This window comes from Symphalangus syndactylus, chromosome 21 (genome assembly GCF_028878055.3).
Source record: "Symphalangus syndactylus isolate Jambi chromosome 21, NHGRI_mSymSyn1-v2.1_pri, whole genome shotgun sequence".
NCBI lineage: Eukaryota > Metazoa > Chordata > Mammalia > Primates > Hylobatidae > Symphalangus > Symphalangus syndactylus.
In genome coordinates this window covers 37,584,129-37,728,307 of record NC_072443.2, presented here as the reverse complement: position 1 = coordinate 37,728,307, position 144,179 = coordinate 37,584,129, and the positions used below count along the sequence as shown (strand labels likewise).

Sequence of the window (144,179 nt, the reverse complement as noted above, 5' to 3'; positions counted from 1 at the left end):
AAGAATTGCTGGGTCATATAGTAACTCTGTTTAAATTTTTAGGAAGTGCCAAACTATTTTCCAAAATGCCTGTACCATTTTACATTCCCACCAGCAATGTATGAGAGTTTTAACTCCTCCACATCCTCACCAAATCTAATCTCTATCTTTCTTATTACAGCCCTCTGAATGGGTGTAAAATGGCATTCCCATTGTGTTGCAGGAAGTCAGGAACCCCGAATGGAGGGACCAGCTGAAGCCATGGCAGAAGAACATAAATTGTGAAGATTTCATGGACATTTATTAGTTCCCCAGATTAATACTTTTATAATTTCTTATGCCTGTCTTTACTGCAATCTCTAAACACAAATTGTGAAGATTTCATGGAACTTATCACTTCCCCAATCAATGCCCTTGTGATTTCCTATGCCTGTCTTTACTTTAATCTCTTAATCCCATCATCTTCATAAGCTGAGGAGGATGTATGTCACCTCAGGACCCTGTGATGATTGCATTAACTGCACAAATTGTTTGTAGAGCATGTGTGTTTGAACAATATGAAATATGGGCACCTTGAAAAAAGAACAGGATAACAGCAATGTTCAGGAAACAAGAGAGAACCTTAAACTCTGACTGCCAGTAAGCCAGGCGGAACAGAGCCATATTTCTCTTCTTTCAAAAGCAAATGGGAGAAATATCGCTGAATTCTTTTTCTCAGCAAGGAACATCCCTGAGAAAGAGAATGCGCCCCTGAGGGTAGGCCTCTGAAATGGCCGCTTTAGGGGCGGCTGTCTTTTATAGTTGCAGCTGTAGGGATGAAATAAGCCCCAGTCTCCCGTAGCGCTCCCAGGCTTATTAGGACGAGGAAATTCCCGCCTAATAAATTTTGGTCAGACTGGTTGTCTGCTCTCAAACCCTGCCTCCTGATAAGATGTTATCAATGACAATGTGTGCCTGAAACTTCATTAGCAATTCTAATTTCGCCCCAGTCCTGTGGTCCTGTGATCTCGCCCTGCCTCCATTTGCCTTGTGATATTCTATTACCTTGTGAAGCATGTGATCTCTGTGACCCACACCCTATTCATACACTCCCTCCCCTTTTGAAAATCACTAATAAAAACTTGCTGGTTTTATGGCTCGGGGGCATCACGGAACCTGCTGACATGTGATGTCTCCCCTGGACACCCAGCTTTAAAATTTCTCTCTTTTGTACTCTGTCCCTTTATTTCTCAGACCGGCCAACACTTAGGGAAAATAGAAAAGAACCTACGTGACTATTGGGGGCAGGTTCCCCCAATACCATTGCAGTCCTGATTTACATTTACCTCATAACTACTGATGTTGGACATGTGTTCATGTGTTTATTGGGTATTTGTATACCTCTGGAGAAATGTCTATTAACATTTTGGCCATTTTTAATTAGTTTGTCTTTTTATTATTGAGCTATGTAAGAGTTCTTTACACATTCTAGTACAAGTCCCTTATCCAATATTTGCAGATATTTTCTCATTCTGTGGGTGATCTTTTCATTTTCTTAATGAACTCCTTGAAACACAGAAATTTTTATTTTTTATTTTTTAGAAATGGGTCTCACTTTGTTGCCCAGGATGAGGGCAGTGGCTATCCACAGGCATGATCATAGCATAGTGCAGCCTCAAACTCCTAGCCTCAAGCAAACTCCCACTTCAGCCTCCTAAGTAGCTGGGAAAACAGGCACACACCACCAAACATGGCTCTAATTTTAATGAGGTCCAATTTATCTATTTTTTCTTCTGTCACTTGAGATTTTCATGTCATATCTAAGAAACTATTGCCTAATCCAAAGTTCGTGAAGATTTAAAACTATGTTTTCTTCTAAGAGTTTTAGTTTTAGCTCTTACATGTAAGTCTATGATAAGTTTCAAGTTGATTCATATATATGGTGTGAAGTAAGGGTCCAAATTCATTCCTTTGCATGTGTATATCTAGTTGCATCATTTGTGGAAAAGACTAATCTTTCCCTCATTAAATTGTTTTGACACTCAAAAATCAATTTATCATAAACTTAAGGGTTTATTTCTGAACTCTCAATTCTACTCCATTAACACATAAGTCTATTTTTTTCTTTTTTCATTTTTTTTTTAAAGACGGAGTTTCGCTGTTGTTGCCCCAGGCTGTAGTGCAATGGTGTGATCTCGGCTCACTGCAACCTCTGCCTCCCAGGTTCAAGCGATTCTCCTGCCTCAGTGTCCCAAGTAGCTGGGATTACAGGTTCCCACCACCAAGCCTAGCTAATTTTTTATATTTTTAGTAGAGACAGCTTTCACCATGTTAGCCAGGTTGGTCTTGAACTTGTGACCTCAGGTGATCTGCCCGCCTTGGCCTCCCAAAGTGCTGGGATTACAGGTGTGAGACACTGCGCCCAGCCCATAAGTCTATTTTTATGCCAATCCACACTATCTTGATTATTGTAGCTTTGTAGTAATCCTCAAAACTGGGAAGTGTACATGTTCCAACTTCATTCTTTTTCAAGATTATTTTGGCTATTCTGGGTCCTTTGTATATCCATAGGAGCTTGGGTACTGCTTGTACATTTTTACAAAAAAAGCCATTTGAATTTTGATAGGATAGTGTTGAATCTGTAGATTAGTCTGAGGAATATTGCCATCATTGACAACATTAAGCTTCCCAATCCATGAATATGGCATGTCTTTCCAATTATTAATGTATTTTTAAATGTCTTTCAATAAAGTTTTGTTTTTTTCAGTATACAAGTATTACATTCCCATTTTGGCGGAGTGCAGTGGCTCACACCTGTAATCCCAGCACTTTGGGAGGCTGAGGCGGGCGGATCATGAGGTCAGGAGTTTGAGACCAGTCTGACCAACATGGTGAAACTCTGTCTCTACTAAAAATACGAAAATTAGCTGGGCGTGGTGGCACGTGCCTGTAATCCCAGCTACTCTGGAGGCTGAGGCAGGAGAATCGCTTGAACCCAGGAGGCAGAGGTTGCAGTGAGTCAAGATTGTGTCACTACACTCCAGCCTGGGTGACTGAGCAAGACTCCATGTCAAAAAAAAAATTATTCCTATTTTATTCATTTGATGGCACTGTAAATGGAATTGTTTTCTTAATTTCATGTTAAGGATGTTCACTGCCAGTGTATAAAATTACAATTAGTTTTGGTTTTGGAATCAAGGTAATACTGGCCTCACAGAATAATCTGGGAAGTGCTACCTCCTTTTCTGTTTTTTTGAAAGAGTTTTTGAAGGATTTGTGTTCATTCTTCTTTAAACATTTGATAGAATATACCAGTAAAGTCATCTGGTCCTGAGCTTTTCTTTGTGAAAAGTTAGTTGCTGTTGTTGTCATTTTAGTTTTGGGGATTGAGGGTTTCTTTGGTTTTTGTTTTTTCACTAATTCAATCTCTTTCCTTGTCATAGGTCTATTAAGATTTTCTCTTTCTTCTTGAGTCTGTTTCAGTAATTTGTGTATTTTGTGGAAATATGCCTAGTTAATCTAGGTTCTCTAAGGTATTTCAAATGCATATTAAAACCCAATAACATCAACTGTCCTGGAATATTACCAAAATAGACTATATACTCAGCCATACCTCAACAAATTTGAGAGAACTGAAACCATACAGTGTATATTTTCTGACTATAATGAAATCAAACTAGAAATCAATAATAGAAAAATAGCTCAAAATCTCCAAACACTTGGAAACTAAACAACACACTTCTAGATAATCCATCTAGAGTCAAGGGTCAAAGAGAAAGTCTCAAGGGAAATAAAATAACACACGGAACTGATGAAAATTAAAACCTTAATGTAACATATCAAAATTTGTGGGACTCAGCTAAAGATGAGAGATAAATTTATAGCACTAAATGCCCACATTAGAAAAAAAGGAAAAGTCTGAAATAATCTAAGCATCCAACTCAAGAACTTAGAAGAGAAAGAGTAAAATATAAAATAAACCCAAAACAAGAAAAAGTAAATGAAAAAGAGCAGAAATTAGTGAAACTGAAACAAAAATAATGGAGAATATCAATAAAACAAAGAGCTGATTCTTTAAAAATAATAAAATTGATAAAACCTCTAGCAAGACTGACAAAAAAGAGTGAGAGAAGACGCAAACTACCAGTATCAGGAATAAAACAGGGTCAGCACTGTAGACTCTACAGAACTCAAAAGGATGTCACAAAATACTATCAAGAACTCTACACATGTAATAAGGCCAGGCACAGTGGCTCACACCTGTAATCTTAGCACTTTGGGAAGCCAAGGAGGACGGGTCGCCTAAGGTCAGGAGTTGGAGACCAGCCTGGTCAACATGGTAAAACCCTATCTCTACTAAAAATACAAAATCTCAGCTACTAAAAATACAAAAGTAGCTGGGAGGCCGGGCACAGTGGCTCACGCCTGTAATCCCAGCTCTTTGGGAAGACGAGGCGGGTGGGTCACAAGGTCAGGAGATGGAGACCATCCTGGCCAACGTGGTGAAACCCTGTCTCTACTAAAATACAAAAAATTAGCCAGCTGTGGTGGAGTGAGCCTGTAGTCTCAGCTACCCGGGAGGCTAAGGCAGGGGAATCACCTGAACCTGGGAGGTGGGGGTTGTAGTGAGCCGAGATCGAACCACTGCACTCCAGCCTGGCAACAAATTAAGACTCTGTCTCAAAAAAAAAAACAAAAAAAGTAGCTGGGATTACAGGCATGCACCTGTAATCCCAGCTACTTGGGAGGCTGAGGCAGGAAAATCACTTGAACCTGGGAGGTGGAGGCTGCAGTGAGCTGAGATTGCGCCACTGCACTCCGGCCTGGGCAACAGAGTGAGACTCCATCTCAAAAACAAAACAAAAGAACTCTACACATGTAAATATGACAACTTAGATGAAATAGATTATCAAAAAACACAAACTACCATTAAATATTAAGGAAATTAAGTTCACAATTTAAAATTTCCCAAGGAAGAAATCTCCAGGCCCAGATAGTTTTACTGGAGAATTCTACAAAACATTAAAAAAATTAATTCTATACAATCTCTCCAAAAAACAGAACAAAAGGGAGCACTTCCCAATTCATTGTATGAAGCTAGTATTACCCCAATACCAAACCAGATAAAAACATTAGAAAAAATAGAAAGTTACAGAACAATATACCTCATGTATACAGATATAAAAATCCTTAACAAAATATTAGCAAATACAATTCAGCCATAAATAAAAAGAATTATATAACATGACCAAGTGGAGTTTATTCCAGCATCCAAGGCTGGTTCAATATTTAAAAAATCAATCAATGTAACCCACCATACGAACATGCTTTTAAAAATTACACAATCATATCACTTGATATAGGAATAATATTTGACAAAATTCAATGTCCATTTGTGATAAAAACTTTTTTTTTTTTTTTGACACAGAGTCTCACTCTGTCGCCCAAGCTGGAGTGCAGTGGCATGATCTCAGCTCACTGCAACTTCCACTCCCCTGGTTTAAGCAATTCTCTGCCTCAGCCTCCTGAGTAGCTGGGATTACAGGCGCGTGCCAGCACACCTGGCTAATTTTTTGTATTTTTAGTAGAGACGGGGTTTCACCATCTCGGCCAGGCTTGTCTTGAACTCCTGACCTCGTGATCCACCTGCCTTGGCCTCCCAAAGTGCTGGGATTACAGGCATAAGCCACCACGCCCGGCCAAAAAATCTTAAAAAATAGGAATACAGGCTGGATGCGGTGGCTCATGCCTGTAATCCTAGCACTTTGGGAGGCCGAGGCGGACAGAACACAAGGTCAGGCGATCGAGACCATCCTAGCTAACACGATGAAACCCCGTCTCTACTAAAAATACAAAAAATTTAGTCAGGCGTGGTTGCAGGCACCTGTAGTCCCAGCTACTCAGGAGGCTGAGGCTGAGGCAGAAAATGGCGTGAACCCGGGAGGCAGAGCTTGCAGTGAGACGAGATCATGCCACTGCACCCCAGCCTGGGCGACGGAGCAAAACTCCGTCTCAAAAAAAAAAAAAAAGGAATACAAGAGAACTTCCTAAATTTGATTAAGAGCCTCTACAAAATACCTATAGTTTAAAAAATACCTTAATGATGAAAGCCTTAATGATTTCCTTGCAAGATCAGAAAAAAGGCAAGAATATCCACTCTCACTGTTCTTATTCAACATAGTGCTGGAAGTTTCAGCCAGTGCAATTGAGTTTTTGGTTGTTTTCTTGTTTGTTTATTTTGTTTTGTTTTGTTTGTTTTGTTAAGGAAATAAAAGGCATACAGGGCTGAGCATGGTGGCTCATGACTACAATGCTAGTTTTTTGGGATGCCAAGGCAGGTGGATCACTTGAGCTCAGGAGTTCGAGACCAGCCTGGGCAACATGGTCAAACCCCACCTCTACTAAAAATACAAAAATTAGCTGAGTACAGTAGCACATGCCTGTAGTCCTAACCACTTAGGAGGCTGAGGCAGGAGGATCTCTGAGCCCAGGAGATGGAGGTTGCAGTGAGCCGAGATGGTACCACAGCACTCCAGTCTGGGCAACAGAGCCAGATCTATCTTTAAAAAAAAAAAAGGCTGCCAGGCACAGTGGCTCAAGCCTGTAATCCCAACACTTTGGGATGCTGAGGCAGGCAGATCACTTGAGGTCAGGAGTTTGCAACCAGCCTGGCCAACATAGAGAAACCCGTCTCTGCTAAAAATACAAAAATTAGCCAGGCGTGGTAGCACGCACCTGTAATCCCAGCTACTCAGGAGGCTCAGATGGGAGAATTGCTTGAACTCAGGAGGTGGAGGTTGCAGTGAGCTGAGATCGCACCACTGCACTCCAGCCTGGGCGACAGAGCGGGACTCTGTCTCTAAATAAATAAATACATATATACATAAACAAATAAATAAATCTGAAGAACAGACTAGCCGGGGGTAATGTAGGGGGTGGCAGTGGGAGCAAAGCGGCTATATTTATAAAAGGGTAACACGAGGAATTCCTGTCATGATGAAAATGTTCTTGATTATATCCATGTCAAAATCTTAGTTGTGATATTGTACTATAGTTTTACAAGATGTTACTATTGGGGGAAACTGTTTAAAGGATACAGGGATCCCTATTATTTCTTAAAAAATGCATGTGACTCTACACTTACCTCTTTCACCGAGAAGTAAAAGAGAAAAAAAGTAAAAGAGGAGGAGGTTGATACAATTAGAATAAATGTGTTAATTCCAGCTGGGCACAGTGGCTAACACCTGTAATCCCAGCCTTTGGGAGGCCAAGGCTGGCAGATCACTTGAAGTCAGGAGTTCAACACCAGCCTGGCCAACATGTTGAAACCCCAACTCTACTAAAAATACAAAAATTAGCTCAGCTGGTGGCACGCGCCTGTAATTCCAGCTACTCAGGAGGCTGAGGCAGGAGAATCCCTAGAAATGGGGAGGCAGAGGTTGCAATGAACCGAGATCGCACCACTGCACTCCAGCCGGGGTGACAGAGCAAGGCTCTGTCTCAAAGAAAAAATTTTTTTAAGTGTTATTTCTATATAAGAGGGGAAAATGTTTAAAGCTGATTCAGAGGTCAATACGCCACACCATTTTCCCCTTCCTCCAACCACTCACCTTTAGGCCATTTTACTTACTAACATCTTCTCCAGAGAAATAATGCAGTTAAAATCACTTAATTATTATTTATTTTTCTTTTTTTTTCTGAGACAGAGTCTCACTCTGTCACCCAGGCTGAAGTACAGTGGTGTGATCTCGGCTCACTGCAACCTCCATCTCCTGGGTTCAAGCAATTCTCCCACCTCAACCTTCCAAGTAGCTGTGATTACAGGCGCGCACCACCATGCTCGGCTTATTTTTTTAATTTTTATTAGAGAGGGGGTTTTGCCATGTTGGCCAGGCTGATCTCGAACTCCTGGCCTCAAGTGATCCGCCTGCCTTGGCCTCCCAAAGTGCTGGGATTACAGGCATGAGCCACTGTGCCCGGCCAAAATCAATTATTGATCAAAGTATTACTAAGGTGAGAGAGAGTCACTCTCCCATGTAGCTCATGGGATTCAGTGTCACTGTTTTTGTTTTGTTTTGTGTTTTGTTTGTTTTTGAGACAGAGTTTTGATCTTGTTACCCAGGCTGGACTGCAATGGCATGATCTCGACTCACCATAACGTCCACCTACTGGGTTCAAGCGATTCTCCTGCCTCAGCCTCCCAAGTAGCTGGGATTACAGGCATGCACCACCACGCCCAGCTGATTTTGTATTTTTAGTAGAGACAGGGTTTCTCCATGTTGGTCAGGCTGGTCTCAAACTCCCGACCTCAGGTGATCTGCCCACCTCAGCCTCCCAAATTGCTGGGATTACAGGCGTGAGCCACCACGCCCAGCTCAGTGTCACTGTTTTTATGTGCACAGATCATATCTAATAAAGGTTTTTTGGAAAGGCAGGTAGAGCTAGAAATTTTGTATTATCTTAGATTTGTTTTTTATGTGCTATTTAAATATCTCATTGCCCTAGATAATCAAAGGGCTATACTTAGGTTGAAGCCTTATTAAATATCCCAGTAACATATCACCGTTCTAGTTAATTTCCGTATTCTCTATGTCATTTACTAAATATGTTAATTTATTGGTAAAGCAATTTCTTAGTAGTTAAGTTTTTCCCCCAAAAGATTTTTTTCATGTTGATATGGTGATCTTTAAAGAAGTATGTATGTTTTTAATGAAACATGAATTTTCTTCCTTTGGCCCTTCTTTAAACAACCATAAGTCAAATTTTACAAAGGAAGATTAGGACAACACTCCAAAAGCTGGTACTTTAGTCAGGTTTTTGCCCTTAAGTTGTACTTTCAATGATCTTAACAACCCCCATCTTGCCAACTCTCAGGTTGCACCGAACTCAACACAGTCTTGAAAGGCTTCCTTCACTTGCCTCTGAGGACACCACGCTTTTTAAGATGTTCTTCTATCTCCTAACCAAATCTCAGGCTTTTTTGCCACTTTCTGCTCCACCACCTGAAGTTTTGAACATTGGAGAGTCCACTTCTCTTCTCTATCCATATTTTCTCCCTAAGTAATCTGATCCAGTCTTCATAAGTCTGTCTTTAAGTATCATGCCTACTCGAAACTTCTCAATTTACTTCTGGCTCCAATCTCTCCCCTAAGATTCGAGTAGTATATTCAATAGCCCACCTGACCTTTCTATCCATATATCAAACATGCATCGTCAACTCAGTTACAAAAAAAAAAAACTCTTGATTTCCCCACATGCCAGAACCTACTTCTCCCTCAGTCTTTTCTTCCCCTAAATGGCACTTCCATGTACCCAGTTGCACTGACCAGAAACCTGGGAATAATTATCCCTGATCTTTCTTGTTCCCTCACCCACCACATCAGTCCCTTCAGCAGGCTATTTGTCAAGCAAGCCAATCTCATTGCAGACTCAGAGCCTTTCCATAGAACACCACTGCGCTTTCCCTTCCCTTCCAGGATTCACTGGTGTTCTCCTTCTCTCACCCGCCACCACCATTTAAGCCTCTCTCTAATGGCACTTCCTCAGAGAAGCTATTCCTGACCATCCTAGCTAAAAATGCTACTCCCTCCCATGTTATTCTCTACACCTTTACATTCTTTTGTTGTCTTCATAGCTTCTATCACTACCTGACATAGTACATGTTTGTTTAGTTATATGCTGTCCGGCTCCCATTCTGTTGTCAGATCCAGGGTGGTAGAGAGGCTGCCCTGTTCACTTAGAATATTTTCGTGCATAGAAGACACTCTAATAAATGAATAAATAAGACCATTCCTTTCTTAATTCATGTGTATCTACTTTTGCCACTTTTAAGATCGTCATGTCTCTGCTCACATACTCCTTAATTTATCCTGTGAGCAGCTCACTGCAATTCCTGATTATGAAGCCCTTCAACTTGAGTGAAAATCTTTCATGCACATTCTCTTTGAATATTGCCTTTTGCTCATTCTCTGTGTTCATCTTCTGAAACTGCTATAAGATTCATAACGGACTTCTCTACTACTATTCCCTTTACATCTTAAACTGCTCTCTTTCATACTTTCTCTCTTTATCTCTCAGGGATACTCAATTTGAGGAATTTCCTAATACGTATGTATCTTTCAGTTTACTGATCTCTCTCTTTAGTTGCCATTTCCCAAGCCCACTGCATTCTCTAATTACGATTATTTCAATGACCATATTTTTCATTTCTAGAAGTTGTATTTATTTTTTCAAATCTGCCTGGTGTTCTTGAGAATTTCCTATCCATTTATAATACTTTTAATTCCTCCTATTGTCCTTACAATATCATATGACTTTTGTAGTCTTTATTTGGTATAATAGTTTTATTATCTGAAGTTTTGGAGGGTCAAATACGCTATTTATTGAATCGCTTTCTGCTCACTTATAGAGTACTAAATCCAAGCCCCAAAACTTCATGAGAGATGGACTACAGTTAGAGATGGATTATAGTTACATATTCTTAGGAGAAACTACCCCCACTCCCACCCTAAGCCCTGGCTTAGACAGACAAGTTTCCTTGTCTTCAACCTGTGGATGTAGTGGATTTTTTTCATCTGTATTTCACAGAGGGTATGGGAGTCAGGCTTTATAAAGAGTTCTCAGTTCCAGCTCATACAAGTTCAAGGTGCTATCTCCTATCTCCTATCACAGCATAGCCATTAAAGCTGAGCAAATTCCTCAGGGGTACCTCAGCATTAGCTCATGGGCTTACAACTCTGGTAATCGGTTCCCTCTTTTTTTTTTTTTTAACCCCTTAGGTATATTTCCCTCGCTGTTTTGTGAGCCAAGACATGCATTATTAAAAAAAAGTTTGAAACATTTCATCCAGCATTGCTAGGTACCTTTAGCAGAAGAGCATTTAAATAGTCCCCTTCTTGTATTGCCAGAAATGTTGGTTTTTATTCCTTTACAATTAAACCTAAAACTGTTAAAAGATATCTAGGTTTATCAAGCAGTATCTAACTATACTTAAAATTTTTCAAATTGGATAAAATGTTGTTTTAATCCAACATAAATTAGAAAATGAGTTTATTCTTTTTTATCAGTCACCAAAGTAAAAATCTGAAATATCCTTTATAAGCTTGAATAAATCCAAGGCATGCTGTTGTGGAGGACAACACAATTACAGGAAACCTATTCTCCCCAGTTGCCAAAGTATGTTACAAACATACTAATTAATCCTCTTGGGATTTTTTTTAATAGTACAACATTAATTAATCCTTACTATGTATGTATAAATCAGATTTGTGGCAAAAAAAATCAGTTTTATTCCCCACTTCTAAGTAGAAAAATTTACCTGTAAATAATGTGAGTAGGATAAGTTACTGATAAAGTACAGAATAGGCCGGGAGTGGTGGTTTGTGCCTCTTATCCCAGCTACTCGGGAGGCTGAGGCACGAGAATCGCTTGAGCCCAGGAGGCGGAGGTTGCAGTGAGCCGAGATCATGCCACTGCACTCCAGCCTGGCTGACAGAGTGAGACTGTGCCTCAAATAAATAAATAAATAAATAAATAAATAAAGTACAGAATAAAGACTTCTGATTTTTTGCACAGTTAAACAAAACTTGGCCAGGCACAGTGGTTCAGGCCTGCAATCCCAGCGCTTTGGGAGGCTGAGGTGGATGGATCACCTGAGGTCAGGAGCTTGAGACCAGCCTGGCTCACATGGTGAAACCCCATCTCTACCAAAAATACAAAAATTAGCTCAGCTGTTGGCGTGCGCCTGTAGTCCCAGCTACTCAGGAGGCTGAGGCAGGGGAATCACTTGAACCCAGGAGGTGGAGGCTGCAGTGAGCTGAGATCATGGCACTGAATAATCAATTCAAACTCTAATCTTTTTTAAAATTCTCCTACTCCATCTTTTTTTCTACTTCCCTTCCTAAATCAAAGACCTGAGGAATCTGAGATCTCTTATCTTCTTTATGCATAGTTTTCAACATTTTCAAATAAACAATTATTCAAAGAGGAACACACAAAGGACCCCTGAGCAAACTTAATTTTAGTTACACATTTCAGAAAACTTTACAAATCCCTCCAGTTTAAAAATACAACGATTAGCTAAATATGCTATTGAAGAAGTATAGGCGGGGTGTGGTGGCTCACGCCTGTAATCCCAGCACTTTGGGAGGCCAAGGTGGGCAGATCACAAGGTCGGGAGATCGAGACCATCCTGGCTAACATGGTGAAACCCTGTCTCTACTAAAAATACAAAAAATTAGCCAGGCATGGTGGCACACATCTGTAGTCCCAGCTACTCAGGAGGCTGAGGCAGGAGAATGGTTTGAACCCAGGAGGCAGAGTTTGCAGTGAGCCAAGATCACGCCACTGCACTCCAGCCTGGCAACAGAGCAAGACTCTGTCTCAAAAAAAATAAAAATAAAAAAATAAAAAAAGTAAGTATAGTCTTTCCAGCCCCAGCCCTGGACCCTATAGCCACCGAGATGTTGATGCCTAAGAAGAACTGGATTGCCATTTATGAACTCCTTTTTAAGGAGGGAGTCATGGTGGCCAAGAAGGATGCCCACATGCCTAAGCACCCGAGCTGGCAGACAAGAATGTGCCCAACCTTCATGTCATGAAGGCCATGCAGTCTCTCAAGTCCCGAGGCTACGTGAAGGTACAGTTTGCCTGGAGACATTTCTACTGGTACCTTACCAATGAGGGCATCCAGTATCTCCGTGATTATCTTCATCTGCCCCAGAGATTGTGCCTGCCAACCTACACTGCAGCCATCCAGAGACTGGCAGGCCTTGGCCTAAAGGTCTGGAGGGTGAGCTACCTGCAAGACTCACAAAAGGGGAAGCCGACAGAGATACCTACAGACAGAGTGCTATGCCCCTTGGTGCCAATAAGAAAGTCAAGCCTGGGGCTGGGTCAGCAACCGAATTCCAGTTTTAAGGCAGATTTGGTCGCTGACGTGGTCAGCCACCTCAGTAAAACTGGAGAGTATTATTTTGCATTGAGTAAACTTACAGCAACAAAAAAAAAGTAAGTATATACAATTGACATTTATTTTTAAAGAACTTAATATTAATGAAATATCAAAGCACAAAAGAATATTTAATATTAACTACCTTATCCAAAGCACTATTACTTCTATTAAAATATCCCAGTTAAGTATGTCATCTTCCGAACACACACAATGAATAATGTCAAAGGCTATTTTCTACTCCCAAAAGTTGCTTACTCTGTATCACTAAAAGAAGTTGCACTAAATAAATGCATCTGCTGCAGATCTTTGTTTGCCTTGCCTCTGGGATCTTAATCCACATGGAATATACTATTACTCTAGCCAAGAAGAAAGTAAGTCTTTTGTTTTAAGGGTTTTTTGTTTGTTTGTTGGTTGGTTGGTTTTACATTTTGCTGTATCTGTTTTTAGTAAGTTAATGGGCAAAAGCATAAATATTTGCCATTATTTTAAATTTCATTTCATCATTTCACATAATTTTTATTGTTTCACTAGGTTTTAAAAGGTAATAATAAAATTCATTTCCCACATACTAGAATTAAATATTTTATCTTATTTTATTTTATTTTATTGAGACAGTGTCTCTCTCTGTCGCCTAGCCTGGAGTGCAGTGGCATGACCACAGCGCACCATAACCTCAAATCCTGGACTCAAGCAATCCTTCCATGTCAGCCTCCCAAGTGGCTGGGACTACAGGTAAAAGCCACCACAGCCAGCTAATTTTTATTTTGTTTTGTTGAGACAGGGGTCTTACTATGTTGCTCAGGTTGGTCTCAAACTCCTGGCCTCAAGTGATCCTCCCACCCTGGCCTCCCAAAGTGTTGGGATTATAAGCATGAGCCACAATGTCTGGCCCAATATTTTAAAATAAAAAAATAAAACAAATACAACAACTAAGATTCCTATCTTTATACTACAGAGTTGAAATAGAAAATCTGAAACTCTGAAGCCGTTGCTCACTATCGATAGCCATGGAGAGTTAATTCTTATTATTTAAATTAGTCTTACTGTCAGAAAGGCACTTATCAGCCAATCTGTTAAACAGCATGAGGTTACTACTGATTCAAGACAGACCAGTGTTGTAATACCGTGACCCAATCTCTAATTTTATAGGTGAGGTAACTGAGGTGAGACAGGTTATGCAACATACTCAAGATGACCACACCCTGAAATCACCAGATGCAGAGCAGAGACTCTTCCAGATGTTTTGTTCCCAGTCTCCAATGTGTTCAATTATATCATGCTGCCCTCTAAATTCACCACTGTGGAACAACTGATTTAGCCAGGCTAGATCATATGAATTATTCTACATTAGTGAACTTCCCAGATCCCTGTAGCTTAACTCTTTAAATACCAATACTTTTTAAAGTTATCCATTCTTTTGCTAGAAACCTCTCTAAAGTGAAAAAGCACAACTCCAGACTCCTTGGGTATTCCAGTGAAATGGCTCTGACATCCCTAATTATTTGCTTACGTACCAGGTCATGTGCCTTATGAATACATCCCTGTTATGCTACTTGTCTTCCTTGTGTTTTGTTTTATTTTCATTTGTTTGTTTTAGAGATGGGGTCTCTAGATTCAAACTCCTGGGCTCAAGTGATCCCCTTTCTCAGGCCTCCTGAGCAGCTGGACTACAGGCATGTGCTACAATGCCTGGCTTGTCTTCCTTGTGTTAATTTTAGACCCATCAGTGAACTCCCCATCATATTTGTTTTTCTTCAATACCTACTTTATTTGGGGAAGAATGAAGTAAACAACAGCAACATGCCAGAGTCGTGGTAGATGTTGATGGATTTTAAATGGCAGAGAAAAAATGAATTATTTATTTTCCAGACTTTTAAAACACCATTTCTACCAGCTACAGTACTATTTAGAGCCAACTTAGCTGCACAGACCTTTGGCCTCCACATTAAAAGGTCCAGGTTTCATTGCACATGCCATATTTTGAGGTTAGTCTTCATCTTGAACTTTGATATCAAATTAACTTTGAATGCGTTTATTTCCTAAGATACAATAGCACGGTTTCATATGTTATATTTTGGACAGACTGAGTTTTAAAAATGCAATTATTTTTCCTTTCATGCCTCTTGTAATGTTTTGAACAACTGAATGATGAAAGAGAATAAGAGATATCAGTAAAAAAATTAAAAAATGAAAAAACAAAGGTCTGGGTTTCTTCAATTTTTGAGTTTCTGCTATCATTTCTTGCTGGTATCTATGTGTTATTTTCAACTAGTTTCCCTACCTTCAATATCCTATCCAGTTTATTTAAGCTTATAAAAAATATATTAAAGAAACACCAAATGAAGATTTGAGGATCTCTCCTACTACCAGATATATCAGCATGAACTCTGATTTAGCTATGTGGGGTCTTTTTTTTGTTTTTGTTTTTGTTTGCTTCTGAGTTGTTGACAGTTCTGGTGTCTGGGTAACTGACCTGTAGAAAAGTCTGTAAAACTTATGAGATACTGTACTTCTCTTTAGGTCTATTCTATGTTAATTCATATACAATGTCCTTAAAATAAAGTGTTTGCAATCAGCTTAGGGGCCCAAACTGAGCCAAAGTAAACCTCTGACACTCTAAATCAGTGCTTCTCAAACTTTAATTTAAATGCAAATCACCTAAAAATCTTGTGAAAAATAAAGATTGTGATCCAGTAAGTCTGAGGTTGGGCCAAGATTCTGCAGTGCCAGCAGATAATGCCAAATCTGCTGGCCCCCATACTACACCTTTAGTAGCAAGGATCTAGAACACATCCCTCTTTTTTTCTCTCCTATTTCTAAATTATCTCATTCCTTTGTTTTTTCCTTTTCTTGCATTACCATTTTTCTTGCTTTAAGTCTGTCAATAGTAACCACAGTAACTACTTAGCCCTGTAGATAGTCCTTAAACCTATGAAGGTTCCCCAATCTAAAACATAAGCTATAAAAAAAAAATCAGTGCAGAGGCTGGGCGCAGTGGCTCATGCCTGTAATCTCAGCACTTTGGGAGGCCAAGGCGGGCGGATCACCTGAGGTCAGGAGTTCAAGACCAGCCTGGCCAACATGATGAAACCCCGTCTCTACTAAAAATACAAAATTAGCTGGGTGTGGTGACAGGTGCTTGTAAACCCAGCTACTTGGGAGGCTGAGGCTGGAGAATCACTTGAACCCAGGAGGCAGAGGTTGCAATGACTGGAGATCGCACCATTGCACTCCAGCCTGGGTGACAAGAGCGAAACTCTGCCTCAAAAAAAAAAAAAATTAGTGCAGAAAGGTCATAATACTACAATATTGTCATAAACCTCTTCTAAATGTGACCAAAAATAATAGAGTGAATAGAGATGACATTATTTTTAGGATGTATTGTTATTTTTGTATATTTCTTAGCAATTAAATATTTTCCTTAGAAAATATTTCAAAAAAACTTATGATGTCACGTTTCTTAATAGGAAATCAAAACCTATTAGTCACGTTAAGATTCAATAACTGTTAAGATTCCAATGAACTGAACTGCTAATTATGAACAGAATGATGGCACTTGTACTAATCTTTATAACCTGTTAATGAATCTTTTTTTAGCCTACTCTAAAATTACAAGAAAATCTGCTACCAAGGATACCTAATCCTCAAAAGATGAGTTTTTTTTGTTTGTTTGTTTGTTTTTTGAGACAGGTTCTTTTTCTGTTACCCAGGCTGGAGGGCAGTGGCATGATCATGGCTCAATGCAGCCTCAACTTCCCAGGCTCAGGTGATCCTCCCACCTCAGCCTTCTGAGTAGCTGGGATGTAGCCTGTAGGCATGTGCCACCACGCCTGGCTAATTTTTGTTTGTTTGTTTGTTTGTTTGTTTGTAGAGACTGTGTTTTGCCATGTTACCCAGGCTGGTCTCAAACTCCTGGGCTCAAGTAATCTGCCCACCTCAGCCTCTCAAAATGCTGGGATTACAGTTATGAGCTATCGTGCCCAGCCAAGAGATCAGCTTTCTAATGAACTAATTGGAACTATACATGCCTTACCATCCTACATAATTTTCACTTATAGTTGTATCATACCAGATTCTATCAAATGGTTCATAATTCTCATAGGAATTGCTAGATTCAGAACGAGTCCTTTAATATGATAAATGTTAGCATTTGTAACATACAGAAGTGTTTTTCTTCCAAAAAGACTCTAAGATCCTAATGTGCCTAATCAACAAGCAGTAGTCTCATTTTACAGTGGGGAAACCTGAAGCACATCCAGATTACACAACTGAGTGAACACAATGGAAACAGAATATGTAGCTTCTAACTTTAAAACCATCTTATAGTCATTATACACTATAGGTTGAACATTGCTAAACTTTCTTTAGGTATAGGAATGAATTTTTTAAATCAAAATTATACAAAATAGCTGGCTTCTCAGTAACATTTAGAAATATGGTTTCTATATAACATTAGTCTCTTGACAATACAGTGAGCTACAGTGTAAGTGGAATCCACTTTTGTGGTGTAGTTTTCACACAAGGAAATTGAAGCAGATTAATTCCGTTCCATCGAACCAGACAACAGTGCATTCTAGTGGTCAAAGGAGAGAATAATCAGAAATGTCTTTGGCACTCTGGACTAAAATTGAAACACCTAAAATCTAGAAGCTAAGAAGGAAATTTTACAAATACTATATGACTCCTTGCAGACTTAAAGAAAATTTGTATTCAAGATTAAAATAAAGAGGTAAAAAAAGAAATTACCCAAAAGCTCCAGTCACCACTCCAATTATGTAAATTTGGCCCCTGTTTTTTAACTACCACATTATTCTCTTCCACAGTTGGACTAGGATTTTCCTCTACATCTTCCTGTAACTTGGTGGCAAGGCTTGAATCCCCTTCATTCATCACCTGGAAACAAATATCAAACCATGTAAATTATTTATTGAGAAATGGCCATTTTAAAAAGAAAAAAGTTAATGTTCACAACATATACATTAATTTTAAAAGGGCAATATTTAAATGTTTAGAAGACAGTAATAAATATGTTTTTGCTTCAATAGTTCATATAGTTATATATTTATTTTTATTTATTTTTTATTCTTATTTTATTTTCTTTAGAGACAGGGTCTCACTCTTTCACCCAGACTGGAGTGTAATGGCCCAATCATAGCTCACTGCAGCCTTGAACTCCTGGGCCAAAGCAATCCTCCTACCTCAGCCTCCAGAAATGTTGGGATTATAAGCATGAGCCACCTCACCCAGCCAAGTTCATATATTTATACATGCAACAAAGATTTTCCAACTACTATTATTTGCTGGTAGTTTGGTTGGCACTAGGGATGCAAAGATGAATAAAACAAAGTCCTCCGTCTCCAGAAGTGCACAGTCTGCTAGAGGAACAATAAATAATAAAAATACAATTTAATGGGAGTGTCCGTTTGTACAACTATTTTGGAGAACAATTTGCAATGCCCAGTAGGAAAGAAGATAGACATATACTGCAATGCAGCAATTTAATATACACATAGAGTCAAGAATGTTTGTTAATACTATGAAAGTGGAAATAACCTCACCATCCATCAATAGAGAAATTAGTAAATAAGCTCTGATTTATACAAACAATGGAGTTTAAACAAACGAATAACATGTGCCAGCTGTGCGAGGTGGCTTATGCCTGTAATCCCAACACTTTGGGATCACTTGAGGCCAGGAGTTCAAGACCAGCCTGGCTAATATAATGAAACCCTGTCTCTGCTAAAAATACAAAAAATTAGCCAGGCATGGTGGCCTGTAGTCCCAGCTACTTGGAAGCTGAGGCAGAAGAATTGCTTGAACCCAGGAGGAGGAGGTTGCAGTGAGCTGAGATCACACCACTGCACGCCAGCCAGGGTGACAGAGCCAGACTCTGCCTCAAAAAAATATGGGCCCATCAGGTAATTGCTCAAGTAAGAGCACTCATCAGGGAGTTAAAAAAAGAAAAAAGAGAATATGGAATAGGGGAGTAAGGAGGAGTAGCCATTATAAAAGCATATGGGCCAGGCACAGTGACTCATGCCTATAATCCCAGCACTTTGGGAGGCTGAGGCAGGAGGATCTCTTGAGCCCAGGAGTTTGAAACCAGCCTGGGCAACATAGTGAGACCCTGTCTCTACAAAAAATATCAAAAAATTTGCCAGGCATGGTGGCATGCGCCTATGGTCCCAGCTGTTCAGGAGGCTGAGGTGGGAGGATTGCCTGAGCCTGGGAGGTCAAGACGGTAGTAAGCCATGATCACGTTACAGCATGATCACTCCAGCCTAGCCGGCAAAGCAAAACCCTGTCTCAAACAAACAACAAAAAAAACAAAAAACAGCGTATGGTGGACCAGGATCCTTAAATACCTCTGCTGCTGCTGCTCCACTTAAGCTAAAGGTTCTTTTTTTTTTTTTTTTTTGAGAGAGTCTCACTCTGTCGCCTAGGCTCGAGTGCAGTGACGTGATCTCAGCTCACTGCAACCTCTACCTCCCTGGTTCAAGCGATTTTCCTGCCTCAGTCTCCCGAGTAGCTGGGATCACAAGTGTGTACCACCTCACCCGGCTAATTTTTGTATTTTTTGTAGAGATGGGGTTTCACCATGTTGGCCACGCTGGTCACAAACTCCTGACCTCACGTGACTGGCCCTCCTAAGCCTCCTAAAGTGCTAGGATTACAGGCATGAGCCACTGCACCCGGCCAAACTTGAGGTTCTTAAATTCTATAAACAACCATTGCCATGGGGGAAGCCCCTAACCATGATGATACTGATTTGAGGCTCTCTGGAGAAAGAAATTTGTAAACATGAGAGGGTAGAGAAGACCTCCTCCACCTGAAGTATATCCAGTAATCTCCAAAAAGAGAGGGAGAAACCAACAAACCTGGATAGAAGGGGAGGAAACATACAACAGCAAAACAAAAACAAAAACAAAAAAAACTGAAACTGAAGTCCATAAACTGATCTACTAAAACATACAGAACTTAAAATAATTTATATAATACAAGATAAAAGACTGGCTTTTGTGCCTCTACAACATAGGTTCTAAGTTAACTTCAACATCGGCTAAAATGCAGCAATTGGCAAATCTTCATGGCTTTAATCAATATTAGGTCTCAAATTACAGTTATACCTAGAGTTCCCAGTAAATTTAAACAAGGTATCCCCTACAATCTTAGGAGTTATTCAACATAAAATAGACAACAAATAGGTATGCCTCACTTTAACCATCAGAACTATTCCTTTGCCTAAATACTCCATGATGGTGGTATACATTGCCCTAAAATATCGTATTGTGGCCATGGACACTCTGACCCAATTAGTAATAAACTAAATTTAAATCAAGTCTTTAGAGATTACAAATTGGCTTTCAAAGAAGTGGAAAAACAGGCTGGGTATGTTGGCTCACACGTATAATCCCAACATGTTGGGAGACTGAGGCAGGAGGATCACTTCAGGCCAAGAGTATGGAGAACAAGCTGGGCAATATAGCAAGGCCCCCTCTCTACAAAAAAATTTTAAGATCAGCCTGGCGTAGTGGTACGCACATGTAGTCCTAGCTACTTGGGAGGCTGAGGTGGGAGGACTGCCTGAGTCCAAGAGTTGGAGATCACAGTAAGTTGTGATTGCACCATTGTACTTCAGCCCAGGTGACAGAGCAAGACTCCGTCTCAAAATAAACAAAACAGTGAGACCCTATGGACCACCACTCTCAATGCCCAGTTAAAATTATACAACCCAATATAAAACAAAACAGGACCTTCAAGGACTGAAACTTGTTATGTAAGACCTACTTCAGCCAGGCACGGTGGCTCACGTCTGTAATCTCAGCACTTTGGGAGGCCAAGCCAGGTGGATCACGAGGTCAGGAGTTCGAGACCAGCCTGACAAACATGGTAAAACCCCGTCTCAACTAAAAAAAAATACAAAAATTAGCTGGGCGTGGTGGTACGTGCCTGTAATCCCAGCTACTTGGGAGGCTGAGGCAGGAGAATTGCTTGAACCCGGGAGGTGGAGGTTGCGGTGAGCCGAGATTGTGCCACTGCACTCCAGCCTGGGTGACAGAGCAAGACTCTGTCTCACAAAAAAAAAAAAAAAAGAAAAGAAAAGAAAAGAAAGAAAGAAGTACTTTGTGAAAGTAATTATCCCTACTGCTTCTCCATTTAACAGCCCAATTTCGCGTATTAAACTTGGTAAGAATGAATGGTACCTCATGGTTCCTTACTGCATCCTCAATGATGTCATTTTACCCAGGAAGGCCCCATACCCAATATTATTGAAATTACTGACTATCCAGTCCACAACTAGTAAATATTTTCCTGTGACGGATTTGGCTAATATGTTCTGTTCAGTGTCTCTTTCAACACCTCCTCAGCCATAGTTGGTCTTCACCTCCAGAGAGACATAATATCTCTTTACTTGGCTAACCATAGAGTACGCAATCTTGCCATCATACGCAACCTTTACAGGGAAGATCTTAACTGCATCAAATTTTCTCCAGGAGCACAAGTATAACATTCCATTGATGACATCCTCCCCTGAGGACAGTCTTTTGACATACAAAGGAGCTCACAAAAGGAGGATGGGCTATTGTGCCACACATAGTGTAAGGCCTACCACCTTGGTTAAATTTCTGAAAATAATTTGGTCTCTGTCACCCAGGCTGGAATGCAATGGCACAAACAGGGGTCACTGCAGTCTCAACCTCCTGTGCTCAAGTGATCTTTCTATCTCAGCCTCCCAAATAGCTAGGACTACAGGCGCCACACAAGCATGCCCAGTTAATTTTTCTTTTTTTTTGGTAGATACAGGGTCTTGCTATATTGCCCAGGCTGGTCTCAAATTCCTGTCCTCAAGAGATACTTCTTTCCACCTTGGCCTCCCAAAGTGCTAGAATTATAGGCATGAGCCACTGCACTGGGCCACAATGGCTTACTTAAATTCAAATTCAAATTCAAATGGTGCATGTCAGTCATCAAACATCAAGGGTGAATTATCACAAGTCTCAGTCTACTTTGTTTGCCTCACCCCTCCCTCTTCCTCTTCTGTACCTCATCTGGGTAAGCTGATAAGAAAGCCTGGGTGCTCCTCTCTTCATCTTGGGTGAGAAGTTCAAGCAATCCCCTGTCTGCATACAGGACCTCTCACCCTGACCCCACTCCCTAAACCTAACCAGAAAAACAGACCTGGAGCCAGTTTTTTCCTGAGGCTCTCTTAAGCCATTTTGGTGCTGCTTGAGAGGCCTGCCTTGCTCTCCCCGGAGACCTTAATTATGTAAGTAAAAGACTTTTTCAGGGCCGGGCGCGGTGGTGGCTCAATCCTGTAATCCCAGCACTTTGGGAGGCCGAGGAGGGCAGATCATGAGGTCAGGAGTTCAAGACCATCCTGGCTAACACGGTGAAACCCCGTCTCTACTAAAAACACAAAAAATTAGCAGGGCGTGGTGGCGGGCGACTGTAGTTCCAGCTACTGGGGAGTCTGAGGCAGGAGAATGGTGCGAACCCGGGAGGCAGGGCTTGCAGTGAGCCGAGATTGCGCCACCGCACTCCAACCTCATGGTGTGTGTGTGTGTGGCATCATCAGTTTCTACACTGAATCAAACTTGGGGTGGGGGTCCATTCTGGCTTTCTGGGGTGGCTACAGTAGATTCCTGTCTCTCTGACTTATTAGCTGTGTGGTCCTTAGCAATGTCAATCTCTGTACATCTGTTCCTTAACTCTACAATAGAGGACATAATTTTATCTCTAGTCTAGACAATAAGCTTATTGAGAGCAGGGATCATGTCTGTGTTAATCACCATCTAATCCCGAACACCCAGTGCCAGGGACATAATTGAATCAGTGACTGACTGGGTTCATGAATATCCAGCTTGACTATTTCATAGTAATGTTTTTCAAATCAAGTGAAATAACACACTCATTCATTTGTTCATTCAACATTTGTGTACCTCCACCAATCTGTAAACTATAACGCTCTTCAGAAGATACAGCAACGACCGCAGTTCTCTAAAAGTAAAATACATACACACAAACCAATGTAGAAGGAGGACGGTGTTCAGAAACGCAGGCGCCCGTCCAACAAAAGTGGGGTTTCATCCTGAATATTAATAACCATGCCTTCCGTTTTGTCAAATAAAGTAGTAAACAAATAAAACTAGACTAGCTGAAATCAAAAACTTGGCTGACAGCACAGTGATTTAAACTATCCGCACCCTTGCAACAGGGCTGAGAATGAAAGGAAGAGGGCAAGGCTGGAAAAAACGTGACAGTGGGTCAGAATCACGACCATGGGGCCTGACCCAAGGGGGCCTGGGGCTGAGACATCCCCACCAGGACATTTCGGGACCAAATTCAAGCCCTCAACGCCCACAGGGAAGCAAATGGCCCCACCACCGCCCGTAGGGAAAGGGCTCGCAGAAGCACAGGAAACCGTTTCCTCGGTAACAACTTTCCGTATTACTCCAAAGAGCACGAAGAAAAGGGAAGGGAGGGATTAACTGTAATCTGAGAAGGTTCAGGCAATCACCGTGAGAAAAAGTCGGGTAAAGCCACAGATGGGAACCTGCCCCAGCGAGGCCCGCTTACCTGGCGCACAATCGGAGCGCCCTCCATCGCGGCTCCCTCCGCCGCCGCAGCACCGCCCCGCGCGCACGTCCCGGCGCCCACCTCCAGCGCGCTCCGAGCTACAGGCTCCGCGCGCGTCCTCCGCCGGCCCTCCGTGTACTTCCAGCCGCAGCTCCTTGCGCCCTCCGGCGGCCGTGAAGGATTCCTGACGATGGGTGTTACTGGGTTAGCCTGGAGGCTTGTCTTTCTAGGGGTCACAAGGAGCCTTCCCTATTCCCAACCTCAAACTACTGTGCCTTCCAGGAGAGGGCGTACCCTGCTCCAATATGCGAAAAGGTGAATTGCTCGGGAAACTTTTTTTTCTTTTCTTTTCTTTTTTTTTTTTTTGAGACGGAGTTTCGCTCTTGTTCCTCAGGCTGGATGGAGTGCCAAGGCCCCATCTCGGCTAACTGCAATCTCCGCCTCCCAGTTCAAGCGATTCTCCTGCCTCAGCCTCCCGAGTAGCTGTGATTACAGGCGCTTGCCACCACGCCCGTCTAATTTTCGTATTTTTAGTAGAGACGAGGTTTCACCATGTCGGTCAGACTGGTCTCGAACTCCCTATCTCAGGCAATCCACTAGCCTCGGCCTCCCAAAGTGCAGGGATTACAGGCGTGAGCCACTGCGCCCAGCTGGGAAACTCTTGTTCCTTCCAATAAAGGATTGAAGTTACTGATTAACTGCTGTAAGTATTGCAGATTCTTGGTTCTGTAAAACAAAAATAAAATGCTAAGGCCCCCCCAGCCATCTAAATGGACCCCTCCTCTTGGCCGAGAGCATTCCAGATTTAACCTGAAAATCTAGTTCAGGCCATGATGAAAGAGGGGATTGGATATGCCTCATTAACATCAACACAGACCTTAAGTCTGGTCAGAAATATTTATCATCTATTCCCTCGGACGCCTGCTACTTGGAGGCTGCATCTGCATGATAAAACCTTGGTCTCCACAACCACTTATCGTAACCCAGACATTCCTTTCTACTGATAATAACTCTTTTTTTTTTCTTTTGAGACAGGTTCTGGCTCTGTTAGCCCAGCTGGAGTGCAGTGGCGCTATCTCTGCTCACTGCAACCTCCACCTCCCGGACTCAACCAATCCTCCCACCTCAGCCTCTCGAGTAGCTGGGACTACTGGCGTGTGCCACCATGTTTAACTACTTGTTTGTTTGTTTGTTTGTTTGTTGAGACAGGGTTTCGCCATCTTGCCCAGGCTGGTCTCAAACTCCTGAACTCAAGCAGTCTGCCCCCTTCGGCCTCCCAAAGTGCTGGGATTACACGTGCAAGCCACAGCTCCCAGTCAATAATAACTCTTTTTCAACCAATTGCAAATCAGAAAAATTTTTTATGTACCAATAACCTGAAAGTTCCTCCTTCTCCCCTTGGAGTTGTCTGCCCTTCCAGATTGAAACAATGTAAATCTTACGTGTATTGATTGATGTATTAGGTCTGCCCAAAATATATAAAAGCAAGCTGTAGCCCAACCACCTTGGGCACATGTCATTGGGACTTCCTGAGACTGTGTCACAGGTGTGTCCTTAACCTTCGCAAAATAAATTTTCTAAATTAACTGAGACCTGTCTCAGATATTTGGGGTTCAGAGTTCCCAACCAAACAGTTATAAAAAAAGACATTCTAAGCCAGGCACAGTGACTAACTCATGTAATTCCGGCACTTTGGGAGACTAAGGTGGGAGGGTTGCTTGTGTCCAGGAGTTCAAGACCAGCCTGGGCAACATAGGGGAGCCCCATCTCCAGAAAAGAGAGACAGAAAGAGAGAAAGAGAGAGAGAGAGAAGGAAGGAAGGAAGGAAGGAAGGAAGGAAGGAAGGAAGGAAGGAAGGAAGGAAAGAAAAAGAAGGGAGGGGGGGAAGACATTCTAGAACAATTGAGGAATAGTGAATATGAAATGTCTATTAGAGTTGATGTTACAGGATAATTAATGATTTATGGATACATTTATGGATATTCATTTATGGATAATTAAAAATTTTTGGCAGCTGGGTGTGGTGGCTCACGCCTGTAATTCCAGCACTTTGGGAGGCTGAGGTGGGAGGATCACCTGAGGTCAGGAGTTTGAGACCAACCTGGCCAACATGGTGAAACCCTGTCTCTACTAAAAATACAAAAATTAGTCGGGCGTGGTGGCGAGTGCCTGTAATCTCAGCTACTTGGGAGGCTGAGGCAGGAGAATCACTTGAACCCGGGGAGTGGAGGTTGCAGGGAGCCGAGATCAGGCCATTGCACTCCAGCCTGGGCAACAAGAGTGAAACTCTGTCTCAAAAAATAATAAATAATAACAATAATAATAATAATAATTTGTGGCTATGTTGCAGGGTGTCTTTAATATTAGAAAACTCACATTAATATATTTAGGAGTTCCCTGTTATCCATGGGGATGTAAAAACAAAGAAAATTAAAAGTATTTAGGAGTGAAGTATGACCATGTCTGCAACTTGCTTCGAGATGCTTCCACGAAGATGAATACACAGAGAAAACAAAATAGCAAAACGTTAATTATTGGACCTAAGTGGAGGGTATACTACTATTCAGTTATTCTTCTACTGTTTATATATATTTAAAAATCATAATGTAAAGTTGAAGAGATGGAAAAGAGTTGAATCCAGTTCTGCAAAACGTCGGACACTGAGTGTATTTCTTTTTTGTTTTGTTTGGTTTTTGTTTTTTTGAGACAGAGTCTCGTTCTGTCACCCAGACTGGAGTGCAATGGCACAATCTTGACTCACTGTAACCTCTGCCTCCCAGGTTTAAGCAATTCTCCTGCCTCAGCCTCCTGAGTAGCTGGGACTACAGGCGCCCACCACCATGCCCGGCTAATTTTTGTATTTTTAGTAGAGATGGGCTTTCACCATGTTGGCCAGGCTGGTCTCAAACTCCTGGCCTCAAGTGATCCACCCGCCACAACCTCCCAAAGTGCTGAGATTACAGGCGTGAACCACCGCACCTGGCCATGAGCATATTTCCTAAATATATATGACATACTAAAGGACAAATTACTTAATAAGATAATCAAAAAAAGACAGGTTTCCATCCTCATTCTGCAAAACTTTGCATAAACTGTGTTCTGTTAAACATGAAAAACTTCACAGAACACCAATATTAAGCAAGGCCACTGTATGATCATGATAGAATAAGACAAAAAGAAGGCCACTGTGTAATCATGTCTAAATACAGACAAAAATGTGAACATCGTTCGAACCACAGAAATGACTATGTCCCTATGCTGACTAATATGACTGACTGCTGCCTTTTTCCCAATCGTAGCTGTAGCTTCACTTTATTCCACCTACCTTCTAGATAAGATGTATTAAGATACCCAGTCAGAATAACCACATCTTATTGACAATATGTAATCTGGGACAAAGCTCCACTTCTTGAATCCTCCTCGCAAAATCACTGAACACAAACCCAAATCCTGTAGTAAGACCTTTCTAACACCCTTTCACTGAGATGTCCTCATGGTTCTCCATGGTGTTTTTTCACCCTCATTGCAATGAGTCAGTAAACACAATGTTGTCCAACTACAGCTGTGGTTCTCCTGGACTTTGGCTGAAGAGCGTTGATATATTTTGCAGTGAAATCGAACATAAGGTGAAAGTGAATATGGAAGAAAAGTTGTTAGAAGTTTGAAGAGAAAGGAGAAATTATGAAATACTTAGGAGCACAGGTGAACGAACTGACTACTGTTTTAGGAAAACAGTAAAACAGTAGCATTGCTGGGCAACACAAATGCCTAATTGAGATTAATGGTCATGTATTTAAAGTCAGATCACACTAATGTGTAAACAGCTCCCAGAAAAACATATGGAAAAACCATAGTCAAGTTAAAATTTTTAAAGTATATGTCAGAAAGTTCATGGAAAAGGAAATACGAGTGTCTTTTTTTTTTTTTTGAGACAGGGTTTCGCTTTTGTCACCAGGCTAGAGTGCAATGGCACAACCTCGGTTCACTGCAGCCTCCACCTCCTGGGTTCAAGCGATTCTCCTGTCCCAGCCTCTGGAGTAGCTGAGATAACAGGTGCCCACCACCACGCCCAGCTAATTTTTTTTTTTTTTTTTTTTTTTTTTTAGTAGAGACAAGAGTTTCACCATGTTGATCAGGCTAGTCTCGAACTCCTGACCTCATGATCCACCCTCCTTGGGCTTCCAAAGTGCTGGGATTACAGGTGTGAGCCACCATGCCTGGGCAAACGTCTCTTAAAAATATAAAAGATCCTCAGTTTCACTCAGAATGGCATAGAAATTAAAACCACACTGAAATACTATTTTTCACTTGCTAGTTTGACAAAAGTACAGAAATTTGAAAACGCATTCTGCTGACAAGACCGTGGGGATACAGGACTCTTATAATGGAAGTGTAGAGGCTGGGTGCAGTGGCTCATGCCTGTAATCCCAGCACTTTAGGAGGCCAAGGCAGGTGGATCCTTTGAGGTCAGGAGTTCGAGAGCAGCCTGACCTCAGTCAGGAGTCCGAGACCAGGTTTCATGGTGAAACCCTGTCTCTACTAAAATACAAAAATTAGCGAGGCATGGTGGCAGGAGCCTGTAATCCCAGCTACTTGGGAGGCTGAGGCAGGAGAATCGCTTGAACCCAGGAGGCAGAAGTTGCAGTGAGCCAAGATTGCACCACTACACTCCAGCCTGGGTGACAGAGTGAGACTGTCTCAAAATAATAATAATAATAATGGAGGTGTAAAGTCATATAGCAAATTTGGCAATAGATACAAAAATTACAAAATGCATATACTCTGGCAGCAATACCAACTTCTGCAATTTTTCCTGTAGATTTAATTGCACACATGCAAAATAATCCAAAGTTATTCCTAGAAGAATAGTTGGTAGTAAAAATTGAAAACAAATCATCATCAATAAAGGACTGGTTAAATAAATGACAAACCTCCATCCATTAGAATTTGGAATTCTATGCAGTTTCATAATAATTTTTAAAAGAATGAGGAGGAGCAACATCAACAAAAATGGCAGAGTGGGGAACTTCAAAAGTCTGTACTTCCACAAAAGCAACAAATAAGGTGGCAAGAGCTGTCAGAAACAATTTATTCAGAGCTCTGGAATGTCACCAAAACTTTACCACAATCAGGGGAATGCTTAATTAAGAAAAAACAGCTGAGTCTCAGTAAGAGACTTTTGTGACATTTTATTTTAACTTACCCTGGTACCATCCCCTACTCTACAATAGCCCACATTCCTGGTACTGATTCATAGTATCAGAGGTAGCAGTACAGACCTTATTCTCAAAGAATTGTTATCTGTTTGCTTTGACCTGTTTGGTGGCTCCCTGAAGGCTCAAGGACTTGTTTGCCTTATTTTATCTCAGAACTCTCCCAAGGGTAGGACACCTGCCTTGGGCAGGTGTTGGTGGGGGAATGTTGGTAGAGGGGGCAGGCAGGGTATTTATTGAAAACATTTGGGCTGGGCATGGTGGCTCACGCCTGTAATCTCAGCACTTTGGAAGGCTGAGGGGGCGGATCACCTGAGGTGGGGAGTTCGAGACCAGCCTGACCAACATGGAGAAACCCCATCTCTACTAAAAATACAAAAATTAGCTGGGTGTGGTGGTGCATGCCTGTAATCCCAGCTACTTGGGAGGCTGTGGCAGGAAAATTGCTTGAACCCAGGAGACAGAGGTTGCGGTGAGCCAAGATAGCGCTATTGCACTCCAGCCTGGGAAACAAGAGCAAAACTCGTCACACACACACACACACACACACACACACAAAAGAAAACAAAATATTTGAAGGCAAATATATTACCAGTATCACTTGGGTCAAGGGATAACAGTTCAGGCAAACAATGGACAATCTGAATAAGGGCTTTGAAAAACTCTCACAAATTCCTGGGAATCCAGAAGGCCACATCCATGCCCAGAGCTGGGAACATGCTCAGAAAAGACCTAAGGAGGCCCTAAACTTCCACCTCTAGCTGACTTTCTGCTCAGCTAAGGCAGAGATATAAACTGCCTGGCTAGATGTTACAGGCATACCTAACACACACAGAAAGCCAGTCTGCAAAGACTGGAAGATAATTCCTTATTTCTGTATGTATTTTTCTTCCTCTGTTTTTATTTTTTTCTAATCTGACAGAACAGAGACTTATGTGGCCACATATAACAAAGAATACAAACTTTACAAAATTAGTTTGACTTGTATGAGGTACCTAGAGTAGTCAAATTCACAGAGAAAGGAAGTAGAATGATGGTTTCCAGGGGCTATGAAGAGGACAGATGGGGCTTTATTTAACAGGTTCAAAGTTTCAGTTTGGGATGAAGAAAAAGTTCTGGAGATGTGATCATTATACAATATAAATGCACATAATGTCACTGAACCATACTTGAAATGGATAAAATGGTAAATTTTATCTTGTGTATATTTTACCATAACATAAAAAAGTAGTTTATAAAAGATGCTGACAAACCACAAATAAATGCTAAAATAAGCAGCAACAGTAAAACCTGGGGAGGTGTACAACCTGATTTTCAAAGTTGCTGCATTATGCCAGGCGCAGTGGCTCATGCCTGTAATCCCAGCACTTTGGGAGGCTGAGGCAGGTGGATCACCTGAGGTCAGGAGCTCAAGACCAACCTGGCCAACATGGTGAAACCCTATCTCTACTAAAAACACAAAAATTAGCCAGGCCTGGTGGTGGGTACCTGTAGTTCGTGAGACTGAGGCACGAGACTCGCTTGAACTGGGGAGGCGGAGGCTGCAATGAATCGAGATCGCACCACTGCACACTGCACTCCAGCCTGAGCAATAGAGTAAAATTCTGTCTCAAAAAAAAAAATTGCTGCATTATAATATTCAAAATGTCCAGTTTTCAACAAAAAATTATAAGGTACGCAAAGAAACAAGAAAGTTTGACCCATATACAGAGAAAAATAATAGAAACAGTCCCTAATGAAGCCTGAGCATTAGGCAGACAAAACTTTAAATCAACTATTTCATATATGCTCAAAGAGCTAAAAGAAATCAAATTCAAAAGAGACCCATGAGAACAATGTCTCACCAAATAAAGAATATCAATAAAGAGATATAAATTACAAAAGGAACCGCATGAAACTCTGGAGTTGAAAAATACAATAACTGAAATGAGAAATTTACTAGAGTAATTCAAATAGACTTCAGCAGACAGAGGAACGAATCAGCAACTTGAAGGTGGGTCAATTGGGATTATTTAGTCTGGGGAGCAGAAAGAAAAAAAAGCGAAGAAAAATGAACAGAACCCATAAGACCTGTGAGACACTACCAAGTAGACCAACATATACAAAATGGGAATTCCAGAAGGAGAGAAGAAAGAAAGAATATTTGAAGAAGTAATGGCCAAGAAAGAATGAGGAAACTCTTTATGCATTGATATATAAAGATCTAGAAGAAATTTTGTCAAATAAAAAAAGTAAGGTGCAAAACAATATATAGTGCCAAAAATGCATACTCTGAATCTAATTGTGAGGAAACAGACAAACTGAAATTGAGGGGCATTACTTGAACTCTTCAAAAACATCAAACTCATAAAGGCAAAGAAAGACTGAAGTGTTCTTTCATACTAAAGAACACTAAAGACATACAGCAACTAAATACAATGTGTGATTTTGTCTTGGATCCTGAACCAGAAACATTTTGTTGTTGTTGTTATAAAGAACATTACTGGGACAACTGGAAAACTTTGAATAAAGTGTAGGTTACATTATAGTATTGACTCAATGTTAATTTCCTGTTTTTGTCTTTTGAGACAGTCTTGCTCTGTCACCCAGGCTGGAGTGCAGTGGTGCGATCTCAGCTCACTGCAACCTCCACCTCTTGGGTTCAAGCAAGTCTCCTGTTTCATGCTCCGGAGTAGTCCCAGGTGCACACCATCATGCCCGGCCAGTTTTTGTATTTTTAGTAGAGATGGGGTTTTTACAGGTCACGCTGGCCTCAAATTCCTAACCTCAGGTGACCCACCCGCTTTGGCCTCCCAAAGTGCTAGGATTACAATAAGAAAAGGCAACTGGTGGCATAGTGTTCTGACATGAAATTCAAAGCTAGAGTATTAGGGAAGAGTGAGGGAAAAGAGTCTGGAAGTAATAGGAAAAAAGAAGACAATCACTTTTTCTCGGGCCCATTGGTGCTGCAGCTACTATAGTTGCGTGACAAATCACCCAAAACCTTAGTGGCTGAAAACAACAATAATCATTCATTATTTCATGGTTTCTGTGGGTCAGGAATCTGGAGCAGCTCAGCTCATCAGTTCTAGCTCATGGGCTTTCAGAGGTTGCCCTTAATCATGTGGAGATCCAGTCATCAGAAGACCTGATAGTGGCTGGAGGATCCACTTCTATGGTGTCTCACTTACATGGCCAGGCACCTGGTACTGGCTATTGGTTTGGGACCTCAATTCCCCTCCACATGGACATCTTCACAGAGCTGCTTCAGTCCTCATTGCATGGCAGTGCCTTTCCTCAGAGCAGGTAATCCAGGATACCAAGGTGAAGGCTACAGTGCCTTTTATCACCTAACCTTGGAAGTTATAGACTATCATTTACACTGCATTCTATTGGGGTCAGTCAGCTCTGATTCATTGAGGGAGGTGACTCCACAGGGCATGAATGATAGAGGCCAGGATCAATGGAGGCCTTATTGATTGGAAGTCAATAGAGGCCAGGATCAAAGGAGGCCAGATAAATGGGAAATGACAAGTGATATGACGGTGTGGGAGAGGAAACAGACCCCACTTGAGAGGGCTTCAGGGAAAGCTGTTTCCTCTCAAGTTTCAGGAGAAAACCAAGTATCAGTGCAAGCTTGTCTAACCCGTGGCCCAGAACAGCTTTGAATGCAGCCCAACACAAATTCGTAAACTTTCCTTTTTTTTTTTGAGTTGGAGCCTCGCTCTGTCGCCCAGGCTGGAGTGCAGTGGCGCAATCTTGGCTCACTGCAAGCTCCACCTCCCAGGTTCATGCCATTCTCCTGCCTCAGCCTCTCCAAGTAGCTGGGACTACAGGCACCCGCCACCACGACCAGCTAATTTTTTGTATTTTTAGTAGAGACGGGGTTTCACTGTGGTCTCGATCTCCTGACCTCGTGATCCGCTCGCCTCGGCCTCCCAAAGTGCTGGGATTACAAGCGTGAGCCACCGTGCCCGGCCCGAATTCGTAAACTTTCTTAAAACATTATGTATTTTTTTGCCATCAGCTATCATCAGTGTTAGTGTATTTTATTTTATTTTATTCTATTTTAAGATGGAGTTTTGCTCTGTCACCCAGGCTGAAGTGCAGTGGCGCGATCTTGGCTCACTGCAAGCTCCGCCTCCCAGGTTCAAGCAATTCTCCTTCCTCAGCCTCCCGAGTAGCTGGGAGTACAGGTGCGTGCCAGCACGCCTGGCTAATACTTTGTATTTTGGTACAGATGGGGTTTCACCATGTTACCCAGGCTGGTCACAAACTCCTGAGCTCAGGCAATCCGCCTGCCTTGGCCTCCCAAAGTGCTGGGATTACAGACGTGAGCCACCGCGCCCCGCCTAGTGTTAGTGTATTTTATGTGTGGCCTGAGACAATCCTTCTTCCATTGCAGCCCAGGGAAGCCAAAAGATTGGACACCTTGAGTTAGAGCAAGATGAAGAAAGATTTTTAGAGGATTTGCAGAGAAAACTCAAAGAACTTAGGTTATAGAAGATTTTGTTAACGTCTGATCCTGAGTTCCACAATGCACCAAGGAAGGAGTTTTGGAGTTAAGAACAGGGGTGGCGGGGAAGAAATGAGTTCTGAGGAAATAGATAGGGTGCTCAGAAGCACACCGTAGGCCTAGGGTCACCTCTTTATTTTATCCCAAGGAGGCCCAGAGGCAGGCTACAGATGGTATGCCACTTTTTTGCCCCTTCACTAAGTAGAGTGTTCCTGAGGTACAGCTCTTTTTTTTTTTTCTTTTTTTGAGACGGAGTCTCGCTCTGTCACCGAGGCTGGAGTGCAGTGGCACAATCTCGGCTCACTGCAAGCTCCGCCTCCCGGAGCTCACTGCAAGCTCCGCCATCCTCCTGCCTCAGCCTCTCCGAGTAGCTGGGACTGCAGGTGCCCGCCACCACACCTGGCTAATTTTTTTGTATTTTTAGTAGAGTCGGGGTTTCACCGTAGTCTTGATCTCCTGACCTCATGATCTGCCCGCCTCGGCCTCCCAAAGTGCTGGGATTACAAGCGTGAGCCACTGCGCCCGGCAAGGTACAGCTCTTAAACTTACATTTCATTATTAGAAAGAGCTTGAAGGAGTTTACAAACTTCACTCTTCCAAATTTTTTAAATGTTCAGTATGACTAGTTTTAGTATAGATCCTTGGGAAATGTCATTGTTAATTTTTATCACTTTTTTCTAGTTTTGCTAACCCATAAATATTGCGTTATCATATCTTTACAGACCTAATGAGGTGGGTCATGCCTGTAATTCTAGCTTTTGGGAGCCTCAGGTGGAAGGATTGCTTGAGGCCTGGAGTTCAAGACCAGCCTGGGCATCACAGCAAGACCCCATCTCTAGGAAAACTTTTAAAATGTGTGTGTGTGTCTGGGTGTGTACACATAGGTATCTAACTTCCTGAAACCCACCAAACTGCAATAAGAGGAGTTGTGGACAGACAGAACAGGAGAGGAAGCAAGAGCAAGAAACTTGTAGGCTGAAAAGCAGGGGAATTAATGGCAACTGAATTATAAAACTCACTCTCTCTGACCATATTTTTGCCAGACATCTAATATCTGGTCCAGGTGCTCAAAGTCTGGTGAGTCCCAGGCTTTCCAGGACTCCCTGTAGGGCTCCTGCTGACTGACTTCCCAAAATGACCTCTAGGACAACCAAGGACCAAGCTGATTTATACCTCAGAATGCCCAAAAAACATAGGAACTCACAACACCAAAATACCTGTGAAACTGATGACTAAATAAAGAAAGAAGTAGAATTGTAGCTAAAATAAGGACTCAGGTCAAAGCTGCTTGTTTTATTTTTATTTTTTATTTTTGAGATGGGGTCTCACTCTGTCGCCTAGGCTGGGGTGCAGTGGCACGATATTGACTCACTGCAGCCTCCACCTCCTGGGTTCAAGTAAGTCTCCCACCTCAGTCTCCCCAGTAGCTGGGATTACAGGTGTGCACCACCATGCCCGCATTTTTAGTAGAGATGGGGTTTCGCCATGTTGGCCAGGCTAGTCTCAAACTCCTGACCTCAGGTGATCCGCCCACCTCAGCACCCCAAAGTGCTGGGATTACAGGCATGAGCCACCATGCCGGCCAGGTCAAAGTTGTTTGAAAAGCAGTTATATCCCTAGGTTATCTCCTTGTCTCCATGCTGCTAGGCAATTTTAATTTTCAGATGTATATGTCTCAAAAAATATTGCCACCCACCTTGCTTAAGAAACAAGCTACTGGAGAAACAGCTCATTGAGAAACCTGTAAAGATAAAATGTGAGTGATGAAAAACAAGCACCAGGATAGAGATGGCAATTCCCAAGTGGTAGATCCCAGAATGACAGCTGCAGACTAGACATAGAAGGCAAGTAGTCCAGATTGGAGCCATGCAACTCAAGAGACAAGCTGATTGAGTGTTGTCATCACCAAGCTCCCTATTGCCATTTATCTTCTTTTTAGCTGAAGACAGAATTTCCCTATGAGCCATGTTCAGATTCTTTTCTGTACTTTGCTTGTGAAGTTCCTATTCTCCCTCCATGCTCTGCTGCTTCACCCCACAGATTTCTGGTTTGACTTACTCCTGAGAATGAGAGGTAGCTATGATGGGTTTAGAAGCAGAAAACACAGAACAGTCCACTTTCTCTGACCGTATTTTTGCCAAACATCCAGAATCTGGTCCAGGTGCTCAAAGTCTGTTGAGTCCTAGGCTTTCCAGGGTTCCTGAAGGCTCCTGCTCACTGACTTCCCTAAAAAAGACTGTTTATTAACACTCTGGGAACCTAATGCCAGATTATGATCAGTTTCTTTTCTCCTGAAAGGCTTAAAAAATCCGATGGTGACACCAATCGCCCTTTGCTTACACAGGAACATAGGTGACATATCTATAAATTAAAACAAAGCACTGATTAACACAAAAATCAGACTAATGTTTATCTCTGGGGAAGGAAGAGAGATGCAGTTGGGGAGGGCTTCTATGTTCCTCCAATATTCTATTTCTTTCTCTTTTTTTTTGGAGATGAAGTCTTGCTCTGTCTCCCAGGCTGAAGTGCAATGGCACGTTCTTGGTTCACTGCAATCTTTGCCTCCGGGGTTTAAACGATTCTCCTGCCTCAGCCTCCCAAGTAGCTGGGATTACAGGCATGCGCCACCATGCCTGGCTAAGTTTTAAATTTTTAGTAGAGACAGGGTTTCACCATGTTGACCATGCTGGTCTCAAACTCCTGACCTCAGGTGATCCACCAACCTTCATCTCCCAAAGTGCTGGGATTACAGGCGTGAGCCACCACGCTCGGCCCCATATTCTGTTTCTTAATCTGAGTGATGAGTACATATATATGTATGGTTTTTTAATTGTCCATGTTAATACTATATATTTTTCTGTATTCATGATACATGTCAAAATATTTTAAGTAAATAAACAATTAATGAAAGTATGTTTTTATTTAAATGTTGCTTATTGAGTATTGGATTGACAAACATTTTTGTTTTGATTTGAATAGTTTTTGTAGGATGAATGAAGCTGAAATATATATATATATAGATCTATATATCTTAAAAGAGATAGATATATAGATAAGATATATATAGATATATATATAGATAAGATATATAGATATAGCTATAGATATAGATATAGATATATATCTTAAAAGGAAAAATCCAATAGAGAAAAACAGGCTTAGGCTGGGCAAGGTGGCTCATGCCTGTAATCCCAACACTTTGAGAGGACGAGGCAGGAGGATCATCTGAGGTCAGGAATTGGAAACCAGCCAGACCTGTCACTACAAAAAATACAAAATTTAGCTGGGCATGGTGGCATGCGCCTGTAATCACAGATACTCTGGAAACTGAGGCAGGAGAATCACTTGAACTTCGGAGGCTGGAGGCAGAGGTTGCAGTGAGCTGAGATAGTGTCACTGCATCCCAGCCTTGGCAACAGAGCGAGACTCCATCTCAAACAAACAATCAAACAAACAAACAAAATGGGCTTAAGTTTAGTTGGGTAGAGAAAGGGATAAAATTTCCAGGGGCTGTAGAATGAGATCCACTGAACAGAACAAAGTTTAAGGCTGGTAAAGTAAGGATATGTGCAAAATAGAAGCCAGTGTTAGAGTGAAAAGAGAAAAGTACAAACTGAGAGAGTTCCTGGGTCATTTGCTAAGGATATTAGGTTTCCAGATTCACCTTTCATTAAACTATAAATTATTTAAATACACCTTGTGTCAATTTCTGAAACGAGATGCCTTATATTATCTAATGTTGCACTATAACCTATGGTGTTAAATAAATTAACCTACCTAAATTTGACCTGCCATCTCTCTCATTCCTCTCCTATCTTTCTGCCTCAGTGATATCCACCAACCTCTCAATTTTAGCATTGCTATTTTAAGTAAAAATGCTTTGCCTTTACAAAGAAATAAGCAAATGTTTTCCAATAGACTATTGATAGCGTAATTAAATTTAGAAATTACTGGCTGGGCGCGGTGGCTCATGCCTGTAATCCCAGCACTTTGGGGGGCCGAGGTGGGCGGATCACGAGGTTAGGAGATGGAGACCGTTCTGGCTAACATGGTGAAACCCCATCTCTACTAAAAATACAAAAAATTAGCCTGGCGTGGTGGTGGGCACCTGTAGTCCCAGCTACTCGGGAGGCTGAGGCAAGAGAATGGTGTGAACCCGGGAGGCAGAGCTTGCAGTGAGCTAATATCGCATCACTGCACTCCAGCCTGGGCAACAGAGCAAGACTCTGTCTCAAAAAAAAAGAAATTCGGCCGGGCGCGGTGGCTCACGCTTGTAATCCCAGCACTTTGGAAGGCCGAGGCGGGCGGATCATGAGGTCAGGAGATGGAGACCACGGTGAAACCCCGTCTCTACTAAAAATACAAAAAATTAGCCGGGCATGGTGGCGGGCGCCTGTAGTCCCAGCTACTCGGAGAGGCTGAGGCAGGAGAATGGCGTGAACCCGGGAGGCGGAGCTTGCAGTGAGCCGAGATTGCGCCACTGCACTCCAGCCCGGGCGACAGAGCGAGACTCCGTCTCAAAAAAAAAAAAAAAAAAGAAATTACCAAACATGTTGAGACAATGTTTTCCTTTATATAATACTCTTCCTGGAAGTTAGACATTTTTAGAAGTGATATTATCTATTTAATTGAACCTTATAGGCCACAGGAGTATTATTTAATAAAAATCTCTAGCAAGATTATTAGTAATTAAGCAGTTATAATTCATGGATAAGTGTTAATTCAGCCAACTAAACATAAAAATAAAAATTGTGTTCATTGTGATTAGAAACCCATGCTAAAAATATATAAAATATAAAATGTGTAGTATTTTTTGAGTAGCTACGTTTGTTGGAAGCAGAGGCAAGAATACAAATATTCATGAGTATCTTTCCTTGGATCACACAATGGTGCATCTAAAAATAAGTATAGGTCAGGTACATTGGCTCACACCTGTAATCCTAGCACTTTGGGAGGCCAAGGCAGGAGGATTATTTGAGTCCAGGAGGTCAAGATCAGCCTGGGCAACCTGGCAAAACCCTGTCTCTACAAAAATACAAAAATTAGCTGGGTGTGGTGGTATGTGCCTGTGGTCCCAGCTACTCGGGAGGTTGAAGTGGGAAGATTGATCACTTGAGCCTGGAAGATCAAGACTGCAGTGAGCCATCATCATGCCACTGCACCCCAGCCTGAGCAACAGAGTAAGACTTCGTCCAAAAAAAAAAAAAGGTTATCTAGGCAACATAGAAATGATGCTAGGCTGGACATGGTGGCTCATGCCTATAATCCCAACACTTTAGAAGGCCAAGGTAGGAGGATTGCTTGAGATTGACAGTTAAGACCAGCTTGGGCAACATAGTGAGCTCTCATCTCTCCAAAAAAATCTTTTAATTAACTGGGTGTGTGGCAAGTCCCAGCTACTCAGGAGGCTGAAGTGGGAGAATTGCTTGAGCCTGAGGTCCGAGGCTACAGTAAGCCATGATCACACCACAGCACTCCAGCCTGGGTGACAGAGCCAGACTTTGTCTCAAAAAAAAAAAGAAAAAAAGAAAAAAGAAAAGAAAAATTTGGTAGTGTGACTGAGAAGCCTGTAATCCTAGCACTTTGGGAGGCCAAGGAGGGAGGATTGGTTGAGCTCAGGAGTTTGAAACCAACCTGGGCAACATAGTTAGACCTTGTCTCTACAAAAAATTTAAAAATTAGCCTGGCATGGTCACGTGTGCCTGCAGTCCCAGCTACTCAGGAGGCTAAGGCATGAGGATCACTAGATCCTGGGAAGTCAAGGCTACCGTAAGTTATGACCATGCTGCTGCACTCCAGCCTAAGCAAGACCCTATCTCAAAAATAAAATAAAATAAAAATAAGTACAACCTTTGGAAAACAGCATCTATATGTGATTCAAATTCTAGAATAGAAGAAAGACATTGGAGACAAAGTTGTGGGCCATCCTGGGCAATATAACAAGACCCTGTCTTTGAAAAAAAAATTTTTTTTTTAGTTAGCAAGATGTGGTGATGCATGCCTGAAGTCCCAGCTACTCGGGAGACTGAAGTGGGAGGATTGCTTGGGCCCAGAGCAAGCCCATGTCACAAAAAAGAAAAGAAAAGAAAGAAGGAAAGAAGGAAGGAAGGAAGGAAGGAAAGAAGGAAGGAAGGAAGGAAGGAAGGAAGGAAGGAAGGAAGGAAGGGAGACTTGAATTCTTAATTCTCTCAAAATGAAGGCTGACACATTGAAGAAGCTTTCTATAAAATGATGCAAAAATGCTCAAAATGGGTAGGTATCTTAATGAAAAAAATAATACATTCTCTCTTTTTTTTTTTTTTGGAACACAATATTTCTTTTTCCTTTTCTTTTTTTTTTTTTTTCTTTTGAGATGGAGCCTTGTTCTGTCACCCAGGCTGGAGTACAATGGCACAATCTTGGCTCACTGCAGCCTCCACCTCCCGAGTTCAAGCGAGTTTCCTGCCTCAACCACCCAAGTAGATGAGACTACAGGTGCCCGCCACCACACCCAGCCGATTTTTGTATTTTTTGCAGAGATGGGGTTTCACTGTGTTGGCCAGGTTGGTCTCCAACTCCTGACCTCAAGTCAAGGCCTCAGCCTCCCAAAGTGTTGGGATTACAGGCATGAGCCACTGCACTCAGCCCTAAATAATACATTTTTTTTTTTTTTTCTGGAGACAGGGTGTCACCCAAGCTGGAGTGCAGTGGCACGATCTTGGTTCACTGCAACCTCTGTCTCCCAGGTTCAAGCGATTCTCCTGCCTCAGTAGCTGGGATTACAGGCATCTTCCACCATGCCCGGCTAATTTTTGTATTTTTAGTAGAGATGGGGTTTTACCATGTTGGCCAGACTGGTCTCAAACTCCTGACCTCACATGATCCATCCGCCTTGACCTCCCAAAGTCCTGGGATTACAGGCATGAGCCACAGCACCCGGCCTAATACATTCTTAATATATCACTTGAAGGCCTTCTTTTAGTGAGAACTTTCTGGAACAAGACAACCCTATGATTCTGTTCAATATAACTGTAAAAATCACAGTAGTTATTTCTGCTCAGTGATAATTTTGTGGAAGAGGAAATGTCTTTGTTTCAGTTCCCTAGGAACAGAGCCTAAGAGTGAGATTCCTGTGAAAGTGACTTATTGAGGGAGTGCTGCTCAGGTGAAACTCATAAGGGAGTGAGGAAAGTAGAAGAGAGAAGGAGAAATAGAAGATGCTGATGTGGGTGCAACTGAAGTTTCTCCTCAGCTTGGTCCCACAGGGAGCTCTGGAGCATCACAGGCCGGTGTCACCTTGAGGGAAGAGGATTGGTCTTTGATACCCTCATATTGATTTGGGTGCAGTTGGGTGTGTGGGTAGGGGAAACAGAGGGCTTCAGCTTCCAGGCATCGCCAGATGTAGCAGCTGCCATTGGTTGAGGGCAAGTTTCAGTACCAATATGCTGCTGTGAATTCTTAGCAGCCAACACTCCATCAGAATATGTGAACTGGCCTGGCAAAGAGAGTATGTGCATTTCACCAGCAGGGGCTATTACAAGTAATATTTCTGTTCTTTTTTTTGAGACAGAGCCTCGCTGACCAGGCATGGTGACAGGCGCCTTTAGTCCCAGCTACTTGGGGAGCTGAGGTGGGAGGATCGCTTGAGCCTTGACCCAGGAGGTCAAGGCTGCAGTGAACCAAGATGGCACCACTGCACTCCAGCCTGGGTGACAAAGTGAGACCCTGTCTCAAAAAGAAAAAACAAACAAACAAAACCAAAAACTTATTTGGCAGTAGTTTAATCAAAGTTAATGCCAACAGGTTATGATTCAAATATCAAGAAATATGTTCTATTAATTTTGAAGTAGTTACTTCCTGAAGAGTGTTGCATTTGATGATGAATGTCTATATAATACAAAGCTAACATTTACCTTGAATCCTTTTAAATGTATTCAGTAGGCACCTGTATTTTTTTTATTACTTTTTTTTTTTTTTTTTTTTTGAGCCAGAGTCTCACACCCAGGCTGGAGTGCAGTGGCACAATCATGGCTCACTGCAACCTCTGCCTCCTAGATTCAAGTCATCCTCCTGCCTGAACCTCCCAAGTAGCTGGGATTACAAGCGTATGCCACCATGCATGGCTAATTTTTGTATTTTTAGTAGAGATGGGGTTTCACCATGTTGGCCAGGCTGGTGTTGAACTCCTGACCTCAAGTGATCTCCCCGTCTCAGCCTCCCAAAGTGATGGGATTATAGGCATGAGCCACCATGCTTGGCCTAGAATTTTTTTTTTAATAGAGACAGGGTCTCACTATATTGCCTAGGCTGGTCTTGAACTCCTGGACTCAAGCAATCCTTCCACCTCTGCCTCCCAAAGTGTTAGGCTTACAGGCATGAGCCACTGTGCCTGGCCAGTAAGCACTTACATTTTAACTGATACTAAAACAGTCAATCTGATTTTTGACTTATAAGCAGTTTTGCTGAAGTTTATGTCATTTGAAAACCACCCTCATTTTTGCCATAGCTTTTTACTTCTGTGATTTTATGTACTTAATAGTTTTCTTTAAAGATAACTCACTTTTAAAAATACTGAATAGTTTGGCTGCCTCCTTAAGCAAATCCTTGAAATCATGGATTTAAAGTACTAAAGTTTGCCTCTATACATTAAAATGCATGCTATTCATCTGCCTCTTTCCTAAAACCATCTCACAGCACTGAGGTGCACTGCGCAGGTTTCCCTTTGCGGAAAGACTTGCTGCCCAGCTGCCCGGAGTGTGATCAGCATACAGCCTCCAGCTATCAGCTCCTTCTTACTCTACAGTTGCTGAAAACCACCCAATCTGAGATGACATTCCCACAGGTATCTTGAATCTGGGAACCAAGAGAGGCAGGGGTGTAAAGGCCAGGCCATTTTAGGCTGATGCATGTCAACTCTGGCAAACTCCAGAGGTTCTGCCTAGGAGTGGACAAGTCTGTCAGGCCTGCTTTGTACTTTACTTATTTTCTGCCCAACCCTGCTTTTGCTCCCTTCCTTTCCAAGTTGTTTATTGCTAGTTAACAACTTGCATCCCAAGCTCCACCTAGATGAGCTCCGGAAGTTCATCTGCTTCCAGAAAACAACCTGTAATTCCATGCTTGGGGAAATACTGTCATAAATCATATAAGGGTAAATGTCAAAAGGGTTTTATAAAGACTTTAAAATAAAACATGCAATTTAAAAATTAAGGCCATGAACATGATTTTATGTGCCGGGTGCCGGGGCTCGCGCCTGTAATCCCAGCACTTTGGGAGGCCGAGGCAGGAGGGTCACCTGAGGTCAGGAGTTCGAGACCAGCCTGACCAACATGGAGAAACCCCATTTCTACTAAAAAATACAAAATTAGCCGGGCGTGGTAGTACATGCCTATAATCACAGCTACTTGGGAGGCTGAGGCAGGAGAATTGCTTCAACCCAGGAGGCAGAGGTTGCGGTGAGCTGAGATGGCGCCATTGCACTCCAGCCTGGGCAACAAGAGTGAAACTCCATCTCAAAAAAGTTTTTTAAAATAATAAAAATATGATTTTATGTGATTTAAAGCAATTTGGGACTTTTATACAAGGTGTCCCAAGTCTTAGTACAATTTTAAGTCATCAAGTAAAAACTAAATATATTAGCATTTTGGGAATTGTAACAATGCAAGAGCTATTCTGATGATTGTTGAGAGTCAAACTAGGTCAAGTGTGGTGGATCACGACTGTAATCCCAGCACTTTGGGAGGCTAGGGTGGGAGGATCACTTGAGCCCAGGAGCAACATAGTAAGACCCAGGGTGGGAGGATCACTTGAGTCTGTGCAACATAGTGAGACCCCTGTCTCTAAAAAAAAAAAAAAAAAAATTGGCCGGGCATGGTGGCATGCACCTGTTGTCCCAGCTACTCGAGAGGCTGGGGTGGGAGGGTTGCTGGAGCCCAAGAGGTCAAAGCTGCAGTGAGCTGAGATCATGCCACTGTACTCCAGCCTGGGTGACAGAGCAAGACAATGATGTCTCAAAAAAAAAAAAAAAAAACAGAAAATTCAAACTAAAAAAATTTATCTTGATGGGTTAAAATATTTTTTTTTGAAACCCAGGAAAAATGCCAGTTTTTTTTTTTTTTTTTTTTTTTTGAGACAGGGTCTCACTCTGTCACCCAGGCTGAAGTGTAGGGGCATGATCATGTCTCACTGTGGCCTTGACCTCCTGAGTTTAAGTGATCCTCCCCCCTCAGCCTCCCAAGTAACTGGGACTACAGGCATGTGCCACTATGCCCAGCTAATTTTTAATTTTTTTGTAGAGAGGAGGTCTTACTATGTATGTTGCTCAGGCTGATCTTGAACTTCTGGGATCAAGCAATCCACCTGCCTTGGCCTCCCATAGTGCTGGGATTACAGATGTGAGCCACTGTGCATGGCCAACAAATGCTATTTTTTTAAATGGAACTAAATTATACTCCTTTATAAGTATGTTCACAAGCTAAGCCTATGTATAACAACATCAAAATATGTTGCAGAATTTTGATTCCTTTTAAAAATCTCCTATGTATAGAGAAATGGACAGAAAAAAACCCTGTTGGTTCATTCAGTAAAATACCTGAAACTACTGTAATAGAACCCTGTTTAAAATCCATAGGCATTACAGTTATTATTGCTAAAATTTCATGATTTAGGAAAACTTTGAGTGCCAGGCTATTCTGAGTCTAAATGAGTCAGAATACATGTGAATCAGCAGAACACAGTTTAAGGCAAGTACCAAGGAACATCTTTTTTTTTTTTTTGAGACGGAGTCTTGCTCTGTCGCCCAGGCTGGAGTGCAGTGGCGCAATCTCGGCTCACTGCAAGCTCCGCCTCCCGGGTTCACGCCATTCTCCTGCCTCAGCCTCTCCGAGTAGCTGGGACTACAGGCGCCCACCACCACGCCCGGCTAATTTTTTTTTGTATTTTTAGTACAGACGGGGTTTCACCGTGGTCTCGATCTCTTGACCTCATGATCCGCCCACCTCGGCCTCCCAAAGTGCTGGGATTACAAGCGTGAGCCACCGCGCCCAGCAGGAACATCTTAAAGCATAAATGGTTTTGCAACATCTTATAATGCTGAGATTATGATAAAACTAGCCCACATTTGGGACAATGCTTATTTAAATCTAAGTCTCTCATGTTACTTTGTTTTTTTGAGATGGAGTCTCGCTCCGTCGCCCAGGCTGGAGTGCAGTGGCGCGATCTCAGTTCACTGCAACCTTTGCCTCCCGGATTCAAGCAATTCTCCTGCCTCAGCCTCCCGAGTAGCTGGATTACAGGCACGTGCCACCATGCCCAGCTAATTTTTGTAGTTTTAGTAGAGACGGGATTTCACAATGTTAGCCAGGATGGTCTCAATCTCCTGACCTTGTGATCCGCCCACCTCGGCCTCCTAAAGTGCTGGGATTACAGGCGTGAGCCACTGCGCCCGGCCTCATGTTATTTTTCATAGCTAAGCATGGAATAAAGACAGTTGTTTCCCAAAACTTGCCCCATGGTAAGAATTACTTGGAATGCTTGTTAAATCTATTCCTCTACCCTTTCCCTAGACTAGAGATTGCAATTCAGGTTGGTCTGGGGCAGGGCCTGGGAATCCGTATTAATACAATTCCGTGTTTCTTACATTCAAGCAAGTTTGGGAAACATCTAATTAAGATGTATAATTATTTAAAACATTAAACCTGTTTCTAACAGTCATCCATTGCTGCTTTAGGGGCTGTAATATGTATTCACGGACACCTGAGTACATATTTGTATGCAACTGGCTACAGCACTGTGAAGAGACAACAGTTTATGCATTCTATGACTGTGTTCCAAGGAGAGACTATTCCCCAAATCCAGGTCAGCTATCCAACAAAGCAAGCTATTGATTGCAAAGAGAATTGAAAGTGCCTGAACCGAAAAATTTAAATCTATTACCACTGCTAGGAAAGTGTAAGTTTAAAAATCAAACAAACAAACAAACAAAACATCGTTTTCTTATTAGGTAAAACCTAAAAGTATTTTTTAAACCACCACTATATATTTCTTAATGCAAAACTACTTTAAATAGAAACCTCTTAAGTATAATCAGTACTTGTTTTTGTAAACTTATTAGTAAAGTATGATGTATATACAGAAAAGTGCTTGAATCGTGTGCATGAATTTTTACAAAGTGAACCCTTCTTTGTTATCAGGACCCACATCAAGAACCAGAACATTATAAGCACTCCGGAAGCCCCCCTTCTGCTACCCTCCTGTTAGTTTATTTTTTTGAGATGGAGCCTTGCTCTGTTCCCAGGCTGGAGTGCAGTGGCACGATCTCAGCTCACTGCAACTTCCACCTCCCAGGTTCGAGCAATCCTCGTGCCTCAGCCCTCCTAATAGCTGGGATTACAGGCATGTGCCATCATGCCTGGCTAATTTTTGTATTTTTAGTAGAGACAGGGTTTCGCCACGTTGGCCAGGCTGGTCTCGAACTCCTGACCTTAGGTGATCCACCCACCTTGGCCTCCCAAAGTGCTGGGACTATGGGCGTGAGCCACTGCACCTGGCCTACCCTCCTGTTATTAACATTCCCCTCCCCACCATGTGTAACTGCTATCCTGACTTCAAACACCATAGATAAGTTTTTTTTTTTTTTTTTACATTTTATATAAATTGAATCATTTGCTGTTGTCTGGCTTCTTTAAACATTATGCCTCTGAGATACATGCATGTTGTTGTGTTAACTTTCATTTCTGTATAGTATTTCATTGTGCAAATATACCACAACTTACTTCAGTTCTTCCAAACTGTTATCCAGGTAGTTCCCAGTTTGGGGCTTTTACAAATAGTGCTGCCTGCTGCTATGAACATTTTGGTACATGTCTTTTGGTGAACATACGTGTATGCATTTCTGTTGGATATAGACCTCAGAATGGGATTCGTGAGTCATTAGTTATTCCTAATTCAATTTTGTAGATTCTGTCAGAATAGTTCTCCAAAGTGGTTGTACAAATTTACACTCTCACCAAAAATGTATGACAGTTCCTGTTGCTCTACATCTTCACAAATATTTGGTATTCTGTCCTTCCCATTTTAGCCATTCTAGTGGGTATAAAGAGGTATCATATTGTATTAATTTGCATTTCCCTGATGACTTGAAGTTGAGTAATTTTTTCATATAATTGGCCATTTTTTGAGGCATCTGTTAATTCTTTTATCTGTAAGATCTCTGAATTTTTTTGTTTGATTTCTTTATATATTCTGGATATAAGTCCTTTATCAGATATTTATTATTTTTATATTCTTGCTCCTCCCCTCTTTAAAGACTTCTATACAATTTTGTTAAAAATGGTTATCTATTTCCAGATTCATCTTCTTCAACTCTGGCTCAAACTCGAACAATTTCCCAATCACATTTTCCTTCTTAAGAAAAACAAATTGGGCCAGGTGTGGTGGCTCACGCCTGTAATACCAGCACTTTGGGAGGCCGACCAAGGCAGGTGGATCACTTGAGGTCAGGAGTTTGAGACCAGCCTGGCCAACATGGCGAAACTGTCTCTACTAAAAATACAAAAATTAGCTGGGCATGGTGGCACATGCCTGTAGTCCCAGCTACTTAGGGAGGCTGAGGCACGAGAATCGCTTGAACCCAGGAGACAGAGAATGCAGTGAGCCAAGATCATGTCATTGCACTCCAGCCTGGGCAACAGAGCGAGACTCCATCTCAAAAAAACCCAAAAAAACAAAAAAACAAAAAAATTGGCCAGGCATGGCGTCTCATGCCTCTAGTCCCAGCACTTTGGGAGGTTGAGGCAGGAGCGCCTCTTGAACCCAGGAGTTTGAGGCTGCAGTGAGCTATAATCATGCCACTGCACTCCAGCCTGGGCAACAGAATCAGACTTTGTCTCTAGAAAAAAAAAAAAAAAAAGATGAGTGGACCAGGCATGGTGTCTCACGCCTATAATCCCAGCACTTTGGGAGGCTGAGAGGGGAGGATCCCCTGAGGTCAGGAATTTGAGACCAACCTGACCAACATGGTGAAACCCCATCTCTACTAAAAATACAAAAAATTAGCCGGGTGTGGTGGTGCATGCCTATAATCCCAGCTTCTTGGGAGGCTGAGGCAGGAGAACTGCTTGAACCTGGGAGGCGGAGGTTGCAGTGAATTGGGATCACACCATTGCACTCCAACACGGGCAAAAAGAGAAACTCCGTCTCAAAAGAAAAAAAGATGAGTGAATCATACTACCTGTGTCCATGTCCACTTTGTCTAGCCAGTAATTTCTCCCTGGTTTTTCTCAGGTTACTTTATCTCATATTAACCAACCCAACGTCTTGGGTCTGAATGAAAAGTACACATGTAGGCCGGGCGCGGTGGCTCACGCTTGTAATCCCAGCACTTTGGGAGACCGAGGCGCGCGGATCACGAGGTCAGGAGATCGAGACCACGGTGAAACCCCGTCTCTATTAAAAAATACAAAAAAATTAGCCGGGCGTGGTGGCGGGCGCCTGTAGTCCCAGCTACTCGAAGAGGCTGAGGCAGGAGAATGGCGTGAACCCGGGAGGTGGAGCTTGCAGTGAGCCGAGATTGCGCCACTGCACTCCAGCCTGGGCGACAGAGCGAGACTCCGTCTCAAAAAAAAGAAAAGCACACACGTAAGGAAAAGATACATAGTATGATTTAGTGGAAACAAAGAAACACTAGGAATCAGGAAGCCAGGATTTCGCTATTAAGTAGCTCTGTGACAAGGGCAAGTCAGTTAACCTCCCTGAACTTCAATTTCTTCTACATGAGGGGGTGGAAATAAATTATCAAAATCCCCATTGATCCAACAAGCTGCCTTTACTTTCAGGAGCATTAATCTCATCTGTCTACTTATACCCCAAATTGGTAGTATGTGTACTCTCTGCTTTCTCAAACATCTTGTCTCCAAGTCTCCTGATCTTTTCACATGGTGTTTCCCTATTTTGCAGAATAACTTTTTTTTTTTTTTTTTAAGACAGAATCTTGTTCTTGCCCGGGCTGGAGTGCCAGTGGTGCAATCTCAGCTCACTGCAACCTCAGCCTCTTGGGTTCAAGCAATTCTGCCTCAGGCTCCTGAGTAGCTGGGACTACAGGCGCACACCACCACACCCAGCTAATTTTTGTATTTTTAGTAGAGACGAGGTTTCATCACATTGGCTAGGCTGGTCTTGAACTCCTGGCCTCAAGTCATCCACATGCCTTGGCCTCCCAAAGTGCTGGGATTACAGGCAGTGAGCCACCCGGCCCAGAGTAACTTTTCAGTTACTAATTGACTAATTTTTTTCCTGGATTTGTAAGAAGCCTCCAGTGGTTGCTAGTAGTGTCCTACCTCTCTCTATCTCCTCAACCATGACCACCATTTCAGTGCCCACCAGCCCGACCTCCCAACTGCCAGTACTTAAATTTTTTTGCAGAGGATTTTCTGTGGCCACCAGGACCTGACCTACCTGTATGCATGTGCTGTGTATTGACTCTCCCCATCTTTATGGGGATAGCTTTCAAATGGAAAATCGACAGGAGCTGCTTGTCAAACAAGTTACCCTAGTTTCCTCGCACTCTGGTGGGATAACTGAGATGTGCATTCTTCACTTGTTCCGCAAACTCCCCAGCAGGATTGTGCTCCATAGTCCAGAGTATTAACTTGGTTGATAATGAGCGCTTTAACTGGCTTCTTTCCATTCTGTCTCAATTCTCTACTTTCCTAATGGTGTTTCCTGATACCATCTCCCAAATAAACTACCTAAACTCAACTGCTTGTCTCAGAGTCAACTTCTGCGAGAATTCAAATTAAGCTCTTAGAACAACTTCAGTAGCGTTTTATCACCCCATTTGAGAAAGTTGATTCCCTTCTTTGTGTTCCTATATTGTAGCAATACAGTAAAGCTAATATGCTGAAGATATTGGGGTATTACCTAATGGACAAAAAATTACTGACTCTATAATGAAGAAAGAAGTCTTCTCATGATTTTTAAACTATTTCTCTACATAAACTTCAGACTCAATGGTAATATACAGTTGTTTGACACTGCTTCTTCACTCCTTTGGAAATTGTTAAAAATACAACATTTAAGGAAATAAAATATATCCTATGTACCATAATGAATTGCTACAAAGGATGTTGCACATTGTTATATTGGACTTTAAAGTGGCTTGCAAAATCATAAGTTACAAGGCTTTAGTTTACTTGTTAAAAACTTCTTGAAGAGTACCACTGATTTCCTTGCACTTAGAAGTGAATTTATAGAAACCATTCACTTTCTCAATTTAAAGTAAAATTCAGAATGGGATGGGATTCTGTGTATTATATTTCCAAAACATAGTGTGATACAATTATGGGACTTTTTGCAGGCTATAGTGAGGGCTCCAATTCAATTTCATAATCTTCAGTAACAATCTATAAAAAGGAAGGAAAAAATTTTTAAAGGTCATACCAAAACAGTAAGTCAAGATACAAGGTACATATTTTCTAGCAGATAGTGCCATAAAAAAGAGAAAAAGAAAAAAATGTTAATTTAAATCCACTTTTTATTCTTTCACAGATTTTAACAATTATACACAACTTTTAACATAAAGGTAGTGAAATCTCAAGGATAAGGAGGCAATGTATGTGGCCTCTTCTATTCGTTATTCAGGATGGAAGGAAATTTTCAAAGTACAATGTGTGAGATTTAACACTGGAAAAATACATATGAAACTTGTTTAACTGGCTCCACTTAGGACCAGACACAGCACAACAAATATAGAACTGCATCATCTTTTTAAAAGATCATTGTAATTTTAACACATTCTTACTAAAGAAATACATACTATCAGTGACCAATCTGAAACTCTGTAACAGGTGAAGGGAGACTTACGATGAATATCTGAGCATAGGTTCGCTAGCATCTTCACACTCATACATAAACATTCTTAAAGGGAATAAGAATGATTTCAAATTCAAAACAACAACAACAAAAAAAAAACAAATTTGGTCAAACTTTCTTCATCATACCATTCATTGCTATCACAATCCTAGTTTGCTGGTAGGTTTAAGAAAGGAATAGAAAGTTTTTGAAATCCTTTTAATTTCTACCAGTCTTAGGGCCTCTTGGGTAGGCCACTTTGGAAGCAAACTGATTACACAGCACCATTAAGTCCGTATCTCAACAAACCATTGCATAATTTCTGTCAATGTTCTCAAAGGTTAAAACAAGTTGTACGGAATAATACCTTTCCTCAATAGCAGGCCACTGTAAAAACATGTAATCTGCAAAAATTTAAACAAAACTATCCTGAATTCTCTATGGATTGCTTCTTTCCTTAATAGACCAAGAGATAGGCATTACCTAAAAAATTAAATAATAATATACTGAGGCATAAAATAAATACTTTATTTATGCTATCACAATTTGGGTATTTGAGATTGTTAGCCATGTTCACACACCCTTTCCTCTTCCCAAAGAGGAAGCAATGGTGCCAGCACTATTGGTCAGAAAGAGTTAATGGGAAACTGTTGCTCTCAGAGCTGTTCTGCAATATGCAGACACATAAATTATTATTTTAAGCATATACTTAAAAGACGGATAAAATGATCTTTTTTTTTCATGTGACCCAGATTCTGTTATCAGTAGATACAAAATTAATTTCATTCCTATTAGGATGGAAACTGGTATGCTGCTGTGGCCATAGATATTCTGAGAAACCTCTTAAGCCAGTGAACCAAAAACCATATGAAAGAAAGTAATACTTTCTATGATTGGTCAACTGGCTGTTCAAGAATTCAACAATCAAACAAACATGCAAACATGTGACATATGTCATTATTTTGTAAAAACATAATGCCACTCTGGCCCCAGGAATCACTACAGCCCAGCTGGTCCTTAAAGGTGCAAACAGCCTTTAATTGCTACTAAACATCTTCTCTGGTATTTTACTGCCCATCACACTTGCCACATGATTCTCAGAAGCTTAGGCTTCCAAGATGTTTAAGGAAAATAAAGAGGGTGTGATGTGGATCAAGTTTTCAGTGACTGTTTTAAGTGTCATTTTAAAAAGAACTTCCTAGTAATGGAGTATATAATAGTCCTTGATACTAAATGTTTTCTAGTGAAATAAACTATGCTTTAATAAGACAATGTTGCTCTAAGTTTGACCACCTGATTCTTTCTCTTTTTTAGAGGGTACGTTTCATATAATGTGTGAGCCCCACAAATGTCTATTTTAAAAAGAGTATAGTCCCTGGCCAGGCGCGGTGGCTCACACCTGTAATCCCAGCACTTTGGGAGGCCGGGGCAGGCAGATCACCTGAGGTCGGGAGTTCGAGACCAGCCTGACCAATATGGTGAAACCCCGTTTCTACTAAAAATACAAAATTAGCCGGGCGTGGTGGAGCATGCCTGTAATCCCAGCTACTCGGGAGGCTGAGGGAGGAGAATCACCTGAACTTGGGAGGCAGAGGTTGCAGTGAGCCAAGATCGCGCCATTGCACTCCAGCCTGGGCAACAAGAGTGACACTCCGTCCCAAAAAAGAAATAATAAAATAAATAAAAAATAAAAATAAAAGAGTATAGTTCCCAATAGTTTCTCACAAATATTCCTGATTTATACTGGGGGAAGTGATGCATAATTGGAACATTAATCATTATGTTTTTGAAAATTAAATATTTCCTGCAAAGCAATTCCTTTGCAAAATGCTAAGCTGTCAATGAGCTTACCACAATAGACATTGAGTCATTTCACAAAGTACCTGTTCAAAAGTTATAGAAACCTGGCCTTCCATTCCAAATTCACTGCAAAGAGAGTACATGCAGTGGTCCTGTTTACAATTTAATAGAGATGAGGAAAGGGCACACGTAGGACAAAGAGGGTCATCACCCTACATACAAGTTTACAGTAGTGTAACCACAATATATATTTACTATATTCACCACTTCAGATAAAGGAAGAGGGAGGCCCTTCACAACACTAGAACAAAGGAATGTTTGTTTTATATAAGACCTACCAAAAAAACAGGGAAACAAATAACACACATAGGCACTAGTCTCAAAGCTGCACAATAAAGAAGCAAAGAGTTTGAGATGAGAAATTCAGGAAAATATACATAGGAGCTTGCTGAGGAAAAGGAAATCACAGTTCTAATTTTCAAGGCTTCTAATCTTCAAGGCTACGGAATGCATTCTGCATATCTTCAAGAAGTTGTGCATAGTCGCTTTTGATCTTTGCCTCACCATCTTTCAGTGGATCCTGAAAGAAGACATTACAAATTCAACTCACATTTGGAAAATAATTTTCATTATGTATGTTAAGTTACTTTTTTTTTTTTTTTGGAGACAGAGTCTTGCTCTGTCGCCCAGGCTGGAGTGCAGTGGCGCGATCTTGGCTCACTGCAACCTCCACCTCCCGGCTTCAACTGATTCTCCTGCCTCAGCCTCCCAAGTAGTTGGGATTACAGGCGCCCACCATCATGCCCAGCTAATTTTTTTTTTGTATTTTTAGTAGAGACAGGGTTTCACCATGTTGGCCAGGCTGGTCTTGAACTCCTGACCTCAAGTGATCCACTTGCCTCGGCCTCCCAAAGTGCTGGGATTACAGACGTGAGCCACTGCACCTGGCCCAGGTTACTCGTATTTTATATATTTTGAGTACTGGGTTTAGTGAGGGACACTGGTAAACCACAGGCAGGAGGTAAAACTATACTCATTTTCCCTTTTTCTTAAGGATACAAATCCAACCAAACAGAAAGAAAACAAAATTTAAATTTTACATTTTGCCTGATAACCACATTCAGTGACCAAAGCCTTTATCCTCAACAATGTGCAAAATAGTGGGAAACTGGCCGGGCGCGGTGGCTCACGCTTGTAATCCCAGCACTTTGGGAGGCCGAGGCGGGCGGATCACGAGGTCAGGAGATCGAGACCACGGTGAAACCCCGTCTCTACTAAAAAATACAAAAAATTAGCCGGGCACGGTGGCGGGCGCCTGTAGTCCCAGCTACTCGGAGGCTGAGGCAGGAGAATGGCGTGAACCCGGGAGGCGGAGCTTGCAGTGAGCCGAGATTGCGCCACTGCACTCCAGCCCGGGCGACAGAGCGAGACTCTGTCTCAAAAAAAAAAAAAAAAAAAAAAAAATAGTGGGAAATTATGCCGCTTCATATATTAGATGAATATGATTTAATGCATAATAATTAGGAATTAATTTAATCAAAACAGAATTTGCTCAACATCTGATATTATCACACTGGGATGGAAAAGTAAAATTTAGGAAATAATGTTAAAATGCACCATTATTTAAAATCCTTATGGAAAGCAACTTACTGAGTAATATGTATAAAAGAGAATTTAGCTAGGCTGGGTGGCTCACGCCTATAATCCCAGCACTTTGGGGGGCTGAGGTGGGCGAGTCACAAGGTCAGGAGATTGAGACCATCCTGGCCAACATGGTGAAACCCTGTCTCTATTAAAAATACAAAAAAATTAGCTGGGCATGGTGGCGTGTGCCTGTAGTCCCAGCTACTTGGGAGGCTGAGGCAGGAGACTCGCTTGAACTCAGGAGGCAGAGGTTGCAGTGAGCTGAGATCACGCCACTGCACTCCAGCCTAGTGACAGAGTGAGACTCTGTCTCAAAAAAAAAAAAAAAAAAAAAAGAGACAGACTTTAACATGTTCCAGGTCTCTAACCCAATCATTCCACTTCTGGGACTCCATACTAAGAAAATGCACAAAACGAACTACATACAACTACATGGTCGTCCATGCCAATAACTGGACATTTTCTTTTCTTTCTTTCTTTTTTCTTTTTTTTTTTTTTTTTTTGAGACAGAGTTTTGCTTTTGTTGCCCAGGCTGGAGTGCAATGGTGTGATCTCGGCTCACCGCAACCTCCACCTCCCAGGCTTAAGTGATTCTCCTGCCTCAGCCTCCTGAGTAGCTGGGATTATAGGCATGCACCACCACGCCCAGCTAATTTCGTATTTTTAGTAGAGACGGGGTTTCTCCATGTTGGTCAGGCTGGTCTAGAACTCCTGACCTCAGGTGATCTGCCCGTCTCGGCCTCCCAAAGTGCTGGGATTACAGACGTGAGCCATTGCGCCTGGCCAATAACTGGAAATTTTCTAAGTGTCTAAGAATAGAAATATATTACTCTCCAGCCACAAAACAATGCTACAGAAGAGTAATGACATTAAAAAAACCTGTGATGTTAATCTGACACAATAAGCACGTAAATAGAAATCATCATTACTACAGGTATATTTCTTTTTCATCCTCTTTCTATGAATATATAGTTTTTTAAGACAATATTTGGATCAAGTTACATATGGAAGTTTTTTCACACTGTGCCATAAGCATTTCTCCATGTCTTTGAATATTTTTGACAAAAATGGTAATGCCTTCGTAATATCTATCTTATGGACACACCATAATGTACTGTTGGCTCTGTTCATTCTTGGGTGACATTTAAGAAATCTGGCTTGGCGTAGTGGCTCATGCCTGTAATCCCAGCGCTTTGAGAGGCTGAGGCGGGCAGATCACTTGAGGTCAGGAGTTCAAGACCAGCCTGGCCGACATAGAGAAACCCCCGTCTCTACTAAAAATACAAAAATTAGCCGGGTGTGGTGAATGCACCTGTAATCCCAGCTACTTGGGAGGCTGAGGCAGGAAGAATTGCTTGAACCTGGGAGGGGGAGGTTGCAGTGAGCCAGGATCATGCCACTGTACTCTAGTCTGGACAACAGAGCAAGACTCCATCTCAAAAAAAAAAAAAAAAAAAAGAAATTTAATAAACAACCTTGTATATCCATATCAAAATTCTGATTACTTCCTTCATTTATGTATCTCAAGGTGAAATGACAAGACTAAAAAGGTGTAAATGTTTTTAAATTCTCAATGTAGTGATTACCTATTTGTACAGGTTTACTTTCAATCTATAGCGTGAACACACACACAAAATATATATATAATTTGAAAATTTTTATATTACATAAACACTCAGAGAATCATTCTCAGTAGGTGGTTAGTAAATATGCCTGGATGTCATGACAGAAATAAATACAATTCAACTGATCAAATATTTTAAAAACAATCTTATACATTTGAGTTCCTACTAATAATTTCATTTAATTATCTATTTTTATCTTGTGTACTTCCAAAAGAACAAGACGTCACTTAAAAGTTAAAAAATGGCCGGGTGCGGTGGCTCATGCCTGTACTCCCAGCACTTCGGGAGGCCAAGGTGGGTGGATCACATGAGGTCAGGAGTTCAAGACTAGCCTGGACAACATGGTGAAACCCTGTCTCTACTAAAAATACGAAAAATTAGCCAGGCTTGGTGGCAGGCACCTGTAATCCCAGCTACTTGGGAGGCTGAGGCAGGAGAATCACTTGAACCCAGGAGGTGGAGGTTGCAGTGAGCCGAGATTGTGCCACTGTACTCCACCCTGGATGACAGAGCAAGACTGTCTCAAAAAAAAAAAAAAAAGTTAAAAAATGACGTGCAGTACATGATATTTAAAAGAAGTAAACAGAAAAGATGTCATTTCAGAAGAACACGTTGCTAGAGGTTAATAGGCACTTGGAGTAAGGTAATTGTTGCTCAGCTATGAAGTAAGCTCTAATTTGCCTGGCAGCTAAGACAAAAGGGAATACACATCAGCATTTATTTTCGACGTGACATACTAATTTTTTTTTTTTTTGAGACCGTGTCTCACTGTGTTGCCCAGGCTGGAGAGCAGTGGCGCGATCATGGCACACTGCAGCCTTGACCTCAGCCTCCCAGGTGGCTGAGACTACAGGTGTGTGCCCCACACCTGGCTAATCTTTTGTATTTTTTGTAGAGACAGGATTTCGACATGTTGCCCAGGCTTGTCCTGAACTCCTGGGCTCAAGTCATCCTGCTGCCTGAGCCTTTGAAAGTGCTGGGATTACAGGCATGAGAACCACTGTGCCTGGCTGATATACTAATTTTTATCATTAGAATTCCTATTTGAACATAACTTTGAGGTCTCTACTGGTTTTACAAAACCTGAACATGTGTGAAAATAACTGCAAGTTTTATAGCCCAGGTTTGGGACTCAAAATAGCTAGAAAAATTAAAAAGAAGCATTGCACTTTGGGAGGCTGAGGTGGGCAGATCACAAGGTCAAGAGATCGAGACCATCCTGGCCAACGTGGTGAAACCCCATCTCTACAAAAATAATCCAAAAATTAGCTGGGCATGGTGGCATGCACCTGTAGTCCCAGCTATTCAGGAGGCTGAGGCAGGAGAATTGTTTGAACCCGGGAGGCAGAGGTTGCAGTGAGATAAGATCATGCCACTGCACTCCAGCCTTGCAACAGAGTGAGACTCTGTCAAAAAAAAAAAAAAAAAAAAGAAGCATTTCCAAATTTCCAAATAAAAAAAGTTACAGCAGAAACAAAATATACCTTGAATTTCATGGAGGAAAGTTTGTAGAGGATATCTCCCATGTGCTCACGAATAATGGACCATGTGATTTTATTGTCACTCTGGGCAGTGGTTTCAACAGCTCTACGAGCCATATCATAAAACGCAATCATGTTGGACAGCATCCCTACTGTCTTGTAGAATGGGCAGAACCTAGAATAAATGAAGGTCAAAAAAATTAACAAAAATAAACCCCAAAACAGGTTCATACTTTATGTAAAACTACTAGAGCATTAGTTTCTTTATCTAAGTATGCAGATTGCTTATTTATTAGATGATACATAAGGAATAAAAAAAAATAGTGAAAAGACCAACAACTACTTAACCAGAGTTTTTGAATAGAGATGTCTCAGGATATGGGATAGAAGAAGATATATATTCTTTTATTTATTTCAAGGGTAAATTTTACTTTTCTCTGTTAAAATCATCAAGTGGGAGAAACAATGAAACAGTATTGCTATAATCAACTGACTCTCTGAGGGTTTGTTTTTGTACAATGCAGTTAAATAAGTAACCCAAATGGTAAAATAACTGAGTTGTAAGGACTCCCTTGTGATAGTGGATTAGGTTTAATGAGTAATAGGAAAGCAGGAAACTGCAAGTTCCTAAAGTTAGTAGTAGCCCCTTTTTTCTTAATGTGTTCGTTTTCATTTGCCCATACTTTTAAATAACAGACACATGAACAAATATTCAACTTCAGTCACATACATTCGTACAACTTTTGGACATGTTTAAACACATTTGCATACATAATTTCCTGCATACTCCTATTACACCTTTTCCAAAGAATTTTTCCCTTGTTATCTTTGTGTAGGTGGTTCCTAGAAGCTTCATAAGTTCTCAGTAGAGCAGATTTCTGGGGCTTACTGATATACTGGCATATTTACTGCTTGCCCTACATTCTGGTAACCCTTCCATTGGCTCAGTTCCTTCTTCAGTCTTATATGGGGCCAAATATGATTTGAGGGAGAAAAGATAACCTGGCATGAAAGGGCTAAATTCTCAAAGTTTAAAAAAAATGAGAACTTTAAACAAGCCTCAGTAGTAGCATTGATAATAATAAAAAAAAGAAAGCACTGAGTAGGAGTTGGAGTGCTCTAACAGAGACCTTGGTAGAAAGCAAGCAATAGGACTCTTGGGAAATGAGGCATGAAAGCAGAACTATTAATTATTTAGGAAAAGAGTAATAATTATTTAGGAAAAAAGTAAAAGAAGCCAGGCGTGTTGGCTCCTGCCTGTGAGTCCCAACACTTTGGGAGGCTGAGGTGGGTGGATTGCTTGAGCCCAAGAGTTGGAGACCAGCCTGGGCAACATGGCAACACTCAGTCTCTACCAAAAAAAAAAAAAAATTAGCTGGGCATGGTGGTAGGCACCTGCAGTTCTAGCTACTCAGGAGGCTGAGGTGGGAGAACTGTCAGGAGGTTGAGGCTGCAATGAGCTGAGATTGCGCCACTGCACTCTAGCTCGGGTGACAGAGTGAGACCCTGTCTCAAAACAACAACGTAAGAGAGTAAAGGAGACATGGGCAGTGGAAAGAAATGAAGAAGCCTTCTGAAGAAGGGAATAATCCCCAGGCTCTGCACTAAGCCACAATTAAATCTAATTACAGATGAATGTATGAGTGAAAATACTGTCATAATTGAATCAAGATAGGGGACATATTAGATCATTAGATGTCTACTACAAATACACAAAATAAACCAATCTACTAAGTCAGAGTGTATGAGCCTATATGAGAACAAAAAAAGGTTTTTAATGCGTACTCCTTCACCAAAACACAATAGAAAATCCTCACATAAAAAAAGGAAATCAATATAGCTTACCTGTCATAAGGAGTATATCCATTTTGTTGTAGGAAATCATCTTTGATAAGTTTCGCTACCTCCAGAGTGATTTTATCTGTTTCTGCCAAAGAAGCCTAGAAGAGAAAAAGATATTTTTAGACATTTACTCTAAAATGTAAGATCGATGGTGGCAATTAATTAACAAGCAGAAACTATATAATCCACCATCACCTATTGTTAATAAATTTACTTATAACGGCTTTTTGATTGATGTTCTTTTTAAACTGTGGTTAAAAAGCATATAACATAAAATTTACCATCTTTGCCACTTTTAATTATACAGTGTAATAGTATTATGTATACTCACATTACTGTGAAACAAATCTCTAGAGCTTTTCCATCTTGCAAGTCTGAAACATCCATTAAACAGTAACTCTCCTTTCTCTCCTCCCCCAGCCCCTGGTAACCACTATTCTACTTTCTGTTTCTACAAATTTGACTATTTTAAATACCTCATAAAAATGAAATCATACAGTGTTTGTCCTTTTGTGACCAGTTTATTTCACTTAGCATAACGCCCTCAAAGTTTATCTGTATTGAGGCATGTGACAGGATCTCTTTCTTTCTTAAGGCTGAATAATATCTCTTAAGGCTGAATACTGTATATATATGTATGTGTATATATATATATATATACACATACATATATATATACATATATACATACATATATATATACACCACATTTTGTTTATAGATTCATCCATAGATGGACATATGGGTTGCTTCCACTGCCTGGCTATTGTGAACAGTGCTGCTAAGAACATGGGTCCGGGTACAGTGGCTTACACCTGTAATCCCAGCACTTTGGGAGGCTGAGGCAGGAGGATTGCTTGAGCTCAGGAGTGCGAGACCAGCTTGGGCAACATGGTGAAAACCTGTCTCTACAAAAAATACAAAAATTAGCCAAGCGTGGTGGCATGCGCCTCTAGACCCAGCTACTTGGGAGGCTGGGGTGGGAAGATTGCTTGAGCCTGGGAGGCAGATGGAGGTTGCAGTGAGCTAAGATCGTGCCACTGCACTCCAGGCTGGGTGACAGAGTGAGACCTTGTCTCACAAAAAAAAAAAATCCCAAACAAACATGGGTGGCAAAAAGCTTGACGTTCTGGGCCAGGCACTGTGGCTCGCACCTATAATCCCAGCACTTAGGGAGGCTAAGGTGGGCGGATCATGAGGTCAAGAGATCGAGACCATCCTGGACAACATGCGGAAACCCCGTCTCTACTAAAAATACAAAAATTAGCCAGGTGTGCTAGTGCGCGCCTGTACTCCCAGCTACTCGGGGGGCTGAGGCAGGAGAATTGCTTGAACTTGGGAGGTGGAGGTTGCAGTGAGCCGAGATCGCGCACTGCACTCCAGCCTGGCGACAGTGCGAGACTCCCATAAATAAATAAATAAATAAATAAATAAATAAATAAATAAATAAATAAATAAATAAATAAAAAAGCTTGATGTTCTTTTCTTGAAATACCTCTTCACATCTTGGCTTGCTATCTTAATTATTTGAATTCTCCGTCTTAAGTTTGTTTCATAAAAATCTATATAGCTCATAAATAGTTGAATTTTTAAAACATTACAAAGTATTTAGAACTATGAAGTACAGTAAGTATGTACTACTCTATGTCTCAGTGCTATTTTACTAGTATAGCTAAGTTACAGAGCTTCACCCTTTAAATATCACTACCTCAAAAGCCCTAACTTTTACAATTGCCATAGCAGCCTTGAGAGATAGTATTAGTGTTGCCGGGATCACTAACAGGTAAAGATTTCTTGGGAGTGGAAAATGGACAAGCCCAATGAGTTAACTACATTCTTGCATTATGGATCAGTTCTCCAGTTTTTTTTTGGTAAATCCCTTTTATCTCTAGTCCTGTCTTCAACCACAGGTAAATATTAAACAAAGTTTTATGTGTATTCTTTTATTTGTATAAATTCATGTAAAATGTGTATTTTATTTTGTGCAAGTGTCTTTAATTATGTAAAACTTCTTGTGTCTTTGGTTTGGTACTTTGTTTCGATCCACCCATGCTGCTGTACATGTTTTGCTGCTTCCAGCTCTCATGTATTTCATCCTCTGTGGTGTGCACACTCCCTATTTAACCTTCCATCTTTTGCTCACAGTAGAGAACATTCAGATTTCTTCTAATTCCCCACCACCACAAACATCCACTTAAGGACCTGCTTGAGAATTTCTTTGGGGATAAATATCCAGAAACAGAACTGCTAGGTCCCAGGGTAGGTAAACAAGTCCTATCAGACTGCTCACAATGGCAGCACCAAACAATCCGCCCACCAGCTCCTCTGTCCCCACAACACTGGGCAATATTTGACATTTTAACTAGTATAATGTGATGTTCTCAGTGTTGTTTGAGCAATTCTCTATAGGTCTATTAGTCTTTTGAGATTCGTTTTCTATAATCAGTCTGTTCTTTCCCTTGGCCACATTTCTGTTGAAGTTCTAGTCTTCTTATTAACTTACAGGAGATCTTTGTACATTTTAGACATTAGTCCATCAGTTTTTTTTTTAATTTTTTAAAAGTGTTTTTAAAATTAAAAATTTTTTCTAAACATTTTTATCTTATTATTTATGTATTTACTTATTTTTTAATAGAGATAGGGTCTCACTCTGTCACCCAGGATGGAGTGCAGTGGCGAGATCTCGTTTCACTATAGTCTCAACCTCCTGAGCTCAAGTGATCTTCCCACCTCAGCTTCCCAAGTAGGTGGGACTACAGGCCTGCACCACCACACCCAGCTAATTTTTATATTTTTTGTAGAGACAAGGTCTCGTCATGTTGCCCAGGCTGGTCTTGAACTCCTGACCTCGTGATCTGCCCGCCTCCGCCTCCCAAAGTGCTGGGATTACAGGTGTGAGCCACCACGCCTGGCTGAGAAGTGGCATCTTTTTAATAAGTCATTCCATCCAAGAGCATGGACTGTTTCTATTTTCATATCATTTTCTGTTTCATTTGTTAGTTTAAAAGTGGTTTTCATAGAAGAAATATATATTTCTGGTTAGTTCCTACACTCTAGTTTTTGTTGCTACTGAGAACATCTTATTTTTACTTTTATTTTCTAGTTGGTATTGCTACTGTAGAGAAATTCTCTTGATTTGTGTTTATCTTGAATCATAACCCCCCCCAGTGAACTCTTATTATTTGTTTCTCTGTTAATTCTGTTATATTTCTAGTATATGAGCACATTATCTACAAACAATGACACTGTTATCTCTTTCTTCACAACTTTTCTTTTTTCTCTTCTTACATCATTGGTTATGATCTCTGGTATTTGACAGAACACAATGATGAGATTAGGCATGCTGGTCTTAATCCTAGTTTTTAAATGAAATCCATCTGAAATTTCTCCAGTAAGTAAAGTGGCTTCCCTAGGTCTTAGTATATTACTTTTAACACATTAAGGAAGTTCTCTTCTATTCCTTGTTTGCTAAGATGTTTCTAAAAATTGTAATAAACTTCAAATATTTTTCCACATTAACTGAGATATCCTTTTTCCATTACATTAGTACATTAGTGAATTACAATAGATTTTCTGTGTCTAATATGGACATTCCTGAGATAAACTTGCTTATGATGTATCATTTTATTGTCTTTAATATCCTACTGGACCTCATACACTAATATTTAATATTTTATTAAGTATCTACATTCATACCTACATTCATCAACAATATTAGTCTATAGTTTTCCTTTCTTGTATAGTCTTTATCTGGTTTTGCAGTTCTTCCTGTTTCTTGCTTCTCTTATTGGGCAGATAAGAGAATATTTTTATTCTATAAATAGTAACTAGTAATACATGTTAGAATGTTAGCTATCTCCAAATAGTAACCTTTTTTGGAATGAATTAGGAGGTGACTTTATAACATACAATAAAAAGAACAAAACGAGACAAAGAACTCTGAGTACTAACTAGCATTGCATACTATCTGAGAAGTCTTTTCATTCTGGCATTTAATTTGCCTAAATTTAATTCCACCATCTTTCCTTGAAGAATCAAGATACAGGCACAAGAATGTAACTCACCTGTTTAAGGCCAATAGCTAATTATTGGAGGAACTAGAAGCCAATCCTTCTGAAACCTAGCCCTAGCATTCCTACAAAAATGTATGTTAACAAATTCTAACTCTACCACCTCTAATTTGGTTGGTGATGGGTACATTCCATTTCAAGATAAAAGTAAATCAAATGTTTCTTTCTCACCTACAATATACCCAAGAACCATGCTAAGTACTATAACAAATAGAAAATTTCAATTAAAATTATTTAATAAATATTTATTTTGCTAGGCAATAATCTGTAATATCCAAGGCTCTACCTGTCCTTGAAACACCCCAGTGTAACCCACAGATCTATCTTCCATGGAATTTAACAACTCACCTTTCCCACAAGCTGTACAATTTCTGCCAAGTCTTCTTCTTCCTGCAGAATTTCCTTAGCTTTGGTCCTCAGAGGAACAAACTCTGTGAAGTGTTTGTCATAGTATTCATCCAAGGCACGCATATACTTGCTATAGCTGATGAGCCAATTGACAGAGGGGAAATGCTTACGCTGAGCTAGTTTCTTATCTAAGCCCCAGAACACCTGATTAACAAAAACACACACAAAAAAACAGTAATTTTTCTCAAAAAACAAAGTTAAAAAAATACTGAAGCATGTTTGCCCTAACTATGCAATTCTTTTTTTTTTTTTTTTTTTTTTTTGAGGCAGAGGCTTGCTGTCACCCAGGCTGGAGTGCAGTGGCATGATCTTGGCTCACTACAACCTCTACCTCATGGGTTCAAACAATTCTCCTGACTCAGCCTCACAAGTAGCTGGGATTACAGGCATGCGCCATCATGCCCAGCTAATTTTTGTATTTTTAGTAGAAATGGGGTTTCACATGTTGGCCAGGCTTGTCTCGAACTCCTGACCTCATGTGATCCTCAGCCTCCCAAAGTGCTGGAATTACAGGCATGAGCCACCATGCCTGGCCCCTAAATATGCAATTCTACAATTCACTGGTCAAATTATACATCGTTTTAGTATATACTAAGTAAAATTAAAACAATAAAACTTGCAGAAAATGACAATAATCCATTTCCTTTCATTTTCAAAGTGTGTAATACCTACAAATCAAATTTAAAATTTACCTGTATTTTCTTAATAGTGTGTCAAATCCAATAGCAAAAAGAAAAATTAATTTACTCTTTTGAAACTATGGTACAATAGAACCAGAAAAGGTTTATGTAGATGGAATACACACTTCACTTTGATTAAAAACCTCTAACTGGCCAGGCATGGTGGCTCACGCCTGTAATCCTAGCACTCTGGGAGGCCGAGGCAGGTGGATCACCTGAGGTCAGGAGTTCAAGATCAGCCTGGCCAACATGGCAAAACCCTGTCTGTACTAAAATACAAAAATTATCCGGGCGTGGTGGTGGCGCATGCCTGTAATCCCAGCTACTTGGGAGGCTGAGGAAGAAGAATTGCTTGAACCTGGGAGGTGAAGGTTGCAGTGAGCTGAGATCGCGCCACTGCACTCCAGCCTGCACGACGGGAGTGAGATTCCATCTCAAAAAAAATAAAAAAATAAAAAAAATTTTTTTAACTGTTCTGGGCCAGGCACGGTGGCTCACGCCTGTAATCCCCGCACTTTGGGAGGCTGAGGCAGGTGGATCACCTGAGGTCAGGAGTTCAAGACCAGCCTGGCCAACACAGTGAAACCCTGTCTCTATTAAAAACACAAAAAATTAGCCGGGTGTGGTGGCGGGCGCCTGTAATCCCACCTATTTGGGAGGCTGAGGCAGGAGAATCGCTTGAACCCGGGAGGTGGAGGTTGCAGTGAGCTAAGTTCACGCCATTGCACTCCAGCCTAGGCAACAAGAGCGAAACTCCATATCAAAACAAAACAAAACAACAACATCTAAGTGTTTTGATTAAATTTAGTTCCCTATCATTCACAGGGCCAATCCAATAACAACTGACAGTGATTTTTGTAAGGGCAAACATTCACAGATATTCCACGCATTTCTAACTCTGTTCCCTCTTTCCCCATAATTTAAAACTCAAAATGTTAGCAAATGTTAAAAAGTTTGAGAGTTGTAAATTTAGCCTCTGCCATTTCCTTTTATCTGATACTGTCAGAAGCACAAGTAAATATTCTGTTTTTCCCACATGAATAATATACATATATCACTTTTTTTTTAACTATAGCTCTGATTTGTACACATCTTTTATTTGGGCTTCTTTTAATAGCCAAGCTGGCTACCTATCCACTAAAATTCATGTCTTGTCACTGGGAAGTAAATGCTTAGGCAGAAACTGCATTTTCCAGCCTTGCTTTCACCTGGATGTGGCTAATAGAATGAGTGGAGTGACTGGGTCACTTTTGAATCCAAGGTTCAAAAAAGGTGGGTATGCCTTCTCCACAAGGCCTAGCTCCCTTGTGTCAGCTAGATGCAGATGATCACCAGGCTAGGTGACAGTGGAGTCACAAGATGGAAGGAATCTCGGACTCAGAATTATCACTAAACAGAAGAGAGCCTTGGACCATACTGTGAAGAGAAGTAACTTCTAGGTATTACACATTTTTGGGCCTCTTTGTTTCTATAACTAGGGTTACTATGACTTAAAGGATAGTATTACTCTAATACTAATAAAATTTTTGCTACCTAGATATATTTTCCACTTATATATTATTAAGTTTATTATAAATCCTATGTAAACAGCTAAGAAAAAAACACAGTATTAAAGGCTCTGTGTTAAGAGTGTTTCTAAATCAGACTTTACCATTGCCTATCCTTTAGAGACTAAATTAAATACTTTACGATTACATTAGATCGCATTAGAACAGCAGGGGCTGCAGAGAGGAGGAAAGGCTCAGAAGTTGACTATACTAGGGAAAGACATACCTGAACGATACCAAGAGTGGCAGATGTAACTGGATCAGAAAAATCACCACCAGGTGGAGAAACTCTAAATTAAAAAAAAATATGGTCATTACAAAAAAATATGGTCATTAGAAATGCTTATGAAAAATAACATATATATAAATGTTAACTTTTTTTTAAAGTCGATTTTAAGGTAAATAATTTTTAATGTAAACAACTTTAGAAATGACCTTTGGAAAGAAAATCTTACCTAAAAATCTTAAACAAAAGCCAGTATTTAAGTTGTAAACAAGAATGGAAACTACAGAACACCTTCTAGTATGAGACATGAGATAGATATTATAATCAATTTTATTATTCTAATCAAATAGATGAAGCAAGAAGGAAAAGCTCCAAGAAAAAAAGTATGGCTTTATGTAGTGATCATGAATCTTCACTTTCTTTTTATCGCGATGCAATCTCACCTTATTATGTCTATAATTTTCTAAATTACAAAAATTAAATATCTAAATTAAACATATAAATACATAAATTAAAGTCAAACCTATGGAACCAGAACATGCAGAAATTGCCTAAACATGCGCATCTTCAAAGAGCTCCTTAGGTGACTATGGAGTGCAACCCTCCTTAAGAACCGCTGCTCCTAGTGTGAGCTAAATATTCTCTTTAAAATAAGTGACTTTTTTTCTCTCTTTAATACATCTGTGACTTTTTTCCTTTTGCAAAGTAAATAGTGTGGGTGCTTACGCTCCTACAATGCTGACACTCCCTTCTCTTTCAGGATTTCCAAGACATTTCACCCTGCCTGCTCGTTCATAAAAAGAGGCCAGACGGGCACCAAGATAGGCTGGATATCCACTATCTGAAAAAGGAAAAGAAATTTTAAAACAGAGTTTCTAAGCCAGCCCCGAAAATCCCATCAGCCCTGTTTACATGATAAGCAATATACAGACTTACCTGCAGGCATTTCAGCTAAACGACCAGAGATTTCTCTAAGGGCCTCAGCCCATCTAGAGGTAGAGTCAGCCATCATACTGACATGATAGCCCATGTCACGGAAGTACTCTGACAGCGTGATTCCTAAATTGGGAAGAATATTATTATAAGTTACAATGCTAGCATATAAAATCCTGTTTTTTTTCCACCCTTAAGAAAACTTTAAAGCAATAAGTACACAACGTAGACTGCTAGTGGCTCCCTCAAAGCTGCTCTTCCTCTTTTTCTGGGCACACACTGAACTGTTTCCTAGCATCCTGTGCACTTAGATAGGGCCATGTAACTGATCTCTGGCTAACAAAACTCAAGTCAAAATAATGTGTTCTATGGCCAGGCAAGTCACACGCTCTTCCATACTCTTTCTCCCTTCTGGCCTACTGAAATGGGAAGAACTCCCAGTAGTCTTGGAAGCCATGTGTTGAAAATGGTAGAGCTCATTTCAGGCTGGATCGTGGCTCAGAATGACAGAGTAGAGGCCCCTGAACACTTGAAATAAACATCTACTATATTGAGCAAATATATATTTGGAATTATTTGATGCCATAGCCTAGCTTACCCTAATATAATGCACATTTTAGAAAGCAGGAAATGACTTTCTCTATTCTTTGTTGAAATAATTAAGTCTGAAATTAATTTTCAAATGTAGCTTCTCTCTATATATCACATACACACACACAAACATGTATGCATGCAAAAGTAACCCTTAACCAATCAGCCTGGGTGGTTACTTTTCAAAAGTAGCAAATGTTATTAAAATGAGTAATATCTTAATTGTCCAGATTATTCTGCTATGCAGATCAGGCCCTATCCTGTAAATTTAGACAGTAAACCACTTATAAGCAGCTAATATACAGAAACAAGTGTTGGGTTCTAGTTCCTATTCTGTCATTAACCTTAGCAAAATAACTTGATTTCCCAGTGTGGCTTCCTAATCTATTAAAAATGGAATAACGCCTGCCCTATATACTTCTATATAGCAGATGAAGTGAATTAAATAAATGTCATCTAAAAAGTACAAAGCGCTATGAAACTCTAAGATATTAGGAAAAATGTACAGTTATAAAAGTTCCAAAAGATTTTGGAACTTCTATAATGCCTTGGTTTCTTTATTTTACTGGTAAAGAAACAGAGGTTTATATAAGTAAAATTAACATAATTAGTGGAAAATTCAGTACTTTACTATTTATCATATTGCATCTTTCAGAATAAAAAATACTGACTGTTGAGGCATCCATAAAATGGTCTCATGAAGGAAGTCTTTAGGAAACATTACTTATCAATATTAAGGCTTCAACACAATAATTACCACATATTCCAATCTAATAAGAACAGATCCTTTCTTATACAAGCACGCAGGTTTTAAATATGTGATGAAATGTCACAGATACTTGTGATATCAGAAAGAAATGGCAGAAAAGACAGATACACATGAGTAAGTGAGAATTCTCTGACAGACCTACAGATATCAGTGCCTACAAGAAAAATATGCCTCAGACAAAATCAAGAGACAAACAAGCTGGGACATATTTGTAACTCATGACAGATAAAGGATGAATTTATTCATTAATCAAAGAGTTTCTGGCCAGGCACGGTGGCTCAAGCCTGTAATCCCAGCACTTTGGGAGGCCAAGGCAGGAGGATCTCTTGAGGCTAGGAGTTGCCCATCCTTGGCAACATAGTGAGACCCCCGTCTCTACAGAAAATAAAAAAATTAGCCAGGCATGGTGGCTCATGTCTGTAGCCTCAGCTACTTGGGAGGCTGAGATGAGAGGATCCCTTGAGACCAGGAGGTCAAAGCTGCAGTGAGCCATGAACATGCCACTGCACTTCAGCCTGGGTGATAGAGCAAGACCCTGTCTCTAAGGAAAAAAAACATGCATGCAAAACATACAAAGAATAGTGTAAAAATATATGTATAAGGATGTTTTAGTGCTGCCTATCATAAACGATGATAAAGAATCCAATAGTTCACCAAAAAGATGCCAGTTAAATTGATTATGATATATCCATACAAAGGGATACTGTGCAGCCATTTAAAATAAGGTAGCTTTCTTAAAATGGTAGATGAATATGTCACTGTCTCTTCCTCATAAAACTTACCTCCAAACAAGGAGAACAAGACATATAGAAATACAAATTTAGTCATTAAAAACTAGGAGACATAGTTCCACAACAATATAATAAAAGAAGTCACCTAAATAAGGTGAAAACCAAATAAGGGTATAGAAAAATGCCAAGAATTCATCTGAGGCCATGCATCTCAGATAAAGCTTCTGCAAACTTGAAGGCACATCTTCAAGTGCCTTGTTTGTTTCCAAACAAAGCAAGAGTGCTTTGTTTGGAACACTGCAAAAAGCTACATGGCCAGTCGCAGGAAGGAGTTCCTTGTACCCAGTTTGGCATCAAAGAGAATCAGGGAGATGGGGATGAATAAAACACAAGTAGGTACTCCCTATTTTCACTAAATGAAAAGTGGGTGAGACAGAGGAGAAGAATTCACTGTGAATGGTCTTACGGCTGCTGATTTCTGGTATCAGGCAAGAAGAGTAAAATAGCTTTTTTACACAGCTGCATGCCATAATAAACTTCACAAGTTACCAAGAAGAATTTCTGCTACCCTGGAACACAGTCACAGCCAGCCCTCCCATCTCCTACAAAGATGAGTAACAGTAATAATAAATATCAGTACAGGATATCTAAACAAAAATAAAATAAGGAAAAAGACAGAAGAGAAGAATACAATGATGGTCAAATAACCTGTCAAAGAATAAATGAAAACTGTGACCACAGTTAAAAAAAAAAACTCTAATAATGCAGCCTACCACAAAATAAAATCTCAAGGCATATGGAGCAAGATAAGAAGAGATACTTCATGAGCTGGAAGAACAAAAAGAAATAGAAGTGAAGGTTTCATTAGAAGCAACACAAAGAATAAATACCATTTATCCTGTGAACAGACAAAAGGCTAAATAAAAAGGATTAGAGAGGAAATGATGCACATGGAAAATAGATAACAAAAATCTAATATCTCTAGTTGGTATATTTGAAGAAGACAGCCATAATGAAAGACAAAAAGTTTCAGATGCAATTTTCTAAATTTTTCCAAAATAAAAGACATATTTCATAGATTAAATGGGTACATTATGTCTAAAGAAAAATTTAATGAAACTATCAATATTGGAATATATCTCAATAAAGTTAAGAGACTTCAAATTTAAAGAGAAAGTCCTTTGGGAAAAGAGAAAAATCACCTACAAAAGGAAAAAAAGCAGGCCAGCCTCAGCTTTTAATGTCCCCAGCATTTAATACTAGTTCTCAAAGAAAAGAAATATTAATCAAGAATTTTATACTCAGCCAAACTATTAAAGTTTAAAGGCAATAGAAAAAAAATAAATTTATGAAGAAACAAGAATTCAGAGAACATAGCTGCCATAAGTCTTCTTGAAGAAACTTCCAAAAGTCAAATCTTAGCCAATCAAGAAATGGAGAAATTATAGCCAAGGGACTGCTGGTGAGCATTAACTCCATTTTAATGTAGGTCTACCGCTAATTCAAATATTGGCTTTATGGCTACAGAATAGAATGTAAGTTTTATAAATCCTGAAAATGTAGAAATAAAAGCTGGGATGGAAATGGAACCAAAGATGAAAGGTCATTAACACCTGAATTGTCTTATCTTTTATATCCCCAGACAAAACATATTAATTCAAAGCTGATAATTCAAGTTACAAAGGTACAAGTATATTTAAAACTAGATCAATGATAAAACATGTAGTGAAAAAAGGTAATGTAAGATCATTTTACGGTCATTAAAAAGATTGAGACAGCTCTATAAATGTCTTATATTCACTTATTCTGAAGATATAATAACCAAATTTTTTTTTTTTTGAGACAGAGTCTTGCTCTGTCGCTCAGGCTAGAGTGCAGTGGCGCGAACTCAGCTCACTGCAACCTCTGCCTCCCGGATTCAAGCAATTCTCCTGTCTCAGCCTCCCGAGTAGCTAGGATTAAAGGTGCCCGCCACCACGCCTGGCCAATTTTTTGTATTTTTAGTAAAGACAGGGTTTCACCATGTTGGCCAGGCTGGTCTCAAACTCCTGACCTCAAGTGATCTGCCTGCCTGGGTCTCCCAAAGTACTGGGACCACAAGCGTGAGTCACCGTGCCTGGCCAAGTAAAATATTTTTTAAAAGCTAAGAATGTGCTTATATGTACAGAGATATTTTAGAATGAAAGCAAAAAGCTCTTTAGAAAAGTCTAGTGCTAGCTTTACACTCAAGAACAGATGTTAACTGCTTTTATTCCAACTATATACTCACCAGTATAAATAGAGGCTTCTCTAGCAGCAACAGGCATATTGGAGGTATTGGCTACCAAAGCTGTCCTCTTCATAATTGACTCTACCTTACCATCAACCTCCATTGTGAGCTAGAAGTAAAATATATATTAGTGAATCTCCAATTTCTAAGGTAATATTTTAGCCCTCCCTCTTTTTCTATTTTTTTTTTAAACTTTTACCCCATATTTAATGCCTCTTACAATCAGTGTTCCTAAAGTAATATTCCCCACCACTGCAATCTCTCTTCCCTGCTCCACGGCGCTATGAAGAAGACAGACATTATTTCAATTTCATAAATAAAATAAATATTTTATGAAAAAAGAAATATTTCTATAATAATCTAGATCATAAATCACATGTAAAGTTCACATCTATAAATGTTTTATTTCTTTATTTCATCTTTCTCTCAATAAGTAAAAACCACCAGACCATAAAAAGAAACTTTCAAGTGTTTGGCTTAAGAATTAAAATTCCTGGCTGGGCACAGTGGCTCATGCCTATAATCCCAGCAATTTGGGAGGCTGAGGTAGGTCGATTATTGGAGGTCAGGAGTTCAAGACCAGCCTGGCCAACATGGTGGAAACCCCATCTCTACTAAAAATACAAAATTAGCTGGGTGTGGTGGCATGCGCCTGTAATCCCAGCTACTCAGGAGGCTGAGGCAGGAGAATCGCTTGAACCTGGTAGGTGGAGGTTGCAGTGAGCTGAGATAGTGCCACTGCACTCCAGCCTGGGCAAAAAGAGTGAAACACCATCACACACACAAAAAGAATTAAAATTCCTTTTCTTGAATATACAGATTAATTATAAATACAATTTTAAAATTCCTTAAAGATCCTTGACGAATGACAGCATTGCTCCAGACCCAACACAAAGCTTTATTAATTGTCAATGAACATTGATTAATGGTATTTTCTCTAGGATATTATTTGAAGCTTTATACAGACCTCTGGGAAGTCCCGGAGGACTTCAGACATCTCATTTCCTCTTTCACCACACCCTACATAGATGATTACATCACTGTTAGAATACTTGGATAGAGACTGTGATATCACTGTCTTTCCACAGCCAAAGGCTCCAGGGATAGCAGTAGTTCCTCCCTGGACACACCTAAACAAAGAAAACAAAGTATGGATTACTTGACCTGCTAATAGATATTAATAAATAAAGTAGGGGCCGGGCACGGTGACTCACGCCTGTAATCCCAGCAGCACTTCTGGGGGCCGAAGCGGTGGATCATCTGAGGTCAGGAGTTTGAGACCAGCCTGGCCAACATGGTGAAACCCCATCTCTACTAAAATTACAAAAAAAAAAGAAAAATTAGCCGGGCGTGGTGGTGGGCACCTGTAATCCCAGCTACTCTGGAGGCTGGGGCAGGAGAATTGCTTGAACCTGGGAGGCAGAGGTTGCAGTGAGCCGAGATCGCACCTTTGCACTACAGCCTAGGTGACAAAGCAAAAAACTCCATCTCAAAAAAAAAAAATAAATAAAAATAAAAATAAAGTAGGTAAGGAACACAAAAACACAAGTTAAAGAAAGAAAAAGCACTACGAAATATATTCCATAAACTGGAGAAGAGGGATATATGAAAATAATAAGATAAAATAAGGCTAGGCACAGAGGCTTATGTGTGTAATCCCAATGCTTTGGGAGACTGAGGTGGGAGGACTGCCTGAGCCCAAGACCAGCCTGGGCAAAAGAGCGAGACCCTGTCTCTGTAAAAAAATTTAGAAATTAGAAAGGCATGGTGGTGCATGCCCATGGCCTAGCTATTCAGAAGGCTGGGGCAGGAAGATAACTGGAGCCCTGGAGTTTGAGGTTACAGTGAACTATGATCCAGCCATTGCATTCCAGCCTGGGTCACAGAGTGATAAACTGTCTCTTAGAGAGACAGAGAGAGAAAGAGAGAGAGATAGGAGATGGTTTATGGTTTTTAAGCAGTCGTAGAAAATGGAAAGAGCAGACAACAAATTAAGAAAGATTGCTGGGCAGCAGAGAAAGCCCAGTTGATTTTATTTAGGTCTGTGCAAAAATAATGATGGTTTTTGCCATTACTTTTAATAGAAATCATCAATTTATGGTGACATAAACCTACTATTTTTAAAAAATTATACCACAATTCTTTATTTTTAAAAAGTTACATATGCAAATAAATTAAATACATATTTCATGCTGGGAGATCTATTCCTGTGCATGCTTTTGGTTTATTGAGTGACATAATAAATTGCTTGGTAATAATTTATACTTCAATCATTTGAACTTTGTACATCACAAAATCAGTTTACCATAAAATTATATAATTGGTTACAGAGAGGCTTAAGCCAAAAATAGACATCAGTTGAAAGCTACAGATATTGGAGTATTTACTTCTTTGCCATGAAACAGGGCATTTTCCCCCTTGCTCTGTCATCTGAATTATTTAATAATTTTAAATCTAGAAGTAGATCCAACATCAAACTTAAAGTTAGGTATTCATGTTGCTTGCTTCTCAGTTTGATTTATCCCAGGTATGGAGTTTGGGACTAAACTGATCCCCTCGATTCCGTGACGACTACAGAGATTTCCTTCACCAAAAATCAGATGAAAGCCTTGTTTCTGCAGAGCTATGAGTACACTACAGCACTTAGAAGCACATTCTGTACTATTTTCTTTCCCTCTTCCAAATGTTATCCCAGTTATTTGGGTGGGGCTTCTGTCTTGGTTCCCAGTCTAGGATAACTTAAGAAACATGGTGGCCGGGTGCAGTGGCTCATGCCTATAATCCTAGTACTTTGGGAGGCCAAGGCAGGTGGATTGCTTGAGCTCAAAAGTTTGAGATCAGCCTAGGCAACATAGTCAAACCTGGTCTCTACCAAAAACACAAAAAATTAGCCAGGTGTGGTGGTGCATGCCTGTGGTCCCAGCTACTCGAGAGAGTGAGGCAGAAGGAGGATTGCTTGAGCTGGGAGGCAGAGGTTGCAGTGAGCTGAGATCATGCCACTGCACTCTAGCCTGGGTGACAGAGTGAGATCCTGTCTCAAAAAAAAAAAAAAAAAGAAGAAAAAGAAGAAGAAGAAACACAATTCTATTGTTTTGGTACAGACTTTCTTCAGAAAATTTAATTTTTCCAGAAAAGTTTCAGAAATAATGCTTTCTGTGGGCAACCATGAAAAAAGTAAATCTTCAATGGTTTAAATTTATAGTAAGTGCTAGCAATAGATAAAAATATTTAATTCACCATTATTACTCTAGATAAAATGTATTATAGTGTTAAACACATAAGCCCTTTTCTATAAAGATAAAAAAACATAAGCACATATAATAACTCTGAGGGAAAATCATGGGACACATCTTAAACTTACGGAAAAAGGGCATCAAGGACTCTCTGGCCAGTCAACAGAGGATGATTGGCTGGCAGCTTCTCAGTGACAGGTCGAACTTGACGTACAGGCCATACTTGCACCATGGTGAACTTCTCTTTTACACCTTCAAATTCAAGCTCCAAGACAACATCCTATAGAAATACAGTAGGATTTTAGTATGGTCAAATTTGTGAACATTTCTTCCTTCAAAATCAAAGTAACCCGATTCTCCTTGGGGTTAGGAAGGTGATACATGTAAGTGCAAAGGGAGATTTATACTTTTTATTATTAATTAATTATATATAGTCCTAGCTTTTTTTTTAATCTGGTGCATTTATTACTTTTTTAATAATTAAAAACAAAATTTCTGAGTTAGAAAGGAGTATATCAGGCTTATGACTGTAATCCCAGCTTCTCAGAAAACTGAGGCAGGAGGATTGCTTAAGCCCAGTAGTTCCAGCACCCTGGGCAACATAGTGACACCCCATCTCCTAAACCAAAAAAAAAAAGAAAGAAAGAAGTATATTAAGCAACAAAGAAATAGTTAAATATAAGTAAAGGCCTGTAATCCCAGCTACTTGAAAGGCTGAGGTGGGAGAATCGCTTGAACCCAGAAGGCAGAGGACGCAGTGAGCCGAGATTGCACCACTGCACTCTAGCCTGGTGACAGAGCAAGAGTCCCTCACAAAAAAAAAAAAAAATTAACTGGGCATGGTGGCACGTGCCCGTGGTCCCAGGTACTCGGGAGGCTGAGGTGATAGAATTGCTTGAGCCCAGCAGGTTGAGGCTACAGTGAGCTATGATTGCACCACTGCACTCCAGTCTGGGCAACACAGCAAGACCCTGTCTCAAAAAAAAAAAAAAAAAAAAAAAAAAATAGAATTCAAATAATCCATTATATAATAATAATACCAATTATTTTTATTTTTTGTGATGGAGTCTCACTCTGTCACCCAGGCTGGAGTACAATGGAGTGATCTCAGCTCACTGCAACCTCCGCCTCCCAGGTTCAAGCGATTTTCCTGCCTCAGCCTCCTGAGTAGCTGGGATTACAGACGTGAGCCACCACGCCTGGCTAATTTTTGTATTTTTAGTAGAGACAGGGTGTCACCATGTTGGTCAGGCTGGTCTCGATCTCCTGACCTCGTGCTCCGCCCATCTCACCCTCCCAAAGTGTTGGGATTACAGGCGTGAGCCTACATGCCCGGTCCCATTATATAATTATTATGTGAATATTAATACACCATTAAAATCAAAGTCTATTCTATGCCTAAACAATTAGGGCTTTAAATAAATGTACCATCGGCTAATACGGTAGAAAACTGTTACATTTCTTTAAAAAGAAATACTATGTTCTGCTTTTTCATCCCTAAATCCAAGTTAAAAATAAACAAACAAAAACCTTCAAAAATTATGAGTTACTCAAAACTTATATATTAAATATCAATTCTTTAATTACTTAGGGCACTAAAACTGGGCAGCTATCATACAAAAATAGAGGCACTCTGCAGGATAAAGTTTAAATGATACTTACAGAGGTATCATAATTCCCAGGTGGAGCAATGTAAGTTACAGTTCCTCTGTTTCGTGGGGGTAACATGATTTTGTGTTTGATAAGCGAGTTCTCACTGACAATTCCATAAATGTCTCCGCCAGTGATATGACTACCAACCTAGAGAATAAATGTATTTGCTGTTTAATTTTCAAATAAATGTCAAGTAGACTTGCCCCTGCTGCTATAATTTAAATCAATTACCTGATTTATCAATAAAACATTAGTTCTAAAATCCCATGAAGTAGAGTTAAGAAAAACTTTAAACTATCCTTCTGTAGTCTACTTTTATTTGGACTAAGAGTACAACGTAGTTTACTAAACATTCATTTTATATTCTTTCAATAACTTCAGAAATTCTTGGTTACATAGACATACCCGTAGGTTTTTGCAAGGTGTAAAGTCCCATTTGATATCTCTGCTAAGAGCAGACACGTTTACTCCTCTGGGGATGTAGATGCTTTGGGTCTGACTGCTGATATCCGACAAAGGTCTTTGAATACCATCAAAAATGGCTCCCATAATGCCAGGACCAAGCTCTACAGAGAGGGGTTTACCAGTGCGAAGTACAGGATCTCCAACAGACACACCAGCTAAAAACAGCAGCTAAGGAAAACCTACTATGAAGGTTTAAAGACACTATTAACAGGAAATACCACAGTTTAACAAGGAAATGCCACTCAAGAAGTGAAAACAGAAGTTCCCAAACTTTCTCAGTCCACAGGATTCGTAGTGTTTTCAGTAATTTTTTTCAGTGTCCCAGGAAAAAAGATATATCTAACACTTGCATTTATTAAACAGTTATATCTAAACAACCTAATATGTATATACATCCTAACAACTGAGTAGCAATTTGAAAAAAAATGCAGAAGTTGAAAGAAAAAATAATATTAATTTCAGTCCTAAATATCCATAATTCTTATGAATGTGTATGCCCTTGGGGAACTATATAATTTTCCAATCTTGCAATCAGATTGGAAACCTGTTCCATTTTGATTTTCACATGATACTTGCTTTTGTAGCTTAGCAACTGCCAAAAACTCAGCTTTGCAAAGATATGACATCATTGACAAAAATATAGTACAGCAACATAATGAAACTGTTTATTATCTCAAGCTACTAGTTCATGTGGTATCTGACAATATGTCTAACATTCCTGTGTTTGCCTCAAAAGTTTTAAATATCCTGGCACCACATGAGTTTGCTGCAGCTTCTCAGAATGCCTCTGCAAAGTTTGGGAACCACAGGGCTAAAAACAGAAGCAAAACTCTCTCGTTAATACATTGCTTCACATATACTGCTGAGGAATATCAGTCCCCTAATAAGGGTATTAGTACTTGGACAAAACCTAAAATCTTAAGAATAAAGTTATTTTGAAAACATACAAATAAGAATAAACATATAAATAAGCATAATGAGTCCACTTTATTCTCACACATTAGTTGACAGGAGTAAAATCAGTATAACTTTTCCTGAGAGCAATTTAGCAACATTTATCAAAATTCAAAATGGGTAAGTCGTGACCTAGGGATCCAACTTCTGTGAATTCTTAATATACTTACAATGTAGCACTGTTTATAACAACCAAAATCTAGAAACCAAAACTTCTATAATTAAGACACTGATAAGTAAATAATGGTACATTTATATGATGGAATTGTTATATGGCTGTAAAAAAAAGAACCAGAGTTATCATGAATTCCTCTAGAAATCTCTCTAAACTATGTATTTTCATTTCCAATTTTGATTATGAAAATTTTCAGAACAACAAAGTTGAAAGAATTTTACAGTGGACTCCCAATCTCTACCAGCTAGATTCTACCTTTAACATTTTACTATATTCATCACATATCTATTTATCTTCTAGAATACACATATTTTTAAGTGAAAAAAAGCAAGGTACATAACAGTACATATAATATGCTATCTTGGGAGGCCGGGGCAGGTGGATCGTGAGGTCAGGCGTTCAAGACCAGCCTGGCCAAGATGGTGAAACCCCATCTCTACTAAAAATACAAAAAATTAGCCAGGCATGGTGGCACGTGCCTGTAATCCCAGCTACTTGGAAGGCTGAGGCAGAGAATTGCTCAAACTGGGAGGCGGAGGTTGCAGTAAGCCGAGACCATGCTACTGCACTCCAGCCTGGGCGACAGAGCAAGACTCCGTCTCAAAAAACAAACAAACAAACAAACAAAAAACTCAAATATATATATGTAGAGAAAAAGGAAAGAAAAATACAAATATTTGTATTTGCTCATGTATGTAATTACTAAACTAGAAGGATATACAATAAAGGGAGCTATAAATGTGGTTGCATGTGTGCATGGAGGTGTGTATGTGTTTTGATAAATGGCTAGATACAAGACAACAAAGGCAAGGAGGGTTGTCACTGTTTACATTTTCATTTATTTTAAATCTTCAAGCCATGAAAAAGATTAAACAAATTAAAAGATAAAAGTAACAATAGAAAAAATATTTCTGATTAGTCACGATTTCATAGCTACAAAAGCTTCTATTTTTATTTAAAATTTCTAGATGATTTTATTTTAAATTGGCACCTAATACTATAAAGAGACTAGTTATCTGCATGCATGTGTTTTAGAATGGCAAAAACATCGTACCAAATAAATCTTGATTAAATACTCAAAGAATTAATGCTGATTTTGAGAATCAAAGTAAAACAAAGATAGAAGCACTAAAAAAAGTGATTTTTCTTCACTAGGCTTAACCCTTTACTTTTCATAGAAAATTGAAAATAAATACTATGTTTAAAAGCCAAAATTATGATAACCAAATAGTAAAGCTTTCCTAGTAATAAAACTGAAATGTAATATGTCACTCAGTGCTATCAGAAGAGTGGTGATCGATTTATTTGTGGACTATTTTAAACTGAAATCATAATTGGAGAATTTTAACCTCACAAGTCAATATTGCTACTCTGTTTATGCTTTCTTCTACAACATGCGTCCCACTGAAGAAAAAATTCACTTGGTCCCCCTGAAGTTCATGAATTACTGAAGCAGTAAGAGCAATGAAAGTTCAGAAGATACTAATTTCTTAAAATAAGAGTACTAATTCATAGTAGTTTTCTCTCTTTCTTTAACATACTCCTGCATAATTCAGGTCTCTTCATAACATCAGCATTTCATGCTTCTAATATCATTAGTTGTTGCTGCTTTGCTGCTTTCACCTTTGGCTTAAATCCTTAATATTTTTTTTTCTTTTCTGAGATGGAGTCTCACTCTGTCGCCCAGGCTGGAGTGCAGTGGTGCGATCTCGGCTCACTGCAACCTCCCACCTCCAGGGTTCAAGTGATTCCCCTGCCTCAGCCTCCCAAGTGGCTGGGATTACAGGCGCCTGCCACTACGCCCAGCTGATTTTTGTATTTTTATTAGTGACGGAGTTTCACCATGTTGGCCAGGCTGGTCTCAAATTCCTGACCTCAGGTGATCCACCTGCCTACCTCCCAAAGTGCCAGGATTACAGGTGTGAGGCACTATGTCTGGCCTAAATCCTTAAATTTTGAAATATAGAAAGTGGCAGGAAATTGAGCCGAAAAGGATACAAGTTTCTTCATACACCTGAATAGTAGCCATGTCACCCTCCAATCGAATAATCTCTCCAACCAACTCGCTGTGGCCCACTCTCACCAGCTCATACATGGCTGCACCTGCCATGTCACAGGCTGTAACCACTGAAGAGAACAAAAGACTATTTTGATGACTTAAGACTCTGGTGCTCTGTGAATAGTCACAAATAATTAAAACACCCAATAAACCCAGTATTGTGCCTCTCTCATATATTCATAAGAAGGATAAAAACCTACTATGGAACATACTGGTAGTTTCACACAGATATATTTTTAGTGTATAATATAAAGAGGTAAGCCAAAGATTATTTATTTACATAATATACATGAAAACTTTTCAAACATTTCAAGTTCTGCATGGCAAACTTACCTGGTAGGATTCAGGTATGTTCTGAGGGTTGCTATGATACATAGAGTGAAGGATTTGGAACAATAAAAAAACTATTAAAAGTAGAAATTGGAATAAATGGTTTGGCTAGTAGTATGGCGGAATGCCACACAATTATCACTTTGTTGTGCTGTTACCATTTCCTTTGAGAGACAGACCTAAAGCAACATCTTTACTTTCTAATAACTTATAGCAGTGGTTCTTAAAACTCTTCTGGGACATGGACCCTTTTCAAAAACTAATAATAGCTTTACTAGAAAAACTCACACACACATCTACAAAATTTTTTTCATAGGCCATAAGGATATTTATAATCAGTCACCACCATTGGGTAAGAAATTGTCAATGGAATTCCATTTACTGAACTTACTATTTTGGACCACGTGGTCTAGTAAGCAAAAATTACTTTTCTAGCAGGGAGGGAAGGTTGCCATATTTTTAGACACGTGTAAGAATAAACCAATTTTTAATATTTAGCCTTCTGATACAACTGATTAGAACTATGTAATAGGTAATACTTCAGTGGAAACTATTAAAGTTTTATGAGTTAATTAACCTGTGTTAAAAACAATGAAGACTTATTCACTCTACAAATATTTACCTCTATGCTGACTACTTAAGAATTAAGATGCACTGAAATACCAGAGATAATGAAATTTAAAAATCGTATTTCATAAGCCAAAAAAGGATGCCATTGTTCCATTACCTTATTAAGTACTTAAGAATTAAAAATTGCAGGAGGCAAGGGGAGGGAGAGCATTTAGGACAAATACCTAACACATGTGGGGCTTAAAACCTAGGTAACAGGTTGATAGGTGCAGCAAGCCACCATGGCACATGTATACCTATGTAACAAACCTACACTTTCTACACATGTATCCCAGAGCTTAAAGTAAAATTTAAAAAAATTAAATAAAAAAAAATAAAAATTGTTTCCAGGAGGAGTTTACTACACAGTTTCACAGAATATTTTTTCCTAAACTCTTCGATGTTCTTTTGCCTTTTCTCTAAAAGTTCTTGGGTTTAGCCTGTCCGTCCTGAAGACCCTAATGATCATTGAGAGGACAATTATTTCTCTGCATGGCAAAAGATACTGATAACCTTTTAATGACTTGCCAGTGAAATCAAGCTCAAACACCAAGTTCTTGGGGGAGAAAAAAGAGGCACAGTGACTGACAGTCTTCACTTGCGTAAACATCAAAAAACTGTCATCACCACTACTGTAACTAGAACAAGAAAAAGACTATATAGCATGAGGTTTTAAGGATAATACATCACTGAGCAGGTTTTACTTAGAGAAACTGTGACTGTGAATCACATTTTGTAGTGGGAGTATTCAATAACAAAACAAATACTGGCATAAGATTTATTATTTAAAAAGCAGCACTCCATGTTTTGGCAGAATGGACATAAAGTTTGGGTCCTAAGACTTCTTTCCTACAGGTAGTTAATAATGTGATACTTAAAATAACCATTCAAGGCCAGGCGTGGTGGCTTACGCCTGTAATCCCAGCACTTTGGCAGGCCAAGGAGGGCAGATCACGAGGTCAGGAGATCGAGACCATCCTGGCTAACACAGTGAAACCCTGTCTCTACTAAAAATACAAAAAATTAGCCGGGCGTGGTGGCGGGTGCCTGTAGTCCCAGTTATTCAGGAGGCTGAGGCAGGAGAAGGGCAGGAACCCGGGAGACGGAGCTTGCAGTGAGCCAAGATTGCACCACTGCACACCAGCCTGGGGGAGAGAGCAAGACTCCATCTCAAAAAATAAAAAAATAAAAAAAAATAACCATTCAGAAAGTTTCATAAATGCAAAGGGCAAAAGCTAATATTGCTGAGAAATGCTCTGAGCATTTGAATTATTAAAGTTCAAAGCAAATTAACATTTACTGAATGCCTGCCATATGCAAGGTATTACATATTAAAAGCTATAAACTTCATAGTCTTTTTACCTCAAATTTAACAAAAAATTAAGACATATAAAACTGAACACTGATTGAATATTTACATAATTATAAACAGGATATCACAAAGTAGCACCTCAATAATTATCAAATTTAGATAATCAATGCTAGATGAGCCCTTATGATAGAGATTCTACTTCGGTCTTATAGTCACTATGAGATCACCTAAGGACAAACAGAATTTATGCGGGTAAACAGAAAGTTGTATATTTCTATGTAAAATATTTTGAAAAGACATTAATCAAAGTTAGATATCCTTATTTTGAGATTATGATGTATTACTTACCAGGTCCTGAGACCCCATGCACATAACCAAATGTGCTTTCTTTATCTTCATCGAGTATTTTGGGTAGCTTGGAAAAATCCATGTTCGTTTACCTATGGTAAATAAATAAATAAATAAATAAGTTATAATTATAAACCCTAAAGTAAAAGAACCAAAATATAGGTAGTCCACTAAGATGAGACCACTCTCATCTTTGGTGTATTCTTGAGTTATTATACTTCTTCAAAGTAGAATATAAAAATTCTCTTTTCCTTAATTTAAAAAAATTTTTTAAGAGGCTCTCTGTCACCCAGGCTGGAGTGTGGTGGTACAGTCATAGCTCACTGCAGCCTCAGACTCTTGGACTCTAGCGATCCTCCTGCCTCAGCCTTCCAAGTAGCTATGACTACAGGTGTGTACCACCATGCCCAGCTAGTCTTTTTTTTTTTTTTCTTTTTTTTTGAGACAGAGTCTAACTCCACCACCCAGGCTGGAGTGCAGTAGAGGGATCTCTGCTCACTGCAACCTCTGCCTCCCGAGTTCAAGCAATTCCTGTGCCTCACCCTCCAGGGTAGCTGGAATTACAGGTGCACGTGACCACACCTGGCTAGTCTTTGTATTTTTAGTAGAGACAGGGTTTTGCCACGTTGGCCAGGCTGGTCTCAAACTCCTGACCTCAAGTGATCCACCCACCTCAGCCTCCCAAAATGCTGGGACTACAGACGTGAGCCAGCCACTGAACCCAGCCAAAATTCCTAAAATGTAGTTAAAACTACCCTATTCCTGGATGCTCGACGGTTTTATCACAACTGAATTATATCTCTATGTGAGGTATTTCATAGGAAATATCGGTAACTATAACAAAAAATGTGAAGTCTTTTCAATGACTTATCCACCCCTACAACAAGCCCATCCTCAATGACCTCTCTGACTTATCCAGCTACTCTTTCACTTAATCATGCTGCAGATACATATTGAATTCTTTGTCAGTTCTCAAAAACACAAGCACATTCTACCTCAGGGCCTTTGTACAGGTTGTTTCCTCTGCTTAGAATGTTATTCTCCAAGGTATCTGCTCCTACACCTCCTTCAGGTCTTTTTTTCTAACACGGTCTGGTTCCGTCGATTAGGCGGGAGTGTAATGGTGTGATCATGGCTCATGGCCAACTCAACTTCCTGGGCTCAAGAGATCCTCTCACCTCATCCTCCCTAGTACCTGGGACCACAGGTGTGTGCTACCACACCTGGCTAATTTTATTTTATTTTCTGTGAAGACAGGATCTCAGTATGTTGCCTAGGCCAGTCTTAAACTCCTGGGCTCAAGTGATTCTCTGGCCTTAGCCTCCTGAAGTGTTGGGATTACAGGTGTGAGCCACCATGTTCAGCACTCCTTCAGATCTTTACTCAAACATCGCCTTCTCCATGAGGCTTCTCTGTCCATTTATTTAAAACGGCAACATCCTTCCTCCTTCCCTACTTTATTTTATACCATAGCACTTTTCACAATGTATCAAACGATATATTTTACTCCTTAAAGGTATTTATTTATTACCTATCTTTAAATTTTAACTAGGAGTGTTTTTCCTTTTTTCTTTTAGTGGAACACACAGAATAGTTTAAGAAATTCATTTCAACCTCTTACTTTATAGATATATAATTTAAAAAACAGGAACTATCCAAGTTCACATTGAAAACTGGTAACAGATTCCAAAAGAGAAAGTTTATTTGTGACTGCTGATCTACCTTAATAATTATTACCAATTTAATGAGGGAGATGAAATACATGTACACATGAAAAGCTAAACAATGTACAAAATTAACCATGAAGAAAGAGTCATAGATCAATAAGTGATAAAGTACCAAATAGTATACCCTTATTTACTAAAAGTTCAAAGATTAGAATGTTTAGAGAAGATATCTTGAAGGTCAGGTAGAATTTGCACACAGTAGAAAAAGAAAGGTAGCAAAGACACTGCAGAGGGTAGAGAGGGTGCCAATAACAAAAGAATAGAGAAAAACATTCAGGAATAGTGAACAGACCAGCTTGACTGGTATAGAGACTATATTAAAGCAGCAGTGAGAAATAAGGATGTAAGGGTAAAGACTAACTTGTGGATCTTGAACTGACTGCCAAAATAACAAGTGGACTTTCTCCTATAAACACAAGGAAATTACTGAAGATTGAGGGAGAACTATTATGAGAAGAATAGTATTCAATTACTTTAACAGAATTAAAGTGGGGAGGCAGGATAAGTTGAAGCAGCTCGGGAAATAGGTAAGGCTTGAATGTCAATGGAACTCCATTTATTGTATGTTTACAGAGCTTTTGAAGCTTTAAATAGCTGTATAGTAAAACAAAATGACTTAAAAATGCTCAATTGAGGTGCAAACACCACCTTGGGAGCAGAGGAGAAACTGATTCCAACTTGCAGAAGTGTACACCAATGTGGATGAAGTATAGTGAACAGGTAGCTGTAAAGTAAATTTTTGTTTTTGTTTTTTTTGAGACAAGTTCTTGCTGTCACGCAGGCTGGAGTGCAGTGGTGCGATCACAGCGCACTGCAGCCTTGACCTCCTGGGCTCAAGTGATCACCTCAGCCGCCCCCGTCCCCACCCCACCCAGTAGTTGGCGTGACAAGCACACGCCACCACACCCAGCTAATTTTTACATTTATTGTACAGACAGGGTTTCACCATGTTGCCCAGATTGGCCTCAAACTCCTGGGCTCAAGTGATCTGCCTGCCTCGGCCTCCCAAAGTTCTGGGATTACTGACATGAGCCACCACGCCTGGCAGAAATTTATTAGGATTTTTGGCTTCCTGAAGATACAGTAGAAGAAGTCATTAAGAGCAGGCATGGGACTGTAAAATATTGGAATCTAAAGAGACAGAACGAGACTTTCTACAAACTGTGAGATAATACGGGGGAAAACAGAAGATTTAACGACAAACATATTTAATTGGACAATAGGTTGGGAAAAGTCTTCAAAGAAGTAGTGAACAAGTGAATGAGGTGAAATTTCAATCTTCAGAAAATCAAAGATTTTCAAAATCAGAAAAGAAACTGACAATCATACACAGTCTAAGTTCCTCCCCAAATATGGGTATTTCCTCTATAGCACTCATGATACATGGTCATCTGCCTATTAAAGTGGAAACAGCATGAGATCTTGGGTCAGCAGACTTGGGATCACATCCTGGTCCTACCAATAACATGCTGCGGAACATCTTGGACAAATCAAAATCTCTTAATATCTGCATTTGAAAAACAGTAATAATGCTACCACATACCCCAGACTTGTGATTGCATTACAAATTTGATTAAATGTTCCTTGTGTCTGGGTGCAGTGGCTCATGCCTGTAATTCCAGCACTTTGGGGGGCCAAGGTGGGCAAATCACTTGAGGCCAGAAGTTCGAGACCGGCCTAGCCAACACGGCAAAACCCTGTCTCTACTAAAAATACAAAAATTAGCTGGGTGTGGTGGTGGGCGCCTGTAATTCCAGCTACTCAGGAGGCTGAGGCAGGAGAATTGCTTGAACTCGGGAGGTGGAGGTTGCAGTGAGCCAAGACTGCACCACTGCATTCCAGCCTGGGCAACAAAAACAAAACTCCATCTCAAAAAAAAAAAAAAAAAGTTCCTTGTGAAATGTAATATGCTTACAAAAATATCATCAGTAACATTATTTGAATATAGGTCCTGAATTTGGAAAAAGCCATTCTGTTTTTAGAAATACTATCTCACATCCAACCTAAAGCCACTTCCCTTAACTTCTATCCTTTGGCCCTATTTTTTCCAATTACTATAGCCATACAAAGTATGTTTCCTCTCCAAGCACATTCTCTTTCGTGCCTTCCACTGTCCCTCAAAATATAATCTTTTCAGATCCTTCACTCCTGAGACTACCCTTTTCTAGAAGTATTTCACAAGGTCAATATTTCTTTTAAATAGTACAAATAAAACAACGTTCTAGATGCTGTATGAGTGAGTACTGAAGAGTACTACTTCATCTATTCCGAACGCTGCTTTTTTTTTTTCTTTTTTTTTTTTTTTTTTTTTTTTTGAGACAGGGTCTCACTCTGTCACCCAGGCTGGAGTGCAGTGGTGCAATCTCAGCTCACTGCAACCTCCACCTCTGAGGTTCAAGCGATTCTTGTGCCTCAGCCTCCTGAGTAGCTGGGACTACAGTGTACGCCACTATGCCCAGCTAATTTTTGTATTTTTAGTAGAGATAAGGTTTCACCATGTTGGCCAGACTGGTCTCGAACTCCTGACCCCAAGTGATCTGCCCACCTGTAATCCCAAAGTGCTGGGATTACAGGCGTGAGCCGCCGCGCCCAGCAAATGCTTCTTTTTATTGACAGACAAATGCCACGGTTTGAAGACTTTGAATTTATAAGTTGTGTCCTTAGGCAAATCAAATTGTTTCATCCTTTTGAGCCTCAGTTTCATCTGTAAATTCTAATGGGGTTTTTGTGAGACGCCTAACAGAAAAGTAATACTGATGACTACTAATTTCATTCTATTAATATAAGCTAAGATCGCCTTTTTTCTAAAGTGTCCAGTGATTCTTATCTTGCTACCAAATCTAGTAGTTCTTATCTTGAACCAAATCTAGTCACTTAGCTAGTTTTTTTTTGGATTTCAGAGAATATACGAGAGCATACCAAGAAATTTCCCTGTTTACGGTAGACTGCTATAGCAACCTGTTTCTTGTTCACATTCTGGGATGGGGTAGATAGTTCTTATCTTGAACCAAATCTAGTCGCTTGGCTAGTTTTTTTTTTCCTAGTTATCAGGTGCATTTTATCATAACTTTATTTTCTAAGATCAACTGTATTTTTTTTAAGCATTGATGATGTGCCAGCTGCTGTATTATAGATGGAAAATATAATGAAGTAAGACACAGTCTTTCCCTCAAGGATCTTCTGGCATAGCGGGATGAAAAGACAAACAAGTAGTTCTTATAAGGTGACATATGTGCTCTCTTAGGAGTACTATAGGCTGGAGATTTAGAAGAGCATAAAGCAATGGCATCTAACCTAGAGTTGGGCAGGATGAAAGTGACTTAACAGGAGGTTAAGCTGAGACTTGGAGGGATGAACAATGAGGCATCACAGTATCTAGTAAAGCTTCCCTATAGATGGTTGAAATCTGTGGTTCAGGAAGGTATTCTAAAGTTTATGAGGGAATAACGATGTCTGTTCTGATTTTTTAAAACAAGTATTTACATACTTTCCCTTTAAGACTAAACAGTGCATGCCTCCAAATGTATGAGCAATGATTAGCGGAAACCAAATGGGTTTGTTCATGATTCAGCTGTCTTGTGGGTTTAGCAGTCAGCTGGAAAATCCTAGCCAACATGAGAATTTTAATGATTCTATAGTTTTTAACTCTAATTTTTAGGCACATATTATTTAATTTATGCCAAAGACAGCAGACTTTAGGAAGTGACATCATACTAATAAGAGAACCTAGAGTCCTAGTGATAATTCTACAAATTTACCTAAAGATAATTGTCACCAGATCCATAAATTTGCATTAATTTGGTGAATATTCTTGTATTAGCAAACCAAGATGACTGTCCTTTTTAAAAAGCCAATATTGGCCAGGCACGGTGGCTCACACCTGCAATCCCAGCCCTTTGGGGGGCCAAGGTGGGTGGATCAGGAAGTCAGGAGTTTGAGACCAGCCTGACCAACATGGTGAAACCCCGTCTCTACTAAAAATACAAAAAAATTAGCCAGGCGTGGTGGCGCACGCCTGTAATCCCAACTACTCCGGAGGCTGAGGCAGGAGAATTGCTTGAACCCAGGAGGCAGAGACTGCAGTGAGCCGAGATCGCGCCACTGCACTCCAGCCTGGGTGACAGAGTGAGACTCCATCTCCAAAAAAAAAAAAAAAAGTCAATATTAAGTGGAGAAAAAAATGATGATGATTCTGAGTAATTTAATTTTCTCTACTCCATTGTGTTTATACAGAGAGGTGGTTGTAAATACATCCTGAAATCTGCTCTTACCACATCTTTCATAATAATTACGAAAACACGAGTTTTAAAGTGTAAACTTCTAAGCATTTTTGTCCATTTGTTTTTTTTTTTTTTTTTTTGAGACGGAGATCACGCCACTGCACTCCAGCCTGGGCAACAGAGCGAGACTCCGTCTCAAAAAGAGAGAGAAAAAGATGCAAGTGTTTTTCCCCCACAGTGAAATAAAAATTACTCATCAGATAGACATACTATAGTGACCTGATGACTGAATAGGGCTAAACATATAGCATTTTGGTAAGCATGGTCATACAATATACTAATTTGTTTATAACTCTTCCTTATTATCTGTGAATAGTTAAAAATACTCCACTAAAATCTTCTGCTTCATCATTGAATGCTTATGCCTCTCAGTGAAAAATAGGCTTTTAAAAATGTTAAAACAATCTCCTAGAACACCAACTTCCAATAAGCAAATTATACTGCAAGTTAGATTATATTGAAAGTTAATTTTTTTTTTTTTTGAGATGGAGTCTCCCTCTGTTGCCCAGGCTGGAATGCAGTGGCGTGATCTCGGTTCACTGCAACCTCTGCCTCCCAGCTACTGCCTCAGCCTCCCGAGTAGCTGGAATTACAGGCATGCGCCCCCACACCCAGCTAATTTTTTTGTATTTTTAGTAGAGACGGGGTTTCACCTTATTGGCCAGGCTGGTCTTGAACTCCTGACCTTGTGGTCTGCCCGCCTCGGCCTCCCAAAGTGCTGGGATAACAGGCGTGAGCTACCATGCCTGGCCTGAAAGTTAAATTTTATCCCAAATCTCTATAAGGTCCAAACTATGATATGATTTAATGCTACATAAAATAGCTTTACAGGCTATTTAATAACTCCTTCTTAAGACAATATACAGCTATTGATTTTCTTTTTCTTTTTTTTTGAGACAGAGTCTCAGTCTGCTACCCAGGCTGGAGTGCGGTGGCACGATGTCGGCTCACTGCAATGTCCACCTTCCGGGTTCAAGCGATTCTTGTGTCTCAGCCTCCCAAGTAGCTGGGACTATAGGCACAAGCCACCATGCCTGGCTAATTTTTTGCATTTTTAGTAGAGACGGGATTTCCCCAAGTTGACCAGGCTAGCCTGGAACTGCTGACCTCAGGTGATCCACCCGCCCTGGCTTCCCAAAGTGCTGGGATTACAGGCATAAGCCACTGTGCCCGGGCTATACAGCTATTGTTGTTCTCCAACATTAAAAAAATAAAAGCATGAGGCCAGGCATGATAGTTCATGCCTGTAATCTCAGCACTTTGGGAGGCCGAGGCAGGTAGGTTACTTGTGGTGAGGAGTTCAAGACCAGCCTGGCCAACAATGGTGAAACCCTGTCTCTACCAAAAAATACAAAAATTAGCCAGGTGTGGTGACGCAAAACTGTAGTCCCAGCTACTTGGGAGGCTGGTGGAGGAGAACTGCTTGAACCCGGGAGGTGGAGGTTTCAGTGACCAGAGATTGCGCCACTGCACTCCAGCCTGGGTGACAGAGTGAGAGTCTCAAAAATAAATAAATAAATAAAAGCAGGAATACTTATTACATACTTTAATGAAAGCAGTGTGGTATACACAGATGCACTCATAGAAAAATCAAATCAATGATTATATAAAAATGTTGCCTTTAGCTGTTTTGACTTCAACCTTGTTTAAGGATAAAAAGTAAATGCAACTTACAACTAAGATTCTTTGGTTACAAATTAAAGGAGTGCCCCTCCCCACCCAATTTGTGAAAGATTTAAACAAAAACAAAAACCTTGTGGTAGAAGAGGAAAAATCCAGAAAGGCAGCACAGGCAACTGATCTGAGTTAATGAGTCATCAGTCTCTCCGCAACGGGCACTGCAGAACACTGCAGTGGCAAATAACACCAGAGGAAAAAATTTTTTTCCTATAAAGTCCACTCCAAATTGCTGCTGGTTAATGCAACTGGTAATTTCATTATTTCAGAAATTATCCTTTTTACTACCAAAGTCTTGGATGATATGGCTGTTGGGGGCAAAGAGGAGGTGATACATAAAAGTTAAACACTAAGATTCCAAGGTAATATTTACTCACATACAAAATCCTGGGGCACTGCATTGATAATGAAGCATTATTTTGATGTAACACTTGTTACATTAGAGTGTAATGAAAAAATACATTCCATCTAATTGATTAAAGACTATCTCTGGAAATCACAGATTTTTAAAAAAAGATTCAGAAGAATCTAATGGATTATAAGCAATTACTTATTTTCACATACTGTTAATCTTTTTAGAGAAAGGTATCTTAAATCTGTTTAATATTTTTATGTTTGGTCAGAAAGTTATAGAACAGGTGGAATTCCAACAAATAACATTACCTGATCATATTTTTAGAGTATAGTACTAGTCATTTTGTGACACTCTCTATTCATCTCCTTCAATCCACCTACCTAGCAATCCTATTAGAATGGCTTATGTGGCAGATTTATTTCACTATGTATATTTAGTTTCCTGATTTTTCCTTGCCAACCAAAAGCCAACTTTGTTCAAAATTTGGTAAGCCTATTACTGTAATTCCAGTTCCCTCGACTGCTTTGGAAATAAGCACATAATAAATGATGTTCTGACCATAAGAATTAAGGCAAAATCTGTTGGAGATCTTCTGGAAATAATTTCTTTGTTCTTTTAAAAGATACAGGCATCTGGGCGTGGTGGCTGTAATCTCAGCACTTTGGGAGGCCAAGGTAGGTGGATCACCTGAGGTCACGAGCTTGAGACCGGCCTGGCCAACATGGCAAAATCCCATCTCTACTAAAAATACAAAAATTAGCCGGGCATGGTGACGTGTGCCTGTAGTCCCACCTACTTGGGAGGCTGAGGCAGGAGAATCACTTGAACCTGGAAGGCGGAGGTTGCAGTGAGCCGAGATTGTGCCACTGCACTCCAGCCTGGGTGACAGAGTGAGACTCCATCTTAAAAAAAAAAAAAAAAAAGATACAGGCTATGAGAAACAATACTCTCCTTTGGGATTTGGTCATCTGCCTGCGACGTCTGGAACTGCGGCAGCCATATCAGGACCTTGAGGGAGCTAAGCAGGCAGCCCACCTTGCTAAGGATTACAAAATAGAAAGACAAAAGACATCTGAGTCCTTGTTGTCTTTATTGGCACACTCAATTAACCAATACAACAAGAAAGGACTTTTAAAAATAAATATTTTTATATTGTACATATTTCATAGTGCTTTTTTAAAAAATAAACCAAAAGATTAAGAATATACATAAGGTCATCAGTGAAGTAGTCCCTAAGAATTACTAAGGTGGACTACAATGAAATGTGTAGACAAAAGCAGGAATCAAAGAGTAGAGAACAGCAAAGTCACAGATGGCAAACTGGACTAACAATCAGGAAAAACTTATTATTATTGGAATAAAATTGAGGACACACACACACTCTTCTATTTCAACTGTATATCAAAACTAAGGCATTCCTGAAAAAGAAATAGTGAAGATAAACGCTAGGGTGGGCACTTAAACTGGGAATGGAATTTAAATTGTGTCAGCTAAACATACTTACGGTTCGTCAACAAGCTTGTCCAGAAATGATTTTTATGTCACTTTTAGAAATGGATTCCTTTCCAGCCAGGCACGGTGGCTCACACCTGTAATCCCAGCACTTTGGGAGGCCAAGGCCGGTGGGTCACGAGATCAGGAGTTCAAGACCTGCCTGGCCAAGATGGTGAAACCCTGTCTCTACTAAAAATACAAAAAAATTAGCTGGGCATGGTGGCAGGCGCCTATAATCCCACCAACTAGGGAAGCTGAGGCAGAGAATTGCTTGAACCCAGGAGGCGGAGGTTGCAGAGAGCTGAGATTGCGCCACTGCACTCCAGCCTGGGCGACAGAGCAAGACTCCAACCCAAAAAGGAAGTAGATTCCTTTCCCTTCAAATTTTTACAAATAAAATTGTGCGAAATTGGGTGAAACCGTAACAAAATACCATATTGAGTGTACAAGTTCCACAGTATCAATGTACAGGCTAGAGGCCTATGGTCAATGGTAAAACTAATGTATGGATTCAAGTATCACTGCCCTCAAAGCGCATATTATATCATTTTCCTACTTCCTCCCTTCCATATGGCACAGTGTCTTATACAGCAGTAACTCAGTAAAATGTTCTGAAATTAAAAAGAGATAACATCAGGCTGGGCGCAGTGGCTTACACCTGTAATCTGAGCACTTTGAGAGGCTGAGGCAGGTGGATGAGGTCAGGAGTTGGAGACCAGCTTGGCCAACATGACAAAACCTGGTCTCTACTAAAAATACAAAAATTAGCTGGGCATGGCGGCGTGTGCCTGTAATCTCAGCTACTCGGGGCGCTGAGGCAGGAGAATTGCTTGAACCCAGGAAGCTGAGGTTGCAATGAGCCAAGATCACGCCACTGCACTCTAGCCTGGGCGCCAGAGCAAGACTCTGTCTCAAAAAAAAAAAACAAAAAACATAACATCAACTACTATTTGTTAAGTACATATCACACTCCAGGCATTATGTTAAAAAAGCAAACATCTCTTTAATTCTTAACAATAGTCCTATGAAATAGGTATTATTTGATTAAGAAATAGAGGACAGAACTAAAGAGTGATGATGCCCAGATTTGGTCTGATCACAACACCTAGGCATGTAATAAATAATTCAAGAGACCTTATTTCGACAGTAGTTTTCAACTTTAGCTAGTAGGTTGGTGCAAAAGTAATTGCTGTTTTGCCATCAAAAGCAATGGCAAAAACTGCCATTACTTTTGCACCAACTATACCATTTTTAGAAAAGAAAGCCATGTGTCATGGACTAAATGTGTCCCCCCAAAATTCACATTTTAATTCCAACCCTCAATGTGATGGTATTAGGAAGTGGGGCCTTTGGTACATAATTAGGTCTGAAGGTAGAGCCCTCATGAATGGGATTAGTGCCCCTCTAGAGATGATCTCTGAGCTGGATGCAGTGGCTCATGCCTGTAATCTCAGCACTTTGGGAGGCTAAGGCAGGAGGATTGCATGAGTCCAGGTGTTCAAGAACAGAATAGGTAACATAGTGAGACCCTGTCCCTACAAAAAATTAAAAAATTAGCTGGGCGTGGTGGTGTGCGCCCATAGCCCCAGCTACTTAGAAGGTTGAAGTGGAGGACTGCTTGAGCCTGGGAGGTTGGGGCTGAACTGAGCCGTGGTCGCACTGCTGCACTCCAGCCTGGGTGACAGAGCAAGACTCTGTCTCAAGGGAAGCAAAAAAAAAAAGAGAGAGAGAAAGAGAGAGATGATCTCTGCTCTCTACCATGTGAGGATAGAAAAAGATGTCCACCTACAAACCAGAAGGAAGCAGGCCCTGACCAGACAAGGATCTATAGGCACCTTGACCTCGGACTTCCCACACTCCAGACTATGAGAAATGTTGCTGTTTAAGTCACATAGTTTATGGCAATTTGTTATAGCAACCAAACTAAGACTTTTTGTATTATTTACTGACCCTATGTAAAAATGCAAGCACAAGGGAGGGGATGAAAAAAAGGTGACATAATGGGACACTCACAAACTAAGGAGTAATTAGTAGAACAAGAATTGACTGTTCCTAAATTACTCATCTCCTTTTTTTTGAGATGGAGTCTTGCTCTATCACCCAGGCTGGAGTGCAGTGGTGTGATCTCGGCTCACTGCAACCTCCGCCTCCTGGGTTCATGTGATTCTCCTGTCTCAGCCTCCCGAGTAGCTGGAATTACAGGTACGTGCCACCACACCTGTCTACCTTTTTTCTTTTTTTTTTCTTGTATTTTTAGTACAGATGGGATTTCACAATGCTGGCCAAGCTGGTCTTGAACTGATCTCAAGTGATCTGCCCACCTTGGCCTCCCAAAGTGCTGGGATAACAGGCTGAGCCACCGCACCCGGCCACTCATCTCTCTTTTTTTTTTTTGAGATGGAGTTTTGCTCTTGTTGCCCAGGCTGGAGTGCAATGGCGCCATCTCAGTTCACTGCAACCTCCACCTCCCGGATTTAAGCTATTCTTCCTGCCTCAGCCTCCCAAGTAGCTGGGATTACAGACATGCGCCACCACGCCAGGCTAATTTTGTATTTTTAGTAGAGATGGGGTTTCACCACGTTGGCCAGGATGGTCTTGAACTCCTGACCTCAGGTGATCTGCCAGCGTCGGCCTCCCAAAGTGCTGGATGAGCCACTACGCCTGGCCCCATCTCTTACAAAACTAAGATTTTTTAAAAACATAACATTGTATTTTACTAATACCTAGCTTTATAACACTAACATAACCAACTAACTATATTAGCCAAAAAAAAGATAAAACATCAATGTGACTACAAAGTAAATGGACATATCTAAGAGGAAAATGGGCATATTTGAGGATAATCAGAATATTAATGCCCACAGACTCAATACAACTTTGCTACTATTAAAAATAGAGAACAGAAGTGGAGAATTTCTGGTCAATTATTTTAAGCTCAGAACAACAAAGCTACCTGAAACAGAATTTGGGTAATAAATTCCTTTTTTTTTTTTAATTAAGACAGGGTCTGGGTCTGGCTCTATCACCTATGCTGGAGTACAGTGATGCCATCTCGGCTCACTGCAACCTCAGCTCACTGCACTCCACCTCCAGGGCTCAAGTGATCCCCCCACCTCAGTGCTGGGATTATAGGCATGAGCTAGGATTACAGGCATGATTACAGTGCTGGGATTACAGGCATTAGCCACTGTGCCGGGCCTTTTTTATTTATTATTATTATTTTTAATTTTATTATTATTATACTTTAAGTTTTAGGGTAAATGTGCACAATGTACAGGTTTGTTACATATGCATACATGAGCCATGTTGGTGTGCTGCACCCATTAATCTCCTGATGCTATCCCTCCCCCCTCCCACCACCCCACAACAGTCCCCGGAGTGTGATGTTCCCCTTCCTGTGTCCATGTGTTCTCATTGTTCAATTCCCACCTATGAGTGAGAACATGAGGTGTTTGGTTTTTTGTCCTTGCGATAGTTTACTGAGAATGATGATTTCCAGTTTCATCCATACCCTCACAAAGGACATGAACTCATCATTTTTTATGGCTGCATAGTATTCCATGGTGTATATGTGCCACATTTTCTTAATCCAGTCTATCATTGTTGGACATTTGGCTTGGTTCCAAGTCTTTGCTATTGTGAATAGTGCCGCAATAAACATATATGTGCATGTGTCTTTATAGAAGCATGATTTATAGTCCTTTGGGTATATACCCAGGAATGGGACGGCTGGGCCAAATGGTATTTCTAGTTCTAGATCCCTGAGGAATCGCCACACTGATTTCCACAATGGTTGAACTAGTTTACAGTCCCACCAACAGTGTAAAAGTGTTCCTATTTCTCCACATCCTCTCCAGCACCTGTTGTTTCCTGACTTTTTAATGATCACCATTCTAACTGGTGTGAGATGGTATCTCATTGTGGTTTTGATTTGCATTTCTCTGATGGCCAGTGATGATGAGCATTTTTTCATGTGTTTATTGGCTGCATAAATGTCTTCTTTTGAGAAGTGTTTGTTCATATCCTTCGCTCACTTTTTGATGGGGTTGTTTGTTTTTTTCTTGTAAATTTGTTTGAGTTCATTGTAGATTCTGGATATTAGCCCTTTGTCAGATGAGCAGGTTGCGAGAATTTTCTCCCATTTTGTAGGTTGCCTGTTCACTCTGATGGTAGTTTCTTTTGCTGTGCAGAAGCTCTTTAGTTTAATTAGATCCCATTTGTCAATTTTGGCTCTTGTTGCCATTGCTTTTGGTGTTTTAGACATGAAGTCCTTGCCCATGCCTATGTCCTGAATGGTATTGCCCAGGTTTTCTTCTAGGGTTTTTAGGGTTTTAGGTTTAGGCAGGAGAAGGAAATAAAGGGTATTCAATTAGGAAAAGGGGAAGTCAAATTGTCCCTGTTTGCAGATGACATGATTGTATATCTAGAAAACTCCATTGTCTCAGCCCAAAATCTCCTTAAGCTGATAGGCAACTTCAGTAAAGTCTCAGGATACAAAATCAATGTACAAAAATCACAAGCATTCTTATACACCAATAACAGACAAACAGAGAGCCAAATCATGAGTGAAATCCCATTCACAATTGCTTCAAAGAGAATAAAATACCTAGGAATCTAACTTACAAGGGATGTGAAGGACCTCTTCAAGGAGAACTACAAACCACTGCTCAATGAAATAAAAGAGGATACAACAAACAAATGGAAGAACATTCCATGCTCATGGGTAGGAAGAATCAATATCGTGAAAATGGCCATACTGCCCAAAGTAATTTATAGATTCAATGCCGTCCCCATCAAGCTACCAATGACTTTCTTCACAGAATTGGACAAAACTACTTTAAAGTTCATATGGAACCAAAAAAGAGCCTGCATCACCAAGTCAATCCTAAGCCAAAAGAACAAAGCTGGAGGCATCATGCTACCTGACTTCAAACTATACTACAAGGCTACAGTAACCAAAACAGTATGGTACTGGTACCAAAACAGAGATATAGATCAATGGAACAGAACAGAGCCCTCAGAAATAATGCTGCATATCTACAACCATCTGATCTTTGACAAACCTGACAAAAACAAGCAATGGGGAAAGGATTCCCTATTTAATAAATAGTGCTGGGAAAACTGGCTAGCCATATGTAGAAAGCTGAAACCGGATCCATTCCTTACACCTTATACAAAAATATTTTTTTTATTTCTTAAACTTGATAAAGGGGGAAAAGTAATTGTAAAGCTCACATTAATATCCCACATTTGAATTTTTAGGAAATTTTCCTGATTTCAGGTTACAAAGAAAAAACAAGACACCAAAGAAGATCCTATTGATTTAAAGCTTAACTTACCTATGATGTAAACAGCCAAGAAGACAGCCAACAATATAAATAGAAAAGAAAGCATTTGTTACACATCTTTCTTTAAAATCTGTTTTCAGAAGCAATATGCTTATAATTTTAAAAATACCTAATGAAAGATCTCACCACTTGAATATGATTGACTTTATTTCCTCACAATTAATTTTTTTTACATAATTGTAATCAATACTAGCATAAAATTATTTTACTTCAATTTTTCTATGCGCTACACAGTCTTTGTGTCATCTTAAACTGTATATTATTCCATTAAATAGATACCATACTTTACCTAACAACAATAACTCTATTGCGTACCAAGACTGCTTCCTATTTGGGGCTGTTTTTAACATTTTGCTAATATACTTTTTTTTTCTTTTTTTTTTTTGAGACAAGGTCTTGCTCTGTCACCCAGGCTGGAGTACAGTGGTGTGATCAAGGCTCACTACAGCCTCAATCTCTTGGGCTGAAGCAATCCTCCTGCCTTAGCCTCTCTTACTGGGACCACAGGCATGTACCACCACGCCCAGCTAACTTTTTGATTTTTATGTAAAGACAAAGTCTCACTCTGTTACGCAGGCTGCTCTTGAACTCCTGGGCTCAAGCGATCCTCCCTCTTCGGCCTCCCAAAGTGCTGGGATTACAGGTGTAAGCCACTGCACCCTGCCACTTTAATTCATTTTAACGTACTGACTAGGTAAAGCCAAGGTAAGGCAACCACCTAAGAATCCATGCTGATGTCTCACAACAGCAATTCTTACAAACACACAGATCCCTATCTAGAAGTTAACACCATATTTCACCTAATTAAGATAATATCAATTTTAATAAACTCCTTTATTTGATGTACTACTAAGGAAGAAAACCTGACAAATTATGGCATTCCAGAAATTGCAGGACAGGCACTAATTTCAGAGCTGTTAAAAATATAGGAGAAAATGGCCGGGTGCGGTGGCTCACGCTTGTAATCCCAGCACTTTGGGAGACCGAGGCGGGCGGATCACGAGGTCAGGAGACCGAGACCACGGTGAAACCCCGTCTCTACTAAAAATACAAAAAAATTAGCGGGGCGTGGTGGCGGGCGCCTGTGGTCCCAGCTACTCGGAGAGGCTGAGGCAGGAGAATGGCGTGAACCCGGGAGGTGGAGCTTGCAGTGAGCCGAGATTGCGCCACTGCACTCCAGCCCGGGCGACAGAGCGAGACTCTGTCTCAAAAAAAAAAAAAAAAAAAAAAAAAAAAAAAAAAAAAATATATATATATATATATATATATATATATATATATGAAGGAGAAAAATGTCCTAGAAACAACAAAATATGGTATTAGAACTAAATACAGTACAATATTTATAGACACGAGAAGTCAGACTTGCCAGCCTCAATAGAAATAAAGTGAAGACCTAAGTAACAGGAAAACAAAAGATCTCTGAACTTGTAGAATGACAGTCTTAAAGCTTCTGCATGTGGCAAAAGACCTGCATACAGTCTTAGGACTCTATGCACAATTAAAAATTATCTAATACTTTGGATCACTGCAGATTCAAAGCAGCAAATCATTAGAGAGCTACTCTATAAGAATAAATGGAAGGGCTGGGTGCAGCGGCTCACACCTGTAATCCCAGCACTTTGGGAGGCCGAGGTGGGCGGATCACTAAGTCAGGAGATTGAGACCATCCTGGCTAACAAGGTGAAACCCCGTCTATCAAAAATACAAAAAATTAGCTGGGCGTGATGGCGGGTGCCTGTAGTCCCAGCTACTCAGGAGGCTGAGGCAGAAGAATGGTGAACCCGGGAAGAGGAGGCTGCAGTGAGCCGAGACTGCACCACTGCACTCCAGCCTAGGCGACAGAGCAAGACTCCGTCTCAAAAAAAAAAAAATGGAAGGTAAAAAGGAAAGAGATGTGAATTGGCTAATGGTAATAAGAATGGCCCATAACCATCAAGAAAAGGCCAATTTGGATTTATTTTCTAGGAAACATGGGGAAAAAATTGGTAATATGCAACCAGACCCTTAAAGATGTTCAAGCCTTTTGACTCAAAAACCGTATTTCTGGGCATATATTTGGCATGTGGATAAGGACTTATTTATATACGTGTTTACTGTTATACTGCAATATTAGAAAAACCTTTAAAATCCAATAATGACAACAAAATGTAGTATTAATTTATCTGAAATCCTACAGTATTCCCCCCCAAACAAAATGTACTTAATAATAATAATGAAATTTCTTATGTTAAATAGTCTACAATTCCAAGTTCATAGTGCCAAGGACTGTCATCAGAAAATTCTCTTCTGGAATCCTCAACCTTCATGGCGTATTAGCACTGCAATGACTGGCTTTTGGATAGGCTTTCGTCAGATAAACTGCCTATGAAATGACTTTACCATTTTTTTTTTTTTTTGAGATGGAGTTTTGCTCTTGTTGCCCAGGATCGAGTGCAAGGGCGCAATCTCGGCTCACTGCAACCTCCACATTCTGGGTTCATGCGATTCTCTTGCCTCAGCCTCCCGAGTAGCTGGGATTACAGGTATGCGCCACCACGCCCAGCTAATTTTGTAGTTTTAGTGGAGATACGGTTTCTCCATGTTGGCCAGGCTTGTCTCAAACTCCTGATCTCAGGTGATCCACCCGCTTTGGCCTCCCAAAGTGCTGGGATTACAGGCATGAGCCACTGTGCCCAGCCGACTTTACCAATTTTTTTTTAAATTCAGGCAATCATGCAGGAAAATTATCACCTTCAAAAGAAGTCAAACTAGAAACTGTATGACTACTTTAAAAAGGCAATTGCTTAAAATACTTAGAAACTTTTTTTTTTTTGAGACAGAGTTTTGCTCTTGTTGCCCAGGCTGGAGTGCAATGGCGCCATCTCAGCTCACCACAACCTCCGCCTTCCGGGTTCAAGCAATTCTCCTGCTTCAGCCTCCAGAGTAGCTGCGATTACAGGCATGTGCCTCCACGCCCGGCTAATTTTGTATTTTTAGTAGAGTCGGGGTTTCTCCATGTTGGTCAGGCTGGTCTCGAACTCCCGACCTCAGATGATCTACCCGCCTTGGCCTCCCAAGGTGCTGGGATAACACGTGTGAGCCACCACGCCCAGCTGAAACTTATTTTTAAAACTTTACAATTACCATATTACTCTTGTTACTGAGCAAATTTTGATGGCTTTGCCAAAAAAAAAAAAAAAAGAATGATGAGCAGCTAAACTAGCCAAATGTAAGCAATGTAGGCATTTGAGACTGACACACATACAAGGAACAAAAAAGTGACAGCATCAACAGTGTTGTACTAAAAATGTTATTACACTTATATTATAAAATGATGCTGTCCAGGTACGGTGGCTCACACCTGTATTCTCAGCTACTTGGGAGGCTGAGGTGGGAGGATCATGCTTGAGTCCAGGAGTTCAAGACCAGCTTGGACAACATAGTGAGACCCTGTCTCAAAAAAAAAAAAAAAGAAAGAAAAAGAAAAGAAAATACGATGTCTACTTTTTTTTTTTTTTGAGACAGAGTCTCGCTCTATGGGCAGGCTGGAGTGCAGTGGTGCAATCTTGGCTCACTGCAACCTTCCGCTCCCAGATTCAAGCAATTCTACTGCCTCCGCCTCCTGAATAGCTGGGACTACAGGTGCGTGCCACCACGCCCAGCTAATTTTTGTATTTTTAGTAGAGACGGGGTTTCACCATGTTGGCCAGGATGGTCTTGATCTCTTGATCTTGTGATCCGCCCACCTAGGCCTCCCAAAGTGCTGGGATTACAGGGGTGAGTCACTGCGCCCGGCTGATGTCTACATTTAAACGAATCCATCCTGTCATTTATTTAGTTTTATTTTTTATTTTTTTGAGATGGAGTCTTACTCTGTCGCCCAGGCTGGAGTGCAGTGGCACGATCTCGGTTTACTGCAAGCTCCAAACTCCCGGGTTCATGCCATTCTCCTGCCTCAGCCTCCTGAGTAGCTGGGACTACAGGCGCCTACCACCACGCCCAGCTAATTTTTTGTATTTTTAGTAGAGACAGGGTTTCACCGTGCTAGCCAGGATGGTCTCGATCTCCTGACCTCGTGATCCGCCCACCTCAGCCTCCCAAAGTGCTGGGATTACAGGCGTAAGCCACCATGCCTGGCCATCCTGTCATTTATTTAATGGATGGAATAGAAGAGGACAAAGGTTCATAAACTGTGGTCAGGTATATTAACCCAATGTTTAGAAGACAGTGTCACGTAAATAGGTCCACATTTAATTCAGGAATTCATAAAATCTCTGCAATACAAATATATCCTAAAGCACAAAGGATAAAAGAAGAAAAGAATGCTGCCTAAGGTGAAAAAACACCTCACAATCTGGATTTAAATAATGACTATAGTCAAAAGTCCAGACATTTTCAATTCAGAGGACAAGAAATCTGTGTTTCTAACAGTTTACCTAGTATACTATGATTACCAGGGTTTATTTAACTAAATTAGTTGTGGGGAGAAGAGAAGTTTTAAATAGTATGATTTACTAAGAAATTAACTGCCTGCTCCTCTGGTATGTGTTCAAGGTCTTTAATATTGCTCCTTAGTAGCACTTACTACTCTTGTGATTAAAAAATGTGAAAGAAGCTGTTCAATGTCTCTCTTCACTTCCAGACTGTAAATGCTAGAAAAACAAGGACCACCTCTGCTTTGTTTATTGAGCACTCCAGTTATCCAGTAAAGTACCTTGGCACATAGTAGGCAATTACTAAATACTTCTCAGTGACAGTACTGGCAAGGGTTTGGGGGGAAACAGAAACTCTAATCATTGAGTGAAAACTGATAAAACCCTTTCAAAGTACACTGAATACACATTTTGGCCTAATGCTTGATGGCGAAGATTTTTAAAATATCCACCTGACGCCAAAGCTGAATCCAAATATTACCATCATAGAATGACCTTCTAAGATCAAAAATTATGATTAAATATTAAGAAAATATTAAATTTGATTCAATTTATTGTTATAATTTTATTAATAATTTTAATGGTCATTTTGTCCAATCTTGTGAATAGTAGAACACATATAATTCTATAATGAACAGATAATATTTAATCTCTATTAATCTGCCTAGTATTATTATTTAAAATTTTACAAAATTTATTAGCTCAAAAAGGCTCTACTCCAACACATATATGGACAACTGGCTTTTGACAAAAGTGCAAAGGCAATTCAGTAGAGAAAGCATATTGTCTTTTCAACAAGTGGTGGTAAAACCAATGTATACATAAGTGCAAAAAAAAAAAAGACCCATAACTATATATAAAAATCTAAAAATGGATGGTAGACCTAAATGTAAAACCTAAAACTATAAAACTTCCTTTGTGACCTTGGATTTGACATAACACTAAAAGCACAACCCACAAAAGAATAAAATGATAAACTGGACTTCAAATCTCTGCTCATCAAAAAAACATTGTTAGAACAAAAAGACAAGGTAAAGACTGGGAGAAAATATTTACAGACATAAACCTGACAAAGAACTTATATCCAGAATCTACAAAGATCAAAACTCAATAATAGGAAAACTCAATTAAAACATGCAAAAGATTTGAACATTCACTTAACCAAGGAAGATAGATGGCAAAGTACATGAAAAGATGCTTAAGCTCATTAGTCACTAGGAAAATGCAAGTTAAAACCACAATGAAATGCCATTCCACAGCTATCAGAATGGCTAAAAGTTTAAAAGACTGACAAAGGACGTGTTGGTAAGGATGTAGAACAACTAACACACTCACATATTGCTAGTAGAACTGTAAAATGGTACAACCACTTTGGAAAAGTTTGGCAGTTTCCTAAAAAATTAAAATTACACTTACCATATGATTCAGCCATTCTACTCCTTGGTATTTCCCCATGAGAAAGCTTATGTCCAAAGACTTATATGAATGTTCATAGGACCTTTATTCATAATGGCCAAAAAGTGGAAAGACAACACAAATATCCAGCAATGGGTGAATGGATAAACAAACTATGGTATATCTATAAAATGGAATAATAGTCGGCAAGGAAAATATGAATCATCGATACATGTAATGCAAACTAACCTATAATGATAGAAAATAGATCAGTGGATGGTTAAGGACAGGACGTGGGGAGGTATGGAAGGATAGGATTAAAAAGAGGCACAAAGAAACTTCTTTTGGGTGTGATGGATATGTTCACTATATTGATTATAGTGCTGGCTTCATGCATGTATACATATATTAAAACTTATCCAACTGTATACTTTATGTGCAGATATGTCAACTATATCTCAATAAAATTATTTTTTAAAAAGCACAAGTCATTGCCAGCATGACTTCTATGAAGGCATGCTTCCACAGGACACATATTCACTTTTGCTTTTATTTGTTGATTAATAGAGTATTTCTTTCTTTCCTTTTCTTTTTTTTTTTTTTGAGACAGAGTCTTACTCTATTGCCAGGCTGGAGTGCAGTGGGTGTGATCTCAGCTCACTGCAACCTCTGCCTCCCAGGTTCAAGTGACTCTGCTCCCTCAGCCTCCTGAGTAGCTGGGACTACAGGCGCACACCACCACGCCCAGCTAATTTTTGTATTTTCAGTAGAGATGGGGTTTCACCATGTTGGCCAGGATGGTCTCAATCTCTTGACTTCGTGATCCACCTGCCTTGGCCTCCCAAAGTGCTGAGATTACAGGCGTGAGCCACCAGGCCCAGATGACTAATAGAGTATTTCTAAAGGACTATTTGACCTATGCAAATTTGTTAAGAGAATTTTAACCCTAGAAACAGCATAGGGGGAACAGATGAAAACTTAACCAAACCAGTTTTTTGTCTGTCTATTTAGAATGAATATATGTGGCTTTGGACGAGGCTGTGTGGGCACCCTCTGGTCCTGCCAAGTTTAGCTAATTCTGGGAATTTCCACAGTCATTTAATAGCTCAGGAGTATAGAAGTCAGATATGCCTCTTAAGTACTTTATTCATCTATATTTTCAGAACGGGGCTAATGGCATATCAGCTTTCAATATGTTGAATGAGAATTTAGGAAAATATTAACTCCATTTTGAATACACTTTCGTGCCATGAGGCATAGAAGGGTTTGTTGTCCAAGACTCAGATTAAGCTCTAATAATTTGGAAATCAAAGTTGATATGGCTCAATGGCTCATTTGGAGGGCAGAGGTATAGGGAAAGTTATTTTCTGCTTTATACTACTCTGAGGTAGAATTAGCTCACAATAAATAACTGTTTCTGACAGCCTGTTTATCTCTATTTACAGCTACTTTCCAAGCTGTCCCTATCCCCAGTAGAGTATCTTAGGGAGAATGAGGTTGTATTTAAAACACACACACACACCCCACTGTACAATAAGCAGGTACTACAGGTATACTACATATTCAGGTACTGCAGGTATACTACGTTGGGACCTGAGAAGATTCTGTATTTTAAGTGTCTATTTTGGATCACATTGAAGAGTTTGGTGTCAGTCAATCTGCTTCTTAGATTCATAGAGATACTGTTTCCTTTCTTGAACAAGTGAAATATTGGACACTGAAACCAAGTGTGTTATACTCAAAATCATTTGTGGATTTTATAACTCATCTAAATAAAGCTCCTCACTACCTAATTTTGCATTACCTAAGACTAGGACTCACGGATTATCAAAAACTCACTTTTCACAAGAAAGGACACAGCTATTCCTATATTTAGCTAGCTACCACACTCTTAATGTTCAAATGCAATCTGATTCACTATTTAACTATTTGAACACTCTTACATAATTGCTTTGGTACATAAAATCAGCAACTTTCACAATTATTAACAATCATAGCATTTTACTCTTTCAACAGTATCTATTCAAACTTCGATTGATAGAATTTCAATGTATAAATCACATTAAGGAGGATTTCAAGTTATATCTAAAATACTGTTACTTGAAAGTAGTAAGTCCAAACGTCACACCTCTCATACTGACAGTTACATTAATTCCATATGACAGTAACTTAAGCTATTACATGATGGTAGATCACACACAATTCAGGGATGCTAGAAATGTTAAAAGCACACCTTCCAAAGACCCAAGCTAAATGGCAGATTTTGGCAAATTACTAAGGACAAAGGTGAATTTCTGAACATCCCTAAACTGGAGAGCAATTTGGCAGTGCCCACCAGAATTCCAATTGTACTTACCTTTGACATGGCTAGTCCATTTCTAGGAATTTATTGTAGATGTACAAAATGTTCTATTAACAAAATATTAACTATAGCACTGTTTCTTAAGCAAAAGATTGGAATGTCCATTAATATGGAGGCTGGTTAAACACCTCGTAATACCATGACAGGCTACATGTTTAGTGGTATTATGGCAGCAATCTCTGGAAAGTGACTCCCTGGGCTCTAATCCTGAGCCCTACCACTTATGAGCTGTGTGACTGTTGGACATTTAATCATCCCGTGCCTAGTTTTCCTCATTTGTTAAATATGGAAAAATAGTGCCTATCTCATAGGTTGCTAAGAGGCTTCCATGAGTTAATAAAACTAAAGTATTAAGAAAGCATCTGGATCAGGGGTAAGCTCTCAATAAATGTTACATATGATGATGAGGGTATATTAATACAACTGAATACTAAACTATCATTAAAAAGAATGAGGCAGCTTTAACTGTATCAATGTGAAAAGATCTCCAAGGTAATACTCAAGTGAAAAATGTAAGGTCCTGAATAATATGAAGAGGTGCTACCATTTGTAGATAAATATATGTGGGAAGAAAAGAATAAGGATGAGGGGAGAGAAAACACACTTGTATGAATATATAAATTTTACCATATTTGTACATGTATTACCCATTCAACTGAATTAAAAATATTGTTGGATGAGTAAATGAATGTTAAAACAACTGAGCCAAGTAAAACTATTATATATTGCACCTAATTGACTGAGCAAATAATAGCACATATTATTATTATATATATATATTTTTCTGAGAGACAGGGTCTGGCTCTGTCACCCAGGGTCTGCAGTGGCATGATCTCAGCTCACTGCAACCTCTGCCTCCCAGGCTCAAGCGATCCTCCCACCTCAGCCTCCCGAATAGCTGGAACTAGAGGTGTGTGCCACCACGCCTGGCTAATTTTTTTTTTTTTTTTATACAGACATGGTTTCGCCATGTTGCCCTTCAATTCTGGGCTCAAGCAATCCGCCTGCATCGGCGTCCCAAAGTGCTGGGATTACAGGTGTGAGCCACTGCACCCAGCTGGCAAATATATATATGGCTCTTATGTGCTAGTTATTATTCCAATCACTTCTATTATTCACAACATCCAATGAAGTTAAATACTCTTATTATCCTTATTTTAAAGTTGAGAAAAATGCAATGCAAAAAGACACAAGTAACTCCTCCAAAGTCACACCACTAGGAAGCAGAGCCAGGATTTGACTCACACAGTCTGGTGTCCTTCATCTCTTTGCTACATTAATACTACTCTAAAATTATTTTTATTTACATACATCCCAACTCTTGTAAAAAAGACTTTGGACAGCTTACATTAAAGCACATTTATGCAATTAATAAAACTGGTAATGAAAAGGGGAAGAAATATCAATGTGAGAAAAAAATACAGCTACTTTAAGTATGCAACAAATCCAACTCTAAAGCATCTGCTATTTTCTACGGAGGCTTTGATTGATGTATTCTACTGAGATACTTTTAAAAGGACAGAAATCAAGTATTAAACAATTATAAGTACTTTTTATTTTGCTTCTTTAAAGAAGTTCTTGTTTAAAGTTTTCTTTAGGCAAGTTAATCTTGTAATCCAGTTTATATGCCAAAACCCAAATAGGGACTTTTCTTATGATTCTGTCATATGATTAAGTCAGGTGACAGATCCCACACTTGTGCAATGTGCTGTACATCTCTTTTTTTTTTTTTTTTTTTGAGTCAGAGTCTGGCTCTGTCCCCCAGGCTGGAGTGCAGTGGCACCATCTCGGCTCACTGCAAGCTCCGCCTCCCGGGTTCACGCCATTCTCCTGCCTCAGCCTCCCGAATAGCTGGGACTACAGGCGCCCGCCACCACGCCCTGCTAATTTTTTTGTATTTTTAGTAGAGACAGGGTTTCACTATGTTGGCCAGGATGGTCTCGAACTCCTGACCTCGTGATCCGCCCACCTCGGCCTCCCAAAGTGCTAGGATTACAGGCTTGAGCCACCGCGCCCGGCCTGTGCTGTACATCTCTAAGGCAGAAAGCGTGTCTATAGCACTGACTATCCATACCAAAAATAACATGCCAAATTTGTAATCCTATCTAGTAGTCGCTATCAGTTTTTGATATATTTTTTTTTCTTACTTTTGAGACAGGGTGTCACTCTGATGCCCAGGCTGGAGTGCAGTGGCACATTCACGGTTCACTGAATGCCCGGGGCTCAAGTGATCCTCCCACCTCAGCCTCTTGAGTAGCTGGGACTACAGGTCCATGCCATCGTGCCCAAATAATTTTTTTATTTTTATTTTTTATTGGTAGAGGGGGGTCTTGCCATGTTGCCCAGGATGGTCTCCAACTCCTGGGCTCAAGCAATCTACCTGCCTCAGCCTCCCAAAGTGCTGGGATTACAGGCGTGAGCCACCACGCCCAGCCTGTTTTTCCTAATTACAGAAACGCTTCATGTCCACTGTAAAAATAAAACCATATAATGTAAAGTGTAAGGAAGAAAGTAAATCATCTTAGTGCCCATTGTTTCCTATAATCCATCTTATACACAGACATGTACAAACACGTAGTTTTATATAAATATGTTACCATGGATATTCTCTCTCTTTCCTTTTCTGCTTATTTCCTCTTTCCAATGGTGACAACCAGGTAAAAATATACAAAACTCATGGTGTTTTTCAACTGGCTTTATAAAAAATGAGATATCATTACAAATGTTTCTCTGTACTTCGTATTTTTTTTTCTTAAGATACATGATGGCCTGGGCAATAAGGTGAAACCCCATCTCTACCAAAAATACAAAAAATTAGCCAGGTGTGGTGGTGCACACCTGTAGCCCCAGCTACTCTGGAGGCTGAGGCAGGAGGATCGCTTAAACCTAGGAGGAGGAAGTTGCAGTGAGCCAAGACAGCACCAGTACACTCCAATCTGGGTAACAGAGCAAGATCCTGTCTCAGAAAAAAAAAAAAAAAAAGATACATGATAGAAATCCTCTCAGAATGTACTTGGAAATCCTTTCTAATCACCAGTAGATTTAACTCCTACTATTTAATCACTTCACAACATTCCATAAAATGCCTAGGCCATAATTTACATAACAATACCCCTATTAACAGGCACTCCTTTTGTTTCCACGTTTTTTGCCACTACTAACATTGAAACATTGAAACACTGTTGCAGCTAACACTCATGTAAACTCTTACTGGTGCTTTTATTTCTAAGGAAAAGATTACATGGAGTTAGACTCATGGGTGGAAAATACATGTATTCTCAGTATTAACAGATGTTGCCTGATTGTTTACTAGGAAAAACTCTAACACTTCACATATCTACTAGCATTTTATGAGATAATCCTTCTCCACATATCCCTGGCTAGCAGTAGGTTTACCACTTAATTTTTGCTTGTCAGAAAAATAATATTTCAGTGTTAGTATATTGATTACTAGTAAGGTTACACATCCTTTTATGTTTGTTGAATGTTTGGATTTCTCTTCTGTGAACTTCTGGTGATATGTTTTATCCATATTTTTACTGGGTGAACTTTTTCTTAATTGGTTAGAGTTCTTACAACGGTTAACTCATCTGTTACATATATCTCAAGCCTTTTTCTCCACCTGATTTTGTCTTTGGTCCTTTATTTTTCCCACTAAAGAATCCTTCGTTTCTATGCAGTCTCATGTGTCTATCCGTACTTTTATGACTTTTAGGTTTCCTATCTTGGTTTAAAAAAACTACATCTAGATTGTATGTATAAAGGAAACTTAGGAGATTAATATCTTAAATATTTTATTGTTTACATTTAAGCCTCTAATCCATCTGAAATCAGTTTTTGCATCTGTTGCAATGTATTGGATCAATTATATTTTCTTCTAGATGAGCAAGTTGTATCAGTTAACATTTATGATATATATGTGCCTTTTTTCACCATTGGATTGAATTATCCCTTTGAAATGTGGTAAATTATCTTATATACTGAGATTTACTCTGCTTTTAAAAATTCTGCTGCATTTATATATTTAAAATTAAAAATATATTTACACACCTATAAAATTAAATAACTTACTCAGCTACCTGGATAAGACAAAACATTTTCACTTAAGATATCCAAGTAGTTAAGATGAAAGAATTATTTAGGTGCCTTAATTTTCCATATCAAATTAAGAAATATTTTGCAATGTCTGTTGACATTATGAATTCAAATATACAGAAGGTATAGTAATAAATTTTAATTTTTTTCTTTAATGCATCAATCTAGAGATAATTACTTATTTTGATGCATTTCCTTACAACTTTTTCCATATGTATATACTATTATTATTATACATATGCCCTTTTTTCAATTTTATAGGTATTTTCCAATTCGATTAGTCTTCTCTATTTTACCTTTAAACATTAAAAAAATTAAACTAAGAACTAAAAACTTATAAAGTCTGGTTGCTTTTCATTGCTCAAGCACATCTGAAACTCTTCTATATCATATCATATACCACCCATTTTATTTTCAGTGAAATAAGCTTAATTATTTTTCAGAAAAGAAAATGTGGCATATTGCAGATAAAATTTTTTTAAAGGCTTACCACCAAGAGAACAGTTTCAACAGATAGCATTAAGATCCAAAACTGAAATTTTTGTTGTTAGTCATAATAATACCAGAAATAGTGATTTTTAAAACCTTAAGATGTGTTTCCTTCTAAAATTTAAATCTGAAAATACTTATGATATACCATTAATTTTTAAAAACAGCTAATCACAGTTGTAAATTTATTAACTAGAGCTAACTACAAAGAAATACACAGAAAGAGGAGTTTCAAACGTAAATAAATCATTATATAATTCTAAAGATCACTTCAGTAGTTTCACGTAAAAATGTTACTACGAAGATACACATCCACTTCAGCTGTCTTTATACATACATGCACAAACATTACGTACTTTATATACAAATATACAAATATTTATATATAGTATATACACAATATGTATATACTAAATATAAATGAATAGACTTATAAAAACCAAAGTCACTTTCATTTCACCATAGGGAAAAAAGAGAATAGCAAAACTTTAATATTCTCTTCAGAAATTATATGGAAAACATTTTTATTGCTCACAATTTATTTATTTACAATAAACTGACTTAGTATAAGGAATAAATTCATTCATAAATCAACAAATCCATTTGTTATAATAGACAATCAACATTAAGGAAAAGTCAATAAACTTAATAAAATCTTTCCTTATGACAAATGAGTAATTTTTTTTTTCCAGGAATAAAGTGATTCATAAACTCATGATAGCTATACTTAAATTGTTTAATTTGCTGATATTTTCCATTGCAAAACTAGTAACCCTTGTGAATCATGAATTTAGGAAGGGAAGAATTTTACTTTAGTTTATGTCTCCATTATGTTCTCTACAGTTGTCTATTTCATATAAGGATAAAAATAAGATATAAAAACACTTAATTTTTTTAAAAAGACAAAATTTTTAAGCTTATAAGCATTAACTCAAAAGTTCCTGCTCTACAATCTGTACAATTTTAACATACTTCTATAATCCATTGCAGGAACAAAAACTTTAAAATTGAAAAACTGCCTCCTTAAATTGATTCCATATATTAATGATTACCAGCTTTGGAAAATCTTTATATAGAAAATATTAAGACACTGCAGTTGCCCAAATAAGGGACTTTATCTTGATATTTTTCAGATACAATTAATAAATCTGTTTTAGAATCTTTGCTACATTTTTCTTGTTCCCCCATTTTTTGGGTAATAGCTTCTTTTCAAATTCTACTCTTTTCTTCATGTCCCAAACCTGCTGCTCACAGGGGACATCAGTCAATTCTGTGGGTTGTCTTATGTCTTCTTTAGAAATTCAGTATATAAAATCAAAGTAGTTATCAGTAAAATTAATTTAAAAATTTTTTTACAAAATAAGTTCTAGGCATTTTACATTCATGATCTAACTTAATAGCACCTATGGTATAGATTTAAACGTGAGAAAACTTAACCTTACTTAAGTACACTGTCCAAAGTCACACAGTTATTAAGTGGTAGGGCCAGAACTTCAACTAGGTCTCTATGACTGGGAAATCAATTCATGTAAAGTCTGAGCTACACTGCTTTACCATTTTACACACCACTTAGTATTTTTTTTTTTTTTTTGAGATGGAGTCTCACTCTGTTGCCCAGGCTGGAGCGCAGTGGCGTGATCTTGGCTCACTACAATCTCCACTTCTCGGGTTCAAGTGATTCTCCTGCCTCAGCCTCCTGAGTAGCTGGCACTACAGGCACTTGCCACCATGCCTGGCTAATTTTTTTTATTTAAGTAGAGACAGGGTTTCACCGTGTTAGCCAGGATGGTCTCGATCTCCTGACGTTGTGATCTGCCCGCCTTGGCCTCCCGAAGCGCTGGGATTACAGACACCACTTAGTTTTTAAGATATTTTCACATAGATTACCTAGGGTTTATGTCATAGGAAGGTTCCTAAGTATCAAACCTGAACCCCGCCCCAGCATTACTTAAAAGGACATATAACTAAAGTGGCAGAGCTGAATGAAGATCCTCTGACTTTTAGTCTAGGGCTAGTCTATTTACAGATCATGCAGAGCCACTTTTTCATTTAGTACAATTCATTCCTCTTCCCTTCTCTCCCATATTTTGATGATAACCATACTTATTACTAAACAAACATGCTGTGAAAATAAGTTGGTCTCAGCATTAATAAAGTCCATCTGAGGTTTTTATCTATTGTATTGACCATGAATTTGGAAGGTTATTACCAGTTTATATTTAAAAGCTAACATTTAGCACACAACTTTAGGAAGAGCTATGATCTGCAAAAATTGAAGTGGTTTAATTTCCTTGTCTAATTGCTCAACATTCATTCAATAAACAATTTACTGAGTACCTATCAGGTACTTCAGTATCCTGGTGCTGAAGACACAATAGTATTATAGTTCACAGTCCTGAGAGCTTTATGATTTGCTGAGGAACAGCCCAGGAAACAGCAATTAAATACAATGCTAAAAGTGCAAGTAGAAGAATAGAAAAGATGATGATGATGATGATTAGTAGTCTATAGGACTGAGTGGCTACCTCTGCCCATGGGGGAAGAAAGCATTCTTAGTGGTGGCAAAAATCTGTAAGGGCACTGAAAACAAGGAAGACCTCAGGAAAAGAAAACCAGAAGTGCCAAGGGCCCTAAAATAAAACCAAACCCTTATGTTTTATTTAATGGTGGACTATAGCACAATTCCCTGACAAATGTTAAGATTTCTACATGTAACACTCATAAACTGATAAGGCTAGTCTCAAATGTTTTCCAGGCTTCCAACCCTGTGTGTGTGTGTGCGTGTGTGTGTGTCATCTGTGTATAATGTCAAAGCTTTTTTTCACATTTAAACTTACTAGCAACGTAGTCACCAATTCCCTACATGTAACACTCATAAACTGATAAGGCTAGTTTCAGAAATGTTTTCCAGGCTTCCAATCGTGTGTGTGTGTGTGTGTGTGTGTGTGTGATCTGTGTATAATGTCAAAGCTTTTTTTCACATTTAACCTTACTAGCAACGTAGTCACCAATTCCTGCTACTAGTCTACATTTCATCAGTGGTCTAAGTTATTGCTTTCACGAGTTCCCTAAAATTGGGGGAATTGTGAAGTAAAACTGCAGACTCATCCAACCACTTTCATACTGACATTTTCCCCTCTAGTAGTCAATGCTTCTAGCTGGTTTTCTCTTTCCCATTTTGGTCTCAGCCAGACAAGACTAGTTAGGACTTCCAGACCACATAAGGAATTCTCCTTACGTGGTGCCATGTCACCTGGTCAATGAAGTAACACTTTCTTTTTTTTCCCCCCTCTCCTCTAGAGATCAAGGAACCTTATTATGGATAAAAATTAATAGATAAAACTACATATATATATATATATATATATATATATATATATATCTACAGCAAGCATGATGACATAAATATATCAATATATTAGTCTATTGTCCAGTATGGGTCATAAGTACGAAATGCTAAAATGGTAAATCCACAAGAGATAGTAGTAATCTTCATTACTTGGGGAAAGCAACATCTCCGAGGTTATGTTTTCTAGTAAGGAGCATCAATAAGCCAGGTTATGTATTTTGCACTTACTATAAAAATACTTTGTTAAATTGCTGCTATTGTAGAATTTTAACTTTTTGTTCTCCTTAACAAAAAAGGCCGTTTATTGTATAGAATTTGGAAGACACAGAAAAACAAAAATAAATCAGTCACATCCACCACTCAAAGATGATTCTATCTTCCTCATTTTCCAGCAGTCTTCTTTAATTATCTTGGTTAGAAAACTACAAGATTTAACTGAGCATATAATTTTTCATATTAAGAAAGGTGTAATTTAAATTTTAAGAATCAAATTTGTAATATCTGTAAGACCTTCAATTGAAAAGCAGCATGGAATTTTCTGAGTTTGCAGTATAAATAAAAGAGTTTAACCACAAACTGAAAAACATTCTTCCCTAAAGCACATTGTTCGGGGTCAAAACATTGGTAATACATTACAGACGAAATGGGAGTACTTGGGTTGGACAACACCTGTATTTTCAATTGGACAACAATTTCTGTATTTTCACAAAATACTATTCATCAAAATCTGAAGAGGGCACCGGGAGTTTTACAAATGGGGAAAGCTAAAGAGGGATACAAATGCTACTTAACCTAAATTTACCACAAAGCCGGTCAAAGAATAGATTGGGAGTGCCAATTCAGTAGTATTTTAGGGAAAAATGACAAAAAGGGAAGGATTGAAGGCAGAAAACGTGCAGACAGCAACATCTCGATTTGATTCTACCTTTAAGCATATGGCCAAATAAATTTGGTTTAACAATATTTCCAACCCAATCAGTTTCTTATTTCGGTTTCAGGAACCCTACTCACTCTTCCCTAAACTAGCCTGAGCCTCCTGCACACAACACCACAATACCATCTTTCAACGCCTCCTCATTCAATCGAGACTGTCGCATTACTAACACCTCCTGTTTTGAAGACAGTATTCCTTCAACTGTCCTCCCTCTCAGAGAAGAAAAAGTAAAAGCCCTTCTTTTACCCTTCTAGTCCCATCCGAAGCACGTGAACATCTACGGAACCTTCCCTGCAGGTATGTCAGATAAAATCCTTAGAATCACTGAGAAAGCACATTCGGAGGGAAGCTTCACAGTGACTCTGCAGTGACAGTCCCTCCCAAGCCTGTCTCACCAGAGACGCCTCTGCCTCCAGGGTTTTTGCTACCTCCCCGCTCCTCAGCCCTGAGCTGAGGGTAAGGACAGTGAGGACCTTTGCCAAAGAATGGGCTTTAAGGAATGGGACCTAATGTCTACTGCAGACCCTGTGAAACGGCTGAAACAATCTGCTACCCGAAGCCCCAAAGGCTGAGTAGGGAACCATAATGGCCGCACTCACTTCCAACCCTGGGAAAGGTGGACATCTGAATCCCCAAGTAGCGGGAACGACCACACTTGGGGGAGCGGGGGTTAAGGAGAAATGAGCTCCTTGCCGGTGCAGGGTGACAGCGGGGAGGAAGCCTCAGGCAGAAAAGCCGCCGTTCACACTCTCCCTTCTCTCTCTCTCCTCTGCCTCCTTCCACCCCCTCTATCCCCACCACTCGCCAGTTACCGGTCGCCGCTCACCTGCTGGGGCGCGAGGTGCAGAGACTGTACCGACCGAGGACCCAGAGGCTCTGTCACCACGGAGGGGAAGTCCTCAGCTGCACGGGGTGGCGGGGGGAACCAGTCACGTGATGTCGAGCTCCGCCCTGCCTCCTCCATCCCAGCGCACTACATCTCGGCGGGCCTGTATTTTTACGGATCCCTTGAATATTAATTTTCTTGGATTAAAGAAATAAAAGATAAGTTTTCACAAAGACTATGTTATAAAGTACAATGTGGAAAATGTGGACAGCAAGAGTTAAAGCGCATTGCTAAGGAAGTGACGTTCACGCCACAATCGAGGGACAGGAAATGGTGGTGGGGTTCCGTCCCTCTGGAGTCCGCCGGTAAAATTCCAGGCTCTGAGGTTTGGGCCAATCACGTGATCTTAAAACTTGAGGCGTGCTGGAGGGTAGCCAATCTATCCGTCCGATTGTTAACTACGTTTATTTGTTTTAAAACACCTAACTTACTTGAGCTTTCCACAGATTTCTTTACATTTAGAACTAGCTTTATAAAACCCTACGAGGAGGCAACAGCGTTTGAAGGTCACTCTGGAGACCACAAACTGGGAAGAACGGGGCCGAGAAAAACTATATTGCGGATATGGGACAGGACAGGGAGGGGTGGAAAAATCTGGATTTCACCGCCAGGGCCTACCGAGCCAGCCCCACAAGTAGTGTCGTAAGCGGGTGGGAGGGAGGAGCATGACGCCAGAAACCCCAGTCCAGGAGAAAGATGGAGGTTCCGGAGTGGAGGGGCAGGGTGCGCGGAGGCGAGCAGTGCGGCTGCGCGTGAGGCGGCGGACGCGCCGGCGCGCGAGGGGCGGGGTGAAAGGTCACAGCGCGGCAGCGGGTCTGGCTGGCGGCAGCGGCGGGAGGGAGCTAAGAGACCCGAGTGCACGTGTGGAGAAGCGGCGGCACAAGCGCGGCGGCGGGAGACACTCCCGCCCCCACCAGACTCAAGCCCTCCGTAGACCCTCGCGGCCTTCCTCGCTTGCCCAGCTCCCTGCCCAGGCTAGGAGGCCGGCTTGTGGGGTTGAGTGGCCCGAGCTGAGGGCGCGGAGACCTAAGGGCGGCGACTACGACGGCGTTGATATCGGTGGTAACGACGGCCTCAGCAGGCGGGGAAGATGAAAGGGTGAGGAAGGGCAGCCGGGCAGGGCCCGGCCGGCGGGGTAGAAGGGCCAGGGCCCATGTAGAGGGGGAGAGCCGCGAAGGCGAGGAGAGATTCAGGGCGAAGACCGGCGGAGGGAGATTTCTCGGCTGCTCAGTTCCCTCGGCTCCCGGAGGGGGCGGAGGCGAGGCTCGGGCTGTTGGCGGGCTGAAGGGCCAGCGGAGGCAAGCCCCGGGGGCTTCAGGGTTTCGGTTCGGAGAACGAGTGTGGGTTGTTGAGTGGAGAGAAGCGCATGGAAAGGCTATTGTGAGGCGCCCGGGGCCTCCTTCCCGGGAGCGGACCGCTGAGCCACGCCGGCCTGCAGCTCCAGGTGGAGTGGTTTGGTTGTCTTCCATCTCCAGATTCAACTCTGGAACTGCGGTGTTTGACACCTTTCAGTTTAATTCACGCTTGGGAGCTGTGCAGAACCTTCTGGAGGAAGAAGAAATTGGAATAAAGAGCACGGGGATGAGTATTAAGAGCTAGTGACTCAACTAGATTTGGGTTGGGTCACAGCGAGTGGAGGAGGGGGAAGAGAGCGCGATCACTGTAGATTTGGGGTGCCAACATGTTTAAGGAAGTATAGAGTGGATCAGTAGGTGGAGCTATTGCTTCAGTAGTTCACTATTGCCCCTGAGTGCTGAGGCGGTCCTGAGTAGTTTTACCACGCTGCTCCTTTCAGGTGATTGGCAAAGTTAATGTTCGGTCTTCCACCGTTTCCCTCTTACGTAAAATTAGGAATTATTTTGGATCGACTGTTTAAATTTTTATGAAATGTCTCCTTACCATTAAGTTGTATAGTTTTAATGTATTAATTACATAACATTTTTCATAAGCATTGCCTCAAGCCGTTTTGGAGCTTGTCTTTACCGTCAAAGAAATGAAGCTCATAAACGTTAAAAAGCTCTCTGCGATGCCTTAGTTTGTTGTTGTAAGTCGATTAAGAAATCATAACTATGTTTTAAGTTAACGAAGTCATTCCGACTATTCAGCAGCCCTTTTGAGGGTGAAATAAAAGTCACTTTCAACGTAATCTCATACTGCCCCAAACAAGGACCTAAATATTATCTCTGTGTATCGGTATTTGAGGTTCCTGAAGAGATTCCAAGAAAGTTTAATTTGGTCTTAGGTCTGTAACATGTTTCCTTACTTTAATTTTCCTTTAAAGACTGGATATTTAATGTTGAATTGTATGTTTTCTTTAATAATCTTTAAAATTTAAGAACCATGAACTATTCACAGTACCTGCATTGTTTCACATCAAGTTCTAAAGAATTCCAGTTAGGTAAATATAATTGACGGGTATAGGAAGTATTTGCTCCACTTGAATCATGATCTGGGAAGTTTGGCTATTTCAGATACAATCCAACATATTTGGAGAATGTTGTTTTTCTGCTATACTGCACTCCTTTTTTTGTTGTTGTTGTTGTTCTTTTTTTTTTTTTAACGAGACAGGGTCTGGCTCTGTTGCCCAGGCCGGAGTGCAGTGGCGCTATCTCTTGGCCCACTGCAACCTTTGCCTCCCCAGCTCAAGCAATCCTCCCGCCTCAGCCTTCCAAGTCGTTGGGACCACAGGCGCGCGCCACCACGCCTTGCTAATTTTTTGTATATTTTGTAGAGACGGGGGTCTGTGTTGGCCAGGCTGGTCTCAAACTCCTGAGCTCAAGCGATCCACCCACCTCTGCCTCCCAAAGTGCTGGGATTACAGGTGTGAGCCACTAAGCGCGGCATATACTGCACTTCTTGAGCATGGTTGCTGACTCTTACTCATTTTTGTACTCATTGTCAGGCACTCAGTACTTGTTTGTCATGTTCTGTTAAGTAAGCAAAATGAGGCTGAAGAGTTCCCAGTGTTGAAATTGCCATGGATTTACAAAGGGGGTTGCCAGGAAATTATTCTGTATGTTTAGATCCAAAATCTTCAATCTAGTTCAGTCTCCATAGGGTGTGATGTTCTTTCTGATACATAACTTGGCGATAGAAATGGAGCTGAACAGTAATATTATTCACAATCTACCTTGAATTAATATATTCATGGAGCAATTATCTCTGTTTAAAATGGATATTTACATGTAACCTGATGAAGGCAGATCCCTAGAAATGAGTAACTGGCCGAATTTAGAGGAAACTTAAAACTATTGAATCTGTACCTTTATGCTAGTAACTATGCCTGTGAAGTTCCTATTACTTCTTATGATTGGGAGCTTAGAATTGTGTTCTTTACTGTAAACCTTCAAGATGATTTCACAGGAATAATCCCTTAAACTTAACAAATGAGCTAACTCCCAGATGAGATGAAACTTTCTAATTTTTTTGTTTCTAAGTCTGTATTTAAGACACTCAACAAATGAGTTGTGTGAATCTTAACTTGTGTTTGTTCGGACACCGAACCCACAACAGTATAGGTTTAAAATAAGCGCCTTGAGTTCCAAAACTTGTACCACAGTGCACAGTGTGGTCGATTTTATAGTCCTGACTCTTAATTTGGAATGGCCTGTAAAAACGAAACAGTGGTCTTGATTATATGGCTTTTGTATGAAATTTTATTTGCTAAGTGTTCTGTTGTATATTGAGCTAAGTAAACAGTAAATTGAAATATCTAAAATTGGAAACTGCAGAAGTCCCAACACAAACCAGTCAAATATTTAAAATTGCATACTGTTGCCTATGTTGCCTATCATATTGAAACTTAAAACTTACCTGGTTTTTCTTCATATTTTTACCATGAGTATTTTTATTAGTAGTAGCAGTAGGACTTTCCATTGTATTGGCATGTATTTCCTCCACAGAAGATAAATTTCCGGTTATTAACTACTGAATGTAATTTATATGCCCATGTAGAAGTTTGAGATATACTAGGAAATGTTGCTTCCTTTTAAGGTTGGCTGTTTTTATGAACCAGGGACATTGTAGTTTGAATTTGTGAGTGGTATTTTTATCTGTTCTTCTCTAGGGAAGGCGATTTCGAGCAAGAAGGTATGCCACAGATAACCATGACTGAGGTGGCAATGTAATTAGGCAGTGTAATAGAAAGTATAATAAAACCAAATCATTTAGCCTTTAACTGTAGTAAAGAGGTGCAAATTAGTACTAATAAAAAATGTCTTTAACAAAATGTGAATACGTGACTAAGATGGGACAGTAGGTAGCAGTAATATAAATATGGAACAATGTAGATTACTAATTGGAATAGTAAAGGGAGCCGTTTTACCAAATAAAATAAAATGTAAGATTCTGCAGTCAGAAACAAAACTTTAAAAACTCCGAACAGTGGTTACCTCTGACAGCATATGGACTGGTAAGGGGCAAAAGGAATATTTTTAGCATCTCAGCATAGTGAGACCTCGTCTCTACAAACAATAAAGCAGCCAGGATAATCACCTGAACCTGGGAGGTGGAGGTTGTAGTGAGCTGAGATCGCGCTACTGCATTCCTGCCTGGGCGACAGAGCGAGACTCTGTCTCAAAAAAGAAAAAAGAAGTCAGCTAGGCATGGTGGTGCAAGTCTGTAGTTCCAGCTACTTGGGAGGCTGAGGCAGGAGGATCACTTGAGCCCAGAAGTTCAAGGCTGCAGAGAGCCATGATCTTGTCACTATATATTCGCCTGGGCAACAGAGTGAAACCTGGTCTTAAAAAAAAAAACAAAAAACAAAAAACTGTTTTTAAAGGTTTATTGCTATTTTGTTTTTCAGCAAAACCAAAAGCTAGTCAGGCTGACGTAGCATTTGACACCTTTTATAAACCTACAGTTTATGCTTCTTCCTTCTGTGAAACAATTTGTGGTTTGTTGATTGAGATAGTGAATTTTAACAAATACTTTGTAATGTGCCCTTGCTGTGTTGAGATGAATTCATATAAAATATAACCTACTTACACCATAAGTTTTTCTAAAAATTCAATGTACTGTCCTCTCTAATAGAAAAATAAAAGGGAAGTAATTATAATAAAATTTATTTCAGTATTTAATGATGTGGCACAACTACGCCATAAAGCATAAGATCAAGTGTTTGCATCTATCTGTAAATAGAATCATCGTGTAATTTAGAAAGTATATCTGTTGCCTATACAGTTGTGTGCATTGTTGACTCATGTTGTGTTGCCACTAGTGGTGTGATTTCTTCCTGAAATTGCAGACAACTCTTAGTAAAGCTCTAAACAAAGAATAATCAATACTTTCTGGGTTGGGAAAGATTTTTTAAAGTCACTTAGTAGTCCAAGCACTCATCTTATTGAATCAAGATATATTCCCTGTTTGTCATAATTTCAAAGATCCTTACTTCTGTTGTGTGAATATTACTGCACATAATGATCAGTAGAGTGGGAACTGTTATTGGGACTCCTAATTTTTTCTTCCAGGTACTACCTATGGCTTTCAGCTGTGTGATACCTGAAGCGATACTCTTTCTCAATTATTCAAATGATTGGCCTTCATCTTTTTTTTAAATGCAGCCTGCAGTAACCAATAGAATACCAGTAGTAACCAGTAGAAACATTCTTCCCATCGTGAACGTGAGAGCTATATTTAAGTATATTCAATGCCTAACTTAATGGCAAAATGTTATAGTTCTGTCTAGTACAGTCGTGACTAGCTGCAGTTGGCGATTGAGCAGTTGAAATGTACCTTGTGGTCTGTGGCACAGTTGCCATTTCCCGGGTAAGATGGCTGCAGTCTGTGTACTGAGGACCTGGAGTGGGAATGCTGGGCAGCTGATTTGTTTCAGTGTTTTCCAATATGTAGTAATGTTCATGTTTTGAAGCCAAATTATGTGTATTTCTTTGATTATCCTTCATTCAAGTATAGTCATCCACATCACTTTCTGAAAACAAGGCTGTATGTGGACAGCTTGTTCAGTTCAGATTCTCAGACACTGAAGACGGGATTAGAAAAGTAACTGTTAAGTTATGTAAAAGGAGGAGATACAGTGTCTCAGTTTGATAATATCTGTGAAGTTCAAAATGATAAAGCTTCTGTTACTACCATCACTAGTCCTTATGGAGTCATTGAAAACTCTCGCATAGTCTAGATGATATTGCCTATGTGGGGAAGCCATTAGTAAACATAGAAACAGAAGCTTTAAAGGGTACTGTTAATCTGTTTTACCAAATTGATTATTGTCCACCTTTTGTCGTTGGGTCTCAATTAAAAGTGACCTTTAAAAAAAATGTGCCTTGTATGACAGAACTAAATTTTAAATTTTAAAGTGTGAAAGCTGATTCTCAGCTGGGTACTGTGGCTCACACTCGTAATCCTGACACTTTGGGAGGCCAAAGCAGGAGGATCACTTGAGCCCAGGAGTTCAAGACCAGCCTGGGCTATAACATAGTGAGACCTCGTCTCTACAAAAAAAATAGTAATCATAATTAGCTGGGTATGGTGGTGTGTGCCTGTAGTCCCAGCTACTTGGGAAGTCAAGGTGGGAAAATCACTTGAGCTTAGGAGATTGAAGCTGCACTGCAGCAAGGCATGATAACGCCACTGCACTCTAGCCGGGGTGACAGAAGGAGACCCTGTCTCAAAAAGAAAACTCACAAGTTATTGGTCCATTTTTAAGTATGTTTGAAACAACTTAGATATGTGGATCTACTGCAAATTTTGTGAAATGTAAATACAGATCAAATATTTCTAAGGAAAATGAGTAGCTGCATTGGGCCATGCTGTAAGTGTAGTAAACTGGATTTTAAAGACTTGGAATGAAAAAAATTTTTTAAGGTAAAATAAGTTTTATTTTGACTACATGTTGAAATGATTTCTCCCCCTTGTAAATGTGGATACTAAACCTGAATGAAAAAAAATTTTTAAGGGAAAATAAGTTTTATTTTGACTACATGTTGAAATGATTTCTCCCCCTTGTAAATGTGGATACTTAACTTGAATGAAAAAGTTTTTAAGGTAAAATAACTTTTATTTTGACTACATGTTGAAATGATTCCTTCCCCTTGTAAATGTGAATACTAAACTTTTTTTTTTTTGTTATATCAGGGAAGTCTTCCCAAGATATTAAACATTTTTAAATTTTGTATGTCACTTGTATATCTGTTGGACAGTTCTGTGCTAAACCCATAAAAAGCCAAAGTTGTATAAAACGAGATCTTTTCCCTTAGAATCTACTTCCCAGATGGTAGATATTTCTGAATGTTTCAACTTGTGGGCCAACAGATAGTTTATGGCTGTTTATACACTCTGTGGTGAAGGATTTTGAGGCGATTCTGGTTTTTGGTTAAAGTGTTGCCATTCAGTCACTTGGTCTGCTGTGAAAGGGTAGGGAAGAGATAATTGGAAGTATTCATCTTTCTTGAGCTAGTGCAAGCTATATTCTGTCTCTATCAGAAACTGTTAAGGGAAAACCTTGTTCTCCAATTCCAGAGGCTTCTTACCTCAGTCCCCTATAGTGCTGTAGTGAATGCTTGTTCATAAAACTACCTGACACATATCCTTAATATCTTCTTTTGGATAATTTCCTAAGAATGAATTTTTTGGATCAAAAGGTACTGACATTTTTAAAGCTCTGGTGTTTGTTGCCAGTTGACCTCCAAAAAGATAGTAGCAATTTATTCTGTCAGTAATGTATGAAAATGTCCTTCTCTTTCCAAGGGCTAATGAAAAGGAAGGGCACGGGGAAAAACCTCAAGAAAACATATTGTGGCTGACATTTCAGCCATGAATGGTATAAATTTTCTTTGCGATGAGTTCAATACATTTGAATACGTTAAAATGATAGAAATAACTAATAGCTTCCTTACAAGTTGTCTTTGAGTAAATATTCACATTTTGCTTTAACTCTACTTTTACTTTGCTGATTAGGTGATAAATGACATTTCCTTTTTTAAAGATTTCATGATTATTTAGTGAAGTTTGGACATACACCATTTTTACTGGTCATTTTGTGACTTAAGTTGTCTATAACTTACCCAGTTATTAATTGGGATGATGATTGCCTTAACTTCAAATTATAAAACAAAGATGATGTTCTTTAGAGAGTAGGGGTGAGACATTAGGGCCCAGGTCATTTGAAATAAAAATTTTTAGAGCTGGAAGTTGTTTAAACAAGGATAAGCAAGGAAAATGTTTTGTACTTAGGAGCATTTCAAAGACTTCTCTTTCCAGAAAATTAGGGTATATTTAAAGGTATGTTTGGCTTCCCCTGCTTCTAGTATATATAATTTGTTATTTATTTTAAAGGAAACACTATAATGCAAAAAGCATTGAACTAAAAGCAACCAAGTTTTAGTTTTATGTACCACAAATGATAGCTAGCAGTAGGGTCACTAATAAAGGTGTTTCAACCTCCGGGCCTTGGTTGTCTTTTAAGAGAATGGCTTGAATCTGAATAGGAATGGCCAAAGATTCTAGCTTGTGTGCTAGTTCTATTTTGTAGGTATCTGGGGAAGCAGAATTAACAGAGATTAAAATAGGACATAAAGAATACATAGAAAACTAAATTTCTCTATTGGATGAACGGTGGGCTCTTCATAGATTGTAGAGGTAGTTCTAATTTCTTATGGAAAGTGATGCTGTCGCTTTTGGATGTGTTGAATTTGAGATTCTTGTAGAGATCACCAGTAACCAGTCAGAAATATTGGCTTGGATTCAGAGATTTGGAAATAAAAACATTAACATTTAGATGGCAGTGAAAGAAAAGCCATAAGCTGGCAAGTAGCTTTCTTAACTGAATATGTGGATGACAGTGGAAACAATTTTCCACAGAATAATTTGATTCTTTTTAGGTTATAGTCTTAAGCAGATTGTACCCATGTGTGTATTTAGCATTAGTAACCGACCATATAATTGCTGAGATTTTTATACCTCTGCTACTTGCAGGCATACAGTTTGGAGAGCTGATCCACCCCAACTTCACTTTTTTCAAAGAAATAGAGTCAGGGTTTTGCCATGTTGCCCAGGCTGGTCTTGAACTCCTGGACTCAAAGGATCTGCCCACTTTGGCTTCCCAAAATACTGGGATTACAGGCCTGAGCTACCATGCCCAGCCCCACTTTCACTTATAAAATTACTGCCAAACCTCTAGAACAGTAATTGCCAACTAGGGCAACCCCCACCCCCCTTCCCAATTATTGGTAATGTCTGAAGACACTTTTGGTTGTCCAAGTAATTTAGTAATTCCCTGAAATAATTTGAGATCCTGCCGTAAGTCTTATAGTTTTATAGAAGAGGTAAGATATAAGAATAAATGTAGCAGGGTGGAGGTGCCTTGTAAGGACAGAAACGGTAATATAGTTCATATGAGGTAGAAATCTCAGTGGGTGACAGGTTAAGACCTCCTGAGCAGTTAGTGTTCAAACTGTGTGATAAATTCTGAATGGGCCTGCTTTCAGGTTGAAGGAATTTATTTTCCAGAGGAATCACTCTTTCATGTGATTACTACAGGGTAAGAGTTTAGAAACATTACTGCTAGCAAAGAAAAAATTACCTCCCTTCTAACCCCTTGACATTTTTAAATCAAAGGACCATTTGATCCTTACTAAAAGATGCTTTGAGTTTTATGCAAATGCATCTTTATCAGTATATGTCAGAAAAATGTTTACCAATAGATCTCTCTCACTTTTTTAAAAAAGTGACCTTGAGGGGTAAAGATCACTCCTTTGACAGAACATGGTGTGACTGATCATGTGCTACAATGGAAATTAATAGACATAGGCTTGATTCTGGCTTTATCCATAACTGTCTGTATAACTACAGGTACATTTGTCTCTTGGGGGTTTAGTTTCATCATCTGTAAAATGGGGGAATAGATCCAGTCCAGATCAAATACTCTGCACAACAAATGAACAGGCAGTTAAAATTATGTGCCAAGGTACTCTTAATACTCACTAAAAGTATAAACAGGCTTGAAGCTTTCTCTATACTTCATTTTCACTTTTTGTTATATAACTTAAAAAGTCACACTTTGAGCCTGGTGTGGTGATGTGGTGCCTGTTGTCCCAATAGCTCAGGAGGCTGAGGCTGGAAGATCACTTAAGCCCAGGAGTTCAAGGCTCCTGGGCAATATAGTGAAACCATCCTTCTTAAAAAAAACACTTTTTACCGAGACCCACTTTTGTGGAGTCATATCCCCATCTTGTGGCCTTTGAGAATATTGCTACTAAATGTTTTTACAATTAGGAGCATAATTGGCAATAGGTTGAATGGCTAAAAACATTTGCGTCCATAATACCTGACATCGCTGTGCCAAAATTTAGTGTGCATTAACTCATCACACTGCTTGATTTATAGGCCAAGGATAAAGTTTTCCTACTAGCATAGTCTAAGCCCAGAAGTTATGTACATGAAATTATAATCTTGTGGCACAAATTAATAGCCAATGGGGGTGTATAAAGAGGCAGACAAGTAACTGCATTTTTCACATTTAAGGACTTAATATAAAGTGTCTGTAGGCACTTTGGCAGTAGCTGTTTCTTATTTACATCACAGTCTGTCCCACTTTCAGTTCCTTAGTCTAAAAATTCTGGTATGAAAATGCCTTGGGGTTTGATTGTTATGAATCTGAAAAACAAGGAAAAGTAGCACGTCACACCAGTTTGAGCTGAGAGAGTAATTTAGTGTATTTAATAACAACTGTCTTCAGTTTTCTACAGGTAGGGCTGTAAACTCTAGTGCCAACAGGAACCACGTAAAGTAAATCAGTAAAGTAAGAGAAGCTGCAATTTGAGACTATATGTAAAATCCTTTCATTTAAATATTAGCATCGAACTTAATGTAAAAACCAGAAACAAAAAGGAAACATTGTGAATCAGGCCAGGCACGGTGGCTTGCGCCTGTAATCCAGCACTTTCGGAGGCCGAGGTGGGAGGCCAGGAATTCGAGACCAGCAGTTTGAGACCAGTCTGGCCAACATGGTGAAACCCTATCTGTGCTAAAAATGCAAAAATTAGCCAGTCATGGTGGCGGGCACCTGTAGTCCCAGCTACTCGGTAGGTCGAGGCATGAGAATCGCTTGAACCTGGGGGGCAGAGGTTGCAGTAAGCTGAGATCACGCCACTGCACTGTAGCCTGAGCTTCTGAGGGAGACTGTCTCAAAAACCAAACAAACAAAAAACCTGTGGGTCAAATAGATGTGACCACATGGCTGATTTAACTCTTAGGCCGGCAATTTGTGTCTTATATACAGAGTAAAGGTCTTAAACTACTGATAAATTAAGATAGTCTACATTGTTATATTACGTTCTTATCAGAAGTAAGCAAACAATTCATGATTCGTTGTGATCTCACGCCTGTAATCCCAGCACTTTGGGAGGCCGAGGCAGGTGGATCACGAGGTCAGGAGATCGAGACCATCCTGGCTAACACGGTGAAACCCCGTCTCTACTAAAAATACAAAAAAAAAAGATCATATAGCATAGTTTTTCCAATGACCCATTCTCTTTGCCCATCCTTAGCCCTTGTTTCCCTCACCAGATTTCTCAGATTTAGGAATTTACGCACATGCCGTGGGAAATTTAATTTAAATGGGTGTTAAATTTGGATGATGATTTACATAACAAGCTTAATTACAAAAGTAAAGCTGCCAAGGTGGAATTTGAGAATCTGAATTTTTAACTGGCAAGATAATTCTGGTATATAAGGTTAGGTTTGGGATCCATTTGTTGATTTTGTAGCACTACTCACTCTCCAGGTTTTTTCCTCCCTTCTCTTGAAAATTGTTTCTTGGACATCTTTGTAGGTTCCTGTTCTTTTACCTCTAAAATTCAAGTGTTTCTTATATTCTTTTCTTTGACCTTCTTCTTACTACAGACATCCTTGGTAGTCTGATATAGTCCCATAGTTAAAGGTTATATGCTATGAATTAGTTATGTTTCAGGAAATAGCTGGCAAAGCAATGTGTTATAAAAGAGAATTCTTTCATTTAAAAAGTCCAAGTGCATTTCCCTTTACCACTTAGTTTTTGTTTAACATTAGCATTGCTTCAGTATCATTGGGTAACATTTAGACTGCATTATATAAATCATTTTTAAAATTGCCCATTCATACCTTAAAAGCGTTTGACACTAGTTTTGATGGAAAAAAGAACTATCAGAACATGTATTAGTAGGTGTTTATTCCAAAAGCAAAGATGGTAACAGACTGGACGTTGCTGAAATTTGGAAGGGTGATCTGGTACTTAAATGGAAGGCTCACTCATTCAGCTGTCATTCAATTTCTGTTCTATATAAACTGAAGCCTTGTACAGCTGGGGATTGAGAAATTGTAGTGTTTTAAATGTTTGAAGGGCTTGCCTCCTTTTACTTGTTCATATAGTAAGAAATAAACGAGGAATAATTTACTTTCTACTTTGAGTTTTAGTATCAAAAATAACATGCCTGGAAAGTACTGCAGTTTGTTGTACCGTATATAATGAGTAATGTTTGTATTTTATTTTACTTTTTGTTATGGATTCTTTTTCAGCTTTTATCTTAGATCCAGGGGGTACACGTACAGGTTTGTTACGTGGGTATGTTGCATGATGCTGAGGTTTAGTGTACAATTGATCTTGTCACCTGGGTAGTGAGCATGATACCCAGCAGGTAGTTTTTCACCTCCTGCCCCTCCCTCCCTTCTCCCTCTTCTACTAGTCCCCAGTATCTGTTGTTCCCATCTTTGTGTTTGTATGTACCCAGTGTTTAGCTCCCACTTGTAAGTGAGAACATGCAGTATTCAGTGTTCTGTTACTTTAATTTACTTAGGATAATGGCCTCCAGCTGCATCCATATTGCTGCAGAGGATGTGATTTTGTTCTTTTTTATGGTTATGTAGTATTCCATGGTGTATGTGTGGAAATCTTTAAACATTTATGAAATGAAACAGTAGAATGAGCCCCATCAATCAACTACAGTAAGTAGGATCGATTCCCATTTTATTTCATCTTTGTTTGACCTATACTTTTCCCTTTTCCTTTTTTGCTGGGGCACTTCCAAAAGAAACTCTAGATGTCGTATCCTTTTCCATATCTAAATACTTGAATATTTTTTTCTTTTTTCTTTTTTCTTTTTTTTTTTTTTTGGAGACAGAGTCTTGCTCTGTCACCCAAGGCTGGAGTGCAGCGTCACGATCTCAGCTCACTGAAACCTCCACCTCCCAGGTTGAAGCAATTCTCCTGCCTCAGCCTCCTGAGTAGCTGGGATTACAGGTGTGCACCACCACACCCAGCTAATTTTTGGTACTTTTAGTAGAGATGGGGTTTCGCCATGTTGGCCCGGCTGGTCTCAAACTCCCGAACTCAGGTGATCACCTGCCTCAGCCACCCAAAGTGCTGGGATTACAGGCATGAGCCACCATGCCTGGCCTTTAATATGAATCTTTAACAGAGAAGGATTTTTTAAACAATTGCAATATCTTATGATCTGATACCCAGTTTGTACTTATTTTCTGTCTTGTAAATGTCTTTTAAAAATAGATTTTTTTTCCACATTAGAATCCAGAAAGTTTCGCAAATTGCAATTGGCTGAAATGCCTTATCTCTTACGCTAATAGTTCCTCCACTAATTAAAAAACAATTGAGTAGTTTTAGATTTATAGAAAAATTGCAAAGATGCTATAAAGAATTCCCAGTTTTCTCATATTACTAACACCTTACGTTAGTATGATACCGTGGCAAGAAAATGAAAAGACAAGCTGCAATTGAGATTAGTTGCAAAATCATCTATCTGATAAAGGACTTGTATCCAGAATATATAAAGAACTCTTAAAACTGAATAAGACAAGCAATCCAATGTAAAAATAGTACAAAATTAGTGTAAAAATTCTAGGTTTATTCTCAGGGCTAAACCATGGGCAAGAGATTTAAATAGGCGTTTTACCAAAAAACATAAACAAATGGCTAATAGCCATACAAAAACATACTCAACATCATTAGTCATTAGAGAAATATGTCCAATGAGATATCACATCACACCAGTAGAATGGCTATTAACAGAAAGGCAATAAAAGGTGTAGAGAAACTGGAACCCTAATACATTGTTGATGGAAATATTAGTGTCCTTCAAAAATTCTTACCTATCTGGAACCTCAGCATGTGAGCTAAGTTAGAAATAGGGTCTTTGCAGGTATAATTGAGTTCATATGAATTAGAGCAAATCCTTAATGTAATGACTAGCATCCTTATAAGAAGAGGAAAGGAAACAGACACACCACAAAGACCATGTGAAGATGGAGGTAGGCTGTCCCAAACCTGGGGAGACCGAAGTTGGAAGGGGCAAGGAAAGATTCTTTCCTAGAGTTTTGAGAACATGGCCCTGCTGACAGCTTGATTTTGGGACTTCTAGCCTCCTGTACTATAAGAGAATAAGTTTGTTGCTTCAAGCCACTGAGTTTGTGGTAATTTTTAAAGATAGCCCTAGGATACTAATAGAGTAGGATTGTGTTTCTCCTAGAGACCCTTGAGGAGAATCTGTTTCCTTGGCTTTTCCAGCTTCTATAAGCAACCTGCATTCCTTAGCTCCTGGCTCTTCCTTCATCTTCAAAGCCAGCAATAGAGCATCTTAAAATCTTTTTTGTCTGGATAGTATTCTGTTGTCATATCTCCTCTGTTTATTAAGGACTTATGTGATTATATTAGGCCTGTCTGGATAATCATAGTTGATCTTCACATCTCAAGATCTTAATCACATCTGCAAAGTCTGTTCTTCCATGTAAAGTAACATATTCAAGATTCCTGGGATTATGACATGTACATCCTTTGGTTGGGGGTGGGGGGCATTATTGTACCTACCACAGGCAGTTTTTTTAAAAGCTAAAAATATTTGTCATACAACCTAGCAATCCCACTTCTAGTTATCTACCAGAAAAAAAAACTAAGGCATATGTCCACACACAGACTTTTATGCAATATTCATAGCAGCATTATAGTAGCCAAGATGCACATACAGCCCAAATATCCATCAGCTGGTGAATGAATAAACAAAATGTGGTATAAACTATACCAAAATAGAATACTATTCAGCAATAAAAAGATCAAACTGCTGACATGTGTTAAAACACAGGTGAACATCAAAAGCATGCCACATGAAAGAAGCCTAGTGCAAAAGATCACTTTTCTTGTGTGCTTCCATTTATATTAAATGTCTAGTAAAGGCACATTTGTAGAAAGAGAAAGTAGATTTAGTGGCTGTCTAGGGATAGGAAAGGGGATTGATTGCAGATGCACCTAAGGAATTTTGAGACTGTAATGAGAATGTTCCAAAACTGAATTGCAATGATAGTTGCACAACTTTATAGTAAAAAAATCACTGAAGTGTGCACTTAAAACATGGCTTTTATGGTATATAAATTATACCTCAAGAAGGCTGCTTAAGAAAAAAGAAATGAGGGGTATTTAAGAAAGAGGGAGTTCATGCACCTAAATGTAAAATGTCTAGAAGAAAACATAAAAATCTTTGTGATCTTGAGTTAGGCATATTTCTTGAATACATCTCAGGAATAAATCCATGAAATAAATTTGTCAAAATGTAAAACTTTCCCAAAAACAGTAAGAAAATGAAAAAAGCCATAGACTGGTAAAAATTCTTTGCAACATACATAACTTACAAATGACAAGTATCTATAATACACCCAAAACTCAAGAAAAACCAGTTTTTAAAAAATTGACAAGAAATCTGAACTGATAATTTATCAAAGATGATACATGAATGGCAAAGAAATACATGAAAAGATGCTCACTTCATTTATTATTTAGGGGGATGCAAATTAAAAACCACAATAAGTTGTCACTACATACCTGTTAGAATAGCATAAATTTTAAAAGTCAGCAGTGCCAAATGCTGATGAAGATTCAGAACAGCTAGAACTCTTAGACACTTAAGACCCAGCATTCCCACTCCTAGATATTTACTAAGAGAAATAAGAACTTAGGTTCATACCAAAACTTATATGTAAATGTTTATAGGAATTTTACTCGTAATCGCCTAAAATTGTAAACAACTGTCCTTCAACAAGAGGATAAATTTACAGTACATCCACATAATGGAATACCATTCAACATTAACAAGGAATGAGCTATTGATATGCACAACACCGTGGTGAGTCTCAGACATTATGCTAAATGAAAGAAACCAAACAAGCAGCTATGTATTTCGTGATTCCATTTATGTGACATTCTTGAAAACGCAAAACTATGGGGAACAGAAAAGAGATTAGTGGCTGCCTGGGAGTTGAACTTCAAAGGATCATGTGGGAGGTTTGGGGAGTAATTAAATTGTATATTTTGGTAATGGTTACATTGATTATATGTATTTGTAAAAACTCAGAACTATACACCAAAAAGATGAATTTAATTTTATGTAAGCTTTAAAAAGTTTTTTTTTTTTTTTTTCCCGAAAGCCAAGGGATCAATCAAAATTGATCCCCATAAAAGGCAGGAAAATGAAGAACAGTTAATACTTGGTACAAATAGAAAATTGCAAGCTGATGGACTTGAATCAACTAAATCAGTAATTCAATAATTATTTAAATCTTTTTTTGAACAGTCTCGCTCTGTCACTCAGGCTGGAGTGTAGTGCGATCTCGGCTCACTGCAACCTCTGCCCTTGGGTTCAAGCAATTCTCCTGCCTCAGCCTCTCAAGTAGCTGGGACTAAAGGCACTCGCCACCACACCTGGCTAATTTTGTGTATTTTTAGTAGAGACAGGGTTTCACCATGTTGGCCAGGCCAGTGTTGAACTCCTGGCTTCAAGTGATCCACTCGAGTCAGCCTTCCATAGTGCTGGGATTACAGGTGTGAGCCACTGTGCCTGGCCCATTAAATCTTAACGGACTAGATACTCCAATTGTCAGATTAAAGGAATAAGATCCAACTATATGCTGTTTACACACACTTTAAATATAAGGACACAAGGAAAAAGAAAAAGAAAAAAAAGGTAAAAGATAGAACATGAAACTTTGATTTGAAGGAAGCTGTAAAGCCAGGCCTGGTGGCTCATCCCTGTAATCCCAGCACTTTGGGAGGCTGAGGCAGGTGGATTGCTTGAGTTCAGGAGTTCGAGACCAGCCTGAGCAACATGGTGAAATCCTGTCTCTACCAAAAATACAAAAAAAAAAAAAAAAAAAAAAAAAAATAGCTGGAAGTGGTGGCATGCATTTGTGGTCTCAGCTAATTGGAAGGCTGAGGCAGGAGGATCCCCTGAGCCCGGAAGGCGGAGGTTGCAGCAAGCCAAGATTGTGCTACTGCACTCTAGCCTGGGCAACAGAGTTGAGACCCTCATCTCAAAAAAAAAAGAAAGAAAGAAAACTGTGTGTATTAATGAACAAAGTAGACTTTAAAACAAAGAGTATTGCCAGCAAAAAGGAGGGATATTTCAAAATGATAAAAGGGTCAAATTATCAACAGTAGTCCTAAATATTTATGCCCTTCCTAACATAATTTGAAAATACCTGAAGCTTTCTGTTTATTGAATGAAACAGCAAAAAGGAAGAAACACTTCCAGACTTTCTTTGAGGCCAACATAACCCTGATAAGAAAACATATCAAGAATATTACAAGTGCTGGGTGCAGTGGCTCACACCTGTAATCCCAACACTTTGGGAGGCCAAGGTGGGCGAGCCTATAATTTCAAGACCAGCCTGGCCAACATGGTGAAACCCCATCTCTACTAAAAATACACAAATTAGGAGTGGTGGCACATGCGTGTAATGACAGCTACATAGGAGGCTGAGGCAGGAGGATTGCTTGAACCCAGGAGGCGGAGGTTGCAATAAGCTGAGATTGCACCGCTACACTCCAGCCTGAGCAACAGAGGGAGACTCCGTCTCAAAAAAAGAAAAGAAAAGGAAAAAAGTGTGTCAGAGTAAGCCTTTTTGAGATACCGTTTGAACAAAGACTTGAAGGAGTTAACATATTCTGCAGCCAAGGATGGAGAGGCCATCAATTGACAGGAAAAACTGCAAGCAAAGCAGATTTTGGAACAAAGATTTGAAATTGTTTGCAGTATGTTCACTTTGAAGTGTCTGCTGGAGATGGCTTGGATCTAGGAATGTAGAGTTCAGGAGTGAACTATAGGCTAGAGACAGAAATTTGGAAATTGGCAGCATTAAAGCCACACAACTACAAGATTGAATGAGATCACCAAGAGAATAAGTACAGAGAAGATAACCAAATGTGTCCATATACGAGGCCCTCATAAAATTGGTTCTTTTTCAGCTTCCGCATTTATACACAAGCACACTTGATGTTTTAGCCATATCAAACTGACTAGTTTTCGGACTATATCATTGCTGTTTTGTTCATGTTTTATTAGACTGCATCTCTTGCTCTTCCACAGAATAAGCTAGTCATTCTTCAAAATGTTTCCTATTGTCACCTTCGTTCTAGTATTATTTTTGTACTATATGTACATACACTGTTAGTAGCACATTGTATATACCTGTCTTTCCTACCAGATGTAAACACCTTTGCATTCCAGATGCATAACACATAGATATTCAAATATTTATTGAAATAGAATTGATTTATGCTTTAAATAGGCAACTCTATTATGTTCATAAGAACTTTAGAAAAATTCAGATTGACAGAATTTTTTAAATCTCCATTAGATTAGTTTTTTAATAGAGACTTTGGACTTTCTTTTAACTTTTTATAGGTTATTCTAACTAAAAGCTTTTTGGTTGTTTACATTCAAGTAATATTTTCTTGACATGTCTACATATCCCTTAGGCTTATGCCTTTTTTTTTTAACTACGTGTTCCATGCTAACTTAGATTTACAAGTTGACATGTCTACATATCCCTTAAGTTTATGACTTTTTTTTTTTAACTATGTGTTCCTTGCTAACTTAGATTTACAAGTTGATTATATTACTTTGATATATTTAGAAAATCCACGTCTTAAAATAATTTGGAGCTAAGTGATCAGGATTACAGAAGTATTCCATTTCAGTCAGACATATCATGTTAATGAGAGTTAAACTATATTTGAAGCTCAGTTTTGCTGACAAGGTTACATTAAGTGAATATTTTGAAATTGTTCTAGCATATTTGTTTCTTGAAAAAATCAAATTAATTTCTCAAAGACAGCTTAATTTTTCCAACAGCTACCAAACAATTCTTGTATCTCAAATTTGTTTAAAGCATGTATGTACGTATATATACGCACATAGAAAAATATTGGAAGACTATCAACAAACTCATTTCTGGCCATATTATTGTAGGATATTTTCCCTTTCTACGTCATTTCTATGGTGTGCTTTAAAAAAAAAAAAAAAAAGACATGTATTTTTTTAATTAGAGAAAGATTAAGCCGCCTATTCCCTAATGGTTCAATATTGTTTTCTCTATTTAGGCTTTATCTGGCCACCCTAATGGAAACTTTTTTTAGTAGTTAACTTTTATTAGACTCAATCTAGCACAGTGCACTATAACCACTTTTTCTTCTTGTGTGAAGTCAAGAAATACCTGGTATTATTCTTTGAAAATTGTAAATATGCTTGAAGCCTAGTTACTACCTACAAATGATTCCTAAAGTTTTAAAAACCTCAAGTTCTTTCATTTATACTTTAGAAGCTTGACTTTTTAGGTTCTTAAGTTACTATTATTGTTCATACTTCAACTTTATAATGTAATTTTAAATCTCTTTTTAAATACTAAGACTTTTTTTAAAATGAGATGCTCTAAATTAATATAAACTGTATGTAAAAAAATTGCTACACCCAACTTGTGGCACTATGGTAAGTTAAACAGGAGACAACGTAGGTAAGATGTGATCCCTGTCAGCTGCTGCATTTTTAAAGGATCGTATATTTTGGCCAGGCACAGTGGCTCACGCCTGTAGGCCCAGCACTTTGGGAGGCCAAGGTGGGCGGATCACTTGAGCTGAGGAACTGTAGACCAGCCTGGGCAACATGGCGAAACCCTGTCTACAAAAAATTCAAAAATTAGCTGGGCATGGTGGCATGTGCCTTTCTCAGCTACTCATCAGGCTGAGGTGGGAAGGAAGATCACTTGAGCCTGAGAAGCAGAGGCTGCCGTGACCTGTGATTATGCCACTGCACTGCAGCCTGGGCAACAGAGCAACCCTGTCTCAAAACAAGAAAAATAAAGGATTCTATAGTTTACAGGATAACGGTATCCACAGATTTTTTTTTCTTTTGAGACGGAGTCTTGCTCTCTTGCCCAGGCTAGAGTATGGTGGTGCGATCTTGGCTCACTGCAACCTCTGTCTCCTGGGTTCAAGTGATTCTTCTGCCTCAGCCTCCCGGGTAGCTGTGACTACAGGCACGTGCCACCACACTGGGCTAATTTTTGTATTTTTAGTAGAGACAGGGTTTCACCATATTGGCCAGGCTGGTCTCAAACTCTTGACCTTATGATCTGCCCGCCTTGGCCTCCCAATTTTTTTTTTTTTATGTGAATGGTAGATAGTGGGGAAAGTGAGCCCGGTAGATTTTAGTCAGGAAAGTGTTATGAAGAGGGGGAGTTCTGTGAATGAGATGTAATCTACTTAAAGAAAACATGAGTTTCATACAGGGAATTCATTATAGTTGTCAAAGATTTGGGATGAGAAAAGGCTATAAAAAGAGACTATAACAAGAAAATCTGTTATTTTTTTATTTTTATTTTTTTAACCTTCCCTGTGGTGCTGAGGGGATTTTTAAATATATAAATCTCTTACCCTTTTACTAACATGTTTGTTTATTTAATCTGTGTGGTTGCTAAGAAACTATGTTCAGATTTTAGGAAGACATACAAGACATGAAAAGATCATTGGTTGCAACAAGTAATACAGATTAGTGGTGTATAAAATAATCGAGGCAGGAAGGCTAAAGTTCCAAATGAGCTAAGCCTTTCAAAACTGCTAAGTATGACAGAAAGGATGCTTTATGCTGTCTTTTGTGTTCTTCATACAGACTACTTAAATAGGGGGTAAGAGTCTCCTGTTTTTGCTGCTAACTCCTTAGCAAGTAGAATGTTCTCCAAACTGGGCATTATAGAGTAATACATCTTAGAGAACTTTGTACTGTAAGATAAAATATTACATCATATTCCTCTCTATCCAGATAAATCAACTTCAGAAATTTCTTTTTTTGTCTGTAATTGTTGCTGTTTTTTGTTTTGTTTTTGAGACAGTCTGTCACCCAGGCTGGAATGCAATGGTACACAATCATAGCTTACTGCAGCCTCGACCTCCCAGGCTCAAGCAATCCTCTCATTTCAGCCTCCTAAGTGGCTGGGACCATAGGTGCACACCACCACACCTGGTTAAGTTTTGTGTTTTAAATTTCTTACAAAGTTTTGCTATATGCCCAGGCTGGTCTTCAACTCCAGGGCTCAAAGGATCCTCTCACCTCGGTCTCCCAAAGTGCTGGCCTTCATGCCCAGCTGTTTTTTTTGTTGTTGTTGTTGTTGTTTTTTGCTTTTTAATCTAAATTTTAACATTTCAAAATACAGTTTTTAAAATTACAGTTTCTACTGCACATTAAAATCCTTTCAAGCATGTTTCTGTTGTTAACAAAAGCCCATTGTTAAATATAGTTGAAATGTACTTTTTCTCTACAAAACACAATATACTACAACATCTTTTTGGGCAAATAATACGGATGGAGCAAAAAAATTGTAGAATGCTGTCAGGTTTGCCTTATCACATTTGATCCGCCTTTAACAGCAGTGAAGTTCACTTCAGCTATTAAAAATTGTTTGTTTATAGCTCTGCAGGCAAAACAACTTTGATACTTTGTTAGAAATTGGAACTGAAACTTTTTAGCTTTAATCTTTTCCATGGAACCAATTGTTTTGATTACAAGTGGTTTCTTAGGAATGCACCTTTTATTAGTCCTTTCTCACGCTGCTAATAAAGACATACCCGAGACTGGGTAATTTATAAAGGAAAGAGGTTTAATTGACTCACAGTTCCGCAGGGATGGGGAGGTCTCAGGAAACCTATAAACGTGGAAGGGGAAGCAAACACATCATTTTTCACATGGTAGCAGGAAGGACAAATGAGAGCGAAGCGAAGGAAAGGCTCCTTGTAAAACCATCAGATCTTGTGAGAACTCACTATCGCGAGAACAGCATGAGGGCAACCACCCCCGTGATTCACCGGGTCCCTCTCATGACATGGGAATTATGGGAACTACAAGATGAAATTTGGATGGGGACACAGCCAAACCATATCACTTCTGTTGCTTTCTTAATAAATAGTTTTCATACTGGGGTGGTTTTCAAAATGTGGATTCCTTTGTTTCATTTCCAGCAACTCTGGTTCTGAAAATGGGGTATGTGTGTCCAGGAATGTGAATTTTGCATATCACCTCTGTGACTCTGATGTAGGTAGTTCATATACCACGGTTTTCAATGAATAGAATGTGCATGGTATTGCATACTTCTATTGTTTTCTTAGAATAAATTCCTAGAAGTAAGATACTTGGACAAAGGAACTGTAATTTTACCAGAAATAGGTGTATCTAAATTTTTCTGAACTATAAACTACAAGGAAAATTTTGACACTTATAGAATGTTGTTCTGGCCTTCCTAGTAGTTGTTGTGTACCATATTTGTCCCTAAATGTATGTAATTGTATGAAAGCTATGAGTAGAATTTGTATTGAATGACTGTCAAAATTTGCTTATAAATGATAATTTGCTTATAAATCAACTCTGAAAGAGTTGGACTTATCAATCACGTAAAAAAGACTTGGTACCCCTTTCATATGTTCATATTAATAAATAAGGCTAATTATGTTTTATTGAGTACATTTTGATTTGTTCCAGTAGCCGGATCGAGCTGGGAGATGTGACACCACACAATATTAAACAGTTGAAAAGATTGAATCAGGTCATCTTTCCAGTCAGCTACAATGACAAGTTCTACAAGGACGTGCTGGAGGTTGGCGAGCTAGCAAAACTTGGTATAATAGTTTTTTTTTGTCCTCCCTTCTTTTCTTTCTTTTTGTTCTTGAACCCTAGTTTTTTATAGAGCAGAAACAGTTAACTAATTTAGTTTGCTTATTTTATAAGTGAGGAAATGGGAGTGGTCTAGGTTGTGAGAAAAATCTCAGAGAAATCAGTTGAATAAAATAGTTGAATTTTAAAAAGAAATGCTTAGTGTTCTTACTTAGTGTATACCTGTGTGTTTTCACTTTTTAAGCTATACTCTAGTGGAGGCTTAAACTTCCTAAGATGGCACAAGAGCTTTGAGGTCATTGATATTCATGAAATAGTTGATGAAATTTAATGTTGATAGGAACAATGTAGTCCTTTAAAAGGGAAAAAGATTAAATGTGTTATTCTGTCTGTTCAACGTTATATCTTTATATTTTCTTTGGCAGCCTATTTCAATGATATTGCTGTAGGTGCGGTATGCTGTAGGGTGGATCATTCACAGAATCAGAAGAGACTTTACATCATGACACTAGGATGTCTGGCACCTTACCGAAGGCTAGGAATAGGTAAAAAATTGTGGTTTTTTTTTACTTCTTCAGAGAAGCATAAACATATTATTTGTTAATGTGGCTGACCTAGTAAGTTAATTTGGGTCTTTTTAAGGAATACTGAGAAAGGGTTACTGAATTATGTAAAATATGGTGAAAAATAACTAATGTTTATTAACATAATTCTGTTGGAAGCCCTACATAGATTTGCTGTTTACGTCCCCTTCTTTTTGTTTTTTTTCTACCCGGAAGTGCTTGTTTAAAAAGGTTAGTCTTCTGCTAACAGTTTTAAACATATGTAGTTATTGTAGAGAGAGAACACGACTTTGGAAAACAAGGATATCTAGTGTATACCTCATAAATTCTATTAGGACTCAATAAGTAGTTCAGATGGCAAGTGGATAGATACATAATTTAAAGGTTGATTTATGAAGTCACGTGTTTGTTATTTGTTTTATTAACAGGAACTAAAATGTTAAATCATGTCTTAAACATCTGTGAAAAAGATGGTACTTTTGACAACATTTATCTGTAAGTAAAATAATATTTAATGTTCTTATCAAAGGGGTTTAATAAATTGGCAGGAGAAATCTAGAAACTTTAAAATCTGGTCACTTACTGTGCCTTTGGAAACATGTGGAAGTAGTTGTTACAAAGTATTCGAGTAGTTGTTAGTTTTGTTTAGTTTTGTTTTATTAATAATAGTAGATTAGGAACCTGAGATAGAACACATTGCTTTATTATATTAGGATGAGAGCTCCAAAGTCATAGGGATGAAATCAGGATTAAAACTCAGGCCTTCAGAATTCAAGACTATTAATACTACTTTTCTCATGCAAAACCTTGTGTGTTTTGTTCAAGGCTATCAACATAGCCTTGAACATTGTAGTAGATCATTTGTAGTAGAGTTTAATAATCAAAATCAGAGATTACCTAGCTGAGATTATACTTGAATCTCAAGAGGCTGTAGATAAAGAGCTATGACTAAGATCACAGTCATGGATGTTCATAATTTAGTTTGGCCATGTGAGAGATTGAATTATACAGTGTTATTTTGAGAGTAATTGAGAAAGCTTGCATTTTTAATTTTTAAAACATACCATGTTTTTTATCAATCAGAAGGAAGATATATCTTCCAGCTTTGAGACCCTAGTTTTTTATTTTTCATCATTTTTTTCTTGTGTTAATAGGGCCTTTTAATAATTTATCCTCTTACAGTGAAAAAATTTTGATAGCTGTGGTACTTTCCCTTTGTTGACTACAAGAATAAACACTGTGAGCCTTCTAATCTCAGCCAGCTGTCTTACAAATGTAAAAATTAGATTAAAAGTGTAAAATTGTCATCAAAAGATTTTAGGTAAGCATGCCTAACCTTTGTTGATTACTGGTTATTGTAAAGAGAATGTAACAAATGTCTGCAGCATTCTAGCTCCAACCAATTTGGAGCTATCTGTGGAGAATGCTGAAAACTTGATGAAACCTTAATTTTAATTTTTTTTCTGATACTCTCTTATATCTCAGGCATGTCCAGATCAGCAACGAGTCGGCAATTGACTTCTACAGGAAGTTTGGCTTTGAGATTATTGAGACAAAGAAGAACTACTATAAGAGGATAGAGCCCGCAGATGCTCATGTGCTGCAGAAAAACCTCAAAGTTCCTTCTGGTCAGAATGCAGATGTGCAAAAGACAGACAACTGAACAAATTACAAATGAACTTTCTTGCACTTGCTTGTCGCCAAATAAAAGAGAGGCCCATTGATTCCTCCCCACCCCAACACTTTTCTTTTAAAGCTTTTCTCCCTCCTTGTTCTTGTTTTTCCTTCTTCCTTTCCTTTTCTCTAAGAGTTTTAATACTTTTGAGGACTTTAAAAAAATAATCATGTTTGAATTGTTTTCTCTTATTTTTGTGAGGTAAGGTTTGAAGGAAGGAAAAGGTAGATCTGTTTAATTTTGCAGTTAAAGTTAGATGGTCCTAAAAATTTAATTGTCAAATAATTTCAAATTTAATGTCCTGCTTTCACATTGAAGGGCAGAGCCTACAAAACATTGTATATTTCAGAAGACAAAGAAGCAGCAGCAGTATCTTGTTCTCTGATTCATAGACAAGTTGAGTGTGTTTGTGGTACTTTGGGTTTTTAAACGCTTTGTGGGATAGTAATCCCTAGACATTGCCTTCACTCCACCTTTAGTCCTTCTGAGCATTCTCGGGAGTTGGAACATCATTATTCTTGTAAGAAATACCAAGCTTATTTTTATTTTTAAGCAATTATATCTTCTCTTCTGGCTGGTGGGTGGGGCAGTTTGGTTTAGTGTTATACTTCGGTCTAAGTATTTGAGTTAAACTGCTTTTTTTTCTAATGAGTGGGCTGGTTGTTAGCAGGTTTGTTTTTCCTGCTGTTGATTGTTACTAGTGGCATTAACTTTTAGAATTTGGGCTGGTGAGATTAATTTTTTTTAATATCCCAGCTAGAGATATGGCCTTTAACTGACCTAAAGAGGTGTGTTGTGATTTAATTTTTTCCCCTGTTCCTTTTTCTTCAGTAAACCCAACAATAGTCTAACCTTAAAAATTGAGTTGATGTCCTTATTGGTCACTACCCCTAAATAAACCTGAAGCAGGTGTTTTCTCTTGGACATATTAAAAAATACCTAAAAGGAAGCTTAGATGGGCTGTGACACAATAAATTGAATTAATGTCATCTAATGCCAGCTGTTAAAAGTGTGGCCACTGAGCATTTGATTTTATAGGAGAAAATAGACAGTATTTTTGAGAATAACATAGCTGTGCTATTGCATATCTGTTGGAGGACATCCCAGATTTGCTTATACTCAGTGCCTATGATATTGAGTTTAAGGATTTGAGGCAGGGGCAGTTATTAAACATACTGCTTCTATTCTTGGAAAAATAGAAGTGTAAAATGTTAATAATACAAACGTCACTGTGACCTCCTCCACTGAGAGGACTGGTTTATGCCAGATCATTTTCCTGCACATAGGGAGTGGCTTTGACAGGTTGATAACTTTGTAAGATGGGAGACATCTGAAATATTCATGTTTTTCACTTGTAGTCCCGTCTCCACTATTTAGAAATGTTCTCAGACCTTAAAATAATGCACAGGGCTTGAGCTTTCTGTCATTTGACTTTAAAAGGAAGTTTAATTCATATTTATCCTCTTATGTAAAATTCTGGTATAAAGTCTCATTTCCAAATACGTTAAATGACAAAATTATTTTATAAAATGTTTATGCACACTTTATAACCTTAAGTTTTTATTTGAGAATGTGAAAGTACAAAGTGCAGTAGACTTCAACAATCTTGAGTGCCAAGAATAATACAGAAAAAGAAGACAGTTGATGAATGAGTTTATAGGGTTCTAATCTTAAGATGGTAAAATGTAGAAAGACCTTGCTGGTTTTTTGGGGGTATTCATTTCTTAATCCAAGTCTAAGCTTAGAAGAAAAGTTTAGCATTAAGCACCTTTATCTTCATGGATAAGGTTCAGCTTGCTCTTGGCAAGAGAAGTGCTTGAGTTACAGAAGGCATAATTAGTTTGAAGAATGCAGCAGCCTTTTTGTAAACTTCCCAGGTATCAAAATAGACTTTGATATATAAATGGTTTTCTGAGATGACACTGCCTCTATTTCTATAACCATTTCACCTGGACTATCTAATCAGTCCTATGAATGTATCCCTAAATGTGGTTATTGAAAACCGAATAGCTGCCTCATGACAAGTATATGTTATTTAAGGAGGAAAAAATATTAAATTTTGAATTGAGTGTGTAGGCTCCCTATCATTATATATAGTTTCTTTTTCCACGGTAGTCAGTGACTTAACCTAAATTGTAAATGTTTGTAAAGGGTTAATTGTCCTACATCAAACTTAGTTAAATAATTCCATCCACTTATGGAGGAGGAGGAGAATGTGGAAGAGGTAAAAAGCTGGGCACAAGTTCATATGCCTATGAGTCAGTAAAGACTGAAGTAATGTCCTATGTTGAGCTGGTTATTTTGATACATGATAATTATCTTTGAAGTAGAACAATTCTGTTAACTGGAAAATCACAGGATATATCCATCATATTTTTCAGGACAGATAGTTTTTACTGTGGGGCAAATAGGTTAAAATTACACTGTATGGTAGTTGCATTTAGGTTTTAAAAGAATCTGTAGAGAAATCTATGCAATATATAGTTTGTCCAGATTAGCTTTCATTTGGGGAATGAAGTTCTGAAATATCTCTAAAGCAGTTTACTCATCAATTGAAAAGTCCTCCAAAAAGAGAACTATTGGGAAACCATGGTGTGTGGTGGTGGAAAAGAAAAGCTCCCTCAGTTTTTTGGAGGGAATAACTTAAAAAAATACTTAAATGGCTAAGTTTACTTGGTGCAGTTAAGAATTAAACTTGTCAATTTTAACATTGCTGTTACATCTGAAATAAACTTATGTGATGTTCTGGTAGTGATCTGTGATATCTGTAAATGTCACAACTGTATTGTTGAATTCTGCAGCCAGCAACCGTACATACTCATTGTGTAGTGTTTCCCTTACTGCCTTTATTTACTTTCACATTTAAGATCTAATTTTAAAATCATTAAAATAGGCCAGGTGTAATTAAGGCATCCTAATTCAGATCTTCTGTGACTTGCTAGGTACAGTGCCCAATATCTACAATTCAGTTCCAATGAGAGGGGAAAAACAAGATCCAAGGAACTGTCTTGCTGCTATATTTTTAATGTAATTGTTAGAAATACTTGACACTTTAGGCTGCAATCTAATTAGTAATGTTTATTGGCTACAGATAACATATTCAGGTGTTTTGTTTTTATTCCTTGTAAGGAAGAAGTATGGTAGTTCAATGAGTTGGGAATTGGCTTTTAAGCTTTTTATCAAACATGAATTTAAGATTTTTTCTTTAACAGAATTCAGTATTTAATATTTTTAGTCAAAATTGTTATAATTAGATTTTTGCTTTTTTCATTTAAGAAACAATGAGTGATCCTTGTCTAGTGTGTCTTAGTTTTTACTGTAGTTTAAAACAACAAGTATTATCTTCCACAGTTCTGGATCAGGAATCTAGGAGCTGCTTAACTGGGTGGTTCTGTCTTGAGATCTCAGAAGGTTGCAGTCAAGCTGTTAGCCAGAACTGTACCATCTTGAAGCTTGACAAGGCTAGAGGAGCCATTTTCAAGATGTCTTGCTCACGTGGCTCTTGGGCTTCAGTTCCTCACTGTGTGGGTATCATCATGGGGCTGCCTGATGGACAACTGGTATGTGGCTTCCCCTAGAGCAGGTGATACAAGAAAGTGAGCAGAAGCCATACTTTTTTATGATGTAGCCTCAGGTGACATTTCTGCCATATTCCATTAGTCACACAGACCAACCATTGAATGAGCTTGGTATAGTGTGGGAGGGGACTACACAAGGATGTGAGTACTGGGAGGTGGATATCATTGGGCCCTCCAGGGGACTGGCTATCACTGCTCAGAGAAGATGCTGGGCTTTGTTGACTCCCAAGGTCAGGGTAGTTTTGGTTAGGTTGTGTTTTATTAGTCTCTAAAAGGAGTTTTCTTTTTTTTTTTTTTTTTTGCATACAAAAACAATAAACATTTTCTAAAAATACATACAAACAAAAAGATGCGTATCAAACATATTAGGAAGGTTGCACATGGGAAGTCGGGGAATAGAAATGGGGGTGGGAGTTAAAATAAATGAGAGAGGGACTTTATATGGATCAGTGATAATAACTCAATCCTCTATTTGACAAAGAAGAGGGAGAAGGAAGAGGAAGAAAAAGAAAGTGGGATAAAGGATCAGAAAGGGAGGAAAATAGAAAAAATTAGAGTATGACTCCAGGGTAGACCTGTTTTGTTGTCATTGAGTTGGTTGGTTGGTTTGTCTGTTGTATTCTTCATGTTTCGCCAAGTTGGCCAGACTGGTCTCGAACTCCTAGCCCGAAGTGATCAACCCGCCTCGCCCCCCAGAGTGCCGGGACCACAGGCGTGAGCCACCACGTCCAGCCCCCACATTGCTTCTGGCCTCCGTGGTAGACCTCCCAGACGGAGCGGCCAGGCAGAGGAGCTCCTCACTTCTACCCAGACACGGGGCGGCCGGGCAGAGGGGCTCCTCACTTCCCAGACGGG

The 144,179-nt window shown here is 39.5% G+C and overlaps 2 protein-coding genes and 1 pseudogene across 7 annotated transcripts; 2 read left to right on the top strand and 1 right to left on the bottom strand.

Annotated features, from left to right (window-relative positions):
* Positions 1-12,419: 12,419 nt before the first annotated feature.
* LOC129471354 (small ribosomal subunit protein eS10-like) lies at positions 12,420-12,915 on the top strand (annotated as a pseudogene).
* Positions 12,916-49,685: 36,770 nt separating this feature from the next.
* ATP6V1A (ATPase H+ transporting V1 subunit A) lies at positions 49,686-115,304 on the bottom strand. 4 transcript variants are annotated; one of them, XM_063630102.1, is made up of 16 exons: positions 115,199-115,287; positions 114,521-114,717; positions 81,775-81,866; positions 79,115-79,243; positions 75,928-76,142; positions 75,532-75,669; positions 73,998-74,149; positions 71,604-71,766; positions 70,637-70,745; positions 66,280-66,402; positions 66,070-66,184; positions 65,344-65,407; positions 62,831-63,034; positions 58,416-58,510; positions 56,574-56,745; positions 49,686-52,400 (listed from the first exon to the last, which is right to left on the bottom strand). In XM_063630102.1, exons 3-16 carry the CDS (start codon positions 81,854-81,856, stop codon positions 52,308-52,310), a joined length of 1,854 nt encoding a protein of 617 aa, XP_063486172.1. In that variant the 5' UTR covers positions 81,857-81,866; positions 114,521-114,717; positions 115,199-115,287; the 3' UTR covers positions 49,686-52,307. The 4 variants fall into 4 exon arrangements, with proteins under 4 accessions (XP_063486172.1, XP_055116675.1, XP_055116676.1 ...); XM_055260700.2 differs by having other exon boundaries at positions 114,521-115,304; XM_055260701.2 differs by lacking the exons at positions 114,521-114,717; positions 115,199-115,287 and adding an exon at positions 96,647-96,668.
* A 42-nt stretch (positions 115,305-115,346) lies between these two features.
* NAA50 (N-alpha-acetyltransferase 50, NatE catalytic subunit) lies at positions 115,347-142,497 on the top strand. 3 transcript variants are annotated; one of them, XM_055260703.2, is made up of 5 exons: positions 115,347-115,678; positions 137,377-137,513; positions 137,934-138,053; positions 138,500-138,566; positions 139,557-142,497. In XM_055260703.2, the coding sequence occupies exons 1-5, from the start codon at positions 115,671-115,673 to the stop codon at positions 139,732-139,734; spliced, it is 510 nt and encodes a 169-aa protein (XP_055116678.1). In that variant the 5' UTR covers positions 115,347-115,670; the 3' UTR covers positions 139,735-142,497. The 3 variants fall into 3 exon arrangements, with proteins under 3 accessions (XP_055116678.1, XP_055116679.1, XP_063486178.1); XM_055260704.2 differs by having other exon boundaries at positions 115,367-115,678; positions 137,380-137,513; XM_063630108.1 differs by lacking the exon at positions 115,347-115,678 and adding an exon at positions 116,355-116,375 and having other exon boundaries at positions 137,380-137,513.
* The last annotated feature ends 1,682 nt before the right edge of the window (positions 142,498-144,179 follow it).

Coding starts and splice junctions, on each gene's coding strand:
- ATP6V1A (XM_055260700.2), bottom strand. CDS start 81,856: ATGGATTTTTCCAAGCTACCCAAAATACTCGATGAAGATAAAGAAAGC. Junction 63,035..65,343: donor CCACTCTTGGTATCGTTCAG/GTATGTCTTTCC, acceptor TTTGTTAATCAG/GTGTTCTGGGGCTTAGATAA. Junction 58,511..62,830: donor TTGTACAGCTTGTGGGAAAG/GTGAGTTGTTAA, acceptor TTTCTCTTCTAG/GCTTCTTTGGCAGAAACAGA.
- NAA50 (XM_055260703.2), top strand. Junction 137,514..137,933: donor TGGCGAGCTAGCAAAACTTG/GTATAATAGTTT, acceptor TTTCTTTGGCAG/CCTATTTCAATGATATTGCT. Junction 138,054..138,499: donor TTACCGAAGGCTAGGAATAG/GTAAAAAATTGT, acceptor TTTTATTAACAG/GAACTAAAATGTTAAATCAT.